At 38.8% G+C, this 128154-nt stretch overlaps 6 protein-coding genes across 14 annotated transcripts; 3 read left to right on the plus strand and 3 right to left on the minus strand.

The window, feature by feature from the left end:
• Positions 1–40547: 40547 nt before the first annotated feature.
• Positions 40548–57111, minus strand: LOC127421494 (borealin). Of its 2 annotated transcripts, none has more exons than XM_051664577.1 (11): positions 57034–57111; positions 56805–56905; positions 56553–56681; positions 46013–46050; positions 45832–45907; positions 44953–45017; positions 44579–44661; positions 43441–43536; positions 43208–43337; positions 43003–43089; positions 40548–42544 (listed from the first exon to the last, which is right to left on the minus strand). In XM_051664577.1, exons 2-11 carry the CDS (start codon positions 56896–56898, stop codon positions 42509–42511), a joined length of 834 nt encoding a protein of 277 aa, XP_051520537.1. In that variant the 5' UTR covers positions 56899–56905; positions 57034–57111; the 3' UTR covers positions 40548–42508. The 2 variants fall into 2 exon arrangements, with proteins under 2 accessions (XP_051520537.1, XP_051520536.1); XM_051664576.1 differs by having other exon boundaries at positions 45745–45907.
• Positions 57112–57311: 200 nt separating this feature from the next.
• On the plus strand, positions 57312–62529 carry LOC127421185 (ribosome biogenesis protein C1orf109 homolog). 3 transcript variants are annotated; one of them, XM_051664013.1, is made up of 4 exons: positions 57312–57819; positions 57889–58068; positions 58289–58407; positions 61199–62529. In XM_051664013.1, the coding sequence occupies exons 1-4, from the start codon at positions 57551–57553 to the stop codon at positions 61237–61239; spliced, it is 609 nt and encodes a 202-aa protein (XP_051519973.1). In that variant the 5' UTR covers positions 57312–57550; the 3' UTR covers positions 61240–62529. The 3 variants fall into 3 exon arrangements, with proteins under 3 accessions (XP_051519973.1, XP_051519972.1, XP_051519971.1); XM_051664012.1 differs by lacking the exon at positions 61199–62529 and adding an exon at positions 59059–59441; XM_051664011.1 differs by lacking the exon at positions 61199–62529 and adding an exon at positions 58722–58987.
• A 1322-nt stretch (positions 62530–63851) lies between these two features.
• Positions 63852–64535, minus strand: LOC127421434 (claudin-4-like). Its single transcript, XM_051664477.1, has one exon. It carries the CDS (start codon positions 64533–64535, stop codon positions 63852–63854), a length of 684 nt encoding a protein of 227 aa, XP_051520437.1.
• A 6816-nt stretch (positions 64536–71351) lies between these two features.
• On the minus strand, positions 71352–102588 carry LOC127421077 (protein argonaute-4-like). 4 transcript variants are annotated; one of them, XM_051663815.1, is made up of 18 exons: positions 102158–102588; positions 91946–92117; positions 91604–91724; positions 91227–91408; positions 90836–90972; positions 90586–90732; positions 89811–89898; positions 89155–89302; positions 88932–89051; positions 88681–88842; positions 85929–86077; positions 82945–83129; positions 82568–82727; positions 81385–81700; positions 77932–78066; positions 77435–77536; positions 77146–77345; positions 71352–74526 (listed from the first exon to the last, which is right to left on the minus strand). In XM_051663815.1, exons 1-18 carry the CDS (start codon positions 102174–102176, stop codon positions 74418–74420), a joined length of 2652 nt encoding a protein of 883 aa, XP_051519775.1. In that variant the 5' UTR covers positions 102177–102588; the 3' UTR covers positions 71352–74417. The 4 variants fall into 4 exon arrangements, with proteins under 4 accessions (XP_051519775.1, XP_051519778.1, XP_051519776.1 ...); XM_051663818.1 differs by having other exon boundaries at positions 85929–86062; positions 90598–90732; positions 102158–102587; XM_051663816.1 differs by having other exon boundaries at positions 90598–90732; positions 102158–102587.
• A 130-nt stretch (positions 102589–102718) lies between these two features.
• On the plus strand, positions 102719–115396 carry LOC127421078 (claspin-like). Of its 2 annotated transcripts, none has more exons than XM_051663820.1 (24): positions 102719–103249; positions 103708–103822; positions 104000–104343; positions 104445–104600; positions 104714–104770; positions 104868–104940; positions 105054–105156; positions 105255–105811; positions 105948–106136; positions 106244–106401; positions 106574–106740; positions 106821–106873; positions 106969–107153; positions 108424–108949; positions 109053–109113; positions 109225–109318; positions 109411–109505; positions 109679–109840; positions 113441–113562; positions 113734–113861; positions 113933–114059; positions 114248–114324; positions 114546–114707; positions 115064–115396. In XM_051663820.1, exons 2-24 carry the CDS (start codon positions 103762–103764, stop codon positions 115178–115180), a joined length of 3774 nt encoding a protein of 1257 aa, XP_051519780.1. In that variant the 5' UTR covers positions 102719–103249; positions 103708–103761; the 3' UTR covers positions 115181–115396. The 2 variants fall into 2 exon arrangements, with proteins under 2 accessions (XP_051519780.1, XP_051519779.1); XM_051663819.1 differs by having other exon boundaries at positions 102719–103226.
• Positions 115397–117499: 2103 nt separating this feature from the next.
• Positions 117500–119977, plus strand: LOC127421195 (UPF0500 protein C1orf216 homolog). 2 transcript variants are annotated; one of them, XM_051664034.1, is made up of 2 exons: positions 117500–117598; positions 118541–119977. In XM_051664034.1, exon 2 carries the CDS (start codon positions 118569–118571, stop codon positions 119559–119561), a length of 993 nt encoding a protein of 330 aa, XP_051519994.1. In that variant the 5' UTR covers positions 117500–117598; positions 118541–118568; the 3' UTR covers positions 119562–119977. The 2 variants fall into 2 exon arrangements, with proteins under 2 accessions (XP_051519994.1, XP_051519993.1); XM_051664033.1 differs by lacking the exon at positions 117500–117598 and adding an exon at positions 117607–117753.
• The last annotated feature ends 8177 nt before the right edge of the window (positions 119978–128154 follow it).

A 128154-nucleotide genomic window follows, 5' to 3' on the forward strand; every position in this document is an offset into this window, starting at 1 on the left:
TGGGAGTTCTTTGATTTTTATGCTGGTTGATCACACCCAATGATGAAGTTGCCAAGATAGATGATGTGAGTACAGGCCTGCGAGTGTGTGTGGGAGTTTGAAGTTTTACTGTTGAGGTTTTCTTTTCTTCTGCTTGATTGAGGTGTTGATGGAACCCACAGACTTTGTGATGGACAACACAGGAGCAGATTTTCAGAGTGACTCTGTTTCAGGGTGTGTGTGTTGGTGATGACAGTGACAGAGATGGGCATACAGCAGTAATGGAGTTTACACATACAGAGAGAGAGTATCATGGTGACAGACTCCATGGTGGGAGCATAAAAAGAGCTCATCTTGAGGCCCCCTGAGAACACATACACACTCAGATGCATGCAATTTACAACTCTTAGAGAAAACCTACAAAAATGGATAGTGAAACTTTTGGACCTGGACTCGCTTTCAAAATCTTCTGTAAAAACAACATTGTGCAGAAAACACAGTTTTTAATGTTGTATTTATGTCTGTCCAGCTTCTTGCTGACATGGTTTAGGCACTGCTTCCTGATAAGGTAGGGTCAAAAAGGTCAAAGGGACAGTTCTGCTCAGTTCTCTATTTGGAAAGCCTGCATGTGCAGCTTTTGCCTACCCTGTAACAGTTCACATGTCTTCCTTGTATGTGCGTTCTACAGAATTTGTTTTGTAACAGTATGCATGAAACTGTATATTTAAGCACTATTTAAAGGAATAGTTCACCCAAAAATATAAATTCTCTCATCATTTACTCACCCTCATGCCATCTCAGATGTGTATGACTTTCTTTCTTCTGCAGAGCACAAACAAAGATTTTTTGAAGAATATCTCAGCTCTGTAGTTCCATACAATGGAAGTGAATAGAGGCCAGCATATCAAGGGAGCATAAAATTAATCAATTTGACTCCAGTAGTTAAATTCATGTTTTTTAAGCAATATGATAGGTGTGGGTGAGAAAAGGATGAATCTGAAGTACTTTTTTTTACTATAAATTTCCAATTTCACATTCTTCTTCTTTTGTTTTTAGTGATTTGCTTTCTTCATGCATATCGCAACCTACTGGGCAGGAAGAAGAATTTGTAGTAAAAAAGGACTTAAATATTGATCTTTTTCCCACCTACACCTATCTTATTGCTTTAGAAGACATGGATTAAACCACTGGAGTCGTATGGATTACTTTTATGCTTCCTTTATGTGCTTCTACAAAATTCTGGCCACCACTCACTTGCACTGAATGGACCAACAGAGCTGAGATATTTTTCTAAAAATCTTTGTTTGTGTTCAGCAGAAGAAAGAAAATCATACACATCCAAGATGGCATGAGGATGATCAAATGATGAAAGAATTTTAATTTTTGGGTGAACTATCCCATTAAGCATTAGACAAAGAGGAAGACACACAAAACAGCTGTGTGAACAGACGAAGACAATGACACACATTGCATCTCTTTGTGTGAAGACAATAGCTGCTTTTCTACCATTGGCCCAAATGGTTCTGAGCACGGTGAGCTCTCACATGGTCACCAACTGACGTACTGTATCTGCTATGTACATTCAAGCACCACAGTGGAAAAAGAAACCATAAGGCACGGAATGCAACGAGAATGCAATGCAACGAGAACCAATCGGCCCATTGGTGGGAAAGTGGCTATTATCTCTGTGTGTGAAGATAAATAAAACCTTTTGGGTCCCAAACATCTTCTTCCACTACTTTCTCTTCCCCTCACTCTCAACCCAGACCTTGGCTACTAGAAAATACTTATGAATCTGACAATACATAAACACACACTTAAAAAAAAAAAAACACCCAAGGGAAACACTGTCACCTTGAAGATGAGCGGTGAAAAAGAAAGCTCATTATGAGATCACATCCTGCAGGAAGCAGCTCTCACACTCGCACAGAAAGCTGCACATGCCACTTTGTTCTCACGCTATATTCAACAATTTCATTATTTCTAGCAATAACAGACTTATGTATATATTTATAATTGTGGCAGAGTCTTGTCAGCCCCCAGGTCATTTTCTCTATTTTTAGGACCATTAAAATTAAATGAATTGTCTTATTCTCTCTTATTCTCAGTACTGTATTGTGATTCTATCTATCTATCTATCTATCTATCTATCTATCTATCTATCTATCTATATATATATATATATATATATATATATATATATATATATATATATATATATATATATATATATATATATATATATATATATATATATAGCTCTGGAACAAATTGAGACCACTGCAAAATTATTAGTTTTTCTGGATTTACTATGATGCTCAGACACATGAAAGCTGTGATTGAAAATCAGGGTTATTCCACCAAATACTGATTTCTGAACTCTTCCTAAGTTAAAACATTAGTATTAGTAAACAACACTTTACAATTAATATGAACTTGTGTTCTTTGCATTATTCGAGGTCTGAAAACACTGCATCTGAAAATAAATGTTCTAAATGACAATATATTTATTTGGAATTTGGGAGAAATGTTGTCAATACTTTATAGAATTAAACAAAAAAATTCATTTTACTCAAACACATACAGAGAAACTGATAATTTTGCAGTGGTCTCTTAATTTTTTCCAGAGCTGTATAATATATACAGTACACACACACACACACACACACATACACACACACACACACACACACACACATATATATATATATATACACAGTGCATTCATGAAGTATTCAGACCTCTTCATTTTTTTAACATTTTGTTATGTTGCAGCCTAAATTATTTATTTTTTCACATCAATCTACACTCCATACCCCATAATGACAAAAGGAAAAAACTGATTTTTGATAACTTTGTAAATTTATTAAATAGAAAAAACTGAACTATCACACACTGACATAAGTATTCAGACCCTTAACTCAGTAATTAGTTGAAGCACCTTTGTGTAGTGTAGACTGATGTGAAAAAAATAATAATTTAAAGCATTTTATGTGAAAAGAATGAAGAAGTCTGAATACTTTCTGAATGCACTGTGTATATATTATATATACATATACACATAATTTAAATAATAAAGTACATCATGGCAGCATGTGTTATATTGCTGACATGATGTACTTTATTATTTAAATTGTGTGTGTGAGTGTGTGTGTGTGTGTGTGTGTGTTTATATATATATATATATATATATATATATATATAAACACACACACACACACACACACACTACCGGTCAAAAGTTCTGAAACACTCATTCTTTATTATTATTTCATTATTTTTTTTTTCACATTTTAGAATAATAGTAAAGTCATTAAAACTATGGAATAACATAAATGGAACTATGGGAATTATGTTGTGACAAAAAAAATCCAAAATAAATCAAAACTGTGTTATAGTTTAGTGTCTTCAAAGTAGTCACCCTTTGCCTAGAATTTGCAGACATGTACTCATGACATTTTCTCAACCAACTTCTTGAGGTATCACCCTGGGATGCTTTTTAAACAGTATTGAATGAGTTCCCATCTATATGCTGGGCACTTATTGGCTGCTTTTCTTTATTATTTGGTCATCCATTTTAAAAACTTATTTTTTTTAAATAAATTTTAGTTTAATAATGAAATAAATTAATATGGTGGCACAATTATATTTTTGTCTACAAAACAAATTTCAAACATTTAAGCATACGCCTTCAGATCAAAAGATTTTTAAGATCATGAGAAACATTTCAGTCAAGTGTTTCAAAACTTTTGACCAGTAGTGTATATACAGTCCATTCAGACAGTATTCAGACCCCTTCATTTTTTTTTTCTTCACATTTTGTTATTAAAAAAAAAACTGTTATGGGAATGAGAATGTCATTTTTTCACATTACAGTAATGAGGATTTGGGAGAAAAATGTGCTTAATTGCCATGAAAAATTTTATGGAAAAAAATAAAAACCTTAATGGTCCTAAAACTAGGCTATAATAGCCTATTCTAGATTTAATTTCTTAGTGAAATACGACCCAGACATTTCTTTATGAGATTCACCCTATAACATATTTATAGCTTACAAGTTAGTATAAACTCTAAAGTCCTATGAGGACTGTGTTTTTATTTTTGTGTCTTTATATTGTTGTATCTCTGAACAGGTCATGGGTTCAGTTCAATGAGATTCATTTGGGCTTGAGATGTGATTCAACAATCAACACATAAACTTTGAAATCCTGAAAAGGGCAGCAGATCATGTGGGCAGCCTGAACTGGTTTTAATATCAGTCTTTCATCAAGACTTTCATTAAGATTGAGAGGTAAACAACAGACCGGCTCACGCGGGGCTGAACCTGCAATGTTATTGATGTTAGTGTGGGAAAGGGCGCTGATTACTACAGCCTCTCTCAACCCTTAGAGAGAACACACACAATACAAGTACACACATACAAATACAGCACTGAAGTATAAATACACACAAAGGTGAGCTAGAAAAAACACCACAAGTGCACAAACACACACACACACACACACACACACTAGGGCTGGGCGATGTAGTTAAAAAAAATGTATTCAGCATTTGACGATATTCTATATATATATATACAGTATATAGCAATAGAACAATTCATATGCATACATGAAAAATGCCACCAAGAGACTCCCAAGAACATTGAGTGATGACGCAAATGAATCGTTAAATAAGAGTTTTGAATTGATTCATTGAAACTGACTCATGGAAATTAATCAAACAAACAAAACAAATCTCCACAATATAGGCAACATATACCCCATACACACACATCTTATTTGACTCTAAATTGAAAAGTAAACTAATAACACACAAAGAATGAATAGATATAAGCAGTCAAGGTAAGTAAACTAAATGGCAATAGGGTCACACACAATCATAGATAAACCCAGCATGCACACCCACATTCAACTGCAAACAGCCATAAAATATTAATATAAATGTTTCAGAATGAACGTACACACAGGTGATCTCTCTGATTAGAACGAGCCAAATTCAAACAGTGGGTAAAGACCATGTTCGCAGCAAATAAATGGGATTATGCAGAGAGCAGATGAAGGCTAGTTCCTTGCAGTTATGATGACCTTTCCAGCAGAATAAATCATGAAACAGGAATAGAGATGTGGGTGCAGGGGGAGGGGGAAAGCATGCAAGCTGATGTCCCATATAACTCAGCTCGGCTCTGAGAAATCAGAATGCGGCCTTCGGAACTGACATGCCATCAGCATCCAGCCATATAAATACTGTCCTTTAGTCCAATGACCTTGACATTGCTTCTGGTGCTGGGTCTGCAGTTAAGAAAAACCATAACATATTATATGTCAAATCTTCTAGAAATTACTTTTTCTTGAAAAAGAAAAATGCTTCATTTTAAATAGTCTCTGCATAATAAAGTAGGATAGAAAAAAGTATTTTGACACTTACAAAATAGTTACACACTTCACCTTTAAAGCTATAGACAATGAGTGTCTGTCAGCATTCTCTTGAACACAATCTTAAATGCCTATTTCCAAAATGCAGATTGAGAGGGAAAAGAAAGTAAAAGTTAGAGATATACAGAGAGAGAGACTGATAATCATGGATAATGCACTGACTAAATTGAGGTGATCTTGATTAAATACTCAAATATTTTCCACTGCCCCATCGGCAGGGCCAGACAGAATCTGTGGACTCTTTTAGCATTTTCTGCACTGATTTATAGGCAATGTCTGCTGAATTCTGTGGAAGGGATCTAAACCTAGCAAAATTTATAAGATGTATCTGAGAGTACTACACTTTTTTTGGTAAAAGCATCATAAAATTGCAAGGGATGGGAAATGCGTAGAACTTTTATGAATAGCAGATGTTGTAACGAGTGGCTGCTGGCAATGGCAATGACGAAGAATTGAAGAACCCAAGTGCAATTTTATTAACTAAAGTGAGAACCAATAAACCCTAACTATAAACATGAATGAAACATAAAACATGGACTTGGCTTGACATAAACTTGGTTTGAAATAAACTTGACTTGACTAAAAACAATGACTACTTTACCAAACACAACCAAAGTTACATTCAACAATACCTGACAATGGACAAAGGAAAACATGAGGCTTAAATACATGAACATGGGAGAACAAACCAATGAACAAACAGAACTCTAAACAAGATAATGAGACAATAAACCAATGAAAACAAGACACATGAACATGGAGGGTAAACATGAAATCAAATGACTAGGGACACATGACATGAAACAGGAAATAACTTTCAAAATAAAAGATATGAAAAACATGAATCAACAAAATACACAACATATATTGAGGGGCAGAGCCATGGAGAACTGGATACCCACAGAGTAGCTGAAGACTCTAAGGGCCAGGGTGGAGCCGGAGGCAGGGAGGACCAAGGCGCCACTGGAGGCTCGGAGGAGCAAGGCAGAGCTGGGGGATTGGAAGACTGAGGCAGAGCCGGTGGGGCTGAGGACCAAGGTGGAGCTGTAGGGAAGGAGGTCCCTGGTGGAGCTGATGGATCGGAGGGACGAGGCGCAGCCAGAGGATCGGAGATCCAAGGCGGAGCCAGGTGACCGACAGACCAAGGAGGAGCCGAAGGGACGAGGGACCCCGGCAAAGCCGACAGGCTGAAGGACCACAGTGGAGCCGAGGGAATGCAGAGCTGAGGCGATGTCGAGGGATCAACAGGACAAGGCGGAGTCCAGGGCTCGGAGATTCCAGGAGGGGTCGGAGGGTTGAAAGTTCCCCTTGCCTGCTCAGGAGAACTAAGAGTGGGTACAAGGGCAGGAACCATCTCCAGGTCCAACTGCTCAGATGTGGCCAAGACATGGCATGGATCAGACTCAGGCGTGACTGTGAAGTGGCATGGAGCAGGCTCAGGCGTGGCTGTGACGTGGCATGGAGCAGGCTCAGGCGTGGCTGTGACGTGGCATGGAGCAGGCTCAGGTGTGGCTGTGACGTGGCATGGAGCAGGCTCAGGCGTGGCTGTGACGTGGCATGGAGCAGGCTCAGGCGTGGCTGTGACGTGGCATGGAGCAGGCTCAGGCGTGGCTGTGACGTGGCATGGAGCAGGCTCAGGCGTGGCTGTGACGTGGCATGGAGCAGGCTCAGGCGTGGCTGTGACGTGGCATGGAGCAGGCTCAGGCATGACTGTGACGTGGCATGGAGCAGGCTGAGGATCCGGGGCAAAAGATGGCGCTAGCTCAGCGACCATGAGGAACTCTGGCTCAGCGGCCATGTCGTGGACCTCTGGCTCGGCGGCCATGTCGTGGACCTCTGGCTCGGCATCGGCCTCCCCAACAGTGAATGTGGAACCAATAATCTGCAGGGCGAGGTCAATATATTGAGCCAGGCTGTGGGTACTCTGACCGCCTGGCATCAGAAAAGAGATGGGCTCATTCAGTCCAAATCGGAAACAGTCCTTGAGGGCCACCTCATTAAAATCCACCTGGCATGCCAGAGCGCAAAAGTCCTCTAAGTAATCCTCCTGGGGACGATTCCCCTGACGTAGGCGGAGGAGTTGCATTGCTGAGTTCATTTGCGTCGATCAGGTATTTCTGTAACGAGTGGCTGCTGGCAATGGCATTAATGAAGATGATGAATTGAAGAACCCAAGTGCAATTTTATTAACTAAAGTGAGAACCAATAAATCCTAACTACAAACATGAATGAAACATAAAACATGAACTTAACTTGACTTGACGTTACCAAACAAAACCAAAGTTACATTCAACAATACCTGACAATGGACAAAGGAAAATATGAGACTTAAATACATGAACATGGAAGAACATAAACCAATGAACAAACAGAACTCTAAACAAGATAATGAGACAATAAACCAATCAAAACAAGACACATGAACATGGAGGGAAAACGTGAAATCACATGACTAGGGACACATGACATGAAACAGGAAATAACTTTCAAAATAAAAGACATGAAAAACATGAATCAACAAAATACACATTACAGATGTCACAATTCTGCTGAAATCTGGGGAGTTTTCTGCTAAATTCTGCCAAACTACAATCCCATGAAGCACTGCAAATTATGTAACTGAATAAAAAAACTATGGGAATATATTAAACTATTGATTTTAGGTTGTTGATTATAAGTATAGAAACAATATGTTTTACATTTACTGCAAAATATTCCAATATGCACAGTTAGATAAATAGTTTAAGGGTAAAGGACTCAACAACTACATTACCCATGGTACAGCAGAGAACAGTTCACCGACTCAATTACATCACTCACAGTGCCTCATGGGAGTGAGCGGTCGCTCTGAGGCAAATTTCGTGGGCTTCGCTGGCTGCGGTTCTTTGATTGGTGAACTGTTCTCTGTTGTACCATGGGTAATGTAGTTGTTTCCCAGGAATTCCGCTATCAAACACGCTATTTAAACAATGAAGTTGAAATAACGCAGATGGATGGCTTCAACGAAAGCATATACCATTGATGAACAACCTCAGAGCTCAAGGTAGGTCTGAATTGAAATGTTTATGTTACAGTTGAAAATTAATTTGTCTATGGAAAAATTTAATGGGATTTTAACTTCTCTATTGAGATCATGAAGAGATCTAATATGTGATTATACCTTCCTAGAGTCTTTAAAGACATTGATGGAGAGATAGATGTATTTATTTTTTGCAAATGTACTATACAATATCTTCAACCCTGTTACCTGTGAAACAAAATGCAAATAAATACACACACAGCAATAACAATGTATGCCTTTCTCGATCAAGATAACAATCACTGAATTTTGTGGAGAAGTCTCTTCTTTTTTTGTATTATCCGCTTTCAGTCGCAAATGCACAGAAACAAGCTTAAGCTCTCTACCCACTTAAAGATTAATTTGTTAAGAGTGAAATGGCTTATTAGCGCTTGTCTATGATCACCTGATTTATTCTCTTGTTGGCGCTCCCACTCGCATTGATTTACACTGCTTACAAATTACACCATGTATCTATTAGCAAGATCCCATCCACAGGCTCATCAGGCAACTATAAACAATGGCCTAAACAAGATTTAAAACTACAGCTCACTGACCTGCTACACAAAAATTACTCCACTCGCTGTATTAATCTTCAAACTATGCCCATCACAGTAAATGTTTTCTACTGGCAATGCTAGTGTATTTACTGAATTACACACTGAGTTGCCTTGACTCCAAAAATGAAAATGATTTCATAATTTACCCACCCTCATTTGGTTCCAAACCATATGACTTTCTATCTTCCGTGGAACCCCATAGAAATAATTAAGCAGAATGCTAGTCTCAGTTGCCCTTCACTTTTGTGTGGAAAAAGATGCAATGAAAGTAAATGGTGACTGTGGCTAACATTCTCCTTTGGTGTTCCACTGAAGAAAGAAATTCATACAGGTTTGGAACAACATGACGGTGTGTAAATAATATCTCCTTAAACTACTATATTTAATTTTATGACATTTAAAAAGCAGTCTTAGTGTCAACATTAGCCTTAAAGAGCACCAAAATCATGTTACTTTCTGTCAGGTATATTAAAATTTCTGGACGGTTTAATCAGACTACATTAATATTGAAGACGATTTCATATGCAGGGATTTGAGCCGGCTCACATAAGATGGCACATAAGACCCAGTATGCTTTGTGACATCTTAGGCCTTTTCACTTTGCATGGGAGTTTCATAAGTGAGGGCAACAGCCTTTAGTTTCTACACATCAGAGTCTCAAACACACACACATGCACATTTACTTAGCTATCTAAATGATGACATGCTATATATCTCTATTGTTTTTATATAAAGCTAATTATAAATAATATAGACTAACCCTAAATAAAGAGTAAGTATCTTTAGCAGAGTTGGTCACTGTGGTCTTGTTTTATTCGTCTGTACATGTACATTATATTGAAGGCAGACACTCAATGACTGAGGTCAGCGTGACAATCCAAGGAAACATGTGCAGTTAAAGAGCGCCCTCTATAGGTGAGTGGAGTTATTACCAGCTTGTCAGGAGGCAGCGGTCATCATCTATCTACCTTATTAATTGAAAAAGAGCCACAGTGACCACACAGCTCCCCCATTCAGCCATGACTGTCCTTCAGAGACACTAATGAGAGCACTTCACACACAAGTCTGGGCATGTATTCCAGCGAATCACGTCACTGAATCACATTCACACAGGAGGCAAAAATAACTCTTTCCCAAAGAGGAAACAGATTCAAACACATCCCCTTCTTGGTGTTTGTGGTTAAAATGTAATCCAAATGTTTTTCCACTAAGTTGTCCAGTTTTGATCAGATTGCACTCCACTCACCATATGACGCTATTTGAGATGTTTTGCTTCCAGCCCTGAAGGCTAAACTTCTAATGCAGGAATTTACGAGGACAAACAGCCTGATGGATTCATGAGAGAGAACAGAGAGAAGAGAAAATCAAAGGGAAATGAAAGGCAGAGGAAAACCAAACAGGTGAAAGGGGTTCATGATCAATCTTACATTCATTTTTAAATCTGTAAAACACATTAAAATCTGTAAGCTTGTATGAGTGGGTATGTGCATTATAGGATATCTGAGAACACTCGGACCCCTCCACTGTCGTCTAAACACCTGAGACATGGAATTTTTCTTCAACTTCCCATTAACAATTCACTTTAATCCACATCATTTTACAGCACAGTACCATAATACAAAAACAAACAAAAATCAGCACACACAGGACAGTGTCAACAACAGTCCTTTGCCCCATTTCACACTGTGACAAGGAGGAGGGCGGTGCCGGGGCGTGACTATGCACGCCCGGCCCCCAATCAGGCTAATCAGCGAGGAGAGGGATAAGTGCAAAGAGGTGCGGCAGTTCGGGAGAGAGAGAGCAACAGGCAGCTGCCCTGTATGCATTTACGTTTGTGTGTCTTTGTGTTTAAGTTTATTAAAAACATTACTTTGATGCTTCGTCCGGTTCCCGCCTCCTCCTTTCCAATGAACCCTGTTACACACACTCTTTGCTAAATAATTTAAATTAGGACATAAAATCAACTTTTAATTATTATATAATTAGAAATATAACATAGTTAACTATATTTACTATAATACTATAATAATTTAACGCATTAATTCAGTGTGATTTATTATATAAAAATTTAGAAAAATTAAAAAATTATAAATGTAAAAAAAAGTAATGCAATTAATCCCACCACTGTAATAAGGAATTTTCCTACCACCTTACAATTCAAGCTTGAAGTTCAACCTCCATGTTTTATTATTATTTTTTTTCAATTCTCAGTCAGCAGGGGGCAGTAAGCACAGCTCCAGCTGGAGAGGGAACATGCAGCTGTACAGAGAACAAACCGACAGCTAATCAAACCGCAGGGGGTTTGAGACTTGATTTTTAAAGTTTCACCTATTTTTTACTTGACACAGCATCTCAAAAATGCAGTGTTTATGGAGAGATGCTGAAAACCAGTGAAATGTGACAAAACTGTAGTAAAACACCAAAAGCATTTGTCTGCCGCATGTACAGATGGAAAGAAGTCTACTTTAGACAACTTAATGAACTCAATTGTAAAATGGTTCACTCTGGACTGTAGACCAGTGATAGGCTTATGTCCAATGATATGGAAATAAACCAAACTATATACTGACTTATTGTATTGTTTAATCCATACTTCACTCGTCTACCCAAAAAAATAATTTCTTTCATATAAATTTTCTTTGATTTATCTGATATTTTTATAAATGAACAATATTAAAATTGATTAAATATTTTATATATATATATATATATATATAATTAGGCCTATTTTTATTATATATTGAATTTCAGCAATTATTTATACATGTGATTAATTGTTATTAATTTGATTAATTAAATTGATTAATTCATCAGATTAAATTGATTAATACGATTAATTGCATCAGCATAACATGTCATTAATTCGATTAAAAAATGTTATCAATTGTAATCAAATGACAGCCCTAATAATAACTCTGTCCCCACTAAAAGAAACTGTTTTACATACAGTACTGTGCAAAAGTCTTAGGCACATATGATGTTTCACAAAAACATTTGTTTTAAGATGTTATTTATATCTGCTATAGTCTGGGATTACATGAACTGAGACAGCCTAAATAAATAAAAGAACTGTGGCGAATTCTCCAAGAAGCTTGGAACATCCTATCTGCCAACAACCAAGAAAAACTGTGTCCAGGTGTAAATAGGAGAATTGGTGCTGTTTTGAAGGCAAGGTTAGGGTTAGGTTTAGGAGTAGGGGTAAATGTAGTGTGTCTGTGTTCACACCAAATATTGATTTAGCTCTTTATCTGTTTTATGCACTTTGTATGACGTTAATTGATTAATGAAAACTATTTATGTCATTATTTTTTTTTTTAAAGAAATCCTCACTTTGAAAGTTTTTCACAAAAAAAAACCACGGTTTTTGCTTTATTTATTAATTGATTTTCCAATTGAAAATGTCCCTGAATGTCCCCAAAGTGACAAAGTGGTTGTCAAATTTAACTCACTTTTGAAGACAATTTAGGCACACACACACACACACATTCAGTACTCACTCAAGCACACTCGCATACAATAAATGAGACCCTTAATTCCCCTAGGTAACAGCCATAGGTGTCCAGCTGACATTGGTGTGCATATTCTCGGCATGGTGTTTCACATTCTACACACATTCACCAAGTGTCGCTCCCCTATTCCACACACAGCAAGAGCTCTGTATGCATGTGCTCACTATGCAATCTCAGTGATATCCATCCCAAATACATACTTGCATGTTAACGTTAAAACATAGCTCTTAGTCTTAGACTTATGCTAAATACTAGGAATATGCACATATAGTCTTTATTCAGTTAACTGTTCGACGTGCCTGTATTCAAATACCAAAATCAGTATCCGGTTATTATACATGTGTAATAGAGGTCCTCAACCAGGTTTTAATAAGTTTTATTTTTATGAGTGTCTATTTGCACCCCGGTGTAAATAGCATCTGCCACACAGAGCAGCTATTTGCACCCCAATATTCTGGTGAAACCACAGAATTATATGACAGACTAGACAGTAGGCATCACTGCTGTGGTATGGGGTATAAAGTCAGTGTATATACGTGCTGTTGTCCTAGCAACTTTCTTTTTCTTATCCGATTTCCTGCTTCCACTCATAATATTTCCTTTAATACTACTTAAAATAATAGATAAAAATGAATATTAATGTTGATTTCATTGCAATGATTTGGTCACGGTGAATGTTGGGGAGTGCAGAGAAGGGTTTGATATGGAGGTGCAGTCTGTTGTTCGCACTCGTTCCCGTGGCTCAGCATCGCTTGTGTGTAGATTGCATCACTGTATTACTAATATTGTAGTAACTATGTCCTTTGGCAGAAACCATAGTTTTAATGCAATTAACAATGGTGTTGTTAGTACATTAATATGGTGGTAATATAGTAACCATTGTTAATTTTGTGGTTACTGTAAATTTACAACAAAATACCATGGTGAAACTGGTGACTGTAATAAACCAAGATTATTTTTTTCTAAGGTAAGGTTAGGGTTAGGGTTAGGTTTAGGAGTAGGGGTAAATGTAGTGTGTCTGTGGGACTCTAAATAAACACAATAAACACACTGCAGTGATGCCCATATACTGCATGTTTGTATATCAATATAGGTGCAATTAGTATCTGACACTATTTGCACCAGGGTGCAATTAGTATCTACCATTATTTGCACCAGGGTTGGGGTGCAAATGATATCTGCCACTATTTGCACTGGGGTGTAAATAGCATATACCATTATTTGCACCAGGACACAAATAGCATCTGCATCTGCCAAAGTATAGGGTGAGTTAGGGGCAGTTCACACTTATTTTTGCGTGCATTTGCGCTGTATGTTGTTTGTTTTCTATTTAAACGTGCTTGACAGATGTCTTTGATCGTTGTGCTGCATCTAACTGGGTTTTTTTTTTTTTTTCAGCGTTTTGCGTAGGGGCACTGCATTTTTCAGACACGTGTCAAGTTAAATATTTCTTTATTCCCGAGTCCTGACGATAAACCTAATAACCATTCATGAACCCTCGAGGTTATCTGAATATTGCAAATGTTTTTTTTTTTTCCTAATATTATGTTAAGAATATTATTTTTAGCTGTTTGTTTTTACACAATGAAATGAATGACTCTCCATATCAATAGACTATTACAGGCAATCTTTTAATATTTTTTCTAGTAAAGGTAACAAGAAAATCAACACTGAAATAAATAACTTTTCATCCGTCAGTGTTCCCTCGTTCTCTAAAACTTTTCTGCGCTATTCTATTATGTTATAGCAGTCTCTGATTCCATTCACGAGTGAGGCCATTAAAAAAAGATAATGAAGGATAATAAGCCAACTGCCATTGAAATATCTCAGATTTGCTCATTTTCCTCTTTATTAATACAGGCCATGAATATGAATGGTTATGGATATTAGTGCTTTGAGAAATCAAAAACCCTCATTAAAAGTACACACAAAATTTAAACGTCTCAGGCACAGTGCTGAATAAAGAAGGAGGGAAGCGAGTGAAAGGGGGAGTGGGAAAGAAAGCAAGAAATAAAAAGAGAGACAGACAGACAGAGAGAATGAAATCACAGAGCTGAGCTCATGGTCGTGTCAATGAAGGCAGAGGGAAAGACGAAAGCTGACAAACATGTCAGCGCAGACACTGAGGAGACACTAAAGCATTGCCTTGCTGTCTGATATGTGTCAGCAGAGACAAACAAACACACTCAAACGTTTGTTTGAAAATGTCTTCATTGATTTCTGCTGCAAAACACATACCAAATTAACATGGTGCAAACAAAAAACTTTAAAAGAATAAATAATAAAAAGTTTGACCATAAGGAAATAAGATCAATCTAATCACTCAGCATTTCAAAGGTGGAAGAGTGGCACGTTTGTTTTGTGTTTTGTTCTGGGAGTCTACAAACTCTTACCTTATGCTGCTGTCTGATGACTTTAAAATACAGCAAATGTAGGCTTGATAAAGTACAACGAACTTTAAAAAATAAAAAAGCCAAATCCCAGGCTTCATTCCTGGTTTGACAGAGCACAATCAAAATTCTAACAAGAATATATTTTTTGACATAGTTCACTTCAGCTTCTAGACGTGGGACATCACTTTTCAAAATGACTGCCATAGAGACAAATAAACTGATTCATGCTTAACCTAAGTTACTGACAGACTCCTTCCACATAATGATGTGAAAACCAACTCTGCAAAATTCATCTCTGAGGAAAAACGCAACTTTTTACATTGAATGGCAGGTGAGCTGGTTTGCCAGCATTTTTAAAGGAGATTGTTTATTTGCTCAATGAATGATGCAGGGTCTTACAGAGTGCATCTCTTTCTCTATCTCTTTTACTAATCCTGAGAGATCACATATCACATTTTGGTCTAATTTTATTATGTTATGTTTGCTGAGCTGAAAATTAAGTTAAATGTCTTAGTTGGTTGCTAAGGTGTTCTGTGTGGTTGTTAGGTGGTTGCTAAGGTGTTCTGGGTGGTTGGTCACTATATATATATTAGTACTGTGCAAAAGTCTTAGGCACATAAGATGTTTCACAAAAACATTTGTCTTAAGATGGTTATTTATATCTGCTACTTTAGTGTGTCAATAGGAAATATACATTTTATACTCACAAACGTTACCTGCAACAGATGGCATGGCCCTCACAGAGCCCCCCACTGAACATCGGGTCAGTCTGGGATTACACGAAGAGACAGAAGGAATTGAGACAGCCTAAATAGATAGAAGAACTGTGGCTTAGAAGCTTGGAACATCATATCTGCCAACAACTAAGAAAAACTGTGTCCAGGTGTAAGTAGGAGAATTGGTACTGTTTTGAAGGCAAAAGTGTTCACACCAAATATTGATTTAGCTCTTTTTCTGTTTACTGGACTTTGTATGACATTAATTGATTAATGAAAACTATTTATGTCATAATTTTTTTAAGAAATCCTCACTTTGAAAGTTTTTCACAAGTGCCTAAAACTTTTGCACAGTACTGTGTGTGTGTGTATGTATATATATATATATATATATATATATATATATATATATATATATATATATATATATACACACACACAGTACTGTGCAAAATATTTGCATCCCTAATATATATATATATATATATATTAGGGATGCAAATATTTTGCACAGTACTGTGTGTGTGTGTATATATATATATATATATATATATTGGGGATGGGCACGAGTACTCGAGGACTCGGACGTGGCAGCAATGATCGATCATGAAAACGATGATCGATAGTGATCACACATGATGTGACTTTTCACTTAATTCAAAATCCAGTGACAATTACCTGACAACTAAACACACAAGTGTCAAAGAGGGAGCTTATTTTTAATTTTGAGATTGATTATGTTGTGACTTTGAGCAGTACATTGATTATCATCAGAGACTTCTCATGGCAAACAAACTGATACGATGCTGCAATGCTATCGTTACAATAATCAAAAAAAAGAGAGTGTAATTAACCGTGTTTTGAACACTTGTCTCTGCAAAACGTTTGCTAAACACACTTTATTATCATTTAAATGTAAGAATTGTGACTCGTTAATGGATATTATTTAATAAAAGTGAATGATTGTCACTGTTAAAACCTCCCACATCTGCATCTCGACGAAATGAATGAAGATTTCTGCTCGAGTTTCCAAGTTAGATATCCGATATAAAGTGTCATTCCGTTGCACTTTCCTCAGCTGAAAGGTGGAAATTCAGACTCTCCAAGTTGAATGGAACACTTCATGAATCACAGCAACAACAATACAGAGCATTGCGGCTTTCCTCACAAGAGCGAACATTTGGGGACACACACAAACACACACACACACACACACACACACACACACACTTACACACACGCACACCAGGCGCGTGTGGCAGTGGACTCAATGTGCTGAAGCAACGCATATACAGCAGGCGAGTGTTTCAAACATCTAGACAGAGCGCAGTTAAATGGAACACAATGCAGCATCTTCAAAACTGAACTTCAACTTAACACGCATATTTAAACGCAATGGTTATGGCATCTCCTGTTATTTGAAAATAGACGGTTCAGACAGTCACTAAAAAACTGGTGCGCGCTTACTAAGATTACTACAGTAACCTGAAGGAAGACCAGACAGACGCGCGTTGTGCACATTCTTTCATTGAGTTGGGCAACGAATCTTCACATAATGACAAAATATGATGTATTATATTTTGATTATGCAATCTTTTTTACATTTTGTAACATACTATTTTATAACAGCCTATAATAATGAATAGACGATAAACTGGAACAAGACGCAATACAGCAGCCAAAGACGTTTGTCAGACATGTTATTATATATATATATATATATATATATATATATATATATATATACAGTTATGAACATGTAATTGCCCCTTATTTATTTAGAGTACTCGAGTATATATATATATATATATATATATATATATATACAGTATATATTCCATTTGCAAGGCAAAAAGTCCAATCACTTAGAAAAGTAATAGCACACCTCACCTCAATGATTTAAACAACCATTTTTTTTATTTTTTATTATTATTGTATGGGCAATAATAGTGATGCTTATTTTACTAATCACCACTAATAACTGATTGAAACAGTTTGAAATTAAAAAAAGACTTAATTACAAATGTGAGAGGGGCTTTGAATACACATTTTTGAAAAACATATACACCTTCCTCTTAAAGCTAGGGATATTAAACACCAATGTTCTTTTATTATTTATCAAGTAATCTGTTCAAAGGATTATTTTCGATAGTATAATTTTACCCAAGCACTCAAGGTGATTTGCTAAAAATCAGTTTTTGATCTCTTAATCTGCTCAATAATAGCAGCATTGTATGAACGGGAGGTTTTTTTTAATCTTCATCCTCTCACTCTCTCTGTCTCTCCAGTTAATTTTCACTAAGTCAACCTCCATCTCACACACTGCTTTTTTCCCCTCCCACATGGCTTCACAAATTGCAATTCTAAGGTGCTTTATTGTAGTCTATAATTAGTGAGCTATTACAAAATGAAACAGAGAAAGTGAGAGAAAGAGAAAGAGATTACTGGCAAATACTTGAGGGCCTTTTAACACAAAAGAAAACTAAAGCACCAACCACACAAAGCATGTTTAGATCATCTCAATGCTCAGGGGCCAATGGGTTACACACAGAACAAGAGAGAATGATCTAACAACAAACGGACTCATACTGCAGGCAGTTTAAACATCATAAAAGGACACACACACACACAACCATGCATGCACAAATGTGCACATACAAACACTCAGCCTCCTCCTTGCATCTCCTCTTCCAGAACCGTTACATTGGACAGGCTTTCATCCTATTCATCCAACCAAAAGTCAGATATAAACAATTGGACAAAAACTATTTAGCAGCATATCTTTATGTTATTCACATTTATGATAATGCTTAAGGAAAGGAAAGAATATGATAGAAAGTGTGGGAAGATAGTCTTTGTCTTTAAGTAAAGAAATTAATTCCAGAGGGATTCAAAATTCCCTTAGGATACAAATTTATTTACTGCTGTTGTCACACTGATAGTGATATATACAATGGGGATGTATACAATTGATGTATGTATACTGTACAGTATACTGTACATATACAGTCCAAACAATTCTCAATAGAACAAATACATGTCTTAAAAAAGATACAATAAAGATATCAGGAACTGAAAAAAAAAAATTCATCTTCAAAGTTTCTTAGAAAATTTAAATACCACCTTTTAGAATGTGACTCATTATCTTAAACCCCAGAAGGCCCATGATATTCAGAGCAAAATTATTTTCTATTTCTCTCTCCCTGCAGCAAAAAAAAAAATTCTTCTTTGCACATATTTCTTCAAATGTTAACATGCTGCAGGACAGTCCCCAGGATGATCTGAGTCATCACTTTTTAATACACTTAATCATCTATTTAATTTATCCATGAATTGATCTGCCAGTGACTTCTGTTTGAACCACAAGAAAAAAAAGTATTGGCTCCAAAACCTAGTCCATTTGCTTTGAGTGAAAGTGTGAACCTACTCTGTGGTTTCTGTAGCCCTACTAACCCTGCACTCCATCACATCTTTTTTATAAACAATAAGATGTGTTTACATGCTCATGATAAGTTTGTGTTATGCATTAGTTAAGAGACACAATGAGCAAAAACAGTAAAGAAAATAGTAATAGCATCATTTCATCTCTCCAAATGCATTCATCTTCCAATCTCATTTGCGTTCTCTTTAATTGTTTTCTTTCTTTCTGCCTTTCTCTTATTTTGTACATGTCCTGCCACTGCAGCAAAGTCAAGGAGAGAGGCTGATTTATTTCCCTGGACAGAACATTATGGCACCTCATTGACATGCACAAACACACACACAGAGAGAAGCTTTCATTTTAACTGATAATTTTTCACGTCAGTAAAGGCGGGGGACCACATAAGAAATAATGGAAAGGGAGAGAGCAAAAGAAACAGGACAGACGACAGGGTAGAGTAGGGTACAAGCCATCTTGACAGTAGCAGTTAGGCATTTAGGTGTTGAGAAGAACGTATGAGAACAGTGTGGAGACAGAGAGACAGAAAGAGAGCTATCAAGGTACATTACCCTAGTTCATACTCCATGAAGCAGAACTCTCTTTCACTCGCTGTACAATAAAAAGGGGAAACCTGTTCAGCAATGTGTGACCCAGTGCAGTGACAGATTTACCACCTTCAACTGCCCCCTCCTGTCTCCCTTTTGATTCATCTTCCAAATTCTATCCTGTCTTTACTTGGAAAGCTTTATGCCTCTGTCATCTTGTCTAGCTCTCTCTTTCTGCTTGCTTGACTGTTAAGGTCTCTGTTCTCTCAAGGACGGGTGGCTAGTTCGACAAAGATTCATGTTGTTCGGGACTTCCAGGACAAAAAGTGCATGAACAGAATCTGTCCCATTACTCACACCCGCAGTTCCCAGCAAGAGGACTAGCATTGGCACACTCCAGTTCCTCAAGAGCAGAGGTGCCCAAACTTTTTCCTATGAAGGGCCAAAAATCAAACTTGATTGAGGGCAGTGGGCCAAAAGTAAATGCTGCATATATCAAACTGTATTATTTTCAAATTAAATATTAATACTGCAAAACACACAGAACTCTAAAATTAAAATCATCAAGTGTCCTATACTTGCACAATGCACATCATTGATTTCATTATAATTTTTATGGATGTTGTGTCTCTATCATTTGTGAGTCACTATGGATAAAATGTCTCCTAAACGACTAAATGTAAGTGTCTCTTAAAACATGGTTACTGTCTCATTAAGAACAGCGCATTTCACATTAAACACACGGTAGTTCTGTGCAGTTTGGGAGAGATTCAGATACAATGTCATGACGTAATACTATCAAGTAGGATATTGTTTTGTTTTGTTTTGTGACAAAGAAGATATTAAAGATATTTCTTATCATAGATCAAGGCTACACATTGTCCTGGATTTCACTCCGTATTACCATTTATTGGGACTGCTAAATGTAAAAGGATTTTTTAATTAAACAATGCCGTAAAATTTAGCCTACTTATTTTTATTTGACATTAAAACTGTTTTCCTGTTGTGATATCAAAAACTTGAATTGTACTTTTGCTTCTTTTCTTAATAGATGGACTAGGCGATGGATTAAGGCTGAATGCATAACATTATGAAAGGAAATAAAAACTACGAAGCACATTTCTGCAAATTAAAAAAAATTGAGAGGCCTGTTAATTTCGTTGACTCCAAAATATGATTATGATCAAGAACCTGCCGAAATATGGCATTGTATCTTATGGTTATTAAAAAACTTGTAGCTATCTGTTTTTAGGCAGATAGTTGCAAGTAAACGAGATATCCTCACGTTTGTCAAACGAATTACAGTATGGGCACACAGATTTTATACACACCCCAAAACTGGTTTTAGTCAAAATAAGATGAAATATGAAGTATTGGTTTACTGCATTACCGTTTTTTCTAGCTGGCAGGGCAGAAAAGGGATTTTTGAGAGTCCTGGTCTGTTCACTTATAGTGCTTGTCGTAATGTTGTGTGGTGTTTGGAGTGAATGGAACCGTTGTTTATATTAAAATGCTCCCTCACCTGACTTTATCAAGCCCCCTTCACATGTGCGCTTCAGTAGTCACGTTCACGCGGATATGAAATAATGCACAACGTATAGTGCACGCTCAAGCCATATTTAATTTCAGATGACTGTATGCACTATTCCGCGAGTCCACCTAATTACCTGTCATTTCTTGACACTGCTTCAGTTCCCGCTCCGTTTTAAACCAACTAGGTTCTGTCTGGTGGTATTGAAGGCACACCTCCAGCTTGGAAGCTGGCCAATCATAGTGAATATTTTGGGGTGGCACCTGGGATGGCCAATGGAGCGAACTTTCAGACAGCACATATTTAAAGGTCATTGAAGTATGCGTATACATTTAAAAAAAAAAAAAAATCACTTATACTCTCTACTTTTCAAGTAAGCTATAGTTTTTGTAATGCAAAAAAAATAAAAAAAAATAAAATACAATTTAAAACAAATTTTTTTTTATTAAAAACGAAGAGCAGCATCAATGCCATATTTTTTTTTCTTATTCTTTTTTTTTTTCCTGTCATCAATGGCAAGGCGGGCTAAATCAAAGGTCATCACTTTGGCCCGCGGCCCCTAGTTTGGGCACCTCTGCTCAAGAGGGATTGGGGCTGAAGGTCTGTCCCAGTTCACATATTTCTGCACATTCCAACGGCATTTTGCAGTACAAGTAATGACAGTAGTGTGTTCACACTGAAAAATGCAACAAGATGTACTGTACTATGAGTACCCAGATTACTTGTTCAACTGAAAACTGACACAGAGTTAATCTACATTGTCACCAATACATTGATTACTATGAAAAATCAACTTAAGCCAGCGCCACACTAGCAGACTCAAAACAACTCTATTTGGTCAAGGGCGTCATACATGCTGACCATTTTGATGAGACCTCGCTCTCTTCATTTGGAGGTATGACAAACTTGGTGATACAAAATGGAGGAGGGGTAACAAACATACCAACTCAACGCATCTCTTTCTCTCTCTCTCTCTCTCTCTCTCTCTCTCTCTCTCTCTCTCTCTCTCTGATTCCCATGACATGTAGCTCGCCGAAATAACAACAGGAGTACCGCGTGAGCATATACAATTGTAAAAGAGTGATTTCGGATGCGATTCATGGAGTAACATAACTTGTGAAAGTGTGTGATTGTGTATGTATCCCCTCGAGGTTTGCTGTAGAACGCGTATGTCCATATGCAGCTTTCAGTGAGTAAAGAAATTACGTCCAATAAAAACAGACTGTTGTGCCTCTGCTGGTTTCATTAGTCATTTTAGTGTAGGAAAAAAAACACAGGAAAAACACTTGGTGACTTGGCCGGGCCGTGATAGTGCACGGCCAGCGCTGAATCAGCTGATCAGTGGGAGAGCAAGATAAAGGGGAGGTGGAGGCGCCAGTTCAAGAGAAAGAGGGACGCACATGGCCGCGCTGCATGTGTGTCTGTGTTCATTTATGGTTTAAGATGTTTTAAGTTCATTTTTATCATTCAACCATTATGTTGACTGCTCAGCCGGTTCCCGCCTCCTCCTTGCCCATCTTTATACTGTTACAGTGGTGCCGAAGCCCGGAAGGGAGGAAGGATGCACTGTCGCGGAGTCCTTGCCACTGCCATCTGTCAGGGGAGCAGTCGCTGCCATCCGCCTGGGGACGGAGGGGTTGCTGCCGTCCGCCAAAGAAGCAGGAGGACTCGCTGACATCCGCCGGCCTGAAACGGGCGGGGAGGAGTGTGACGAGGAGGAGGGCGTGGCTGGGCTGTGATGGTGCATGGCCAGTGCTGAATCAGCTGATCAGCAGGAGAGCGAGATTAAGGGGAGCCGGAGGCACTAGTTCGAGAGAAAGAGAGATGCAATGTGGCCGCTGATCAGCTGATACAGCGCTGGCCGTGCACCATCTCGGACCGGCCACACCCTCCTCCTCGTCACAGTGACAGAATAATTTTGGATTACAATCAATGTTTGTGATGATATGCAGCTGAGTGCAATGAAAGCGTTCAGATAAGCTTGACGTCTTGTCAGTTCTTCAGTAAAAGAAGAGGCTCACTGATCACTCGAACCAATGAGAACACAAGACCCCGCCCGGGAGACAAAAATGTTTTTCTGTCATGTTGGATCCTGTTTACGTTGCTGGAACCATTAACTCAGCAGGGAGTCCCAATGGTCAAGTGATTAACGACTTCTTGCTGGCAGAAGCTACTGCGCTTCGTCTCCCCCCGCCTGGCCAGTGATTATGTTAATAAAGCCCATAACTGAAAATTACTGATTAAAATTGGCTAGTGTGGCACCGGCTTTATTCAAAAATCCACAAGCACAAGAAATCAGTGTTTACATGAGATTTTAAATTATACTGTGATTTTGATGTCAAAATGATTAACCGGCATGTGCACAACACTTGCACACATTGGAAAAGCCAGTAAGAACGTCGGTAAAGGTATTTACTGCACATGCAACATGAAATCGGGGTAGTCGTCAAAAACGTGTGCCGAACATTTTTTGCTTCTACCGTTTATGACCTTACCTCAATAAAGGAAAGATGTTTAAGGTGTTTGCATGACATTACACATTGTCTGCTTGTTAACCATAATCGGTGAAAGATTGTGCAGGTAAACATGCATACTTATGCACTCAACGGCTTCAGCTTTCCCTATATTGCAGAAGAGGAGGGGTTCTCAGCAAAAGAAACCTTGGGGTTATCACTAAAAATTGTTAAGATGTTGAATGTGGCAACTACCAACACTTCTAAGAAGACAGCACCTTACAAATGTGAGTTGAATGCTTCATCATCACCCAACATGGTACGAATATTACATAATTTGATCTTCATTGTGTTTGAGCCTACTTGACAAAGCTAGCAGCAACATATCACAGTCATTTTAAATTTCCCTGAAAAAGAAAATAAATCTTATGTGTATTTAAAAAACATTTGAGAAGATACTACCCTTCGAAAAGTCATTAACTACATGGCTGAATACAGTATCTGTAAAGTACACTGTGAATATGACATTATTTGAGACACAACTTGAGTCTCAAAACACTCTCCCAAAGAGACAGACATATGTGGTGCTGATTGATGACACACAAACCCCAGCATTCATCACTGCCTGTGAGTTCTCAGAGGAAGACCAGGAGAAGGTTGCTGTTTCTTCTCCCTCTGATGAACAGAGCAAAGGGGCAAGGCAAAGAAGTCCATCTGCACTGAAACGACTACTCTTGAGGCTAAAGGTCAGGGTCTGTGGTACAGTTTATATGATATTCTGCCCGAGAGCAGGTGTAAAATTGAATACGTGACCTGGAGTCCCATGTCCGCAACCCCTAAAATAAATTCCACCAATTACTTTTCTTAACCAGAGCACCATTAAAAAAGTAATCTTACAAAGGGTTGAGGGGAAAAACTATGTACACATACTCCAACCTATTTAATTGTGCTATTAAAAAAGAGAATGACCTCGTCCCAACAAAATAATTATGAACACTGGAGGAAGGTGAAGGCATACTTAAAAAAAGACTGAAAATACCTGGACCTTGACTTGCTCTTAAACTCACAGGAAGGAAGCACTTGACATTCTTTTTACATAGCCTAAAACATCTTCAAATTTAGTCTCAAACCTGAAAAAGGACATACTGGGATATTTCATTGAACAAAGATCTATAATAATGTAAATTGCGAAACTTTCGACCTTCTCGGGTGGCTGGATTGAGCTTGCAATGTTTTATTGGTCTGATGCACAGTGTAGTAATAGACCAATATCAGCTAGGTCAATTAATCGGACGATATTTAGCCATTTTGAGATGATTGGGTTTGGCCGATAACCATGCCCACTTGGGTAATTAACATAGCAGTACCTCCTCTTGTGTCAGTTCCAAAAGCCATTTCAATGGATAATGGACACTTTCTGTTATGAATATCATAATAAATATTCTGTAAAATAAGTGTTAATTTCATTTCAGCAATTTATGTGCATTTCATTTGCTACTATTAAATACTATTTTGTATATCTGCATTATATCAAGATATTGGTATCAGCATCAGCTATCAAAAAATCTATATTGGTCAACCACCAGCTTAGAGTGAAATATTAGTCCCAAAGTTTTATAACCACAGCATTTGAGCTGGCGGCTGACTGGAGATTTAAATGCAGTGTTCAGACGGTTGACTGATCCGTTGAAGTGTGTGAGAGAGGCGTGCAGGCGGACCGAGCGATTATGAGCGGCTAAAGAGTCTCTTAGTTCATATTTCATACACTCTTTCATGTCCGCAAACTCCATTACTTTCAAATGACTGCCTTAATAATGAAGCAGCAAAATTTTCTTTTGTCAGCCATCTATCTTTTTCAGTGCCTTCCGTTGGTTTAGCCCAAGACATATTAAAATATCCAAACAACCCATATTAATATTAGATGAAGCGCAAAGACTGTAATATATGCTGCACCGGAGGCCATGCATCAGCCCTCTCTTCTCTTCACACTGGAGAAATTAGAATATTAATCGCTGTCATCTTATTAAAATAACTCTCCCTTATTATGCACCTCCAAAGCAGAGCTGAGCCGAGAGATATTAAACATACAGCAGCCATTAATAGGGGAATAACATGGAGGTTTTTATTCACCTGGGAACAAGCAAACTTGAGTACACACACAAACTTCCGCACACAAATACGCAAGCACACATCATATCAGCCACTTATGCGGTGTCACTTTCCAGACTACTCTCATTAAAAACGCATTAAGTTCCTGTCCCTGGGGCGAGATCCCCCCCAAACCCTCCCCCGACAACCGGTAGGATCTGTTTAAGCAAGACCCTGAAAAAGAAGCACTATAACAGGGTCCAAGGAGGGGTCTTCAGCAGAATAACTAGATCCATCCTACACACCCTGGAGCTCATAAGTCAACATTTAATTGATGATGGGCAATTAAATGAGCTCGTTTAACCTTGGGGGTGCCGGTAGGGGTGAAAGGAGAAAAGAGGGAAAAAAAGGGAAGGAAAAAGAAGAGTTAGCATTTACTGTGCATCATTAGACTGAGAAGAGGGGGACAGAAAGGAGAAAAACAGATAGTAGAGGAGTAGGGCCAAAAAGGGACCCTGAGACAAAGAGAAAAATACAAATAATGGTAGAATGGGGTAGAGGAAAATGTATAAACTGCTTGCAGAAAGAAAAACAGCCGATTCAAAACTCTGAAAGAATAGCTAGAGGGAACAGATATGAAGTATACCCAAACAATATTAAGATGCCAAGGATTGTACCACAGCATCTAAATGAGAGAATGAATGAGAATGAATGGATGAAAAACAAGAACAAATGAACGACTAAATGAGTGAGCAAACGACACAATTAAGTTGTTGGTCATTTTAACTGGATATCTGTGGACTTTACATTCTAAATTGCTGCTCCTTTCAAGATGAGATACAGTATGTTGTTAGAAGTAAAATAAAGAAAGAGAAGGAACAGATGGAGAGACAGAGAGAACAAATAAAAAGAGAAGAGACCTTATAACTCTCTGAGCAGTTCAGTATTTCTATATTTATTTATGACTACATCATCAGCACTAATGAAACCCCAGTTTAAATCCTGCCCATATTTCTCCACACGATAGATCCAAACTAGTCATCCAACTTGAACACACACCATCAGCAAAAGCTGCCTGCTTACCTATAAGTAGAGTTTAGAGAAGCAGCCTCACCAGGGGAAGGAAATACTGGTGGGTATACACTCTGATATGAGAACAGAACATCTGCTCAAAATCTGCTGAATAGCTGGATGGTAAAGAAACAAAGCAAGCACCTTTTTTTGCTGACGCCTTGGAGGTTTCTTCTCTAAAGGAATGACATGCCCCCATTCCTTCATCTGTTTCCTTAATCTCATGCAGTTGTGTTATTGCAGCTTGAGGGTGGGCGCTGAGAGAGAGGCCTTAAACTACAGGTGCCAAGACGTGTTTCAACGGGATTAGATGCGCATCAGGCAGCTGCTAAAGGAACGGAGGGGCACATACTGAAACATACCCATTAACAGGGTGCACATATTTCAAACTTTCATTGATGTGACAGATAGATTCCAGGCTGTATTGCCAGTTGGGCTGAGCTTAATTTCCCTGTACCTCTTGCAGTATCTTTTGTGGCTTCATTGGGACTTTTAACCTAACCTAACAAATAATCACATAATGCAAGTATCTGAACTGCATGCTGAGCAGGTAAATCGACATATAAATACATTATATCATAACATTATCCTAGTATAAAGTGTCCTAAACAATATAGTTTCTTGTTAAATTCTAAAGATTGTAATGTAATGCTTTTATTAGTATCTAAAAAGTGTAAGTCAAGTATTTTATATATATATATATATATATATATATATATATATATATATATATATATATATATATATATATATATATATATATATATATATATATATATATATATACACTGCCGGCCAAAAGTTTGGAATAATGTACAGATTTTGCTGTTTCAGAAGGAAATTGATACTTTAATTCACTAAAGTGGCATTCAACTGATCACAGAGTATAGTCAGGACATTACTGATGTAAAAAAACAGCACCATCACTATTTGAAAAAAAGTCATTTTTGATCAAATCTAAACAGGACCCATTTCCGGCAGCCATCCCTCCAACACCTTATCCTTGAGTAATCATGCTAAATTGCTAATTTGGTACTAGAAAATCACTTGCCATTATATCAAACACAGCTGAAAGCTAATTGGTTTGTTAAATGAAGCTTAACATTGGGCACGTTCAATCTCAAAATGGTGTGCACCGTTTTGCTACAGTTTCCGGGTTGAACGACATGTTTCCTCAAAACGGTGTGAAACGGTGTGCAATGGGCTTTGAGGTACGTTTTCTCTCATTTGGTGGGTGTGTCAGAGGTGTTACCCAATCAGCAGCGACTTGTATATTAACCCTGCCATATTAAAAAGGCAGTGCGCACAATGGATCCAACTAAAGTCCTTTGCAAATGTGTCCACTGCAGCCTGGTGTATGCAACAATTGAAGACATTAGAAGAAATGTTTGCCTTGTCATCCTGAAATGTGAGGCAAATGTTGGATCACCATAATTAGGAACCACAGTTTCCACATATCCCTTCACTCAATTGGGATGTTCTCTGCTCTTCTGGATGGCAAGGGCAGTAACTGTAACATCAAGCATATTTTGTAGTATTAAACATGTATTTAAAGCGATTTCATCAGGCTCCGAAAATTCTTCGAAAAGAACGCAAAGAATGGCCTTCTCAGTTGCCATAGTTGCAACACAACGCTTGCGTAACACAACAGGGTGTTCAACGCACCACCGTTTCCGTTTAAATAAACATTTTGCTATGTTTTGTTGGGGCTGAATGTGCCCATTGCCTTTGTGTTTGTTTTTGAGTTACCACAGTATGCATTAGACTGGCATGTCTTAAGGTCAATATTAGACACTCATCAGTCAATCATTGTTTTGAAGAATGAAGGCTAAACAATGCTTGAAATTGCCAAAAAACTGAAGATTTCATACAAAGGTGTACACTACAGTCTTCAAAGACAAAGGACAACTGGCTCTAACAAGGACAGAAAGAGATGTGGAAGGCCAGATGTACAACTAAACAAGAGGATAAGTACATCAGAGTCTCTAGTTTGAGAAATAGACACCTCACATGTCCTCAGCTGACAGCTTCATTGAATTCTACCCGCTCAACACCAGTTTCATGTACAACAGTAAAGAGAAGACTCAGGGGTGCAGGCCTTATGGGAAGAATTGCAAAGAAAAAGTCACTTTTGAAACAGAAAAACAAAAAGAAAAGGTTAGAGTGGGTAAATAAACAGACATTGGACAACAGATAATTGGAAAAGAGTGTTATGGATCTTAAACCCATTGAGCTTTTTTGGGATCAGCTAGACTGTAAGGTGCGTGAGAAGTGCCCGCCAAGACAGCCACATCTATGGCAAGTGCTACCTGAAGCGTGGGGTGAAATGTCACCTGAGGACCTGGACAAACTGACAGCTAGATTGCCAAGGATCTGCAAAGCTGTCATTGCTGCACGTGGAGGAACTCTTTGAAGTAGTTTAAGAAGTTCTGAAAAATGTTTTCAAATTGTAATAGTAATTTTTCACATTATTTATGTCCTGACTATACATTGTGATCAGTTGAATGACACTGGTGAATAAAAGTATCAATTTCTTTCCATAAGAGCAAAATCTGTACATTATTCCAAACGTTTGCTGCCAGTGGGTGTGTGTGTGTGTGTGTGTGTGTATATATATATATATATTAAAAAGATTACTTTAAAATGATTTAAAATAAATAATACATTGATTTAAAACATGTGAAACAAGGGATCAGTTACATCATTTTTTACTTTCTAATTATTTATTTTCTTGCTAAACAAACAGACCAGCTAAATAAACATTGTTACTCTCTAATTAGAAAAAACAAGTGGAAATTGGGTTTAGTTTCTAAAAGAACAACATTAGCAACTCTGCTAGTTAGGCCTACTGACAGGAATTCTAAGGAATAAACTCGGTCAAATAAATCACATAAACATTGAATAACATCTGTTCATATAGACAGATGTGACTGTCATATCATGATATTAATGAACACAGCAATAAAATCCCACCTTAAATATAACAGCAAAACACTTTTGAAAAGAAAAAGTAGCGTTTCTCTCACTGTCGTTATTAAAGCACCAACATCATATAGACAACACTTCTACCAAGCTGAGCCTACAAGGTTAGCAACAAATGCATAACACAGTGGTACACACTGGCGAGTAGACCAGAGGCCACTTTTTTAATGGATGTCTATGGAGGAGATGCTTCAGTGTGCTGAATAAACTGCTTTTGTAAGAAAACAGCTCATCACTTAATGAACTGACCCACCTGTCCGATCATCTTCAACATGTTTTACAATAAACAGTCCTTTTGGAATGAACTATGTGTGGAGTTTACTATGATAAAACTGCTTTTTTTATAGGAAAAGACACAGACAATTTTGCGACAGGTAAGTGTCAGTTTACAGCCCTTCCCATTCATTTGTATGGTATCCCCAAACAATGACTCTCCTGACGATTCTCTCCTATGGTAAAAATGCGGAGGTTATCTCAGTATAAAAGATTTATGGTAAATGTATCAGTAGTATCAATGAATGCAATAATTTAAGAAAAAAAAAGTGTAATTTTATAGATAAAATTAAGATTACAAATCTGCTATCAAAATGTGTGCACGTGACATGTTTTGTAGTCTAAACATTAAAAAGACTAAATAGACTAAATAAACGATATAAACGCCTTGTGCTCCAATAAAGGCATGCCACACAACAGGATAAGTTTGTATAATTTATCTTTATATGCTCTGACAGAAGTGTTTTCAGTTTCACACTTAAGATGGAGCACTTCACTCAGAGATAGCGGTGACCTTCATCCTCATATGTCGCCATTCTTAATTTGCTCGCTGTATGTCGAATGCACAAAGAGCAGCGCACCGTGCAACACCCCATCCATCACACCATCCATGAACACGTGCTGAGGCGTGAAGCTGGTCCTTGCGATCCAGATCCATGCCTCATCCTAATTTATTTATCTTTCTGAAAACTGCATCCTTGCCAGAATAAACAAAGTCACCCCACATCACCCCAATTTGCCAAGATTTCAGTCTCCATGCACTTCTTGTCTGAACGCAGAGTTTTGCGTTTCTCTCTCTCTACTTGATTTAATATTCATAACGAGAGGGCTGCTTATAGGTCGTTTTCAGGTCTCTTAATTTTGACATGTCTGGCCTATCTATAAAACTAACCAGGCCTATCTTTAAAACCCCAGCCAGCAGCCAAGCAGCAGCAAATGGCATCATTACCTTGGCAACCGCACTGTCTCCACAGATTTAAATGAGGCCATCTTCTAAAAAATAAGAATATATGGGTACTTGACATATAACCAGAGCTGGAATTAGGACTGATGTGAAGGGACGGAGTCCGGGGATGGAATTTAGAGGGCAGATGCAGTTCCAATTCAAACCAACATGATCAAATGGGAAGTCTAGTATATACTTGAATTTTCTAGCACCCTGACATCGGCCCCATTCTGCCGAGTTACTAAAAAGTGGCATCTCCCATCAGACATTTTTGCATCAGTTAAAGAACCTTTACCTTCTGCGGTGCAACTGAATGCACGTTGGGTTAGCAGCACCACAGTCTTGGGTTTGTGTACCGTGTTGAAACCAGGAAGTAATCATGTTCATATAATCAATGATAAGCACCTAGATTAGAACAAGGCTCTATTTTCCCTCAAAGATTACATTTATTCAACACTGAAGGTTCGATTTAGGGTTGGTGTTTTGGGGGTAGAGTTAATGAAATATGCATTCCTCTTGTATTACATCATTGACAAAAAACAAACAAAACAAAAAACAAGCTTTACAGCAAGCTTTTGTTACCCCTCTGTGGACATTTCAACCAGAAAGTGGAGCTCACACTTGCCCTAACATTAAAAACACTTCCTGCTTTGGCCACTGGGGGCAGTAGTTAGAATTTCTGTAAGCACAGACCGATATTAGCTAAAGAATTTTTGATCTTCAGCTGCCGAATACACAGTGAGATTAGATTGTTCCACTAGTTAAATTTTTTAAGGGAAAATCCCCTACAACTGGATCCACTCTACATGTGTTAAACTGAGCAACTCTCACAGCGAAATTATAAGGATTCGTACGACTTTTCTAAATTTGGCTAATTTGTATGATATCGTACGACTGCATTCGTATGAATTTATACGACCTTCACTACAGCCAATGAAGTCACTGGACATACTTCTGCATTACACATTCAGGCATTTACACATGATGAAATCGTACTAATTAATACTAAAGAAATCGTACGAAAGAGCCAACTTGTAAAATATGTAAGAATTTTCATGAGATCGGGTTGAACTGAGAGGTAGCCATTCAAAATATCCTACAGTTTTCTCTAACCCGGGCTGCGTTCCATTTCAAATTTTTAGGCCCTTCCCTCGCTAACTTCCCTCCATCTCACGGACTCAGATGTGTCACTGCTTAGGTTGCGTGAGTGTCCACTACTGGTGGAAGACATGCAATGGGTTTAACTGGAACACACTTAACCCTTGATCACTTGGAGCACGTTGAAGACTGATGTCAATTTGTGGAATTATTTAGTGATTTACTTTTGAAACAGAAATACAAAATGAAAAGGTTAGAGTGGGCAAAGAAACACAGACATTGGACAACAGATAATTGGAAAAGATTGTTATGGATCTTAAACCCATTGAGCTTTTGTGGGATCAGCTAGACTGTAAGGTGTGTGAGAAGTGCCCGACAAGACAGCCACATCTATGGCAAGTTCTACAGGAAGTGTGGGGTGAAATGTCACCTGAGTATCTGGACAAACTGACAGCTAGAATGTCAAGGTTCTGCAAAGCTTTCTTTGCTGCACGTGGAGGATTTTTTGATGAGAACTCTTTGAAGTAGTTTAAGAAGTTCTGAAAAATGTTTTCAAATTGTAATAGTAATTTTTCACATTATTAATGTCCTGACTATACATTGTGATCAGTTGAATGACACTGGTGAATAAAAGTATCAATTTCTTTCCATAAGCGCAAAATCTGTACATTATTCTAAATTTTGGCTGCCAGCGTATGCATTTTTAAAAGTATCAATATTCCATGTCTTCAGTTTTATGTATTAATATGAATCTATCTACATAATCATTTTAAAATAATTTTCAAAATGCTGTTTAAAACTGTTTTAGATTTCATGTATTGCGTGTGAACTTATCCGAGTAAGATATGTTAAGATGCTTTGTCTAGGTGTGTAAGACTATAAATTCAAACATCTAAAATGCATTACAAGTATAATCTATGCTCTGCATTGGAATTCTGCCATAAATGAAGCCTATTGTTTGCCTCATCATCATGTCTTATACCCTCAGCTGTGGCCAACAGCCCCTGCTATGTGTAACTGTTTCCCTGGATACTGTAAATCAATGTGATTGTAGAACTTTTGTCTTTCAGTATGTCTGAATTGCGGATGCTCTGATATGTGTTTGCAATAAAAGAGCCTCGCAGTCAAAGCTAAGTGAAGTCTGTGGTGTAGCTGTTGTAAAGCCATGTTATTGCTTTGATCATAGAGAGCAGAGCAAGATAAGACCATAACAAATTTGGAGGGAACAGGCCAGCCTTCAAGGGAACACAGGTAAATTTGAGGCAATTATTGCCGCACTCATTCTTCTCAGATGCAGGTAAAGGTGAAAGAGTGAGTGAAACTTAGCAAACTGTAGGAAAGGCTGAACTTCACTCTGTATCGATCCACTTACTGATTTCTACAGGCCTATGGAGAAGAGACAGATTGTCAGAACAGCATCCGAAGAACTTTTTGAGAGAGCAAAAAACATACATTATTGAGTGTGGTGTCAATTTGATACTTGAAAGTCTTTGAAGTATCTGTTCCCACTGTTTACAGAGAGAGTGAGTTCTGTTGTTGCATCAGCCTTGAATTGGTTGCCATTAGATTGCAGTCTGATATCTGATGAAATAAAAGAGATGTCATTCAGTTAGACTTCCTAATGAAACGCGAAACTGTTAAAGAATTATTTATCAAAATAATGATAAATCTCGACAACAGACTTCAATAAGACATCTTGCTGAGAGATAAACTGCATATTGATCCATTATTTGTACAAATTAGTCCAAAATATATATTGTAGTACAATATGTCACTACTAGGCCAGCATGGGAATGGCTGTTATCCAACATGGCTGCCCTCTGCTTACTGATTGGATGGGTTTCCCTGGTGGGGGCATGAGGAACAGGCTGACAGATGGTGTGAAAGAGGTCGGTTCTCCAGCGAAGCCAAAAGGGCCCATTTGATGGTTGGAAATCTCAGACCGAGGACCTGAAACTCACTGGACTCACACTGACAGTCCGTCTGCAGCTTTCACAACCTCTATATACAGTATGGAGCACAGAGACTCACCTGGCAGGAAGACAGAAATAGATTGAGAGGTGTGATAGAGAAAGAGAAAAAACACAGATTGTGTGTCCGAATATGTTAAGAAGCCTATTGGGTACACCAGCACATCGGTACACGCATGCTGGGGACCAGCATCCAAAACAAAAAATATTCTGTACATATTGTACTTTGGAAGAACAGGAATTTGGTTGCAGCTGGAGAAAAAGTAAAAAAGAGCAAGAAAATGTGTTTAAAAGATGATGATAGTATGTTTAGAACCAACTATCACTGCATGTTCTTAAATTACATATCTTGGTCAAAGTGGTTGGACCAATTATAAGCAGCTCTGGTTTGAGCCACTAACAGGGACCTGAAACCTACAAAGGATTAAGCTAACATGCTAATTTGTGTCAGCTCTTTAACCACGGGTCTGCAGCTTTTGCTTTGAACTCTGAGTGAAATGTGGCATTGGAGATTGGAGTGGCTTGCTGTTTTCAAAATGGCAACCCCACAAAGTCAAATGACTCACCAGTTCTGGGTTTTATTACCACCATCAGAAACAGACCACAGCACAAATATATATATATATAATTAATAATAATTAATAATAATAATTTTTCTTTATTTATCACACATTATACATTTGCACATATACAGTGAAATTCTTCTTTTTCACATATCCCAGCTAGGCTGGGGTCAGAGTGCAGGGTCATATATATATATATATATATAGGTCCATAGCAGGACACAGTAACTGACAAATATCCAACAACTATCTGACTTGACATCTGAATAAATATAGGGCTGCATCAGGAGTGTGTAAGTATACATTTTTGGACTGAGCTGTACTGTTAAACTAGTCTGTCTAGGGCCTGAGGGCTTACAGAAGCGTGAAGGCTGAGCTAGTTTCTACACAATGAGTGAGGTAAGCGTTTCAGACAATGCAAAGCAAAACTAAAATAAACAACAATAACACAAAAACAATTGCATTTACCACTGACCTTGTGTGCACATTTAAGGGCAGTAAATGGTTCAATCAAATAGGTGAATTCAGCATAAACAAAAATAGTAGAAGAACACTTCTGAGATACACAAGTATTTGGACACTTTAGACACACTTAAAGTGTATGAATTTCAATCAGATTTATCAAACCAAGTGGCATCTTCACACAAATGATCTTTTTGATATTTTTTAAGAACTAACTTCATTTTTCTTGTCATTTTTACAATTCAGTTTATTAAACTGATCCCAAGATGATGTGTAGTGGATGTATGAAGTCAGTTCCCCTCAAGTTCACACAAGTGTTTTAGAAGAGTAACCACAGGTGTGGTTCAGCACATTAACATGGACAACATACACCAAGTCTGACAACTGGAGGATCCAAAATACCAAGTGTTCAAACACTTTTGAACAGTAAATGTCATTTTATATATCTTTTTTAATTTTATAATTTTAAACTATTTAATTTTTTGTGAAATGTTTTGCTTGCACTATTTTTCTTTAAAATAAATGCCTCCTGGTTTGATATTTAATTTTCTAATGCAATGGCAATAATGCCATTAAGTGTGGCTTAAAGGAATATTCTGGGTTCAATACAAGTTAAGCTCAATCGACAGCATTTGTGGCATAATGTTGATTACCAAAATTATTTGGACTCATCCCACCTTTTCTTTCAAAAAGTAAAAAATTGAGGTTACAGTGAGTCACTTACAATGGAAGTGAATGGGGCCAATATTTGGAGGGTTTAAAGGCAGAAATATGAAGCTTACAATTAAACAAAAAATGCAAACATGAATTCTTCTGTTAAAACTTAAAGCTATAAAATTGTTCAAATCATAATTTTTCATGGCAACAAAGTTGTAAAATTGGATAAAACTTTACAGAAAAGGTTACTAAGCGATTTTATCACACTAAAAACATATTGTTTACGCCTTGTGGCTATACTTTTAAAACAGTGAGTATTTTAGCATTTATGGATTTACCCCATTCACTTCCAGTGTAAGTGCCTCACTGTATCCCAGATTTTTGCTATTTTTAAAGAAAAGAAGAAAAATTTTAAATTATTTTTGAGGTAATCAACATTATACCACAAATGCTGTCAACTGAGCCTTACTTGTTTTGAACCTGTAATTTTCCTTAAGTCTCGAAATACTTTTGGGGTTACTTCATTATGTACCGCACACTAGTCTAGATGTGTCTTAATGTTGTATAGTGGGCTCTGTGCTTTCCAGTCTTGATGGACATGCCCTCACCAGAGATTTGAACCTCACTTTAGAGGTAAGACTGGTGAAGGACAAGTTGCAAATGAGTTATAGATGTGATGAAAAACAGTGAGAATGAGTACTGAAATTCCTCATCTATTCAAAAAGCAGTCTAAACATCACTACCTAAAAGAAACTAGGTCAAGTTTCAGGCATCTTACAAAATTATTTCCTATTTTATATTACAATGATTTCACGAAACTAATTATTTTCCATCATTCTATTTTATTTAAATGGCATCCTTCTAAATTTTAACAGACAGATAGTTTTGGGCTGATATTTGACCTGTAGATGATATCTGAGATAAACCTTTGAATCGGAGTTGGAGTTTGATGTTTTTATAGACGACAGTAGCTTTGGCTATTTTTCTCCCTGCTCTGCTAATAAATTGGTTTTACACTGTTTGCTTGCAAATTACCCTTCCCTCATCTCCTAATTTTCCAATTTGCTGTGTCATTTATATGTAATTTGGGAATGCACTGGGCCATATTACATTTGCAAATTTGTTGATAGACTTTATTGAGGCACTTTAGAGGAAAAGGGGCTATGAACCATAGCACAATTGTGAACCTAAGGAGGCTTAGCTTTTTTAGAGGCTGCAAGTACTTTTTTAAAACCTAATTTAATTCTCAGTCAGTGTCAAGCAAGGATGTTCAACAAACCTCTCCACAATTAAAGAATATAGATGAAAAAAAAAATAAAACCATTGCTAATTCACCTCTTCTGAGCAGTTCCTTCCCTGTATTCATTTCATATTTCCCAAATAATAGGAAGTCTTTAGAGACCAAGGCTGGCATAGAAGAATTAGCCGGAGCTCTGTTTCACTGCATTAGAACCTCTGAGGGCCTTCCTCTGCCTCTTTGATGTTGTGTGCCTCATTCAGTGTTGCTGACAGATAAAGCAACATATTGGATGTGCCAATAGAGCATAATATACCCTGAGAGTCTGCTGACGGCTTCTTTACATTCATTTGCAAAGTTGATTGTATAGGAGTATAACTTTACGGCAGCAGATGTCCTTGTTTCCATATCACCCCGGGTTCACTGTGACAGAGGGGTAGCCCATCAAAACATCATTAAGGCTCAGACCATTTGGCAGTGGGTACGTGCCCAGACTGGTGCAATATCATCAGGCTCTGGTCTAAGTGAGCCTCACCCTCTGTATTACCATCAGTTGGTATGGGCAAGACAGTTTCATAAATGAAGCATAATTCAAGAGTTGTCCTCTTGCAGCATGTTCACACGGAAAGTCAGCATGTTGTTTCAGAGAGTTCTGGTACCCTAGGATCGTACTTTGGACACATTATACCGACTCCCTGACAAGCGCTATTTCCTAACATAAATTTTTGCATCGGCTCCATGAAGTAGTTCATGAAATTTTCTGAAGCAATACGATAGATTTGTGTGAGGAACAGAATAAAATATAAGTAACTGTTCACTGAAAATCTTGTCTCACAACCATAGTCACCATTCACGTTCATTGTAAGGAAAAGAGCAACTTAAAGGGATAGTTCACCTAAAAAATGTAATTCTCTCATCACTTACTCATCCTCATGCCATCCCAGGTATGTATGAATTTCTTTCTTCGGCGGAACACAAATGAAGATGAGTGCCAACATTATGACGTTCCAACAGCACATAAAGGCATCATAAAAGTAATGCATACGAATCCATATCTTCAGAAGTGATGTGATAGGTGTGGGTGAGAAACAGATCAATATTTAAGTCCATTTTTACAGGAAATTCTTCTCCCTGCCCAGTAGGGGGCGATATGCATGAAGAATGTATATCACCAAAAACACAAGGAGAATAATGTGAAAGTGAAGATTGACTGAGCAGGGAGGAGAATTTACAGTAAAAAATGACTTAAATATTGATTTGTTTCTCACCCACACCTATCGTGTCGCTTCTGAAGACATTGATTTAATCACTGGAGTCACTGATTTTTGGAGCTTCAAGATTTTGGCACCCATTCACTTGCATTGTATGGAACAAAACAGCTGAGAAATTGTTATAAAAATCTTAATTTGAGTGATGAAAGATGAAAGAAAGTCATACACATCTGGGATTACATAAGGGTGAGTAAATGATGAGAGAATTTTTTGGGTGAACTATTCCTTTGAGGAAAGTAAGTAATACAGGTTTGAAAACTACATGAGGGTGATTAGACGATGACAGCATTTTCATTTTTGGGTGAACAATGCCTTTAAGGAAAAATCTTGACCAATCTTGTTTATCACATATCTAATATACCACTAAACCCCTTATGGCCCAAGCCACTAAGTTCATTGACATGAACACCAATACGCTGATAACTACCAAAACCCAGCTGATTCAAAAAATCAGACGACTCAAGAAAACCGCATTTACATTATATTTTAAATCATCGGGATATTCTCTGCTTTTGACGTCAAAATGTAAGTAGGCATGTGCACAACCCTTGTGCAAATTAGATAAGCAGGTAATGATGCCGATAAAGGTGTTTACATGCAATGAAAAAAGTACCTGTGTCGATCAGGTTGATGCTTAAACCGTTTATGGCCTTACCCCAATAAAGGAAAAACGTTGAAGGCGTTTACAAGACATTACATATTATAGGCATATTAAGCATAACTGGTGCAAATCTGTGCATGTAAATGGACTCAATGATGCCCATTCAGCACACCATACAAATTCACTAGCCCTTCAGCTCCACGTATGGCTGTGTTCTAGCTAAAATAAGTGAGAGGAGGAGCCACAGTGGCAGACTGAGAGTCTGTGAATAAATCGATTAAGAGGACACACTTGACGGATGGTTCCGTTAGGGGGACAGGGCAAACAGAGGAATTCATTTGGCTGGTGAGAGCTGTGCCAAGGCAATCCATCTCTCCACAAATTTGTCAATGTCCTCCATCCAGTGGCATAATTAGATACCCATCTCCTCTGGATTTCTGAAGTGATGATGCATGTGTGGAACGCTTGGCTGTGATGTGTCAGACATGATTGTTAATAATGAGAAACAAATTTGCTCTGAGATGAAAAAAAAAAGAAAAAAGTGTGTGTTGAGGGGCAGCCTAAAATGATTAAATAATTAAACGGCTTAGCAAAGATGTAAGTACTTCAACTAGGCAAGACGATAAAGTTCTTTGTTCTGGAGCAATAGTTATAACTGCTACAACTAAGGGAGCCTTGGAAGACAGCATTTTTCTGGTTTCGTACACAGTGAACTGGAGTGCCTTTGAATGGATAACTTATGTAGAGGGGACACTAAGTTTCCATATTATTCTGGAAATCAAGGCTTACAAAAAAAGAGAGGGAACACATTTTCCAGTTCAATAGCTGAACCATAACAGTGGCATGGATATGGTCCATAAACAGGTGTGCTACTGTGCATTTGCTTACAGGGGATCTGAACTCAACGCCTCACTGCGTACAACATCTGTTCAATCCCATAAATGAGAATCCAGCCACAGAGCTCCAAATTTCACCAGCACAGGTCTGTAATGGAACACTGAATTTGTCCACATTGAATGAGAAGCATTCTAGTCTTAGTCTTTAAAATGTACTAGAGGAGATGCAGCCTGCCAAAAGCTATTAGGCAGCAAAAGGGTCCAGTATAGAGCTGATCCTGATCTCATCTCCTGCTCTCTCAGACCATAATGAGGCCATCACATTAACAATCACTAATTGGATGGATTTGCTGGCTCTTACCAACCCTGAAGGTCAGAAACAGAAGCAGGGAAGAGATGATTGGTTGAGAGGCTGATTGGTGCAGGAGAGCAAGAGAGAGAGAAAGAGGGAAAGGTGCTTTGTATCAGCTGTGATTTATTAAAGTATTTTTATTTCGTATTTCATTCTTTGTCTCTTACTCTTTGCTTTGATACCTGAATAACTTTTATATAAAACTTAATGACTAAACTGACCAGAATGTTTGGAAGGTAGCTGCAGTCTAGCATCACCTGTTCAGATTTGTCCTTGAGCAAATTTAGCAAAACTGAGTGTTTATTACGGCTTAAGGCAATACTGTGATATTATGAATATGTGCACACTGCCCTCTAGTGACATACAAAATAGTATGTAGTATTTGCAAGAGCAATGAAAAATACAATGAAATACTCTATAATACAAATTAAGTTTTTATTTGAAGAAAATGTGTTATTTTATGCAGAATAGAGACTGCAACTCACCAGAGATTTTACCCTCTAACAGACAGAGTAAGATGTTTTTATATATATATATATATATATATAACATGCCATTATTTTTAACTGGTTCCTCCTCATTGTTTGCTCTGTCCTATTTAGGCCTACTTAAGAATGCAAAGAATGATTTAACCCAACAAATGTCACATACAAAGAGTACCTGACTGAGTAATGAATGTGTCAGAATAGGTGTTGTTTCTAAACATTAATTGCGTAATAATTTGTGACAGTAGAGAACAGTGTCAATAATAAATATTCTAGAAATGCCCATTGATAAAACTGCACAGATATGTACACAGAAATTATAAATGGACTATACAAGTACTGTTGTGACACCCGTTAAGACATTAACTAATTTGTGTTTATATATAAAATTAATGCACTGTAATGATATCCCACAATGAATGTTTTGACCCATTTAATGATGTGAGAATTGGTAGTTGAGGTAGTTTATAAAAGTACCTCACCTTTTTTAAATAAAATATATACAGTATATGTATATATATATATAACCCCACGTTACTATGTACTTAGTCTAGCGTAGCCAGACCTTTGACTAATTTTTACTGTATTCACTTAAGATCAGTCCTCCTACTATCAAAGTTTTTAAAGGAATAGTTCACCAAAAAATTTAAATTCTCTCATCATTTACTCACCCTTATGCCATCCCAGCCAAAATTTTGAAGCTCCAAAAATCACAAGTCAGCATAAAAGTAATCCATAAGACTCCAGTGGTTAAATCTATATCTTCAGAAGTGATATGATACGTGTAAGTGAGAAACAGATCACTTTTACATTCTTCTTGTTGTGATTCACATTCTTTGTGCATAATCGCCCCCTACAAGGCAGGGAGAAGAATTTCAAGAAAAAAGGACTTAAATATTGATCCGTTTCTCACCCACACCTATTATATCACTTCTGAAAACATGGACTAAAACACTGGAGTTTTATGAATTACTTTTATGATGCTTTTATGCTTTTAGCGTCAACATTTTGGCACCCATTCACTTGCATTGTATGGACCTACAGAGCTGAAATAAAAAGAAAAGAGGAATTTGAATATTCACACTTTCTGAAATAAAAGCATAAAGTGAGTAGGGACTGTCAATCTCCAAAAAGTTTAATAAAAGCATCATATAGTACAAAACCAAGTAGTCTATACAACTTATGCATTATTTTTAAGTCTTCTAAAGCCATTTCACAGCTTTGTGCAATAGACAGACAAAAAGAAGTTTTTATTCACTGAAACTCATTTCTCATTTAATTCAGGCATTGATTATATTACATTTTGCAGAGAAGATCAAAGAACAACAAATTTTAGTCTGTCCACACACACCAAGAGAACGTATGACTTCCTTTCTTTTTTAAGACTTTGAATTTTATTGTGAAAGTCATATTGACATACATTTGTGGTGCTTTCAAAGGTCCTTTTTGAGGCTTGACAGCATTTGATCACTGTAAGCTTCATTGTATGGAAGAACACAGTGTGAACATTACTGAATCTCTTTTGTGTTCCACAGAAGAAAGTCATATGGGATTGGACTGAGTCGAACGACATGATGAATAAATGACAGAATTTCCATTACTGGGCAAACTATTGTTTTAAGATGGATTCATTTCATATGCAATGCTACAGCACAGATCTCTGTTCCATGTCTTTAAACAAATCATGCACAATGAGGAATACTACCAAACTTTTAAACGAAAGTGTAAGGGAAAAAAATATACATTAGAGATGTGGGATCTGGTAGTTTTAGGAGTCATATTTACAAAAGGTGGCACATCAAAGATTATGTTAACTATAAAACTACTTATAATATTATTTACATTTAAAAGCTCACAGAAGCCATTTAAACTGAAGTACAGGATGAAGGGGGGAATGAAGAATAAAAGCCACACAAGGTTATAATACAGGAATAAAATGGGGCTGACAAGTATAAAATGCTGCTGGTTTGAAGTAAAATTACAGGAGAGCATACTGTACAAAGCTGGTGTAATAGTTCACTTTGACGTTCCACAAAGAGTTGTGAGCCGATTCTGCACAGAAAAGAAAACAGTAAACATTATTTTCTGCCAATTTATTACTTAAAAAAAGTTAAAATTCAATTCAATAAAATCCATAAGAATCAGGTAAACAATGCTATGCTTTTCTTAGTAAATACAGTCAGGCCCAAACAGAATTTGAGGTCTTTATCTATATTTTCTGTGCCGATTGTCGGGGGGGAATTCTGTTGAATTTTGAACACTGATGAATTTTAACAAGATAAAATGTTTAAAACGGAGCTTCGAGTACTACACACTAACAAGTATTTCAAAGAATAATAGTCTAAATATTTAATAAGCAAACTTAAAGGGGCGAAGGATTTATAGAACTTTGCTAATGATGGACGTTCAAATTTCCATCAAATTTCAATTGCTTTCTGTGGAATTCTTTAGGCACAAATTAAGTGTGGGCCTGCTTATCATTACAGATTAATAAAAGCAGCAATACATACCTGCAGGTTTCTGATACTGCGTATGGCATTTTCATCCAGCTGGCTCAGGTCCACAGAGTCCATCTCATTGGCCAGCAGCTGGATACACTGAAATTACAAAAGAAAAGGATTGTGTAGCATGCAAAAACGCATAAAAACAATGTGATTTGCATGAGTGCATCATAAGTAAAAATGAGCTAATAATGTAGAGAAGGCAATCACTCACCTCTCCATTTCCAAGTGGAACGCTAATGACGATGTCCTCCGCACTCCCAGCAATAGGCGAGCCATTAACGGACATGCTATACACCTTCTCCTTGTGCTGTGCCAGTCTCACAGCTGGAGTCTTGGGCAATCTGCCCGAGAGAACAGTAATGCTTTATACACAAAGGCCTGAAAACATTGAAAAATCTCTGGCAGTCAAAATCAATGTACATTTTGGCAGACGTCAGTATTTACCTGGGGTCAAAGCGTGGTGTGATGAGTGGCGTGGCACCAATGATTGAAGACTCAAGCAAACTTCTAGCAGGAGTGACTAGAGGCTTTTTTGAAGACCTATATACAAAAATCAAGGATTGATTCTGCACTACTAATGTCAACAAACGGAATTGCAAATATAATGGATTGTACCATTGGCTGAGCCAATGTTGCTGTATCAGGCTGGTAAGATGCTCAAACAAACAGATAAATCTCCCATAGAGACCCAGTTTTGACATATATCAACCATATATTTGTCAATCTATCTGCTTAAGCTATAGGAGAAAGTATTTTAGGAATAGGAAGGAGTATTTTAATTAGGGCTGTCAATCGATAATTTTTAGAAAATCAAATTAATAACATGATGTGCCAATTTAAATCAAATAAATCGCAATGAATCACACATCAATATTTGCAAAGAAAAGCTCCCAAATAAAGATAATTTAGTATATAACAAAATTCTGCTTATTTAAATACATTCCCTCATATATACAAATATTTTGGAAGCATAGAAGTTAAGCATATCTACAATACAAAGTGTCAAAATATGATTTAATTTCAATATCATTGAACAACCCTATTATTGGCCCATTTCTGTCTGTGCCATTTTTAATTGTTGGTCTGTGTACTCATGCGTCAACAGACACTTTTGGTTGCATCACGTTTGACAAGTTTTCAGCATCTCTAGTCATAAGAGCTGTGTTTTTAGAATATCGTGTCCAGTTAGTAGTAGTTTGAAACGTCAGAAAAAAAGTGTCTTGAGATTCCTGTATTCCATTGTGCTTGGTTAAGCTGTCTTCGAGTGCAAAAATGCATCTGAGGAAGTCTGTGCTGCCTGTTGCTCTCGTTGGTTTGACAAGCTGTGTTGGACGTAAAGCTGGATGACTGACTGCCCCCTACTGCCACATAAAGGTTGTAAATCAAACTTCATTAATGTATGCATCAGGGGCATGATTAATTGCATTAATTTTTTTTAACGTGTTAATTTTCATATAGTTGCACTAAATTAACGTGTTAAATTGACAGCCCTAATTTTAATATACATAAAATAAAATAAAAAACTAGGCCTGGCTCTTCACTGTCTATGGTCAAATTAAAAAAATCAATTTGAGTTGCTTACCTTTGGATGGTGTTACCCTGTTTGCTGATGGAGAGAGCCCTGGCCTTCTTGGATGTTGAAGGTGCCTTCTTTGGTGCCTTTTTCTGCAGTAGAAAGGTTTAGGTGAGACAGGGAGTCAAAACACACTAAAGACCAATGACTCATCTATAAAGATTTTTAAAAAGACATTAATTGCTTCTCAAGCTGTCAAAAAACAAATGTAAAGTGGTTTGTCATTTTCTAAACAATCACAATGCATGCAAATGTGACTGACTGTAGATGAACACCCCCTTCCAAAAGCACTTAACACATATCAGCTTGACTGTAAATTAGGTCATATTAAATACTTTCGATTAGGTAGATTACTTGGATTTTGATTTCCCTCTACCACTGACCTTTCTCACTGCAGACTTGAGAGGCGCAATGTTTTCATCCTCTGAGTTTGCACTGTTTTTGGCTTCTGTTGATGAAAGGGGGGAAGAGACAGGTTATACAAAGTGACAAGCTTTATAGTTTTTTAAGTTGAGAGTGAATTAGAGGTCTGCATGGGCCATAAAATGAAACTCCAACCCGACAAGTACCTGAGACTGTGTGGCCCGACCCTAACCGGCCCAAACGATACCGTCAGATTATAAGTCTGAACCAAACCTGAAATCGCTCACTATCTTTATAATTTCTTCTCCAAGCAAGTACTGTTGCAATAGGCTGTATTTTTTTGCATATAGGCAACATTGGTAACAGTATTGAAATAGTAAACATATACAGTTTTGACAAGGCACAACAGCCCCTCAGTACACTAGAGCAGAATGGAAAAAAAGCATTACCTTACCGTTTATGTGCTGAAACTTTACTTGGTGCAGAACAATCTGGAATAATATGAAAATGCAACAGACCCCTCTATGCAGCCTGAACATTGTTTTTAGCGCAGGTGTCACAAAGATTCAATCTAGACGCACCGCAAAGAATGAAAGAGAGCGCAGGTGTCTCGACATGCGTTTTTGAAAATTTGAAGTTCTTTTTTTTTTTTTACTTAGCACAGTGTTTAATAGAAAACATGTTCGGTATGAACGGCCCCCAACTCGTCCGTTCGTGCATATCTGTGAGTGAGAGAGCATGCGCGAAACAAGTTCAAGTATTTTTTCATTAAATACAAACCCGAACCTGAAGTCCTACTTGGAAAAACTGACCCGAACCTAGCCCAAAACCGATCAGGTTCTCGGGTACCGTCGAGCCCGGGTTGGGTTGCAGACCTCTAGTGGATGCAGTGGTTTTACCTTTAGTGGCAAACTTGGAAGGAATGGCATGATTCTCAGCAATAGCAAGTTCCACTTGAGCTGCTTCCTCCCTTACCTGCATACGGCGTGAAGACAAGATCAGTTTGACAAAAATAGTGACAAACTGCATCGAATATAGTAAAATTATGGTCAAATAATAGAAGTTGTTCAATCCAAGTACCTTTGAATCATCCACTGGCGACTTTGGCTTGTCTACATCTGAGAGGACGATTGAGAAATGTGAGCCATTAAACCAGAATATGTGTGCGTGTTATATACACTATATTGCCAAAAGTATTCGCTCATCTGCCTTTAGACGCATATGAACTTAAGTGACATCCCATTCTTAATCCATAGGGTTTAATATGACGTCGGCCCACCCTTTGCAGCTATAACAGCTTCAACTCTTCTGGGAAGGCTTTCCACAAGGTTTAGGAGTGCGTTTATGGGAATTTTTGAGCATTCTTCCAGAAGCGCATTTGTGAGGTCAGACACTGATGTTGGACGAGAAGGCCTGGCTCGCAGTCTTCGCTCTAATTCATCCCAAAGGTGCTCTATCGGGTTGAAGTCAGGACTCTGTGCAGGCCAGTCAAGTTCTTCCACACCAAACTCGCTCATCCATGTCTTTATGGACCTTGCTTTGTGCACTGGTGCTTAGTCATGTAGGAACAGGAAGGGGCCATCCCCAAACTGTTCCCACAAAGTTGGGAGCATGGAATTGTCCAAAATCTCTTGGTATGCTGAAGCATTCAGAGTTCCTTTCACTGGAACTAAGGGGCCAAGCCCAGCTCCTGAAAAACAACCCCACACCATAATCCCCCCTCCACCAAACTTCACAGTTGGCACAATGCAGTCAGACAAGTACCGTTCTCCTGGCACCCACCAAACCCAGACTTGTCCATCAGATTGCCAGATGGAGAAGCGTGATTCGTCACTCCAGAGAACGCGTCTCCACTGCTCTAGAGTCCAGTGGCGGCGTGCTTTACACCACTGCATCCGACGCTTTGCATTGCACTTGGTGATGTATGGCTTGGATGCAGCTGCTCGGCCATGGAAACCCATTCCATGAAGCTCTCTACGCACTGTTCTTGAGCTAATCTGAAGGCCACATGAACTTTGGAGATCTGTAGCGATTGACTCTGCAGAAAGTTGGCGACCTCTGCGCACTATGCGCCTCAGCATCCACTGACCCCGCTCTGTCATTTTACGTGGCCTACCACTTCGTGGCTGAGTTGCTGTCATTCCCAATCGCTTCCACTTTGTAATAATACCACTGACAGTTGACAGTGGAATATTTAGTAGCGAGGAAATTTCACAACTGGACTTGTTGCACAGGTGGCATCCTATCACAGTACCACGCTGGAATTCACTGAGCTCCTGAGAGCGGCCCATTCTTTCACAAATGTTTGTAGAAGCAGTCTGCATGCCTAGGTGCTTCATTTTATACACCTGTGGCCATGGAAGTGATTGGAACACCTGAATTCAATTATTTGGATGGGTGAGCGAATACTTTTGGCAATATAGTGTAGGTAGTGTGACATGCTATTTTTTATTTTATTTTTTTTAATAATTATTATATATGCAGCTTTTATGACCATATATTAGTTGAGAGACTACATGGAACACTTGTACTTCTCTAATAAGGCATTTGTCACACTGCAGGACTATTTAAATTAATCACCTTTTTGCAGTTTAACATGTTGTCAAACTCAGAATGGGTGGCCACTTGCAGTATATATTAAAAAAAAAAAAAAAAAAAAAAAAAAATGCATTTTCACTTATATATGCAAATCTACAAAATCTTACTGTTGAAAAAGGCTTTTGTCAGTGTTATTTCTCAATTACCCATGTGCAGAACCTAAATGTCTGCAAATGAAAATGACACTTGACACAATGGTTAAAGGAATAGTTTACCCAAAAATGAAAATTCTCTCATCATTTTCTCCCCCTCATGCCATCCCAGATGTGTCTGACTTTCTTCAGCTGAACACAAATGCAGATTTTTAGAAGAATATCTCAGCTCTGTAGGTCCATACAATGCAAGTGAATGGTGACCAAAATTTGAAGCTCCAAAAAGTAGATAACGGCAGCGTAAAAGTAATCCATACGACTCCAGTGGTTACATCCATTACTTCTGAAGCGATCCAATGGGTTTTGGGTGAGAACAGACCAAAATGTATCTCCTGTTTTATTGTATATTTTGCCATTACTGTCTCTTGGCACAATCATGATGTTAAGCTCGATTACACTTCCTAGCAGCATCTAGTGGGGTGCTTCTCATTTCTGAAATTGTGCGTCCTCAATTTATTTCCTTGCTACACCCTCTTAGGAAATGAGGAAAGGATGGAAGGAACAGAAACGAGGACAGAGGAATCGAAGCAAGACGGATTTGTAAAATGAAATGTCCTGCTCACTCAAGTGTGACTTCAGACAGTTATGTTATTGAAATATTATCGATTGATATATTCATAATAAATCAAAATAATTCAAGATGCACTGTTGAAGACATATGTGAAAATTAAAACCGTTGTGTCAGATGTGAAGGGGGAGCAGAATTTGACCAAAAAGACTTTCACATAGGAAGCTCCTGTGCTTCCTCGCTCAAGCGTCCTCGGTAAGCTTCCTCCATCCTCTGTCCTTGCCATTCATTTACAGAATTGATACATCCTTCATGATGGCAGACTTTGATTGGTTCCGGGTCACGGACAAGAGGATGGAGGAGTGAGGAAACGAGGATGCACAGTTTAAGAAATGAGAAGCACCCGTGCTTAGAGCTGGCAGGTTGCTGCAGAGTTTTTTAAATCAAATTTAAGACTTTTTAAGACCTTTTCAAGACCTGAACAAATCAAATTAATACTGTATCCCCATACCAAAACAAACCAACACAATCTCAAAATAAATCATGTATCACAGACTCCTACTTAAACAGGCAGGGGCACACATTCAACAAGGCCTTAACAATGCTTATCAGTAAAACAGGGTAGGCTATATGGAAGTTTAAAATACTCAAGACATGTTTTTCACATTATATCACATTCCAATTGGTTTATGTACCATTATATAAACAGATACAAATTAAAGGTCAACCGATATTGGATTGTGCTCAGTGCTTGAAGTGGGTGGATACTCACCGGTACGCAGTACCTGCACTTCTCTAATTCAGTCAACAGAGTACCGGAGGTTTTTCTTGCGTATCACCACTTCTCAGAATCTCCTGGTACAATGTAATGTTTTTATTTAAGTCAGTGATTTGATTCATAGCGAACTTTTAACTTTAAAGGAACTTTAACTTTGAAATACACCAGGGACTCTTATTTTGAAATGCTTGCGCTGCACTGTATCCAGCTGCTCAATCAAACAAATAATGGATATAAAACGTGCACTCCTACAATAATCTACAACTAGGGCTGGGCGATATGGTAAAAAAAAATGAAATCTTGATTTTTATCAAACTAATGGACGATTAGCGATTCGATTTTTCAACTATTAAATGTACTTCAACATGATTCAAATTGTATGTTCTTTATTAGAATGCAAGGCAACCTGGTTATTTTCATTATAGGAAACAAAGGTGTGCAAGAAAAATTTACAAATGCACCAAATGGGGAAGTTGTCAGTGTAAATATAAATTAAATTAAAATCTAATAAACCCAGATATTCATTAGAAAACTGCAAAATAATTCTTAGCCAGTGTAGGTATTCATTTTATCCAAACCAAGTTTATCTAGAAAGTTATCTAGAAATCAATATCTATAAATTATCAAGGTTATCTAGAAAGTACTCACTGTATATCAAACAATTTGTTTGTATATTCATAAACTCCTGCAGATAGAGATGCGCCCTCTAGCAGTTGAGCAGCGCAGCAATATGAAATAATTTCATTACGATTCAACCAGCAAAGTTTGTCAAAATGATCCCTTGCCAAATGTTGGCTATAGATGCAGTACACTTGAAACACATCACAAACCAAAGCAATAATTAGCGCTCTCTGAATCATCATGGCAAAAGGTGCTGCGGATGTTTGATTCTCCCATATATAGCCTCTCCATGATTTAAAATGAAGTGAAATAACTGTCATGTAATTGAAGTATTTTTATGGGTAAAAAGAAAGGAGACCGTTCATCAACATGTGCACGCTAAGGCCAGTTATGGTCTTAAGCCAGTGTATACCTGCATGATGGACAAAGCTGAGCTATAATCACACTGTGTACAATCGTACTAGGAATATTACCACAGTGTTTTATATCAGTCTCCGTGTTGTTAACCTGTCACGTTCATTTGGAATGCATCACACGTGCAGCTAATCAGATCAAGAGCGGCACTAAGACAAGCGCTTTGAATTATTTTTCTCTTCCTTATTCAGCGTTTGATGGATTTACAACGTATCTAACTATAGCATTTGCAATATTTTTTGTAAAATCTCGATTTAAAAAAATAAATAGAAAAACGTGTCAAAACGCAAATTTGAATTAATCGGAAAAATCTGAAAAAACGCTCAGCCCTACCTACAACACATTACAATACAAACAAAAGTAAACACTGTCATATTTCATCAACACTACAGCATCATCATCATCAACAGTTGATCATTAATCACTTGTCATAAATTTCCGATATGGCTTAATGATTGTGAACTGCTCTGCAACAGCTGAAAACACTCACAAGTCCCCGCGTGCTTGGAGAAAAAACAATAGTGCTGTGTTTTCACTTTGAAGGACACAGCGCATGCATTTATTTAATTAAATCGTATTCTTTTGAAGTTTGATAATCACATTAGGTCATATCACGATTCCTGTCTTGCCGCCCCCAAATTCTTATTTAAATTAAGACTTTTGTTGTATCATTTAAGACTTTTTATGACCTTAAATTTTGGAAAACTGAATTTAAGACATTAAGACTTTAAGGATCCATGGGAACCCTGGCTGGGTATTGATACAGATTTTCCAATTCGATCTGATTCCAAGTCACAAGCTCTTGATTCGATTCTGATTTCGATTCAATTCGATATCAATTCAAATATGTATTCAGTGTATTTCAGTTATAATGTCCCATTTGCTTACATATGAAATAAATTCTCTCCCAGCTAATGCTGTTAATTATACAGGGGACCCTCTAAATAGGTACATTATGAAAAGATAAATTTTACTAATGATATTTTATTTGTTTTCATAATTTGTCACATTTTGGCTTTTTAAAAATGAAAATAAATAAATCCATGTATTCAATCAATAAATAAGATATTATACAGTGCATTCATAAAGTATCAGACACCTTCATTTTTATTCACATTTTATGTTGCAGCCTTATGCTAAAATGTTTTAAATTATAATTTTTTCCCACATCAATCTACACTCCATACCCCATAATGACAAAGCTAAAAAAAGATTTTTGACAACTTAGCAAATTTATTAAAAAGAAAAAACTGAAATGTCACTGTGGTGATGGAGGCGTGGCCGAGCAATGTTTGCAGAGAGTGAGGCCGGGAGAGACAGAACGCTAAGGATTGACACCTGTGGGAAATCAACTCTAACAGCCATTTTGTGTTTGCAGTGAGAGTGGAGAGGGATAAAAGGGCAATCCAGACCGCCGGAGGGGGAGAGACGAACGCAGCAGTCCAGTGTGTTTTCATTGGTGTGCTGAAAAGCAATCCTTTGTGTGTTAGAAAAGTGTGTAAAATAAGATTTACGTGGACAGTTTACCTGGCCCCTACTTCCTCCAAGACTAAGCAAGAGATATTGTCACAATCACACTGACATAAGTATTCAGACCCTTAACGCAGTACTTTGTTGAAGCACCTTTGACAGCAATTACAGCCTCTTCCAAGTCTTTTTGGATATGATGTGACAAGCTTTGCACACCTGGATTTGGGGATTTTCTGCCCTTCTTCTCTGCAGATCCTCTCAAGCTCTGACAGCTTGGATGAGGACCATCGGTAGACAGCCTTTTTCAGGTCTCTCCAGAGATTTTATATATATATATATATATATATATACACATGATATTAAAATGAATAAATGTCTATTTTTCCAGCCTGTTGTATTAGTATTTATCACCCCTCATTTATTTTAGATACAGTTCCTATATATTATTATTTAGACAGGGCAAATATACTATTTATTAAATCTACTTTTATTACGTATCCTACTTTAATGTCTGGAAAACTAGACTTTTAAATATTACATTTTATAAATGCAATGACTGGAATTGTTCGGTTGAAGGGGTACCAAACTGTGAATCCTGAACAAAACAGTTTGGTGAATACATGTTTACACACTGACAAGGTATGAAAGTAGCTACGTGGTTAGCTAGTTAGCTGTAAACTCGTTGCCACAGAGAGTAAAAGATGGATTTTATTTACTTTCCAGCATTGTCTCTCACCAACTAGGTAACAGCGAAGCATGAAATCAACACTCACCACATGCAATCCACAACCGGACCGTTGTCTGCTGAGCTGCAAAAAGATGCTCTGATGTTTACCTTTCAATCTGCTACATTACTGACTGCACTGACAAACTATAGCTGGCAAACAGCAAACAGACATGAGTGACATGGTTGTCAGGGACAGGGTTAACGTTATATTAGTTATATAAAATGATGGGGTCATTTTTTATTAACTTTCCAGTATGCATTTCACAAACTAGTTAGCAATTTAAGGAGAAGAGATCTCCTCAAATCCGCACCGTTTAACTCCGCCCTGTCTGCAGAGCCAGCTCTTTAAACAATGGAGTCGGAGTGCACTCTGCTGGACAAACTACGCTATGACACCAATTCTAAAGCATTGTTTTCTGCATTAAATGTTCTGAAAAAAGTTTTCATATCGGCGCATATCGGTAAAATATACGCCGATACCGATATATCGGTCAGGCACTAGTAAAGAGCATTTGTAGATAAGTACATGTTAATGAGAGGGGACTCCAATGGCTTTATCTCATCCCCGCTATGCATGATTAGAATTAAATGTTTATGTTTTGTTGTTTTTGATCTACAACTGACTGTAGAAAACAGAAAAGGTATTAAAGGCAATTTTCAATAACAAATTGGTACGGTGGATCTCATCTTTGGACACACATAGCACAGAACAACTTTTACTCAACACGCAGTGAAAGGATCTCCCTGCTGAATACTACACCACTATACAACACTATTAGTGGTGAAATGTAAACATTTAACAGTTCCCAAATACTGTACATTAATTTTAGTTGCATAGTGTGAAATTTGGTTGCAAATGTAAGTGATTTTCTCTCAATGTAGTGGAGGGTTGTGCATAGAGTAGAGGTGCCCAAACTAGAGCCCGAGGGCCAAAATTGGCCCGTGATGACCTTTGATTTGGCCCGCCTTGCCATAGAGGACAAGAGGGGAGACAAGAGGGGGATAAAGAAAAATATGGCATTGATGCAGCTCTTCATTTTTAATTAGTCTTTTTGTTTTAACTTTTTTTGTTTTATTTTTGCATTACAAAAACTATAGCTTACTTGAAAAGTAGAGAGTATGTGATTTAATTTTTTTTAAATGCATACGCATACTTCAATGACCTTTATAATTATAATTATAATTTTCTTTATTTATCACACATTATACATTTGCACATATACAGTGAAATTCTTCTTTTTCACATATCCCAGCTAGGCTGGGGTCAGAGTGCAGGGTCAGCCATGATACGGCGCCCCTGGAGCAGATAGGGTCAAGGGCCTTGCTCAAGGGCCCAACAGTGGCATCTTGGCGGTGCTGGGGCTTGAACCCCCGACCTTCTGATCAGTAACCCAGAGCCTTAACCGCTGAGCCACCACTGCCCCTAAATACGTGCTGTCTGAAAGTTCGCTCCATTGGCCATCCCAGGTGCCAACCCAAAGTCTTCACTATGATGGGCCAGCTCCAAAGTCAGACGTGTGCCTTCAATACCGCCAGAAAAACCTAGTTGGTTTAAAACGGAGCGGGAACTGAAGCAGTGTCAAGAAATGACAGGTAATTAGGTGGACTCGCGGAATAGTGCATACAGTCATCTGAAATTAAATATGGCTTGAGCGTGCACTATACGTTGTGCATTATTTAATATCTGCGTGAACGTGACTACTGAAGCACACCCATGAAGCGGGCTTGATAAAGTCAGGTGAGGGAGCATTTTAATATAAACAACGGTTCCATTCACTCCAAACACCACACAACATTACGACAAGCACTATAAGTGAACAGACCAGGACTCTTAAAAATCCCTTTTCTGCCCTGCCAGCTAGAAAAAAATGGTAATGCAGTAAACCAATTCTTCATATTTTATCTTATTTTGACTAAAACCAGTTTTGGGGTGTATAACATCTGTGTGCACCATACTGTAATTCGTTTGACAAACGTGAGGATATCTCGTTTACTTGCAACTATCTGCCTAAAAACAGATAGCTACAAGTTTTTTAATAACCATAAGATACAATGCCATATTTCGGCAGGTTCTTGATCATAATCATATTTTGGAGTCAACGAAATTAACAGGCCTATCAATTTTTTAATTTGCAGAAATGTGCTTCATAGTTTTTATTTCCTCTCATAATGTAATGCATTCAGCCTTAATCTATTGCCAAGCAAAAGTACAATTCAAGTTTTTGATATCACAACAGGAAAACAGTTTTAAGGCTAAATGCATTAACAAAACAAAAACATTTTACGGCATTGTTTAATTAAAAAATCCTTTTACATTTAGCAGTCCCAATAAATGGTAATACAGTGAAATCCAGGACAATGTGTAGCCTTGGTCTATGATAAGAAATCTCTTTCATATCTTCTGTCACAAAACAATATCCTACTTGATAGTATTACGTCATGCCATTGTATCTTCATCTCTCCAAAACTGCACAGAAAAACCGTGCGTTTAATGTGAAATGCGCTGTTCTTAATGAGACAGTAACCATGTTTTAAGAGACGCTTAAATTGAATCATGTGTTGCAATCAATTATGTGCATTTTGCAAGTATAGGACACTTCATGATTTTAATTTTAGAGTTCTGTGTGTTTTTCAGTATTAATATTTAATTTTAAAATAATACAGTTTGATATATGCAACATTTACTTTTGGCCCACTGCCCTCAATCAAGTTAGATTTTTTGCCCTTCATAGGAAAAGTTTTGGGCACCTCTGGCATAGAGTAAAAGATCAGTCTTCAGATTTAAGAATCTATATCTATACCTATAGAATGAAGATCATGATGCATTGGATAATCAAGATTTTTAACCACCCTTTACCCACTCTGCGCATGAGCCAAGCACTAGGAAGTGTTATCAAGCTTGAAATCATGATTGTCAAGGAGACTGCTGTCAAGATTTATAGTGAAAAATGAGTTATATTTTGGTCTGTTCTCATCCAAAATCAATTGGATCGCTTCAGAAGACATCAGTTGTATACCACTGGAGTCTTTTATGCTGCATTCAGTGCTGGGCAGAATACTTGTGGATTGTAATCAAATGCAATCAGTAACGTAATCTTGTAGATTACATTTATGAGGTAATCTAATCTGATTACTTTTGGATTACTTTCAACCAAATTCTGCATGGTTTAATTGTTTGAGTGGTGCTTATGTCCACAAATTCAGATAAATGATTGCAAATGTAAAAATATGAAGGAAGATTTTACATTTTCAAGTTTTCCCTCGTGATGCAGATAGAGGTCTAGGTTCTCCATCAGTGACAGAATAAAATATGTTTGAGTTTAACAAGCATTTCTTATTGGAGTTTCTAAAATGATGTACGGGTTTGCGGGGCAAGTTAACACAAATGTGGTCATGCAGTTTCGCCATTTTACAAACGCCATCCACGTGTGGTTAGAGATCAAACCAGTTATATGAGAATCGGCATCACAAAAATATCTCAAAGTTATCGATACACCAAAAGTGCATTCATATCCTTTTTTGAAGTGGACTACAAAAGCAATTTCAGAAACTAAAAGAAACTTTACAGCACTAATCCAATTGAATATGAAATTACGTGTATTTGTGAATTTTGATGCCTCTGATGGACAAATCCCTTCCAAAGACATTGCGACACAAGGTTATATCACACAGAGAGTGATGATTGAAATAATAATTGAAAAAAATGTGTTTGAGTTGATTAGATTCCAAATGCTTCTTTAGATTTGTCATAGAATTCTTCGCAGTTAGTTGGATATTAACTTTTGGAAGGCAGAGTTTACATTGCACAGTAATGTTTTTGCCCGTGTCTCCTTAAAAATTAAATTGTCTCTGTAGATTCAGCGGTTAAATTCTGAGGTAGACTGCTCAATCTTCACCTGGCTGGCGAGTAGCAACACAACCCTACCCCTACCTTCCGAAAACACTCGAAGACTTACCGAACGTATATCAGCGGTGTGCCGATTTAGAATGAAAAATGAGAATGATTAGTATGATCAGTAAATTAACAATAATTAACTGCCTTTGCTTTGTTAATATGTACTCATGTAATCCATAAAAAGTAACTGTAGTCCGATTACGAATATTTTAAAATGTAATTTAATTCAATTCAATTACAAGTACTTGATTTTAGTAATCTGATTACGTAATCCAGATGGCATGTAATCCCTCACCACATACTTGTACTGTATAGCCCTTCAGAGTGGAGATATCCTTCTATAAATCTTAATTTGTGTTCTACAGAAGAAAGTAATTCATACAAATCTGGGATGGCATGAGGGTGAGTAAATGATGGCACTGGTTTAAATAATTACATATGGAAGGAAAATGCTTACTGGAGTATTCTATCCAGTTCATTTTCCTCACTGCCATAGGGAGTTTTATCAGCGCTGTCTTGTAAAGGTTGTCTGCATCTTTCAGAAGGTTGTTGGTCTTTTCCTTCAGTCTTTCAACAATGGTATGTACTGCAAACACAGAATAAATACATAACGTTCCACATTTGAACACAGCTACAAAACAAACAGTTTACAGGTGAGAGGACAACAGCAGCAAAAGACCAACTAACTATTTAAATACATTTCAATTACCTTCATCGTCAAAGTCAAGCAGAAAAGCCTCTAGCTTGGGCGTCTTGGGATTCTTCTTGTTTTTTGTATTCTGGGTTCGTTTTCTGGGTGCCATAATGACTCTGAAAAACAAAGGCGTAATATTTCTTTAATTAAAGTAAATCCAAGCCACCTGCGGTGGTATATATTTAAAAAAGAATTTAAAATAATCATACATAATTATTTATATTCGTATTTCTATTTCTCTTACTTTTTATAAAAAAACCTCTGCCTCTGATTTGCCGTCGCGCTCAATGCAACAGTTAGAAAGAGCCTTTTCAAATTTAACACTACTACGTCACTAAACCAATCAGCAAGCAGCTTTGACAGTCGTTTCTTAAATACGCTCCATCTCCTGACCAATAAGATGCACCTCTCTTAGAAGGGAATCCCTCTGACCAATGGTTGACCGTATAACTGATGAGGCTGAAGAAAGAAAGAAGCGGATTGGTGGATGATGTTGCAATTACCCGGAAGTATAGCGTCGCTGCCGCTATCACATGTGTATTTACATTGGCAACGGAACGATTTCATAACATCTTACTGACTTGTTTTTGCGTTTTGTTAGGAAAAAAAAAAATACAATTTAAGATTAAAATTGGGTGTGCATCATTAGAGTTATACCTTTATGTAGATATATTTCATAATTATATTGCGTGAAGGCGCTTTATAAAAGCGACGTACAGAGTTTTAATGTGGTTGTGAAGGATTAAAAAAAAATAAAAAAAATGTCTAATCCAGTTTTAGTGTCGTTGCATCAGCAACTCAAAACATGCTTTGAGGTTTTGAAAGTTAATAAAAACGTTTGGAAAAGTGTATTAGCCGAGTGTATACCTCTAATAAGCTCTCTCGGAAACCTCGCAGTGCAGCTGAAGGCACTGAAAAACGTTCAGCTTGCAAACACACCACTTGCCAAATTCCCTAGTTTACAAGAACGCCTTCATTTCAAACTGTCACTTGCTGTGGATTCAGTTCTGGGAAAACTAGCTGAGAAAACGTGAGTCCTATTGAATTATCATTGTTAATCACAAAAAAAAATCCACTATAACATTGTCTTTATTGGCAGGAATGCTCTTCAGACAGTGAGGGATGCCATCAGTCAACAGGTGTCTGCTGTCTTCCAGTTCTATGAGAAGAACACAGAGACTCTTGACATTGCTTGTTGTGTCTCCAGATCAGCCATCTGTCCCTCCATCGCAGACATGTTAGAATGGCTTCAAGATGCAGATTGCTACTACTCTCTCCAGTATCCTCTAATAATAATGGCCACTGTTGCAAAAGTATTTTTGTCACCAGATGAGTAATCATTGTGTACATCTAAGGGACAGCCTATCTTTGTATGTAAAGACTGTTATGGGCACAGTTTATGAATTTGTTCAAGTTTGGAGTACCGGTACCTATGTGTCTGATGTTGGTTTGGCCGTATCTCCAAACAACACATGTTTTTCTTTAGCTCTTATGATTAGATTACTGCAGAGAAGGAACCTTCTGCAGATGTTGAAGCCCACTGACCTTACATTAATGGAAACAGCACCAAAAAGATGGGAATCTCTACATTCATTCAACAGAGAGGAGAGAATTGCAGGTATTTCCATTGTATTCCATCCGTCCGTCCACCCATTCATCCATTCGTTAATGATGAGATATAATTTGTATAGTTTTTCTATAGCATTTTGTTGAAGCATCTCCAAAATAAATACATTTGTTTTTAATATTTTTTTAATTTTTGTGGTTAATTTATGCATCTGTTGATCATTAGTTTGCTACTTTGATTTTATCTTTTTTTTTTAAAATAAGTGTCACGCAGTAATGCTTGAAATTACAGGGTGAGACCTGCACTGATCTGTAACCATAGATATAGAAATTCAGATGCCTGTTTCTGCATTAATTGATTTATAGGTGAATTACGGACCAGGCCAATGGGGACAGTGCCCAGGGGCCCTGGGCTCCAAGGTCTCTTGGCCCGTCTACTTTGAAAACAAATATTTAATATAAGTTTGAATATGTAGGCCCCACAGCTTATACAAGGCCCCCTCAATTGGCCCCTGTGACTATCAGGGCCCTCAGTCGTCTTATAGAAACCTTTTGCCTTCCTGTTTCTAATTAAATTTTTTGAGCCACTCTTTAACCCTATAATGCCTTTTGTATCATATTTGATACATGACTTTCTAGAGCCTCTACATCATCAACATGATTAAAATTTAGCTGAGAAAAACTGTTTTATGCTGTGTACTAGGTGTCTACTGCCTCCTGGTGAAAGTTGACATGCTCTTCTGGAAGTAGAAGACCTAGTAATATATTTTCCAAAATGGCTACCTTCACACTGTGATGCCCTCGTCTTTTTGATGTGAAATCTTTGCTGATTTTGATAAAGTAAAATGAACAATAACAATTATATTTTTACTGATATTTCAAAATGAGTATTTATTGAATTGAAGCAACGTGCTCACTTAAAATTGCTTTATTTTATGGACAAATCGTGTTGAAAATGTGTGTATCAAATATGATACAATAGGTTTTTTAGGTATATCTCTCAATCATCATTCCATTCATGTCCACCACAATAAAAACGCTTTTAAAATACTGACATACAACGATCAGCCACAACATTAAAACCACCTGCCTAATATTATGTAGGTCCCCCTCGTGCCGCCAAAAACAGCACCAACCCACATCTCAGAATAGCAGTCTGAGATAATATTCTTCTCACCACAATTGTACAGAGCGATTATCTGAGTTACCGTAGACTTTGTCAGTTTGAACCAGTCTGGCCATTCTCTGTTGACCTCTCTCATCAAAAAGGCATTTCCATCCGCAGAACTGCCACTCTCTGGATGTTTTTTTGTTTTGTTTTTGACACCATTCTGAGTAAATTCTAGAGACTGTTGTTTGTGATAATCTCAGGAGATCAGCAGTTACAGAAATACTCAAACCAGCCCGTCTGGCACCAACAATCATGCGACAGTCCAAATCACTGAGATCACATTTTTTACCCATTCTGATGGTTGATGTGAACACTAACTGAAGATCCTGACCCATATCTGCATGATTTTATGCACTGCAGCCACACGATTGGCTGATTAGATAATCGCATGGATGATTGTTGCCAAAAACAAATAACATCCAGTTAGGGGTAGTTCTGCGAATAGAAACTCCTTGTTAATGAGAGAGGTCAACAGAGAATGGCCAGACTGGTTTGAACTGACAAAGTCTATGGTAACTCAGATAACCTCTCTGTACAATTGTAGTGAGAAGAATATAATCTCAGAATGCTATTCTGAGATACGGGTTGGTGCTGTTTTGGTGGCACGAGGGGGACCTACATGATATTAGGCAGGTGGTTTTAATGTTGTGGCTGATCGGTGTATAATTTTTAAAGATATATTTGAAGTGTGATTTATTTTACAAATGCAGCTTGCTCTGTCATTATTTAGATCTCTTGGTTTTTATACACATCTCATGGTTTATTATAATGTGATCTTATTATAAAAAAAGATTTTACAATTTAACATTTTTTCAAACATCAATATAGTGTTTGGTGTATAAAAACATGATCATTTATTTAAAAAAATCATATTGCATTTGAGGTGCTGAATTGTAATGTCATTTCTGTAGAGCAAGGAGAGGAAGTTGTTATGGGCAAACACTGAAACATTTGGCATCTCAGAAAAGCCCAGGGTGTCCTCTTAAGATACACAAACTATATACTATTCATTGCTATAACTGCATGTTTGCCCTGCATTACAAAAAATAACTTGGCTCTGGTGGTTGAGAAAAATAAGATTTTGATATTTAATTTTGTGTGGTACAAAAGTACTGATTTAATTAGATACGTAATGTTTGTTGAGACAAAATATAATGTTGGTTTGACAAAACCTTGTCTTAAAGTTTTAAATTGTTTTAAATAGAGTCATAACTGCCTGAACTCTTTGCCGAGTTTCACCAAACCTATGCATAGATGCTGTAAGAGCCTATTTTTTTAATTCTTCAATATTTAAAGTGTTTGATGTTAAAATATTTCATAATGTATTATTGCCCTTTTAAATATATGCATGTTTAAACATTTTGTTACATGCTTGTATTTTGTTTAGTTTTTATGTATGCATAATTTGTAGGGTTTACAAGTATTTACTTTGAGGTTACATTGACATGTATAACAAATGCTAAAATAGTACTGTCTCTTTAAGAACAGTGGCTGTTCAGCATGTTTCATGAAATCTCACTTTCAAAGCTGGACACATTGACCTACTAGCCATTTTTTTATAAAAAGAAATGTAATCCAAATTAAAGCTGACAGCTGTCAGCTCTGAGAACACTTGAAATACAAAATACTTTTGTTTTATGTTTTATATTTTCATAACTTTTGTTTTTTTTAGATGCACTGTGCCAAGTATCCTTCTTTATGGACCTTGAATGAATGTCAGCATTGTGATTATCAGGGAGCCATTGCTGTGCCATTGTGCCTGCTGCTGTTCTCAGCATGGCAACAAAGGATAAAAGGGTCACCAGACTTTAAAAGATGCCGAGTATTACCTAGATACACTCAACTCATGCAGTAAATCTTTTTGCATGGTAATGGAGGAATTCAGTCTCATCAATTATTTTTGTTGTGGGTGCTACCATATCAAGGACTGTATATCACAAAGCAGACGAGGAACTACCACCCCATTATGATCAACGGGGCCACAGTGGAGAGAGTGGACAGTTTCCGTTATCCTGGCATACACATCGCACACAATCTGTCATGGATCTGCCACATTAACACCATGGTGAAGAAGGCCCGTCAGTGTCTTTACCACCTCAGGCACTTAAAGGACTTTAAACTGCCCTCTATGGTGCTAAAAAAACTTTTACACCTGCACCATTGAGAGCATCCTGACAGGAAACATCACAGTCTGGTTTGGAAACTTTACAAAACAAGATAGACTGGCTCTACAAAGAGTGGTGCGATCAGCTGAGCGCATCACCCACATCAAACTCCCTGACCTGCAGTCCATCTACAACAAACGATGCTGGACCAAAGCCAGGAAGATCATGAAAGACCTCAGCCATCCTAATAATGGACTCTTCTCTTTGTTGCGGTCAGGGAAACGCTTCCACTCCCTGATGGCTAAAACAGAGAGAAAGAGATGGAGCTTCTTTCCACAGGACATCCATGTCCTGAACCAAGGACAACACCAGGACTAGGTTCACTATTCAACACCACACACTTGAAGCAATATACACTCTACATTATCATATTATTATATATCATTATTATACATCAACAACACACCTCTATAACATTAGCCTGTTGCAGGTCAACATACTGCACAATTGTACTTTACCTTGCACATGTACATATTGCCAGTCAAACTGTTGCTGCTACCACCTCTACATCTGTCATTATGCACTATTTCATACTTTGTACATACAGTATATTTCTTCTTTCTCCTATTTTATTGTATTTTGTTTTTTAATTGTGTTTTTTTACTTCTATTTCTATTCCTTATATATAATTTTATCGTAAACTGTAAAACTGTGGGGAGAAAAGTCTTCCAAGAATTTCACTACATGTCGTACTGTGTATGGTTATGTATGTGACCAATAAAACTTGAAATTGAAATCAGTGTCACTATAAGAGAGCGGCTCTGTAAATTACTTATAGACAATCTGTTTTGTTTATTGACTCGTGTTCTGTTTTAATAAATGTTATTAATGAAAGTTATTTAATGTATGTATGCTTTTAATTTTTTACCTTGAATTATTATTTCACTGTTGTTACTGAATAGTCCCATGATCACACTTTATTTTTCACCAAAGCTCACAGATTTGTTTTAATAAATGTTCAGAGCTCTGTTTTTAAATAAATAAATACAAAGAACATGCATTTTTCACAACAATCAAACTTAACACAATCACTGTGACATGTCAACTAAACACAGATGTCATTGTAAGCATAAAATAACTCTAAACCCACAGTCAGTGCTAATAGACTTAGACAAAACTCAAAATTGACTTGTGGTAAAAACTCATCTAAATGAGGTACTCAAAAATAGCACAGTGTAATTGAATTAACACTTCCTATGAAAGCATAACAGACAGAGGGACTGACAAACAAAGAATGAAAAAAAAAAATGTTTCTGAAACTCTGGACCCACAACAATACTACTATAGAACTATAGAATATTAAACAATATGCTCACTTTCTTGATACGTCTTTAATTAAAGGTGCACTCAGTCGTTTATTTCCACATTACAATTTTGACCCCTAATGAAATGAAAAATAATTGTAACAAATATGTTAAAAACATTCTACACTCATATGAGATGAAAACCCTGTAGTGGCCTGTGGCAGGTCACCCCCTCATGAGGGCCCCTACGTTGAGATCACATGACCAGTCAGTTATTCGACTAAATTAATTAATAAACAATTGAATAAATAAAAGATGGGATAGTTCACCCAATTATAAAAATTAAGTCATCTTTTACTCATCATCTTTTTGTTCCAAACCTGAATAACTGTTCTGTGGAACAAAAAAAAACAAAAAATGTTAGGCACATTATTAGCCTCAGTCACCATTCACTTCCATTGTATGTAAAAAGGTTAAATGAAAGTAAATGGTGACTGAGACTAGCATTCTGCCTAACATCTCCCTTTGTCTTCCTCAGTAGAAAATAATGACATTTTTTGGTTTAACTATCCCTTTAATATAGTGCTTTTCCAGTGCTCAGGTCACTTTTCCATATCTAAAAATAAAAGTACATCAAAGCAAAATAAGCAAACCAAACATTATAACAACAAAAACAATATACATATTTAAGACTCAACATAATAAAGGAGTCCGAGTCAACAGCATAGACAAAGAGTAATGGTATGGATCAACATGTGTGCAAACCACCAGTCCAAACAGAAAATCTACAAGTGGAAAAAAATCGAAACATATACAAAAAATTCTGAGTGCACAGTTAATTTCCTTCCAGTTTCTTGCAGATGTCTCCCTATTGGCCCAAGGTTTCATCATTAACATCTCCTTTTATTTCTTCTTATCACACATACTCCTTTAGAGGCAGACTGTTGGTGATTGGCTTGGGAAGATCAGGTGCAGAAGGCCTCAAGCTGGCAAAACTACGGCCTATATACCCCCTTCTGTAACCTCCTCTCTCCATGTGTGGGCAGGTACTGCTAAGCACTGCCCCGCTGATTATAAGGATCACCGCTGCTGCCCATCCCAGGTAAATGGCCTGACCCAGCTCCCGCTTGTGCTGTATGGGAACACTGGGGTTATAGAAGTCCTGCACCACAGTGTTTGCTGTCCAGGAAACTGGTACTAGGACGCACAGGCCCGTCAGAATGAAGAGCACCCCACCGGACAGCGCTATGCCAGCCTTGGCATGGCGATCGTCCCCGGCGCAGGTGGTGCACTTCATGCCACAGCAAGAGACGGTACAGGACAACCAGCCCAAGAAGATGGCAATGCACATCAGTGCCCGTGCCGCCTGGATATCAGGCGGCAGAGCCAGCATGGAGTCGTAGGTTTTACATTGCATGTGGCCGGTGGTCTGATAGATGCAATTCATCCAGATCCCCTGCCAAACAATCTCAGAGGTGAGGATATTGCTCCCAATGAAGGCCGTGACCTTCCATTGGGGCAGCGCAGTCACTGCTATAGCCATCACCCAGCCCGTCACAGCACAGGTGAAGCTGATCAACTGCATGCCAGTGTTCACCATTTCACCACCCTCTGAGTACCACGCCTCCTCGGGCCACAACCTCGAAGACACTTTTCCGATTGCAGATGGTCCAGTTATAGATAATTGTCTCCCCCTTTCCGTGCCCACAGACCAAAAACTCGTGGTCTTGGTCTCCTCTGAAACCTTTGTTCTAGAAACTTCCTTGTCAAACCTGTCAAGATTTTGTTTCAATTCCTCAAGGCAAAGTTTTGTTCACGCTCCTCACTGTCCCCTTTTGTCTCTCTGGCAGTCGTGCTCACTTTCACCTGGTCTTACTTTGAGTTCATGAATAATTCAAGACCCAGAGCAGTGCTGCCACTTGTCTCAGCTCATCCACATCATGGGTTTGACTGAACTTCTGAAGTACCACCATCACAGGCTACATCCAGAGGGCAGAAGTTGGTCTCTCACACACCCCTGTACTCTTCTCGGTAAAGAAAGATCTACTCTTATTGTTGGGACACGTGTCTCTTTTGCTGCCCAGTTTGGTGTTGCCTTACGCAAACAGATCACGCAATTTAAATTTGATACTCTCACATGGATGCAATGACTGTCAAAGATGGATTACCTCCAAGGACCAAAGAAATGTCAAACAGAACCCCAATTGGAGCAATGGACAACAGACGAATTGTCTGAATAAAGCAAACAAATCTCAGGCCTTCATAATTATCTTGCAGTTTTGCTTGAATGAAAATCCCATTGTTAAAAATGTTCTTCAGATTTGACCGCACTTAATATTTTCTGAAAGGTTGGAACTCATAAGTGTGAAGACGTGGTCCTCTTTCAGATTCTCTGTGTTGTTGAAGATGCTTTTATCTGCTGGAGGGTAATATCAAGAGCAGCCGAAACCCTAAAAGAGTGCTGTGCTTCAGGCCACTTGGGCAAAGACAAAAGCAATGTAATTTCCCCTCCCTGCAACAAAACCTTCACGGGTTGGTTGTCTGCTGTCAGAGCGATGATCGCCTATTGGGCAACCTGATAACACTTAGAGGTGTTTCAAGTGTACCAATCTTGTCCATCTTTAGAAACGGTGCCGACCAAAGCGACTCTCATCCTGAAAGGGAAGCAGTGAATGGCAGTGTATAGAGGGAGACAGAGCGAGACAGGAGAAGGGAGGGCGAAAGTGGTGTCTGTTGAAGGATCAATTAACACAAGACAATCAATGGGCCTTCAACAATGGGGCTTAAAAACATCCTGTTTTTAAACATCATCCACTTTTAAAGGGATGCTACGGGGGAAAAATTTTCACTTTTCTTTTGTGAGACATTCTTGAAAGAGAAATTGCTTTAAAAGAGAGGGCTTGTGAGAGTGTTTCACAAATAAGGATGGCTGGGATGACTAACAGAAATGTTTTTGCAACAATAAATTCAGTAAAAACTGCATCAGTGTGCCAATCAATTTGTTTTATTTTTGGTCTCAGTAAAAGTGGAATAAATGTGAATTTAAACAGCACTCAAGTTGTAAAGGGATAATTTACAAGGGTACAAATAATCTGTTAACGGCAATGCACGGTCACTTTACAAAGTGGTTAAAGATACAGTAAATAGATAGTGTTAAGTTCTTTTGGTCTGCCTTACTACATTTATGACAGAAAAAGAGGCATAAAAAGTATATTAAAATGTAATTATTGATAAAGAGTATAATTTGTAGAAAAGATGGGTGGCTTTATTTGAAATACAGTTGTTTTGCCATTTTGCTCTCTTCGATTGTTTTGTCCCGCTCCATAATGTGCAGACATGAGTGTCTATGTTGATGAATTAAATATTATGGCTACAAGATCTCTGGTTTAAGTTTCCTTTCTCTTGTGGCTGACTGTCCTTGGCAACCGTGGTCATGACAACAAGACAGGACACTGGAAACAAGAGGGGAGGGGTGGAAGCAACAGAAGGGGTACATAAAAGAGGGAGAGCAGACAGAAGTGTGATGGCCAATAGTACAGAGAAACTCAAGTGTGCTTTTTACAATAACAAAAGGATACAGCATTTAAATAAGACAGTTGTGTAATGCAGAAAAGAGAGAGTGAGAACTGTAAATTAACAAGTAATTTTTATCATCAACAGATATTCTCTATATGTGTGTATATACAGTACATACATACATATGGTCCTTTCATATTTAAATGAGCAAGTGCTATAAAATGAAAAAGAATGCAAAGGCAGACATTTTTTAGAGCACATTCAATACATTAAACTGAATTTTTGGGACATCAAAAGAAAATTTTGTTTTAGTTTCCATTTCTTAATGAGGTCTAAGCATAAAATGGACAGATTATCTTCATTTGCTCAATAGTTGATCTTGATTGTTGGAAAAGGAAAATCATAAAACAAATTTAAATCTGGCTGGTGCTGCCTCTGAAAATTTAGGTTTTACCTTGTTGCACTTTGCATGTGTTGCCATCTAGTGGCTTTAGAGATCCCATGAAATAAAAATTGGAGGCTCTTTGAATCCATTTTTATGCAAGAGTCAGGGTCAGAAATGTAGGAGGGCTCAGGGCAAAAATGCCACCAAAAATGACCATGAAACTAAAATTGTGGAGGTAAAAATATCGCAATGATTATTATTTTTTTAAACATCTGACAGTATTCTATTATGGTCCATGTTATGGGATAAAATATGTATAGGTAAGAGATAATACATTCTCAGTCTTGAAAATATTTATTAATGAATCAATTACATTGAACTAATTGAAATAAACAGATGAAATGCCCTCATAAAAGCTAAAACAAAAATGCCCTTGAAACTCAAATCCAGGGGTCAAATATTGCCCCTTAAGAGTTCATTTCAGGCACTGGCCAGTTTACTCCTAAATGTTGACAAAATTAACCCAATACTACCTGAAACCAACTAGCAAGTTGCAAATCATGATTCATAGCTATGATGTAACCAAAGCCTCTTTGCAATAAATATATATACACACACACACACACACACACACACACACAGTTGTGCTCCTACCCTGGCTGAAATTGTGAAATTTTGGCATTGATTTTGAAAATATGACTGATCATGCAAAAAAAAAAAAAACTGTCTTTAAGTATAGTGATCATATGAAGCCATTTATTATCACATCGTTGTTTGGCTCCTTTTTAAATCATAATGATAACAGAAATCACCCAAATGGCCCTGATTAAAAGTTTACATACCCTTGAATGTTTGGCCTTGTTACAGACACACAAGGTGACACACACAGGTTTAAATGGCAATTAAAGGTTAATTTCCCACACCTGTGGCTTTTTAAATTGCAATTAGTGTCTGTGTATAAATAGCCAATGAGTTTGTTAGCTCTCACGTGGATGCACTGAGCAGGCTAGATACTAGAAACAACCACACCGTCTTTTTCCAGAGCAGCCTGTATTTCTCCTGAGATTACCTATGGGTTTTTCTTTGTATCCTGAACAATTCTTCTGGCAGTTGTGGCTGAAATCTTTCTTGGTCTACCTCACCTTGGTATCAAGAGATCCCTGAATTTTCCACTTCTTAATAAGTGATTGAACTGTACTGACTGGCATTTTCAAGGCTTTGGATATCTTTTTATATCCTTTTCCATCTTTATAAAGTTCCATTACCTTGTTACGCAGGTCTTTTGACAGTTCTTTTCTGCTCCCCATGGCTTAGTATCTAGCCTGCTCAGTGCATCCACGTGAGAGCTAACAAACTCATTGACTATTTATACCCAGACACTAATTGCAATTTAAAAAGCCACAGGTGTGGGAAATTAACCTTTAATTGCCATTCAAACCTGTGTGTGTCACCTTGTATGTCTGTAACAAGGCCAAACATGCAAGGGTATGTAAACTTTTGATCAGGGCCATATGGGTGATTTCTGTTAACATTACGATTTAAAAAGGAGCCAAACAACTATGTGATAATAAATGGCTTCATATGATCACTGTCCTTAAATAAAAGACACTTTTTTTTTTTTTTTTTTTGCATGATCAGTCATATTTTCAAAGTCAATGCCAAAATTTCACAATTTCTGCCAGGGTATGCAAACTTCTGAGCACAACTGTATGTATGTATGTACATATAGGCCTACACACACGTGCGCGCATGCGCAGATGGCCAAAAGTTTGTAATGATGTACAGATTTTGCTCTTATGGAAAGAAATTGGTACTTTAATTGTACATGAAACTGGTATTGAGCGGGTAGAGTTCAATGAAGCTGTCAGCTGAGGACATGTGAGGCGTCTATTTCTCAAACTAGAGACTCTGATGTACTTATCCTCTTGTTTAGTTGTACATCTGGCCTTCCACATCTCTTTCTTTCCTTATTAGAGCCAGTTGTCCTTTGTCTTTGAAGACTGGAGTGTACACCTTTGTATGAAATCTTCTGGGTTATTTTGGGGGCAATTTCAAGCATTGTATAGCCTTCATTCCTCAAAACAATGATTGACTGACGAGTTTCAATATTGACCTTAAGATATGCCAGTCTATTGCATACTGTGGCAACTCAAAAATAAACATAGTAACTACGTTTCCATCCAAGGATTTTGGGCGAAAAATTTTTTAGCACATCAAAATAAAGCTGATGGAAACGCAAATTTTCGCTAAAAGTTCACAAGTGTCGACATAATATTTTTCCGTTTAACTCTAACACATAAACTCTATGTCCATACATCAAATGTCGCGAAAAACTGGTTTGGAAACACTTTTTGTCGAAAATTGGTATTAAGGCAAAAATGTTTGTCACATGACAGAGTTTACACCAATCGTTAGCCTGTGTTAATCATGACGACATGGTATACATCCTTGAAAGCCAATTTATTGTACGTGGTTATGGATTGATTTTAACGGCATATAGATCTGATGCTGCAAACATGACAACACAATTTGCCAACACAAATATCTCGTATCATGCACATGGACAAGTGCACGGAGAACAAATGAATGGCCACTGTTTGTGATTAATTTAATAGTGGTAACATCCGTTTATTTATTGAAGTTGCTTTTCCACACCATTCAAAATAATGGACGGCAGTCACGGAATTAGCCCACAATACAAAAAAACAATTTCTGTGCACAAAGATGTTTTAAATTAAAAGTAAATACACAATACTAGGAGAAAAGCTTCAGTGTGCTTTTATGGAACATATATTTTCATTGGACATATAGTCCAATTCTATCAAATTATTGTTTAGCTTTTGAAAAAATGCTGGCAAAATTCCCTGTATTAAATTAAATAACCAAACGAAAAACGCATTAAATGAAAAAAATAAATTACCAAATGAAAAATAAAATATATTTTTAGACCTATGTATGCTTTTTCTTTACACAAACTTAAATTAGCCGTACGCTGTTCTGTAGACTAATAAAGTCGGCTGAATGACATTTTCTACACTTCAAGACTATAAACTATCAGAACTATTTGTCCAATGAGTTCACTTTCAGAAAACGATCTTTTGAACATTTTAAAACTTTACATTTTTTTAAATCTAACCATCTTTACCTCGGATCGCATTTGCTGAGCTTCTTCAGAAAATATAAATTGCATTATGACACTAAATTAATTTTAGATGACTATCAAGTTCAGTTGGTCGTTAAAAGTTGCTGGACAAATATGCGGTACATAATGCAGTTGTGATGGCAATGCTTTAGATAAGATGACTGTTCAAAATAGCCTTTTGAATATCAGGAATGTATCATGTAAACCCTGATATTACACCGCATCAGTTTTTCTTTAATAGCTGTGCACACAGCATATACACGTTGATGGATGGTCCTTATACTAAGACCGAATGTTTTCCCCACTACTTGGTGCAGGTTGCCAGCTTGAACAGGGCCATGACGATTTGCTTTTGGGTCGGAACCGGTGGCAACCTGCGATAGGTGCAACATCAGCACCAATATTACAGTCCCATCAGAAGGGCAACTGCTCCCTTTTGATTGCAATTCCTCCTCTTCTGATTGCATTTATTTGTGAAATTAAAATGACAGTAAGCTGGCTAATTTCAATGAATTTTCTCAGTACTTTCCCCATTTTACCAAAACTTAAGAGATAAAAAAATAGGGACATCTGGGATTCTAATTAGCGATAATCAAACATTTCTGTATGGAAACGGCTTAAGGACAGATTGTTTTGCGATAAACCAAAACCTATGCGACAAAGTGTTTTTTTTTTTGTTTGTTTTTGTTGTTGTTGTTGTTTTTTAGGCTTGACGTCATCACACACACCATTTTTATCGATAAAAGGCCATTTGAATGGAAACAGGCAGAAGACGGCAAAATTCGCAATTTTTTTTTTAAACTTATTTTCACTTTGTCGATAACAAAATAGCGCGAAATGTGGATGGAAACTAGGCTTGTTAAACTTAAACGAACCAAATAGCTTTCAACTGTATTTGATATAATGACAAGTGATTTTCTAGTACCAAATTAGCAATTTAGCATGATTACTCAAGGATAAGGTGTTGGAGTGATGACTGCTGGAAATGGGGGCCTGTCTAGATTTTTATCAAAAATGACTTTTTTCAAATAGTGATGGTGCTGTTTTTTACATCAGTAATGTCCTGACTATACTTTGTGATCAGTTGAATGCACTTTGGTGAATTAAAGTACCAATTTCCTTCTGAAACAGCAAAATCTGTACATTATTCCAAACTTTTGGCCACCATCACATTTATATATATATATATATATATATATATATATATATATATATATATATATATATATATATATATATATATATGGAATCTTTTGTAAAACAATTCAACTCACTCAAAATCAGTTTATTAATAATGCTGGGGAAGAAAAGTATGCCAATTCTAGAATTATAATCACTAGACTAGAACAGCAATGAATGACATGACACAGAGGTGTGTGTTATGGGCATAAAATACCAATTTATTACTTTGCACAATAACACAAATATTCCCTGCAGGCTAAAAAAAGGGGAGATTTAAATTTTTTTTTAAATGTCACTAAGCAATAAAGCAACTGACGGGACACTCAAATAGGAGAGGCTACAGGAGTCCTGAGCAATTCCCCAGCAGGTCAAAGAGAGAGTGCCCACTATTGCTATTGGACAAATCACACAGCTCAGAACACGAGAATAGAACAGCACAAAAAAAAAAAAGCTACACACCAGTAAGAGAAACAAAAAATGAAATGACAATACACATTTTTCAAATAACAAAGCCATATTTATCAAATAGGAATAAAAAACAACAACAACAACTCATGCTCTCTTTTAATTGGGGTAGAGAGAATGGGTTTAAAAAAAAAAAAAAAAAAAAAAAAAGTTAAAGAGGTAATCCTTGTGCAGTGAACCCTCAGGGCCCACCACATGCAGAGGAAGTGCACGTGTGGAGGTGCCACCAGGGCGGCACCACAGCAATTGAGAGCCCGAGAGCAGAGAGGGAACATGACAGAGGGTGAAGAAAGGAAGGGGTGAGGAGGACAGTCTTAGCAGCCCTGTGATTGAAGAAAGTACCTCGTTTGGGGTGGAGCTCCTAAAGACCGGTGCCCCTCATCCCTTCGACACCCACATCTGGCCCTCAATGAGTTACTGACATTTGTGGAGGAATTTTAAAATCTTGTAAAAGAGACTGGACAACATCGCTACTCAAAACAGTCTCACTGTACTGAAGTACGAATAGAAAACAAAAAAAGTTCTCTGTGTCATAATAAATATTTTATAAGAGATTAGAGCAATACTCTAGCATGCAGGCGAGCAGTCTAAATTTGAAATTGTCCACAGAGTCTAAAGAGCTAGTCCACCATATGCACATTCCCACTGATTGATACAAGCAAAATAATTACATAAACACAAACGGCAATAGGAATCCAACCAACAGCCACACTGACAAAAATATTACAGCTTTAAAATTGTTCTAAATTTCGGGTTATATTGCTTTGCAATGATATCATGGAATTAATGCCATGTAACAATTTAGTGAATTGCCTAAAAAGGACACATACTACAGTCAAACGCTGTATTATCTGGAAGCCATGATATCAAAGTAACCTATTCAGCATTCGACACATCCAATGCTAAAAGTCAGCTTATTGCATGTGATGCCCTTGCCCATTTCTTTCATTGGCCCAGCGTCCACGCCACCGACAGGCTGGTGCTCAAACTCATTCATAGCAAACCTGCTGCTTAACGGATGGTTTAATACAAAATGGTTTTTGCAGAGCGGTCCCCCTGACGAGGCGTGCATGCTGGAGACCCTTCGAACCACACCATCTTGGAGCGAGACCTAGTATCATCTGACCATGCTTAGCAAGGTGCTGTTCAGTCCAAAGGCAGTGCTTATGCTTGTGTCTTAAATGTATGTTGTCCTATTTTGTATATGTTAAGAGAAAAAAAGATAATTCAGATTTATATTAAAGATTCAAGTTCATATACACGCAGAAGTAATAAACACTTTTAAGTGTAAAAACATTGCTAGTATTCCCACCCAAAAATTCTGATTTGTCACTTTTACTTTTGCTGCCAGCCGATGCGCATTTAACTTGGTATAGAAATAAGCTAAAACTCAAACTTTGATAAATTCTAACTTGTACGAGGACAAACCAAAGCATTTAGGTCCTCATTTCCACAGCGCTACAAGAAATTAAGCTGTATTCAAAAAAAAAAAAACACACACACAAAAAAAAACAGATTCTCAGTTTACAACCACTGACTCCTGGTTCAATTAGTTACGCAACCGATTTGCAGACAACTGATCGATATCAATATTAACGACAAGAACGACGATTATCTACTCTAAAAAACTGTTTAAGTTTACCACAAAAAACAAACAAAAAAACTTTATATTAAACTCTTACAAATCTGATTTGAATCTTATGTATAAATGCATAAAAGGGAGAGTGCTGTATGTTGCAAGCCTAGCCTTTCAGACAGTGCCGCCAGAACAACGCTAGCGCTACGCCCATAACTGTGCAATGGCCATACCTTTCAACCCTGTAAAATAACCATCCAAACAAGCTGTACGTGTTTCAAGGAAAGCCACAGGCAGAATGGCACCTGTACCAAGCCTTGTTAACCAAGGTCCAACACTCCCAACAGTCACGCAGAGGAGACTATGGGAAATGCTACTGCTACACAAAACCACCAGCTTATGAAAGCCTGTAAAACTGTCAAATGGAATATGCTTAAAAAGTTGTATATATTTATATACTTTTTATAGATCTATGTATGTTAATATATATATATATAAAAAAAAAAAAAAAAAAAAAAAAAAAAAAAGGCATTTACAGCAGTTTGCTCCTAGATTTCCCTTCGCAATTCAGTGGCCTGCCATGAGACATGACATGCATACACATACAATCCTCCATTCACCCAACAAGCACTACACACACACACACAAAATGGGAGCAGGTAATAGGCATGTATGCCCAAGTCACCTCGTTTGTAAAAGACTGAGAGGAGAGAGTCCTAATACGTTCATAAAAAGGAGAAAAAACGAATCCATGAAAGTCAATCCATCCAACACCCCCCCACCCCTTTACATGCAAGACCCACCCCTCCCTTAAAAGACATGACAAGATTGAGCCAATGGCGGCTTGAGGTAAAAGTAGACAGAGTCCAGCTTAGCTGAGAGAGCCAGAGCTGCCCTGACCAATGGCGCAGGTTTGCTCACACTCAGTGTATATTACAAATTAAAAAGACATTCAAAATCAAACAAATAAAAAGTTAAAAATGGCTCAATTGGATATTTTTTCTGTGCATTGGAGGTCGGAGGCCTCTCAGTGCAGGACTGCTGGTAGAAGTTGGTTCTTCGGGGCCAACCACAATTTCAGCTGGACTGACAGATGGGCCCCTGGCTTTAGAACTGCTTTGCTGCAGATGAAGACGCGAGAGAGATATAAAGGAAGAGAAAGAGCGAGAGACAGATTGAAAAGGGAGTGTAGAATTGCGTCTCCTGCTGGTGGACATCAGGCAAAGTACATGGTGTGCTGGGTGTCATAGTGAATCTGGACCGCCTTAGCCAGAGCCTGAGGGTCCCGACCGTTACTCTGTCCTGATACGTGACTGCCCTCAGCACTGCAGAGAGAAAATGACAAATGGAAACAAAAAAGCATCCATTACTTAACTGAAGAATTAACGGGATCATTCAACCAAAAATGGAAATTGTCATAATTTACTTGCCCACATAATGAAAATGAATAGGGACTGGGTCTGTCAAGCTTCAAAATGACAAAAACAAAAATGAAAGCATCAAAAAAGTGGTCCATACGACTTGGAACAATATTTTTCTGAAGTCATCCAATAGCTTTGCATGAGGAACAGACCAAAATTACAAGTCGTTATTCAATAAAAATCTTCAAATTACAAAAGTGGCTTTGGCGGAGGAAGATTGTCAGTGAATAACGACATTTTTGGTTGGATCATCACACAAAGCAAAGGTGTGACATTGACATTGAAACAACAGTGGTTACTGCATGTAGTAACTGAATACGTTGTCTGGCAGAGCTGCATACATATTCTTAAAATATTTCTAGTTTTGTAGGGCTGGGTACTGATACAGATTTCTGTTTCACAAGCTCTTGATTTTTAATTCAGACTGCGATTAGATATCGATTTAAATGGGTATATTTCAGTAATAAATGTCCATGTTGCTTACATATGAAAGAAATTCTCTCCCAGATAATGCTGTTCATTATAGTGGGTAGTGTTGTCAAAAGTACCGGTACTTCGGTATAAAGTCTAAAATAAAAATAAAATGATGCAATGATACCAGCGTTTCTGCAGTACCGGTAGTACAGAGTACTGTCTCTGTACGGTACCAGCACTCAATATGACTGACACACGACAGCTTTAAAATGCTCACAGGCTTATTTTGAATGCCTGCTCTGTTACTCCTTTTACACTGAAATGGACAATTAATCCAAATGACATGTCCTAGTGTGATTTATTAAACCGCTGAAGGCTGCAATCTTAGCGTGGATGAGCTGCATTCTTTAAATGAATGTATAAATCCGACCGCTCATACTCTTGAAACTACACAGACATTCAGAATCACTCATGTTGTTTGAGATGACAGAGCAGAGCACTAATCCACTGTGAACCACGCAGCACATGTAAACTAAATATTTATATAATTAAAATCACAGCATTTGCTCTTTAATCTCAACTCAACTCTGTTGTTTTAAATACTATATAAATAGAGTTGACCAAAGTGCTTCACAGTAATAAAATGTAAAACATAAAATTTCGAAATGACCACATACACAAACACCAGTAGTCTAAAATACAAACACTCCAAAACTGTGTCCTACATTTCATTTGTCAGACTCAAAAGACAGTGTATAAAGATGAGATTTCAGACATGACTTGAATGTCTTCAATGATCACACTGGGCCATGTTGCAAACTGTTTACCCGGAAAAGTGAAGCTTCCAGCAAAAAACACGTCATCATAATAAAAGCACGATTCAAAATAAAAGCTAGATGCTTGAAATTGAAGAAATTGAATAAAAATATATTCCAACTGTACAGTAAAGTGTAATATTCTCTGTAATAATAATAATAACAATAATTAATCAATTTATCACAAGCAAGACATCTGTTGAAAAAAGTCTGGCAAAAAAAAAATGCAATGACATTTTGATATATTTTCACTTATTAAAAGTAAAAAAATTAATTGATTAGACATTATTTTGATGATTAAATTAAATGAATCATGTTGATAAAATAATTAAATTATTAAAAATAACTGAACTGATGTGTTCAATAGCACATTATCATATTAGCATATTTTTGCTGTGGTATCGAGAACAGTGAAATTTCACAGGTATCAGTATCAACTACTGAAATTTTGGTAACACTAATACTGTGGACCTTCCATCTAGGTACATTACAAAAATATTAATTGCACTAATTACATTTTATTAGTTTTTCATCATATGTCACATTTTAGCTTTTTAAAATAAATAAATAAAGATATTATTTTGAATATAATTTGTTACATGTTTATTGTTTACACGCATAATTTGTACCATTTACAAGTATTTACACTGATTTGTTCAACACATGCTAAAAACCGGTACTGTCTCTTTATGAAAACCAGTTGGTCTGTAAATAAGTGCATGTTAATGAGAGAGGACTCGAATGGCTTTACCCCTTCCGTGCTGCGTGATTAGAATTAAAAATTTATTTTTTGTAGTTTTTGATCAACAACTGACTGTAGAAAACAGAAAGGCTATTAAAAGAGACATTATTCATTGACAAATGTGTAGCATGGATCTCGTCTTTGAACACACATGGAACGTGTCGAACCAAACTTTTACTCTAAGCTCTGTGCTGAATTTCTTCACCACTATGCTACACAAATCACTGGTGAGTGAAACTGGAAAATTTACCAGTCAGAGGCTAATCACAGACATTTTAGTCGCATAGTGCAAAATCTTGCGCTCCCGATCTTGGGATTTAAGAATCAATATCGATATTGAATATAGAGTTCAAATGAAGATCTTGATGCATTTGAACATTGATATTTTTACCCAGTCCTATCATTTTATGTTCCACTGAAAAAAAAACAAAAAAAAAAACAGCTTATGGGTTTGGAACAACCCGAGTGTCTCAAGGATGACAGAATTTCTGGCTGCACTATACCTTTAATCCACAAGAATTTCATATGTTAACGCTGATATAGATTTCTTACCTGTCATGGTCTTTGTCCACTAAGTGGTAGCGGGCACGGAATGCCACGAGCCGGGCATAGTAGGCTGGCGCAGGGATGGAGACAGAGCGGGTGCAGCGCACATAGGTATGGCACAGCTGGTAGGTCAACAGCTGCAGTTCATCCGCAGTGAAACAGTTGTCATCCCACAAGACGTGATAGTGCGAGGGACGACTAGTGCCCTACAGGAAGCAAGAAAGCATAAAGATTGACATGAACAGACAAGTAGATGAACAGGTAAATAAGTGAATAACACAGACGTTTGACTCGCCTGGATCCCAGCGTGGCTGCACAGGTAGAAGTCAAACTCTGATGGGTGTGTGATCGTGCTGTCCACCGTAGTGCCAGCTGGGACATTGCCACTCTTACCGACCTACCAAGACACAAGACATTACCTAATAATTTTAAAACCAGCAGTGAATCTGTCCAGGTTGCTTGTGAGAAAGTCATACTTTGTCGTTGAGAACACTTAAATGTTTAAGCTTCACAAAACAACCACTTATTCAGAGCCACATCAGCAACAAAAAACTATCATCAATTTATTCACTCATGTTGTTCCCAACTTGTATGACTTACTTTCCTCCATGAAACACATTAATTTCATTGTATAGAAAAAAGATGCAATTACTTCTGCCCAACATCTACTTCTGTGTGCTATAGGATAAAGAAAGTCTTAAATGGTTGGAACAACATTGGGTTGAGTAAATGAACAACATGGGGGTGAGTAAACCATCGTTGTGTGGTCTTTAATCCCTCCTGGTAACTCACCCTCTCGGCTTTGTCAGAGCAAAAGAGTCGGGTGTGGTGACGTTTCTGCACTACGATGTAGGTGATTCCCGGTCTGTAGTCCTCCTCTAGACTGATGCATGCTTTCCTAATGGCAATCAGCTCTGGCCATGCAACCTACACAAATGTACCAGCAACGGAAAGATTAAAAAAATAAATAACAGGAACAAAGGACAGCAACTATACTGATTTAAGGGTGAAGTTCTCGTCTGAGCAGTGGCCTTTGTCAGTGCGAGTGTCTAACATATTGAGCCGTCATGCTCTTGGGAGTCCCGGTTTAGGGTTCGAGTCTAGACCAGTCCCCTCTCTCCCAACCCTTGATTCCCTGTCCCTACCATGTCTACCAATTAGGGCGGGGTAATATGGTTACAATTTTTGTTTTCTTCAGCCTATTGATATGGGCTGTGAACTGATTAATTTTAACTAATTCATCAAGTGATCAATCGCCACTAAATTATGGTACATGATACATTACAACAAACATTTAAAATAAAATAAATAAAATCCCAAATATATTTACTTTATACTTGGTCTCAAATAACTTGCAAGAAATTGGTGTCATCATTTTTTATTATTATTATTTTAATATGTACATGTAAAAAAATTATTTTATTTTTTTTTCGCAGATAAGAGTTAGTCACATTTTTACATGTATTAATCTTTTATACAAGTATATGTATACATGGCAAAAAATCAGTGGACATGTTGTAATTACAATTTGGGCAAAAATCTTCAGGCATTTTCCAGTGGACTTTTTTTAATAATAGGATCAAATGGGCAGATTCAATCCATTTCAAACTTTATTGGCAAGAGAAACTTAAGTGTATATTGCCAATACATTTTTAGACACTATACATACAGAAATAAAACATTTTGAATGCTGAAGCTCAAAACTATTATTTTCTCTGGCTGCCGTTCAGTCTCTAGTTAACCTGACTGCAGCTTGCTGAACGGCCACGTCCTTCAGTCTCTATCGCGCACACGCTGGGTCTCACTCGGCCGGTTTCACTTTTGAAACCATGGTTCCTACTCTTTTCAAGGCACAATTTTCCAGGACATTTCCAAGACATTTTACATGCCACAAGGTTGTAATATTTAAGCAAAACACACGAGAGATCATTAAAAATGGGGTAATTGGGGGGTTATTTTTTTATTTATTTTTTTCAAAATTATGTATTTAACAGTTTAATTAAATTTCATAAAATAAATGGTGTCTAATCAAATGAATTTGTTAAAACTTTAAAATCAACTGAAAACTTAATTGTTTTAATTATAAATTTTCAACACACTGCATTATCTTTATAAAATGAAGTGCTTTTCTACAAAATCCTCACAGCACAATCCGAAACAACACTGGAGATATTTTTTTCAAATGAAGTGCTGCACAACAGAACATCACAGATATTGAGATATTGCTTTAAAACATTACCAACACTTTACAATAAGGTTCCATTCATTAACATTAGTTAATGCACTGGGTATCATGAACAAACAATTAACTATATATTACAGCATTAATTAGTCTTTGTTAATGTTAGTTAATAAAAACACAATTGTTCATTATTAGTTCATGTTAGTTCATAGTGCATTAGCTAATGTTATCAAGTACAACTTCTGATGTAAAAAAAAAAAAAAAAAGTTGAAACGACCATTAACTAGGATTAATAAAAGCATTGTTCATTGTTAATTCATGTTAACTAATGGAACCTTATTGTAAAGTGTTCCCAGTACATTCTTATTTAATTGATCATTAAACATGATCTTTTTCCAAGCGTCCATTTAAATTGAGCTTTTATTTGGATGTTTCTGTGTGTTTTTGATGCCAGTTTCTCGCCTCCGGATAAGCAGTTTGCTACTTGTCCCAGTGTGATTATTAAACTCCATTAAAATAAATATATAGCCTGTATGGGCTGCACATTTCAGAGCGCTCTGCTCACTGTCATCTACCACACCCACACACACACACACACACACACACAACTCATGATGAGGTGTTTTTAGCGTATGAGAAGCACGCAGCACGTCAATTTTAAATATTTTTTAATTAAATTGCAGCCTTTTGAGGCTTAATAATCACATTTGCACATATCGAGATTAATTTGAATATTTGTGCATTGAAACATTAATTTACGTCCCCCCCAAAAAAAGTCCAATTCTGTGACATTCCGCATTTTATTGCTATTGTAATTTTTATGGCTGGATTCAGTGAATCTATCCATGTTTTCCGCATCGCGGAAATCATAGGGCCCGTATAAGACGACTCCGATCATTGAATTATTGAAAATGAATTTACATACTGTGGTGTAAAGGCCACATCACCACGCTATCACCTCAGGGTGTGAATTCATTTTCCAAAAAAATCTGCGGTCTAACCGTAGTCATTGTCTAAAGTTTACTCAAACTTTAGACAATACAAATGTTTTTGTAGTTAACACTACAGCAGTTGGAATAGTTGGAATGGAAAAAAATTGCACAGTATCAATACTTGTACAAAAACCTTGTCAGCGACACAATCAAACAGTTTTATTATATTAAATATTTTCCAGGACATTTAAGCATTTTTCCTCATTTTCCATGACTTTTTCCATGACTGGAAAACTGCTTTGCAAAATTCCAGGATTTCCAGGACGTATGAGAACCCTGTGAAATGGGTTCAGATGAAAGTCAGTGAGCATTTTTGCACGATGCAAAGAGATACAGCAGCTTGCGGACGAAGTCTTCATACAGTAAATCTGCTCCAGTGTTTATTATGCCCGGGGCATGGGTCGTGCGCAATGAATAAGTGTGCCCTGCTTCACCCAATCAGTTTCTGTGTGAGGATGAGCAGTTGAGTCAAGCAAGTACCTCCCGAAAATTTATATATGCCAATAATAGCCACAAAAAGTGGAGAAAAACATTGAAGTTTCACCCATTGTACAAAAGTGCCTGGGTTTGTTCCTGGCAAGCAGCAGATGCCCCAACCTCACCCCCACCCTCATCGTAGCCTGTAAGGCTGAGTATAGCCTGCCTGGAACAACTCAGGACACCTTTCTCCAATCATGTGAAGTTTCAGGAAGTAAATAAACGGGTACTGCATTAATTGCAGAAATTAACGCTTTAAATTTCCCAGCCAATCGATCAATCAATAGTTATGTATTTGCTCTGAAATGGCATTTTTTGTTTGTTTGTTAAATCAGAGAAAACTATTTCAACCAAACAGACTTAGTAGCCAAGCAGATTCAAAATGGTTACTGCATGAAGTAAAAATCTTGATGAAAATAATGACAGCATGATTTCCACAGTTTTTCACTAAATGATCACAAGGATGAGAATGACAGTTTATTTTCATTCATATGCATCAATGTACAACAATACATTTAGAAAAAAAAAAACTACACACAAGCTTTAACTCAATTGCATAAATTCTTTGAGACAAAGAATTCAAAGCTGACTCACCTGCTTCATCTGTCCTTCAGACACTCCTCCACGGTAGTAGATGATGCGTGTGGGTTTGAAGCGTGTCGACTTGTAGAACTGAATGAGCAGCTCTCGCACCATGTTGGTGAGGTCCTGGATGACCTCCTGGCTGAAGAGCTGTTCCTGGGACAGATCCTGGCGTGAGGTCTGCACCCGAACAGTGGCACAGTAGCGGCTGGGGTGCCCATCCATGCTTCCCACCACAGCAGCAATGGACGGTTTCTTCCCATCGCCCGCAGGAGGGTGAGTGACATCCGCCCCCAAGAAGATGACTGGCTGCTGGAACACAGAGGGCCTGAGTGCAGAAGAACAGAAACAAGGACAAGTTATAGGGACAGTTCACCAAAAAAAATTAAACCTTTGTCATTTACTCCATGTTCAAACCCATATGACTTGCTTTCTTCTGCAGAAAACAAAAGATGTAAGGCAGAATGTTAGTGTAACCGATCCTGCTCGACCCACTCTGAGCGGGATTCGAACCGGCATCAGCCGGCACGGAAGGTGGGCGCGCTAACGAGGACGCTAAAGGCTACAACCTCAGCATCAGTCGCTAGAGTGCCTCTTGAGGCCGGGGAGTGAGGTTTACACATACCGCACAGCTTTCACAGACCAGCTGGCTCACGTTACACTAGCCTCAGTCACCATTCACTTTCATTGCATATATTTTCATACAATGAAAGTAAATGATGACCAAGACAACATTCTGCTAAACATCTCCTACTGCATCACACGGATGAAAGACCCTGTATATTGTTTCAAACCTGTATGAGTTTGAGTAAATGACAACAATTTTCATTTTTAGGTGAACCAACCCTTTAAGGGACAGAATGGAATTTTCTTTTTGTTCAGGGCATTTTTCAGTTTGACTATACATTCCATTTGCATAAAAAGACTTGGCTCTTTAGAATTGCATATGATTGGCAATCCTTGTTGCTAGGTGACAAAGGGACACTTTTTTTGTTGAGTGGACTAAAAATGGACATTTTATGCAAGCATTGTTCGGGCCCACTTTCAGCATTTACATTTGTAGTTATGATCTGAAATCACACAGAAAATTATGGAGCGTTTGATCAAGCTCTGAACCACAAAAGGACTGTAATTGTTTTTGTATACTTTGATGTGAGGAAATACAAAAATGTAAAAGCTTTTGGAAAATAATCACCTCTGATGTGGCACCAGCACGTTGTTGATGCCTCCAAGTTTGGCGTTGATCTTGAGGCAGAGATTAGACAGTGTCTGAGGGGACGTCTTCACCACGTTCTTCACCTGCACGCACTGAGTGGCCATTCCCAGCAGAGTATCTCCCACACGCTTCACCTCCGCTGGAGAGAAAGGGTACCATTATTACATTCTCAATTGCTATCTTAGATTCCAAACCAGCATGAGTTGTTTTGTTACTAAGCATTATCCACTGTAAGGGGTAGAGGTGGGGATCAAAGTTTTATAGCATCTCAATATTTTATTTCACAATGCTGTACTTTATATTCTAACACAAATAATGCATATTTGCGGTTACATTTTTCCACATTAATTCTTTACCATAGACAGGTGTTTTTCCAGGGAGAATGACCACAATGAGCTGTAGTCCCACGTAAGACATCTTGAGGTGCTTAAACATCGGCTCAACGCTGTCTGCTCCCTGGGCATACTTGCAGAAACAGGGTTGGCCTTGGATGGGCATCCCTGCATCTTTGGAGATCTTGCGCAGCTGGTCTGTGAAACTCCTAAAAATATGCAGAGAATAACCATTAACCAGGCACCTCTCAGGTGGTATGCAGAACGACCCAGGATATTTACGTAAATATATATATATATATATAAAAAATACACACACATTTTGTTTTACATGTATGATTACAATTGTAATACATCTTTAAGATAGCCCAACTTTTTTTCTTTTTTTACATTGGCAGTGCAGGATGTGAATAGGTAACTATAACAAAGGTAAAGGTTGAGAAAGGAGGAGGTGGGAACCGGCTGAACCATCAAAATAATATTTAATGAAAACAAAAAGACACAGAACACAAACGCACACACTGCAGCTGCATGTGGCTCTCTCTCTCTCTCTCTCTCTCTCTCTCTCTACGTCCTGAGGCACTTATCCCTCTCCTAGGCTGATTAGCCCGATATGGACCAAAAAACAAAAAACAAAAACAAAGAGGAGAGGGAAAGGGCAAGGCGGAGCGACAGTGAGAGAGAGCGAGAGAGAGAAAAAAACTTGCTCGCTGGTTCCCAGGCATGCCGTCACCTGGTCCTCTATCACTCCTCCACCCTCTGGCGGACGACAGTCGCTCCTCCCCGGGTGGACCGGAGCCAGTCCTCCGACCCCTGGCAGATGGAACGCCCCTCCACATTTTGGCGGCTGGTAGGGAACTCCTCCGCCCTGGCAGCGGCTCCACCGCACCAGGCGGCTGGCAGCGAGCCCCTCTTCCCCTCGTGGACGGCGGCCGTTCCTAAGCGTCCAGGCGGTCGGCAGCAACTCCTCCATCCTCCGGCGGATGGCCGCGGCTGCTCCTTTGGGTGGATGAGTGGCGAGGACTCCACAACAGTGCATCCCTCCTACTTCCCGGGTTTCGGTACCAATGTAACAAAGGTTAAGGTTGGGAAAGGAGGCAGCGGGAACCGGCTGAACCATCAAAATAATAATTTAACGAGAAAAAAGACAGAAAACAAACGCACACACTGCAGCTGCATGTGGCTCTCTCTTTCTCGAGCTGCCGCATCTCAAGGCACTTATCCCTCTCCTCAGCTGATTAGCCCAATTGGGGGCCGGGCGTGCATAGTCACGGCCCGGCCCCACCCTCCTCCTCGTTACAGTAACATTCTCGTTGCGCGCAGCTGCGCTGATGTCTCTGTGCACACACCACAATATTATTCCCATGCAGAAAACAGAACAGCAAAAACTGATGCGATTGAGGCAAGATATCATTCCGTTTATTTTACACATTCTTAGACTTCCTTATAGTCTATGATCTTAAATAGTGCTTTTGACTTAAAGACACTGGGTTGTATTTGGCAGTATTTTGTTTTTGATTTCACTGGAAGATTGCTCGGATGAGGGACAGAGAAATGGACGTACATGTGAAAACCGCATGCCCACTCTATTCTCTGCTATCTGCGAGGCGTGAAAGTTTTTCCATTCAACCTTCTGACCCGAGGAGGGAAATGTTCAATTAAACAAAAAAGTAATAGCTCGGGTATTGTAATTTAAGACTTTAATAACTTTTTAATGGCCTTATTTTTCACCAGATAGATTTAATACCTTTTAACACTTTTTAATGACCCGTGGATACCCTGCCAAAATAAGTCAAATCCCAGTTGCAGATTTTTGTGCAACCAAAACCCCAATAATAACCAGAAAAAAAGACAAAAACATTTTGTGCATAACACTTTTTAACTATAAACAATCCCGAAACACACAAGGAACTCTTATTTTGAAATGACAGAGACTTGACCCTATTACAATGTTCTATGTTGTGTATTAACCAAATTATCTTTTTAAAGCCTATATATACACATTTAGAAGTTGAAGGGTTTTGTGCATATATTTCACTAGATGAAGTTTAATGAGAAATAAGGTTTATTATTATTATTATTATTATTATTCACAATATATGAAATTGGAGATCCTGACTGGGCACGTTTCCATATAAATCGCATTTTCTTAGCATGCTCTCGCTTCAATTTAGAACACATGATAATCTAATCAAAATAACAAAATATGTATTGCAGTGTGGATAAAAATATGGATGGATATCATCACACAAGGTTTCAGTGATTGTTTTTATTAAACTGTTAGAAGCTGTTCTAACTGTAGACTTCTCATCAACTTTTGCCGATAACCTATAGTTCCAAAAACTATCGGCACCAATTAATCTGTAAAACCGATATATCAGACTACCTCTAAAGAAAATATCAAATAAATGGGCTCTGACCCAAAAACCTGCTAGTTTCAAACCTAAAAATGAGATCACCACAGGTCGAGGGACACGATAATGTCTGGCAAGACTGACTCAAAACAGAGATCATATTATAAAAATAATAATAATGATAAAGCAAAGAGTTGTCTACACTGGAAAAAACAGATGATGTGATGCAACACATATTCAATTGTCCGACATCTCGTTCGTATGCATGTTGAACTGCACAGCAGCTCCAGCTACGTTATTCTTTTCATGGTATCGAGAGCGGCTCGTGATTGCATACAGACGCTGAATCAAATTACTATGGATGTTAAAATATGTCCTCAAAACTGATGATTCACTATGCTTGTGGACAGGTTATCTAGTAATGTGGTCGATAAGGTCATCGTTCGGCTCTTAAGTCAGTCTCAAGTGGCTCTAAGAGAGGCTCATATATCACCTGGCTAAGTACCAGCGCATGTGCACTGGCAGTGGCATGAACACCAGCACCATTACAGTGGCAAAGTGCATAAAAGAAACATAAAAGTGACAGATTAAAAAGGCAATAGGGATACGAGAGAGAGAGAGAGAGAGAGATGCATTTAAACAGCTTGCACTCACTTGAGCAGATCCTCCCGGCATTGTTTCTGAGGGGCGAAGCAGGCCACGGCCCACACCTTGATCTCTATACCCGCATAAAACTGCTTTCCCCTCATGTCCCACACACCCTGGTTGGGCGTGGCCACCGTCTTGTTCTGGGGAGAGAGTTCCTACACTCTTAGTGAACCCCTCGGCCTTGTCCCGAGATGCACACTACCCAATACCCACCAAACCCAAACCAACCCTACCCATCTCTGGCAGGCCTGGGCTAACGACAGAAAGCAGAATATGTAGTAAAAGGCCCACTACCAACCCCCCTAATGGCTAAGCGCAGTTATAAGTAATCACATTGTGAAGAGCTATGAAGAATTTCATCTAGAACTGCAAGACAAGTTAGCTTTAAAGTGTAAGCATGAAGCTAAAGCCAGTAAATAAATGTCATTTATAAAATGATGATATTGCAAGTTGTAAAACATCTATATAGAAGAGTCGTTATTTGAATTAAATGCAGTAAAGAACAACTCCAGTGTTCAGGTCTTTTGGAATCCTGTAATCTTAAATGGTCACAATCACACAATTCTACACTGGGACATGTCGAGCAAATCAGGATATCATGAACAAAGTTGATGGTTGGTTTTAATACTGGTTGGATACTGGTTTTAGAATTGTACTGCCAATCAATCCATGGCATGACTTGGATACATCTCTCACTCTCAGCAATCAATGGCAAATGGCTGTGCTTTATTGTTAGAGCATCATTTACAGTGACTGTGTGTCTTTATTATAATCACTTGAGTAACAGAACTTTTCTATACCAGGCTCAGTTACATATAGATAAATAGGGCTGCAACTAACGATTATTTTGATAATCAATTAATCTTCTATTATTTATTCGATTAATCTGATAATTAACGAACTATGATTTCCTGTCAAATGATTTCCTGATTTATTAAAAACAGAAATGATAAAGGGCGTAATGATTTGGTTTGATTTACTGTATACTGAATTCACGATTCTCACAAAACTTTGAACAAAGCCTGAATCACAATTAGTTAAGTTTGAATTTTTAATTATTATTATTACTTCAGGACATATGCAAAATAGTTACCTTCCTTTACTTGTAAAACTTAAAAAGTACTGTTCATTAAAGAGTAAAATGATCCATCAGGGATGGAGTGGGACAAAAAAAATAAATAATTATCAGTCCAGCTGAGGGCAATGGTGACACCAGAATAGAAATAATAATTCTGCCCAGTTGAAAAATACATAATGCTTGAACACAGTCACTGATTACATACATTAAGTACTTTAATATTGGAATTCCTAAAATAATATCGTCATGTTTCCAAAGGGAAGAGAAATCGGCCTTTTTCTGCATATAGTGGCCCCCTTCAGCATACTGCGGTCCTCTTCAATTAGTCACTGCCCATTCGGCATAACGCGGCGGCCTGTTTCAGCTTATCGCTGCCCGTTCGGCCCTGTTTCGCAGCTCTCCCTATGGCCAGCAGGGGTGGTGCCAGGATTTTTTCACGGGGGGGGGCCAGGCAGGGTACTGTGATCAGTCTGTGATGACACCGAAATTCCGGATGCACTTGCTTGCTTGCTCATTGAAGTTGAATGGAGACTCGTATGTGGTACAGAAAGAGTTTTATGGAAACATGAGGAAATATGTGCCTGATTTTGAATTCATAACATGCAGACTATAAAACATAAAAAAAAAGCGGTAAAATGTAAGTTACGCGCTGGAGACAAACAACGAGCGCATCAAACAGCACAAGCACACTGTCAATGCACCTGATGCATTAACCGCTCCATATTAAAATGTATGCTTATTATGATCTTCTTTGAAGTGTTTATGAAGTGCTCTCGTGCGCTGGACATTTTTTCAAGTGAGTTTCTTCATGCAAAACAGCCTAGTGAAAAATGTGAAGTGACGTCACTGACAGGGCTTCTCCATGCTCGCCACAAATATCCAACTAATCAATAATGAAATTAGTTGTCGATTTTCATTATCGATAATTATCGATTCTATCAATTAGCTGTTGCAGCCCTATAGATAACTAATATAAAAGACAACAGAAAAGGCCCTGAAGACTGGAGCATCATACAAATATTGGGGTTACAACAGTAGACAATTCACATTTAATTTTAAAGCATTCATGGCAAGCAAAAAAAAGATTTAGATCAATAAATTACAATAATGTTAGTGATTAGTGAAAATTAGTAGAGAAGATACAAGGTTGCAGATCTCTTTATATAAACCAGTTTCTCTTCAACAAGAGTTAAAAAAAAAAAGACCAAATCACAGATCAAACTGTACTGTTTGCAAAGAGGTATGCAATCCTTCGAGTTTTTCATTTCATGGGAATGAAGACAAGACTCTATTGGCAACTGAAAACGGTAACAGTAAAATTATTCATTATAAATCAATTGAAGAATGATGCAACATCTTAAAAGCTCCATTTGCACAAGTTAAACAAATTCAGATGCACATCTACAGATCATTACATTAATGAATTACAACTAGATGTGTGTGTGGTATTTAGCAGTATTCCCACTGATCCAATTAACAATCATTAAGCTAAAACCGCATGTGCAGTCATTTGCTTTGACCTCCAAATGGCAAGACGGAAACACAACAGTGGAGCCTGATCATCATTCACTTGGTTAGCCCATTCATCCCACCACCAGACTCACTCGCAGAGCCATGCACACACATGTCATTAATCCCAGTCCACCCATACTCACCCTGCACCCGAGACCCAGTACTCACCCTGCTACAGTCCCTCCCAGTGTCTGTACTCATTCGGCCCCCATACTGAAGCATGGGCGCTGGGAGGACCCGCCCAGTCACCTCTGTCATGTCATTGTGCACCACGATGCCGAACTCTTTCAGGTAAGGGTCGGGCCCGCCCACCATGCTGTTGCTTTTGACCTGAAAGGGTTTACATGAGCTTTAATGGTGAAAGCACTTAAAATTATATTATAAATCAACAAATTTCACCTTGTTTCTATGCAACTTACCAGTCTGCTGATCTCTTCCTGTCGGTCTGGGGCAGAGCGGGCTGTAGCTTTGATCATGGTGGAGGTCTGATTATCTGTTAGTTTCTTTATACAGCGCTGTCCTGCCACTATATTACAAACCTTTATGGGTGAACAAAGTGACATTACATATTCAATGCAGTTGTTGGTACATAAATGGAACATGTGAGAGTTAGGGAAACTCTTCATATGTTGGGGCGCTCACCTCAAGGGGTAAGTAGGTGTGCTTCTGTTCCTGCCCCACCTGAAGGCAGGGCAGATGGGGGTATTTGAGCTGCAGGCTGTACTTTTGCTTGAAATACTGGGCAACCGTGCACTCCATTGCTTGTCCGTTCTCTAGCTGCAAAGGAAATCTGCAGGAATAGACAGAAATATAAGAGGAAATGCAACCAACTGTTGGGTGCATCAAAGACTATACTATGCATGACAATTAACGTTTAAATTGAGAAGCTTTCAATGAGAAAAATGTCATATTTTGCAAAGGCTATTAAAAAGTAATAGTTTACCCAAAAATGCAAATTGTCATAATTTACTCACCCTTCCAAACTTTTATGAACACACATGCCACTGTGAATGAGCTTTTCTCAACGGATGTTTCGATTTCAACTGAAAATGACTAAATAGCGTAGTATTATTTATCTAAACATATCGTATGCCTTCAGAAGACTTGGACTTCTTTTATGATGCTTTTGCGTACTTTATTCAGCTTTGAAATGAGTCACTAACAACTGCCATTGTACTGAACTTTCCTTTAGTGCTCTGCATATGAAATATAGGTTGTGAGAATTGAGGGCGAGTAAATTATGAAAGAAGCGAGTATTTGGCTAAACTATTCATTTGAAATGTTAAAAAGACACTAACGTCTGATGGCTGGCTGGGCGGCGTGTGACATTGCACACACGGTATTTCCTCTTCATCTGACCACAATGTGTGACCTCAACTTTCAGTCCTGCTCAAAATGCAAAAAACACTTCAGCAACTCAGATACAATTTATCCAACAATCTGTTAAATAACCATAGCCAGAAAGCCCATGACTTGGTACAGAATACTTTCTAATAATAACAATTTGTAAATGTGATTATGACCCTACAAGGGGTTGCACAGACTAGACTACTATAACAAATGTAGTCAACACTGTCAGCCATAAGTCAACTAGTTGCTTCCCACGAGATTCACAAAACGCATCTGTGGGAAACACAGCTGGTGTGAAGCCTGATGGTTCTGCACCGAATAAGCAAAATGGCTCAAATGTACTTTGATAAAGATGACACAAATGCAACAGTAACCTCCATTATATGCAAAGGGAACTTCAAACATAACAGAAATACTAGCGCTATGCATTTAAAAAAAAAAAAAAAGGCATCCTGTAACCATCTGAACAAACTGCTGCAAGAGGAGAAAACATTTTTACGTTAGCTTTTTTTAGGTTAACTTTTAGCTACATTATAGCTCTACGAATACTTACCTATTGTTGCACAATTCTAATAAAAAGGTGTTTACAAGGATAACATAATGGTTGATTTTAATTCCATCCATGATGTCACGACTAGTCGAATTCGGCTCGACTAATGGGCTTGACTAGTTGACTACTAAAAATGAGTAGTCATGCAACCCCTTGATACTACAAAAACCTACCCCACCCCGCACCTCTGATCTCCTTGGTGAACTTGACGCGTTGTGAATCTGTGAGGGGCTTGGTCTGCTCGTTGATGTTCTGGATGTCCAAAACCTCACACATGAACTCAATGACGGGCTGGGCTCGGTAGAAGGCTGTGGCTGACACTGAAGCATGTAGAAATAATAATAATAGAGTTGAGCTGCAGCATATTTTCTAAATGCAAAGAAACATACAGAAGGATGCAAGTTCTGAAGACAAAACTCATACCATCTATGTTGAGCATCATGTTCCACATAGCTGGACGGACAGACTGATGGAACCCAAACCAGACCTCCCGCCCACCTCCAAGCGGGTGATAGTAACCCTCTGGTGGAGAGAAAAAGGAACGACCTACTGGAGTATACCTGTATCAAAAGATGCAAAATATGTCTTCAGTAGTCACCTTCTGCATTATTCAAAACTGCTCAGATGTTTGAATTTAGACAAATAAAAACAAATGGCATACAAAAATATGGAGGAAATTTTGCAGTCATTCAGAACTAATTTTTTGGCTTCTACCAAGAACAAAATTAAAAGGATAGTTTAACCAAAAATATTAAATTGAGTCAAAAATGTGTATTAAAGAGTAAATAGACAAAAACTAGAGACTGTGACTCACCGCATGGAGGGCAGGTGGCGAGTGATGACATCCAGAGCCTGTACAGAATCCTCAGGAACCTCATTTAGGTGACCAGACAGAGCTTCCAGTAGCATCTGCAGACTCACTACTGATACCCACTGCAGAGACACCTTAAAGGTCTGATCCTTCCCCTCACCAGGCAACGTCACCTCCAGATCCACCTGAATCACACAGTAAGAACAAGAGACTAATTGGATACACAATTTTTTTTTAGATTTCAGAAAAAACATTTTCTTCTGTCATTTAAGAATTTAATGCATGAGGATAAATATTTGTTCCACCGTTTACACATTTGGAACACAACTAAAGTTGCATTTCTTGCACATTTCAATCATTTATTTTCATGCTTTCCTTACCCGGTCTCTGCCGATGGGCAGCGGGTGAGCCGTGTACATGTTCCTCTTGCCATCATAACCAGGTTGCCTGTCCCCAAAGATCTGCATCTTAAAATGTCTCACCATTGTGTCCACCACCTCTCTGTGGAATAGAATATATTCCAAAATTGCAGCCACAGTGGATTTAAATTTTTTCCAGAAAGTTGGACTGCAATTTTGCAAACTGCTGTCATCGCACTTACATTTACAGATACACAAAGGTTTGCGATTTTACAATCATGTACTCAAAAAGCTGTCCGTTAGTTGAAAAGGAATGCAAATCCTTTCTACTTGCACCATGCAAACCTTCTTCAGCCCACTCACCTGTTAACTCTGCGAGGTCGCTTTTCAGGCTTGATGTCGATGTCATAATGGTAGACGTCGATCTTGGGGATCTGCACCTGGAAGTGATTGGCCAGCAGGCGAATCGGCTTCCCCACCGTACCCAAGCCGGGTCGGCGTGGTGGCTGGAAGAGGGAGGTAGGGGCAGGCGGGCCTGGACGAAACACATTAATTCAGAAAAAATATAAGACATTTTTCTCTCTATTTTCTTAGAGCTAAAGTGTGTAATTTCTGCACCACTACAGTCACCAAACAGGACTGCTTAAATAAAAATTATTTTCAGACAGGTTTCCCAAATACCCTCCTATAACAAGTTCACAAGGAGGGGAAAGGAGGAAGAGGGAGACCGTGAAACCAACTCGCTTTTCAGCAGACTTTAATAAACACGCTCTCGGGGTGTGTGTGCGTGTGCAGCTCTCTCTCTCCGTCTCTGGCATCTGGCTCGCTCTTAATTCCCTCTCCAACTCTCTCTGCAATGACAAGCAGCTGTTAGAGATAATCAATGACAGGTGATGATCCTTACCATTCTCATCTCCCGATCTCGCTCTCCATTCACAAGCCAGCGCTCAATGACGTCCCCACCTCCACACGCCCCCATCGCCTGACTCAGGCCAGGGAGCCATCCGGCCTGCCCGGTACCCCCCACCCCTCCCCCCATTTCTGGAGAGGAAGTCCGCAACAGCCATCTGCACCCCTGGTATGGTGGACTACCTCAAACTTAAATGGCTAATGAGCCAGATACCAACAGGTGATCCGCGCATTGGTATCCGTCATGCGATGGAGCCACTGGAGCGGGGCGTGGTCTGAACAGAGGGTGAAAGCCCGTCCCAGGAGGTAGCAGCGAAGGGTGGGGACCACTTGATGGCCAGACATTCCTTCTCAATGGTGCTGTACCTCGCCTCTCTCGCCGAGAGCTTCCGACTGATGTACAGCACCAGGTGCTCCTCCTCCTCGACCAGCTGGGACAACACGGCTTCCAACCCCCTGTCCGACGCGTCGCTCTGCAACACAAAAGGAAGAGAGAAATCAGGAAAAATGTAACAACGGCGTGCCACAAAGCGCAGCTTTCACCTGCATGAAAGCCTGTTGGCATGGCTCCATCCACTGGACTGGGTCTGGAGCTCCCTTTCTAGTGAGATCAATCAGCGGCTGGTGACGTCCGAATAATTAAGCACAAACCTTCTATAGTAGCCAGCCAGCCCCAGGAACTGTCCCACCTCTTTTATGGTCTTAGGTCTCGGGCAGGCTGCAATCGCTACAGTAACCCCAGATACCGTACTTCCACCCGTCCAAATGCCCACTTCTTAGGGTTTGCTGTGAGTACCGCCTGTCACAGTGACCTCAGAACAGCCTGCAGATGCTGCATATGCTGCTGCCAATCATTATTGATAATTAACAGCAGCGGAAGCAGAGTGTGGTGGAGGACTCGGTCCATAAGGCGCCGAAACGTAGCCGGGGCCCCGAACAAACCGAACAGAAGGGTCACAAATTGGTTTAAGCCAAATGGTGTGGAAAACGCCGTTTTCTCATGGGACATTGGTGTTAAGGGGATATGCCAATTGCCCTTCGTCAAATCCAGTGTCAAGTAAAAGCAAGCCGCACCCAACCGATCGAGCAGTTCATCAATACGAGGCACTGGATACGCGTCAAATTTAGACACCACGTTGACTTTCCTATAATCCACACAGAACCGGACCGAGCATCACTCTTCGGAACAAGCACCACCGGGCTGGCCCAGTCACTGTGGGATTGTGCTATTACCCCCATAGAACATGGCCTTTATTTCTTCCTGAACCACTTTTTTTTAGTGCTCGGGCAATCGGTAGGGATGACTGCGTACCACTACCCCTGGGTTTTTTCAATATGGTGGTCTTTGAGGTTCGTATGACGGGAAGAGGCGAGAACACGTCTGAGAATTCTCTTTGCCACGTCTGTGATTGCAACGGTGAGAGGTGGTCTCCGATAGCGACCGGGGTGCCTAAATCGGCTTTTAAGTTCACCTCCGGCCCGAGCACCTCCCTCTCTGGAACCACCAAAAACAAGGGGACCACCTCAATCCTATCCATTCATATCACCTCATAATCGAATTCCCCAACTTGCCATGTGACTTCAATGGGCCCTTGCCACTTTGCAAGTAATTTAGAGCTTATATAGGTAGTAATACAAGGACTTTATCTCCTTGTGTAAATTCCTGTAGCTGAGCTCCCGTTACACAGCCGGAACTGACGTTCTTGAGCCTGTAGTAAATTCTCCTGTGACAGCTGACCCAATGTGTGGAGCTTTGCTCTCAGGTAAAAAACATATTGAATTTAGTTTTTGCTGTTTGAAGGTCCCTCATCCCAATTTTCCCTCACGACATCTAAGACACCGCGAGGCTTACGCCCATACAATAATTCAAACAGGGAGCACCCCATGGAGGCAATTCAGAGCACCTTCGTGCACGAACTTACGAATCATGTTTTTCAGGGTTTGATTAAACCGTTCGACCAAGCCGTCCATTTGTGGGTGGTATACGCTGGTCCGAATCAATTTAATACCCAATAATTCATACAGCTCGCGTAGTGTACGTGACAAACGCAGTGCCCTGATCTGTGAGAATTTCTTTTGGAATCCCCACTCTGGAGATGATTTTGAAGAGTGCCTCTGCAACATTGCATGCTGAGATATTCTGAAGTAGTGCCTCTGTGCAATATCACGTTGCGTAATCCACCAGGACTAACACAAAGCGATGCCTGCGTGCCGTCCCTTCTAATGGCCCGATGAGGTCCATGCCAATTCTTTAGAAGGGAACCTCGATCAATGGAAGGTGGTGCAATGGCGCTTTTGGAGTGGCCACTGGATTCACCAACTGACATTCACGGCATGCTGCACAGCACCTGCGAACATCCCCGTGAATGCCCGGTTAATAGAAACGGGCCATCAGATGGTTTAGTGTTTTTTCCTGCCCCAAGTGACCTGCCATCGGATTATAATCAGTTAGTACTCTTCGGTACTAACAATTGGGTTGTATCCTCTTCTGACTGAGCATCCTGTGTCACTCGATACAACCGATACACTGAGCCAAGTGTCAGTGATCGGAAGCGTTGGCACTGTTGCTCTGGTGTCCAGCCACCCCGCTGCAAGATGGCTTTCTTTAGATCTGCATACACCAGGAGGTTCTCTGCTGGTAATAGTTGCGCCGCGAGTTTGGTCTCCCCAGACTACAGTGGTAATACAGTTGGCCAACTGCATGCCCCTGCCGTTCAAAGAAGGCCTCCAGTTCGTCTTGGGTCCCCATCTTGACAAGAGGAACATGGGGCGAGGCAGTCATGGGGGGGGGCAGCTGCCGGTCATTCGCTTGGGCCTGGATAAGCACGATGAACCACTACTCCTCCTCTGTGCACAACTCGAGGAGGGCCTTATGCTGTGACTAGTGGATGCTGGCGAGGGTCTTGAAGACTTCCTCCAGTGGTGAGGCATCCATGGCGACATTCTTCCTCCTTAAGTCCCGGGTTTCAGCACCAGTGTAACAAGTTTACAAGAAGGGGAAGAGGGAGACGGCGAAATCCAACTCAAAAGGTAAATGTATTTTTCCAATTCAAAACTCACTTTTCAGCGGACTTTAATAAACACACTCTCAGGGTTAAAACAGGGTGTCCAGCTCTCTTAAAATCCCTCTCCAACTCTCTCTGCAATGGCAAGCAGCTGTCAGAGATGATCAATGACAGGTGATGATGCTTACATTCTCATCTCCCGAACTTGCTCTCCAATCACAAGCCGGCACTCAACCACGCCCCCACCTCCACACCCCCTGTCTGTCACTGGTCGAACAAACAGATAGCTCCACCCCAAACTGAGTGTTGCTGTCGTGCTGGTTGGGATACTCAAATGGAGCAATGTTTGATGGCATCACTGTGCCACAGTGTTGGCACTTCGGGGAAATTAGTGATGAAATGGCTTAGTTATTGTAGTCTCTTCATATCCAGTTGGGATAGGAATGTTGGTATAATTATTTTATGGTATAAAACAATTAGACATTTTAGCTTTAATGAAGAAAAAAGGCTTATATTAGTAACTCACAAATTGACTCCGTAGCACCTAAGAACAGACAGCTGACACCTACCATATCCTGATATCCCCTTTATTTCATAAAAATACAATAGGATGAATGTCAGGCTTTCAGATTGATCAACACTGAGACACAGACAATCATGATACCAACAAATTAACAATGCAACGTGACATCCAGGGTCCTTGACCTTTAACCCCTCGATGGAGAAATAAAAAAATATAACAAAATAAAGAACAATAACACCCAATCATTAATGTTCCACTCCCAGTCTGCCCCATACAAAACATCCAGACAAAGAAAAGTGTGTCCACTGCAGACAGACAGCAGCAGGGTAATTTGGGGGGTTCTGGAATTAAAGGTCGTTTGTGACCGAAACACTTGCCTGCTAGAATTTTGGAAATCATAAGTAGACCCACGTAGAATCTGTGCACACAGAGCTCAGCTATACAGATTTCTGAAAAATGCACAGAATGCCCAACATTCACAATGTTCTTAAAATCCTTCTCTTTTTTCATGTTTGTTTTTAAATATTTTGGCTAAATTGTTTATGCGTTCAGCTACCAATAAGAGTGAAATACTCAAAGGCTGTCAAATTTAAACTTGAATATTTGTAGAATTTTATTATAAACATGCATTTTTGAATGCAAAACCTGTGGTCAAATCTGTGGTTTACGTGTGCGAAGCACTGATAATGACTTGTCCTGTTGTGTCTTGCACTCTTATCAGCGTCTTTCAGCATAAGGAATATGTTTTAAAATGCTGTGACTGGACAGGAGTTCAATTTCGAAAAAAACATGCTTTGAGATCCCTGTGTTCTGTGGTACCACTGGTATTTTGAAACTTGAGTACTGTGGTAGTACCAGGGCATCAGTATACCGTGCAACACTAAGTTAGGATATAACTGTCCATTGAAGTGTTTTTCTTTTTTCCTTTAGATTTGAGAAAATGAACTGGCTACGGTAAATCTTTTGGTTTTATAATTTTACACTGTTTAGTTTAAAATGGAATGCACTTTTGTTAACAGCCAGGCATGTTCTTTTTAAACATGGTGCTGTTTGGTTTATATCTATTCATTGCACCCTCTTGCACCCGCAGCAGACAACGTCGATTTAAATCTCGTGATCACATAGGTCTTGTAGCTTTTTCCCCTAACTGAAAAAAAAAAAAACCCTACAGTGCTAGCTCCATTTAACACATTTCACAATGTTTAAATCCATTCTGCACAATTCCATGATTCCCCCAAAAATCAGCGTAGAAAATGAGAAAAACTTCTGATTCAGTATGGGCTTCCTGTAAAGTTAACAGCTTGCAATAAGTGACCAGTGTATTTTTTTCTGTTATAAAAGTGCACCCATACACCATCCAAAATACCTATCCACCAAAAGTTGTTTTTTTTTTTTTGGCAGCTTTTACACTGTGTACAATCTTTTCCCTGATGCACAAGAATTTCAAAAACTGTGTTGTTATTTCATAAAATGCAATCATATTAGAACAACCTGAAGCTATGCAAAAGACCTGTTAGACTCTTCACTTCCATATTGCAAACTGTATAATCAAGGGAACGGGTTGGGTGGGGGGTTGGGTTGATGATTCTGAGGCCCATCAGCGTGACATGATGTACCTCTTTGTCAAACCGCTGAGTGGTTTGCAGGGGTCCAAGCCCCTCACAGACCTACACGCTCCAGTTAGCAAGCCAAGCGGCAGGAAGAACAATTGGGAGCCTCTAAACCGCTCTGTCTCTTCCACATACTGTCTGCCTATTGCTCCCCCTCCTCCAAACGCCTTCTATTGAATAAAGAGCTCTGATCATACAGACAACTACAGCACAAAGGCGGCTGGGGTGAATAGGATGATGAAACCAGCATAAGGTCCCCAACATTCATCAAAAACAGCAAGGGCTCTATATTTAGGCCACTCAGCTGTTACGCTTCACACCAGGATGGGATATCAGGCACGATCGGCAGACAGAATGCTGGAAGTGGGCTGTTGTTACCTTTAGTCCGCAATCAGTTTCACGGCACACATTATCGTGTCTGGGCTTCCTGTGGTATCCTCATGCTTCCTATCGAGTTATGGGTAAGGTAGCCAGTGAACAAATAGGCACTGGAACGCTTTTTTGTGCCTCTGGGCCAGAAGAACAAACAACCGCCTGATGGTCCATTCATATGAAGTGTAAAGGTATATTCGGAACTGAATACTGAATGGAATTGAACTTGCATGGAATACAATGTAAATTGCCAAATATTACTATTAAAAATAGTAAGTGAAATCTAAGACATTACTCCACACAGATATTTTTTTCAAAACGTAGTAGGTCACATTGTACTCAACATGACCTCATCATAAATTTATTTTTCCTTTTTTTAAAGTACAATGTTTGGAGTCAAATCAAATAATCAAAATAGTTATAAATGAGAGGTCATTATGCACCTTGCAATATGGGATACAGTGCAGCTTGCTTTATTGATACTGCATATTTTGGCAATATAATTATTAATCTGGGAATTGGCCTGCCAATGGAAACGTGGCTATTAAGTCCCATGTCACAGGCAGTTCACCTGGATTACACAGCAGATTCTAGACATTACAAAGAAATGCAGGATCCGTGTTACCAGCACACAGAATTAAAAAAAATGATCACTCTCATTTATGATTTAGTCACCTTTATGCTGTCTCAAACTTGTATGACTTTCTTCAGCAAAACACAAAAATATTTTGGAGATACGATGTGAATATATCCATACAATCCAGGTCAATGGGGTCCAACACTTCCCAAGCTCCAAAAAGGACATAAAGACATCATCATGGTAATCCATATGATTCAAGTGGTTTAATCAATGTCTTCCCAAGCAATACGATAGGTTTTGGGTTAGAACAGACCAAAATGTAACTTTTTATATTTATATATATATATATATATATATATAAATAAATCTTGCCATCATCAGTCTACTAGGTGTGACCACTGATGCTTGATTACACTTCCTTGAGCCTAGTAGTCAGCAGATATCAACAATTTCTTCCCTTCTGAAGACTGGTAGTGTTGGACCCTTTTGACTTGCATTGAATGAGTATATTCACAGCATATCTCCATCAAATATATTTTTTGCGTTCTTGATTCAAGTGATTAATTTTCTTATTAAAATCATCATGCTTTACAATGTAAGAGCAACCGTGTTTTACTCATCATGAAAGCTACACCAACCTAGTTAAAAGGTTAGATTTTACCCCCTGTAAGGAGAGGTAAAAACATGCCTATGTGTTGTTTTGAATCAAAGTACGCATATATATATATATATATATATATATACACATATACATACACACACACACACACACACACACACACACACACACACACACGTTCAAATGTTTAGGGTCACATTTTTTATTTGTTTTCACATTTTAGAATAATAGTAAAGTCATCACAACTATGGAATAATAGAAATGGAAATATGGGAATTATGTTATGACTAAAAAAAATACAAAATAAATCAAAACTATGTTATATTTTAGCATCTTCAAAGTCGCCACACTTTTCTGCTAAATCTAGGCAATGTACTCTTGACATTTTCTCAACCAACTTCTTGAGGTATCACCCTGGGATGCTTTTTAAACAGTATTGAAGGAGTTCCCATCTATATGCTGGGCACTTATTGGCTGCTTTTCTTTATTATTTGATCCAAGTCATCAATTACAAAAAAATTTTAAATAACATTTTAGTTTTGTAATTAGTAAATTAATATTTTGGCACAATTATATTTTTGTCTACAAAACTAATTTCAAACATTTAAGCATACGCCTTCAGATCAAAAGGTTTTTAAGATCATGAGAAACATTTCAGGCAAGTGACCCCAAACTTTTGAAAGGTAGGGTATGTATGTGTGTATATATATATTTATTATATGTGTATAACATTGTGTGTGTGTGTGTGTGTGTGTGTATATATATATATATATATAAACACATACACACAGATCAACCAAAATATTAACACCAGTTAATGTTCACATCAACCATTAGAATGGGGGGGAAATGTGATCTCAGTGATTTGGAGCGTGGCATGATTGTTGGTGCCAGATTAGCTGGTTTGAGTATTTCTGTAACTGCTGATCTCCTGGGATTAACACACATAACAGTCTCTATAATTTACTTCGAATGGTGCCAAAAACAAAAAAACATCCAGTGTTAGTTAATTTTAATTAGTAAGTGGGGCCAGGGTAGCTCAGCAAGTATTGACGCTGACTACCACCCCTGGAGTCGCGAGTTCAAATCCAGGGTGTGCTGAGTGACCCCAGCCCGGTTGCTAGGGAGGGTAGTGTCACATGGGGTAACCTCCTCCTATCACAATTAGTGGTTCTTGCTCCCAATGGGGCGCGTGGTAAGTTGTGCGTGGATCGTGGAGAGTAGCACTCCGCGGTGTCCTGCACACCGAGCCATGTGATAAGATGCGCATATTGACTGTCTCAGAAGCGGAGGCAACAGAGACTTGTCCTCTGCCACCCAGATTGAGGGGAGTAAACGCGCCACCACGAGGACCTACTAAGTAGTGGGAATTCAGCATTCCAAATTGGGGAGAAAAAGGGGATAAAAATAATAATAATAATAAATAAAAAAAATAGGCAGTTAGTGAAATTCATTCAGACAGAGGATCTAAAATATATTTGATGTTTTAGATCAGACTATAGAGGAATCTCAGTGCATGATGCTCCACGACTCAAATCTGAAGCCATATGGTGAGCAGCCAGTGGAAACGGAAATCTGTCGACTGATAAAAATACTAACTACATCTCAGAGTCTAATGGCATTTTAGTGCTTATGTGTGAATGGTGTGAACCATGCCACATGTGAACAGCATATGTGGTGCATTTACCAGTAAAAGTAATCCAACAATTTTGCTGCAATTTACCAGGTTGCATGTGTGAAAGGGGCTATAAAGACATCAGCAGAATGCGTTAACTTAAAGCTACAGCATGCAACCTATTGCTTTCCATCGTTTCTTTATTAAGTGTGCTTTCACAAAGAGCAAATAAAAATATTTGTTTTTCCACATCGGTCCGGTCAACAAACATTATTACATACAAAGCTGAATGAATACAAATAAAGGAAATTAGCAAGAAGACGTAAATGGTTAATGAAAACCATCACTTGAGAGAAGACGTCAAGTCAGATGTTATCAAAAGCACTGAACAGTTTGCTTCGCAAGCACATAACATAAAAACATGCATAAGGCAGCGCAGAGGGCAATAAACACCAGCCACTGCTGATAAGATTCTTTGTTGCCAAATTGACACTGTGGCAGCATGTACTTAAAATCCAAGAGAAACTGAAAAGGTGAAAGATGAATACCTCTCAAAAATAACCAAAATTCAAGATCATAATTGCATGTCACGGTATAAGGGTCGATGCAAAGTCTATTTGTCAGAGGTGAACGAGTTCATTACAGTGACTAAGGCAGGCACGGTCGCTTGTTGTGCAGCATGGAGTCGAGTCCGTGACAGTGGCGCGTAAACTCCCTGTCAACCGTTATCCAGTGGCATGGTCAGCATTTAGGCATAAACAAACGCGCATGGGAATCACACAAAAGCGCCAACAATGACAAACAGATCAGTCGGCGCGCTTAAACTACACCGCACGCGAGCAATCCATTTGCGTTTCCGAGCTCGCGCAACTCATCCAGATCTCTGGGGTTCTGACAACGACGTTTTCACTCACAGAGGCCCTGAAAATCTAATGTATAAAAATGTGTTTACTGGTTATTCATGATACAGGTCAGATAACTTGTTGAATTACAACAGACGCCTGAAGAGGCGACACGGAAGGAAAATGCGTGTGGTTAAATCCCCACCAGCACACAATGCCGTCCTGTCTTCCGCACTGGGCTCGATAAACACTGCGATCCATTTAACGCTCATCCGGTGATAAACACATTTGTTAGCTTTACAGATGCCAGTTCACAGGGGTAGGGGACGATTATCAACAGGTTTATACCGTTAAGACGGGTTTGACAAGCGGACGCGGGCTGATACGGTGATTGTTTTCGTTTTTCAGTCGAGGCCTAAACAGCGCGCTGCCGCGAGACGCGGTGGAGCAGCGCATCGGCCCCGCACTACACTGTCACAAGGCTTATTTTCAGCACTTACCGGGTCCGAGCGCTTCCATGGCCGAGGGCTCTCTCTCCGTCTCTGTCCCGGCCTGGCGGCTCCGTACCGACACTGAAATTGGGGGCGGTATCTCGAAGCTTAAGGTGGCTAATTTAAGAAATTGAAGGATGCGTAGATGTGCAGCGCCGTGTTCAGCCTGCGTTGTCTTCTGAGTGATTTAAAGCAGATCCATGGGATTTGTTAGTGCGCATGCACGGGAACGCGAAATTCGGTTGGTGGACGCGCACATTGACGCACAGGAAAAATGATAAAGGTTTGGGCGGTGTGGTAGTACACAGATCCACAGGCTCTCAGTCAAGTGGCGTTTTGTGTTAAATAGTATGATTTTAGGAACAGCTCATTATATATTTTTAAAACCATGCCTATTTAACTGATTTTCTCAATCCAGGCTGTTTGAATCAGCTGTTTGTTCGTACACTACTACATTTGACAATTGCAGTTGTAAGTGACACTTGACACGTGTATTTACTATCAAATTAATAGTGGATTGGCAAAGCACTAATTATTGGCATGCACTTACCAAAACATTATTTTTATTTTATTTTTAGAATGCGTATTGTGTATACCCAAGGTTCTATAGTTGATTAATTTTTATTGTGGAAATATCTTTGCTCTCAAAGCAACTGGCCTTGTTTGCTGGAGCTCTGTTGTTGTCCATTTACAGTCAGCATTGACCAATCCGACGCGTTGTTGGTTGTTCAGCGTTGACAGTTCTGTCCAATCAGAACAGCTCAAGAGCGCCTAACAACCGTTCATCCAATTGCGAGGCTCGAAAAGAATGACGGAGGCAGTTAAAGAAAGCGCCCGAGACCAGCGCGCGAAGAGTTGAAGCACAATTCGTACAGCCATCGGGCGGGAGATGGATATATACGTTTTGGCATAATAAAACTAACATTTATAAGAAGAATTTATGAGCTTTAAAGTATAAATATTGCGTTTTCTACGTTTATTTGTCTTTGGGGTGGCTGGTTTGTGCAGTTGATGTGGTTTTGTACCGAATAAAGCTCAAGAGTCGACCTAAAAGATGAGCTCCCTTGTCTCTGAGCGGGTAACGTATCTGAACATAATCAAGTGAATAACTTAAATTATATTTGGAAAATAACTGCATTTGTTAAACATGTTAAAATGGATAACTAATTCGCCCAAACATGTAAAAGACATTTGAATGAATTGACCAGGCTGTTGGCATTTAGCTAGCCAGCTTAGCTATTCATCCTGTCTTTTGTAACAAGCAACAACAGGCTTTCAGGCCAGAGGAATAGTGTCTCTGTTTGCTTTTCTTCTGCTCATCTTTCCAAAATGTTAGAATTAATTTTATGTATGTGTTTATTATTGTGTAATTTGGTTGTAGTGTAGTACTCCTAATATATTCAGTTATCATCACCAGTGTAATAATTGTATTCTCTTGTGACCGCAAAGCATGCATAATTCTGTAAATTAACAATTTTTGTGTTCTATTTGCAATGGATTCTCTCGGGATAGTGGATTGAACTCTAGAACTTATTTGAAATGAATGTTGTCATTTATAGCCAGTAGATCTCTTGGCTGAGGGAGGAACAGCTGAGAGAGATTCAGACAGTGGAATGGGCTCACCAATGGAGGAGGCTGTGACTGACACCAACATGGTCACTGAGGAGCAGCAAGGTATGTAAGGGTTATTAAAACATTTTTTTCAGTTTCAACAGAAGCACATTTGAATGTGCATTTCCCGTTTACCTGCCTCCCGCTGTTTGTTTTGTTTTTATTAGTTCCAACAATCCAGTTGCAAAATGAGATGATGTAACAAACTATCCTTACTTCTGCTTTGTTGTCCTCACCTAGATTCAGATGAGGAAATAGCAGTGAGTCGGAAGGGACGCCCTCGAAAGGCACTGCAGGACAGCGACAGCGATGGGGAGCAGGAAGAGGTCGGAATGGCAAATGCTCTGCTCCTGTCAGAGTCCAGCGATGAGGAGACAAAGATCAATGAGACCGAGAGCATCAAAAAGAAGCAGGGGAATAGAATATCCCACATCTCAAAGGATAGCGACGAGAGTGAGCCAGAGAAAGATGATGTTCAAGTCAAGCCAAAAGAAATGAAGAAAAAGAGGGAGAAGTCACAAAGACGCAAAGAAAAAGAGAAGCGCAATGTTGCCCTTGTGAAGCTACTGAAAGAAAAAAACGAAGTGAGTGTTTTTAGAGGACAAGAACATTTCACTGTGACTCTCTCATAGTGTTTTTATATATATATATATATATATATATTTCACATGATTTCTGGTTTTAGGATCCCCCTCCACTCAAAGCGCTTAATGACAGCGGTTGTCTGCTGGGAGACCCTGATCTATTTGATGCCCAGCTGGAGGACGATTCTGAACAACAGTTGGAGGAAGAGTCTCTGGATGCCATCCGATCAGCTGTGAAAAAGAAGGCTAAACGCAAAGTGAGGGCAGAATTTCATGTTCTGTTTTTAACCATGACTACCTCCACGAGACCTAGATCTTCCACTAGAGTCTTGCAGCACTAATTATTGCCTTTTATTCCCCTTATCTACAGCCTCATCTGTCTGAGTTCAGTGGCGACGAGGAACAGGAGAATAAACCACAGCGAAAGGTGGGGGTTTCATTATGATGCTATCTTACTGATTTTGTTTATTGTGTAGCTTAACAAAATGCCAAACATTTATTTTCTGAATAAATTGTGTTCTCAGGAAAGGAAAGCAGCGAAAGCCAGCAAGGAGGCGCTCAAACAGCTCCACAGTGAAAGTCAGAGACTAGTGCGAGGTCAGTGATCCATCACATCCCTTCAAAACTAAAATAAAAGATCAGCTAAATGTGGAATACACCCTTGTTTATTGTCTGAGAATCTCTTGTTTCTTTATTTGCTGTTTTTGCAGAGTCCATGGTCAGTCTGCCATATTACATGCCAGAGCCCAAGAGTATAGACCAGTTCTTTAAGAGAAGACCTCGCCCAGAGGGATCTGCCATGGCTTTGCTAAAGTATGACTTTTAGCCACTTGACTGCTTTTTCACTCTAGTTTGTCCTGTTTCCATTTAGAAGAAGTAACCCAGATATTATTTTGTAATCTGTCCTCAAGGTCTGCCAAGTATCAGGCTTGTATCTTAAAATCCAGTGCAACACCACCTCCAGATCAAGCCAAAACATCCCAGCACATGCCTAAGCAGGACTCAAGCCCTCAGACAGACTTATCTGTGGTGTGCAAAAACCAGTCATCCACCACATCCATGCCTCTAAAAGACACAACCATTAACACTCACCAGGATGCTTCTACTAATGAAGGAGAATCACAAACCTCTGTAAACTCTACTGAAGCACAAGCAGAACCTGAAATATGCACTAATGAACCCAAAACTCTGGGTAAAGAAAGAGACGCTCCCACTGAGAAAGAAACCGAGGGAGTTGAACTTTCAGATCAGGCAAAGCAAACGGTCTCAGCTGAGCAGGCCCAGACTGGTGCTGAGGACTCCGTTCAGGCAGGACCTCCTATTATCAATCCTGAACCAGAGGTACTCAAACCTCGCAAGGATAAGCTGGCTAGGCTAAGAGAGCTTGGTCTAGATCCTCCTCCTGTGGCAAAACTGTGTGCAGATGATGGGGCTTTTGTTCAGCTGGAGCCACCTCAGGAAAACCCAGGTGAGATTGTAGAAATGGCATGATTGTGGTGATAGCCTGATTCCATGGTCTAGTTGATTTTGAAAATGTAGTTTTGTACATCCTTAGCCCTTTCCCACAAATTAATTGTTTTCTTATGTGTGTGTATGTGACGCAGCTTTAAAAGCACTACAAGAACGGTTCATGAAGCATATCCAGCCTGCTCCTCGTGCTAAAGGGGAGCGCACATTGAAGCTTAGTGTGGTGAGAAAAGAGAGTGCCCCCTCTGGACAGGAAGAACTGCACACTGAATCAATCACGATCACAGTCAATGAGGGAAAGGAGGAGCCTGCAAACGCCAAACCAGGTATAATCACTACATTTTCTGCAATGCTCTCAGCTATAGAAGCTTTTTTTTTTTTTTTTTTTTAATCATATTTTCATGTTCGTATATTATGTATTCTTTCTTTGTAGGTGAGAAGCTGGTTCTGTTGAAATCTCGTTTGCAGCAGGCCATGGCCATCCGCAGAAAGGAGGAGAGGGAGCGCAGAGCTGCTCTGTATCGTCTTGACAATGAGGATTGTGAGGAGGAGGAAGAGGAAGCAGAGATGACTGAGTCAGAGGATGAAGAGGTACCAGATATAGGCATTACTTTGGACTCTGTTATTGCAGGATATCTTTCAAAATATTACTTAACATTTTCACTCTTTAAAGAAATGTAGTTTTGCTTGACTACAAATAGCTGATAGCAAATAGCTTTGTAAAGATTTTACATTTTATTCGCTTTGTTTCATTCAATTTCAGGGAGTTGATGAGTTGTTGGGGGGCGGTGATGCTGAGGAGGAGGAAGAAAAGGAGGCAGTGGAGAAGGAGGAAGATGAAGTTTCACTGAAAACATGCCCCTCTCCTACTCCAGCAGACACTGATGGGACACTCATGCTGTTTGCTGGCAACTCCTGCTCCCGCACTGGGTATGTGTTTGTTATGGAGTATGAATGTGTTGCAGTCTATATCTTTAGTTCATACTAACTGAATGTGCCTTTCTGTCCAGGGATGGTTTGAGAAGATCAGGACCAGCTGGCCATGAAACCAACAATAAAATGGGTGAGTGCAAATGCATGTATTACACCCTTCAAGTTGGTATTTTGCCAGCGAGTATGTAGATTTAAAATAAAAATACAAATCTGTTGTCTTCACAGAGGAGGATGACACTCTTTCACTGGCTAAGGACAGTAGTCATAATAGTAGCTTTGAGCTGATGGGCTCAATGATCCCATCATATCAGCCAGTCAGTAGAGTTGCTGGCAGGGGCCTGTCAGCCAGTGCTTTCCGCTCTCCCTCCCCCTGCCTCTTCAGACCCAGCTTCCTCGGCTCTGCTTCAAAGGTGAGACACTCTCCATTGGCTATTTAGGGGTTACCATATGACGTGTGGATTTGCAGTCTCTGAATCTGAGGCCCCCTTTAAACCTAACATTAATATGTTTCTGTGATCGGATCACGATCGGTTCACACTTGACAATATTAAATGACAGGTGTAAATGCACCCACGACGATTTATGATCGGATCGTGATTGGATCACCGAAACCACTTTCGGAGGAGGTCAGGAACAGATTCTGACCACATTCAAAGAATGTGTAAATGCAAATGCATTTTCGTTATCCTGATACAACTACGTAAGTAATTAATGAATTATGTGATGATTTTGTGCTACAGTCATCCGTTGTTAAAGCACTGTGTTGTGTGTTCTTGCCTTTTTCTGTTCATTCAGCCATCGCAATGTGAAGAACACACACTGCTGTCTTGCAGTCTTGTTACACGATCAGTGAAGATCAATGAACAATATTCCATTGGAATACACTTGGAATATCACATTTCTTTCCAAATCCCCACTTGCTCACGTCTCTCCTGTCTTCTAATTATGCTCGTCACACATGAAACCAGTCTTCACTCGCGCGTTTGAGACAAAACACATTTAGCCAAGCACTGAACGCGAGACAAATATCATTACATTTGTTTCGGCGACCCAAAATTTAGCTTTGAGGGCTGCCAAAAAATTTTCAATGAAGGAAACACCCTAGTCTGTTAAAGTGTTAGAAAGCATTTGAATTATCCATCAGTGTTTATAAAATTAGCTAAAAGACAGAGAATTTTCAGTTACCGCAGCCTCTGATGTAATATGTAAGTAGTGTTTTCTGTTTGGGTTATTTTGATTGGATCTCAATGTGATCACCGTGTAAGATGTATTTCACTGCAGTGTATTACAATCCGGCTAAAGAATATTCAGATACTATTCGGATATGAAACGCGTGTCAATGCAAGGTGTAAATGGGGCCTAACATAATTTTGATTTTATTGCTGGTTTTTATCAAATTGAAAATTTGGGTAAGAAATAAGCTTGAGAATAAATAAGTGCCTGATTAATAACAATAAAACTGAACAGATTTTATAAGTGCTCCAAATTGGTGTAACTTCAGATGGAAATACTAAATGTGTAGTGCTTTAAAAGCACTAAAACGATGGCTGCTATACAAGATAAAATGTTTTCAAAAAGTTTATACCATTATGGGAGGTTCCTCAGCGATAAGTCAATATATAATAAATAGGTGAATAAGCATTGTTTAACCAGTGAATTTTTTGTTCCTTCCATCCTCAGAGCTCGGGTAAGGTGTCCGAGCCCTCCCTCTCCCTCCCTGTCGAGGACTCTCAAGACCTTTATGCTCCATCTTCCCCGAGCGAGTCTGCCCTCCCTCCGGCTGGGGACTCTCAGGGTCGCTTCTCATTGGAGGAAGATACCCATTCCCAACTCTTGGATGCCGATGGCTTCCTAAATGTCGGTCCTCGTGGTGCACTCAGCCACTCTCACAAACGGCAGCTCATACTAGACAGCTTGGATGAAAACGCCATGGACGCTAACATGGGTGAACTTTTAGGACTCTGCACAGGGGGCTTTGGCTCAGGGCAGAGCCAGCCTGGGGTCTCTCAGCCTGGGGCAGAGGATGAGCTGCTGGGGTTGTGCTCTGGAGCTTTTTCCACACAGCCTGGAGAACCAGCAGTCAGGCCCAGGGGGAAGAACAAGACCTTGGAGCCTGAGGAGCAAAGAATGGAGAGTCATGGCAGCTCAGATGTAGACATGGACCAGCTGTTAGCTCTCTGTTCTGGCAAGTTCACAGGCAGCCCATGTAAGACTTGGTCTCTGTTACATGTACTGTGGGGCAGTGTATAAGTGTTTAGCTTCTCACACGTTTTTATTTTACCTCTAACTAAATATTATACCTTTTTCAGCTGCTTCATCAGTGCGATCAGTCTCCAGTCCTGCCTTTGAAAAGCCATCTAAAACAAACAGGTACTAAAACCGATTTACATGGATACTTGAAGCCTTGTAGATTTGTTAGTTTTTTTTGTCGCTCCAAATGTATTTGCTTTATATACTCTTAATTTGTGCCCATATGAACAGGAAGAAGAACATAATGGAAGAACAAGAGGATGAGGAAGAGGAAGGTGACTGTGAGTTCCGGCTCCTGTCAGATGTAGACAGCATCAGTGAAAAGGTCAGAAAGAAAATGTTAAGTGCTTTTCTGTCTGCGTGCTTTTGATATTGTTTTTGCAGTGTTAAGTGTTAATAAACTGTTTTTAAATTAAGGAGGAAAATGATGATGAATCGGATGCCGAGGAAGAGGAGAATGAGAATGAAGAAAGAGAAGCAGTCTTTGGGCCTCACCCTGGCAAAAAGAAAATGTAGGTCTAATCTAAACATTTTAAAGACCTTTAATGTACATTTGTTCTACTTGTTAAGAGTTTGAGAAATCTTTTATTGACTGATATTGCATGGTGTTTTTAGGTTTCTACTTGAAAATCAAGGATGTTTACATTTTATTTTAATTTGGTGGATCTGATTTTGTTGCATTTAGACGCCTGGCAGAGTTTGTAGATTCCGAGGCAGAGCTTTCTGGCAGTGATGTGTGCAGTGAGGATGAGGATGATGAGGGCGTTGATGAGTATGAGGAGGAAGACATACAGGAAGAACTGCCATCAGATGAGGAACTGATGGACCAAGTCAACAAAATTCACATGTAAGAAATGGTATCTTTAACTACCACTGACTTTCAGTTGATGTTTTATTGGGTGGTGGAACAGGCAAGTACTTGTTCACCTAACTGACAAAGCAGTTGAGATCACTGATATATAATATAGAACTGGATTGCTCATGACGTTATAACAGTGGAGCCACTGCGCCACCAAATTGCTATGCCTAAACATTCCAATGTCCGTATTGACTTAATAGGAAATCATCTCATTTCAGCGAGTAAACATTAGTCATTCAGTCACCGATTTTATATCTGAAATCTGCATGTACATCCCTACAACGCAAACATCCTAGACTTGTAATTATTTATTTAATTAAAGTCAGGCATTTTTCCTGTTTCTTGAGCAAGTTATGTATATCTTTATCAAACAGTACTTCTAACAAACTTAATCAGCGAACAGATAAGCTGAATATCAACAAGTGCACTGAAACTGAGGTAAGATACAAACATTTTCAGACTTATTTATTGTGAACATTGAAGTGTTTGTTCAGAGTAACTTGCTTTGTTTTCATCAAAAAGTGCCTTGTTCTCACGGTCATTTAAATAAGAGCACGCGCTCTCTTCCTCTATCACACGCACAGCAGGCGCTGAGATTGAGGGGGATACGCAAAGCAAAGTTGGTTAAAATTAAACTTATAAGAGGTTTAAATGGCAAATGAACAGGTATTTATGACATGTATCCATGTATGACTACAGGGAGCACTTCAATATGAAAACAAGCAAATACCAGGCATTTAAGGCGATTTAGAAATCCCAGTCAGACTTTTTTAAAGACCTTTCGGGGATAAAGACATACTGTCACCCTAAACAAGCAGATATACCAGCTTTTCCTACTTGCATTACAACTTGTAGACCGTTTTGACGCTTCCTTTTGTGATCATTGTGCTGCACTGATAGACTTAACACCAGGGCAGGTGAATGCTCTGACATCGCAATCCGTGAATATCTTCTCACTCGTAACAATTATTATCCATAACGAGCAAATTAAACATGATTGAGGGCGAAATGTGACCGTCATATCCAGAAGTCGGAGACGGTGAAACAGGGCCTGTAAGTCATTGATGGTCTATGACAGTTTGGGCATACCAAGATGGCCACTCAAACTCTTATGGTGGCATCACCACCTGCTGGCAATTTACCATTGCGTCAGCGATCCAGTTCTATATAAACGTCCTCTCACTTTCAACTGTTTTTATTTTCAGCAAACTTAACATGTAAATATTTGTATGAACATGAAAAGATTCAACAACTAAGACATAAACTGAACAAGTTTCACAGACAAGGGGGAGGGTTCAAAATCAAAAGGAACAGTCAGTATCTGGTGTGGCCAACAGCTGCATTAAGTACTGCAGTGCATCTCCTCCTCATGGACTGCACCAGATTTGCCAGTTCTTGCTGTGAGATGTTACCCCACTCTTCCACCAAGGCACTTGCAAGTTCCTGGACATTTCTGGGGTGAATGGCCCTAGCCCTCACCCTCCAACCCAACAGGTCCCAGACGTCATGTCAGGATGAGCCTGCAGGAAGGGTACCACATGAGGGAGGAGGATGTCTTCCCTGTAACGCACAGCATTGAGATTGCCTGCAATGACAACAAGCACAGTCCGATGATGCTGTGACACCGCCCCAGACCATGATGGTCCCTCCACCTCCAAATCGATCCCGCTCCAGAGTACAGGCCTCAGTGTAATGCTCATTCCTTCGATAAATGTGAGTCCGACCCTCACCCCTGGTGAGACAAAACCGTGACTCGTCAGTGAATAGCACTTTTTGCCAGTCTTGTCTGCTCCAGTGAAAGTGGGTTTGTGCCCATAGGCGACGTCTGGTAAGGACCTGCCTTACAACAGACCTACAAGCCCTCAGTCCAGCCTCTCTCAGCCTATTGTGGACAGTCTGAGCACTGATGGAGGGATTGTGCATTCCTGGTGTAACTCGGGCTGTTGTTGTTGCCATCCAGTACCTGTCCCGCAGGTGTTATATTCGGATGTACCGATCCTGTGCAAGTGTTGTTACACGTGGTCTGCCACTGCGAGAACGATCAGCTGTCCTTCCTGTCTCCCTGTAGCACTGTCTTAGGCGTCTCACAGTACGGACATTGCAATTTATTGCCCTGGTCACATCTGCAGTCCTCATGCCTCTATGCAGCATTCCTAAAGCATGTTCACACAGATGAGCAGGGACCCTGGGCATCTTTCTTTTGGTGTTTTTCCAGAATCAGTAGAAAGGTCTCTTTAGTGTCCTAAGTTTTTATAACTGTGACCTTAATTGCCTACCATCTGTAAGCTGTTAGTGTCTTAATGACCGTTCCACAGATGCATGTTCATTAATTGTTTATGGTTCATTGAACAAGCATGGAAAACATTGTTTAAACCCTTTACAATAAAGATCTGTAAAGTTATTTGGATTTTTACAAAATTATCTTTAAAATACAGTGTCCTGAAAAAGGGACGTTTCTTTTTTTATGCTGAGTTTATATATATCAGTGGTTGAGATGCTTGTCTGGTGGGTTTGCATTTTACAGTAAAATGTACATGTGGGTATGTTGATCGCTGCCACAGACTTGTAAATTGTTGCAACAAACATGCCACGAGGGAGCTATTTACCAATCTAGGTTAGGTTCCACTGGTACTTTATTTCATCTCAAGAAGCGTTGTCTAAAGGGATAGTTCACCCAAAAATGAAAACTCTCATTATTTACTCACCCTCATGATATCCCAGATGTCTATAGAAAACTATCTTAGCTCAGTAAGTTCTTAATGTAAGTGAATGGAAATATCTCTTTTGAAGCTCCAGAAATCACAGACAGTCAGCATAAACGTCATCCATACGACACCAGCTGTTAAATTAATGTCTTCTAAAGCGACACAATCGCTTTTGGTGCGAAAAAAGTAAATATTTAAGTACTTTTTTTCATTTATTTTTTTATTCCAAATCATGCTTCCGGTCAGCAGCGGTATGCACGTGACTTAATCGCGTTGGCTTTTGAAACACACGAGAACTGAGGCACGTACGTCACAACCAGAAGAGCAGTGCTGTACAAGTGAGTAGGAGGAATGCAGTACATTTTAGATTGGCTGTTATTATCTGTTTCTTTACTCACAATGGTGCTCATCCTTGTGTGCTCATCCTGGATGTTTCAACCGAGTGGAGAATGTGAGATTACATCTGTATCATGGCAACACGAATACATCACAGAAGAGACCACTTGGACTACACTCTCGTGAAGCTTACCCTCATGTTGGATTATAGTTAAAAAGTACTTTTAATCTTTTTTTCACACCAAAAGTGATCATATCGCTTTAGAAGATTTAACCGCTGGAGAAATCTCCATTCACTTGCTTTTTAAGGACCTACTGAACCAAGATATTTTTCTGTTTTTCTTCATTCTGGTAAAGAAAGAAATTCATACACATCTGGGATATCATGAGGGTGAGTAAATAATGAGAGAATTTAAATTTTTGGGTGAACTATCCCATTTAAGCCTGATTGCTTTTAGACAAAATAACTGCACTTTGTCATAAACGGTCATGGTTATTAAAAACACCCTTTAGCAGGAACATGTAACTCATGATGTTCACTCTATAGGAAACAGGTCTTAGATGACGATAAAAGAAGACTGCGACTGTATCAGGAGCGTTACCTTGCTGATGGAGACCTGCACTCTGATGGACCCGGACGAGCTCGCCGCTTCCGCTGGAAAAACATCGGTGAGTTCATCCATTTAAAGTTCTTCTTCAGTATGCTGCTATTGAAAGCTACAAAGTTGATTTTTGCTTGTTTCAGCCAACGGTGGAAAATTATGTAAATAAGTAAACAATGTGATAAATGTGTCAGAAGTACTTTCATGTTGTATATTAATGTGTTTTTGTTTTGACCAGATGATAACTTTGAGTTTGGTGGAATGGGACCTGATGGAGATGAGGAACAGGAGGATGAAGAAGTGGATCAATTGGAGTTACAAAGACGTAAAGAGCGGCTAGAGAGGGAGCAGTGGATAAGAGAGCAGGTATGTGTAAAAAGGACTTTGATGTTGTGTTTGACTGTGTGCACGTGTCTGACTTGCATCCTGTTCTGTAGATTGAAGCTCAGGCCAAAAAGGGTAAAGCTGCAGAAGACACAGAAGACGAAGAAAAGATTGGAGAGGAGGACAGTCAGTTTATGAAGCTGGCCAAAAAGCTAACTGCCAAGACCTTTCAAAAGAAAGGTACACATTGGTAGTATACAAACAGCATGGGCATAAACCATTTTTTCCAACAAGATTGTAGGTTGAAATTTAAATATGTATCTAAAAGAGATTTTATGTTTTAGACGCTGTGATCACTGATATTAATTAGAAATGTTTAACGTTTATTATAGTTTAAATTGGTTTTTCTTCCTCTAACCTGTTTATAGATACTCCAGCTGTTCCTCTGCAAGAGAAGGCAGCTCCCAATACCAACCAGTTCAGAAAGCCATTACAGCCCACTGTGGTCAGTACCCACAATACATCTCTCCACACTCTACTGTTTTGTGCTTCCTGTGTGACCTGAACTTATAGCATATTGGGAAAACTGGGCAGTGGTCATAGATTTTAGTTTATTATTATTGTCTTATTGCCACAGCAACACCACTGTCAGTTTGCTCCGATTGCTCAAAAGATGAAAATACTGTCACAGATTTTTAAATTGTAACTTGTGTTTTGTATCTCCAGGTCAAAAGAGGCTCATTACTCAGTCAGCCTCGAGCAATGTTGCAAAAGTTAGCCAGCATCTCTGACAGCAACCCCTTAGCCCCTCGAAACTCACGAGGTTTCCTCTTCCAAACCCTGTCACCGGAAAAAGAGACACCTGCATCAGAGGGACCAAAAAAACAAGTAATTTTGCTTTGATATTTGCATATTGATATAACTGTAAGATATGGGGAAATAAAGCTAAGGCTTTTTAGCAAAAGGACTGTTTTTAAGAGATTGCTGCGTTTTCTTTAAATAGTTCTTGCATGTAGTTAATAGCTCTACCACAGGATGGCGCTGTAGTCTTAGAACGATAGTAATTAGAGAACTAGTTCAAGTGTCTTGGCACTAAGGAATTAAAGGAACTTTATGTCCAATAAAAACATGCATCTTAACTAGAGATATTAAAATATATATTATTAGTGCCCACGTATTGTACCGTATGATACAGTCCATCTCCTGTTATAATTCTGGGTAAATGAACTTTGCTTATTCCACAGATTAAGAAACGAGGACAGATGGACTCTTTGGCTCCTGCTGCCAAGCGACCATGTCTAGGGAACTCCCTCAAAGCCCCAGGACCACCACGAAGTATTTTCAGCTATCTGGAGAATTGAAGTTGCTTCTGACATCCCTAGTATTATTGACAATTTATAATTATTGGTCCCACAAGCAAACCAAACCACATAATGACTTGGATGTGTTTCTATCATGTAAATATTGTGACCTCCTTTTAAGTGAAATTTATTTGTTTTTATAAAATTGTAAATTAAAGTGTATTTTAAATCATCATTGCTGTATATGTCTATTGCCAATACTTCATGTATAAGCACAGAATCTCACAGCCTCAGTTTCCCCACTGTCATGCTCCTCATGCATCATGTTGATAACAGTATGCTGGTGGGGTTTCAGGATCACTCTGAGAGGACCACCCTGGAGCTCTTGGCACACTCCCTCAGACTACAAATTCATCCTTTCTCACCTGCTCAAACTCTTGAGTTCGTAGTGAGTTAACTGAAGTTTAACCAGTCACAGTCTGAGAGTCACTGGTGGTGATTTCAGATGTCTTATGGCTTGCCTTTTTGCATCTGTAACTCATGAGAGCACTTCTAATCAGCTCTCTTTGAGCTTCTAGGGAGAAGAGCCAGGGTTCCTCATTAAAATTCATTCTCTTTTTTTTTTTTCCCCTTTTGTGGAGGTTTTTTTTTTTTTAAATGGAACAACCTTGCTCCAGGGTGGACGCAGCCACTAATTTTTGGCTGTAATTGTCAGGAGAATACTGAGATATGTTAATGCAATTCTCAGAAGCTACTGGATGATTCTGGCTTGATTTGTTACATGCAATTTCATTAGAGCCCAGTTCTTGCAACATGTTGTGCCTCCATATCACACATTCTGCCTTAACCCATGATCTCTAAAAACATGCTCTCTTGAAGATAATTGACCTTGTCAAACTAGAAAACTAATTCCATGGTGGCTGCCAAGCCACGTAGCCTGTGTGTGTGTGGAAAGCTTCTAGGCAACTGGTTGAATGTGCAGTAGCTGCCATAGTGGATCTGAGTGGTGGCTTTTGACAGTAGTGCCAGGGGTGAGTGCCTTTGGGCTCTCAAACTGCTGGAAGTGGAGACATGCAACTGAACTGAGGGAAATGGGTCATAACTGCAGGCTGCTCACATCCAAGCAACTGCTTCTGTTTTCTGAAACACTTTTACTGCAAGTTATCATAGATATGCTTTACCCATTCTGGCTCTTTTTATTTAGCAACAATCTTAATTCCAACCATAGTGTTTTACCGGTAATATATTTCAGAACTGATACAGCAAATGTTAAAGATCATTTTATGAGGCTACTTTTTCAAGCATCTCTTGTCTCTTGCTTTCATTTGTGTCCTCGCTCATTCCACGGATTGTTTGCTTGATGTACTGTAGATGATTTTCCATGTGACAAAGCCACGGGCAGGCTTTTTATTTGATGTATTTTTCATGTGTTAAGGCTATTATTGAGAGATGGAAGGGGGGAGAGACCAGAGACAGCCTGAAGGTGCGACACTTGAATGGGGATGTTGTTGGACAGAGCGAGGAGCGGGGGGAAGAGGAGAGTTCTCTGCTGTCGCCAGCAATTGCTTGTCATGGGATAGGGAGGGAATGTACTTACTGAGTCTGTCTGATGTGCAAGCACCAAAACAGTCACAGTGTCTCATGACAAGCCATCACAACAACAAAAACCGCAGCACAATTATGGGAAATAAAGCTGATGGTAAAATGGTTCTCAAATGTCCTTAACTCTTATATGTAGAGTAGCTTTTATAGTCTCAGCATACCACAATACCAATATAATCTCAGCCTTACATCCCTTAAAGGAATATTCTGGGTTCAACACACATTAAGATCAATCGACAGCATTTGTGGCATAATATTTATTACCACAAACATTTATTTTGACCTGTCCCTCCTTTTCTTAAAAAATTATAAGATTCACATGTCTGCCTTTAAACCCTCCAAAAATTGGCCCCGTTCACTTTCATTGTAAGTGCTTCACTATAATCCAGAATTTATTTTTTTATGCAAAGGAGGGACTTTAATGTTTTTTATTTTTTTGTTGTTGTTGTTTGTTTGTTTTTTTGTTGTTGTGGTAATCAACATTATGCCACAAAAAAAAAAAAAAAAAAAAAATCAAATCCCTTTATTGTCACTCAACCATTTACACAAGTGCAACAGTGGGTGAAAGTCTTGGGTGCAAATGCTGTTGATTGTGCTTAACTTGTATTGAACCCGGAATATTCCTTTAATTTTAGTGCTTGGGCAAGTAGACTATTTCCCACTCATTTCAACAATTTCCAGTTACGCGGTCCCTTCCCAGTTTAGGAAGTGAGTCATGGCTGGCCAGTGGGCCGTTGAGTTACACGGGAAAAGAGAGCGGATGGGAGGGAGAGGAGGGGAGGATTCAGATTAACATCGCCAGAGAGGGTCGGTCGGAGGAGGGGAAAACAGGGAGGACACTGGATCTTATTCGCGGACGAAAACGGACAACAAACCGTAAGACAATGCTCTCTAATAATTGCTTCTCGAATGTTATTGTGAATCAGCGGTTTGTGCAACCACTATATCAAACTGGAGCGAGGTTTACGCTCTCTGTGGATGCGCCGTTTATCGCTGCGTTTTCACCCGAGCGCGACGAGACGAGACATGGGGTGAGACAGCTGTAACATCGCTCTTACGTAACCCAGCCTATATTTTTGCTTATTTTATTCGCTATTTTTGGTTTATTATTATTTTTTCTTTTGCGTTTACGATTGGCTGTTACTGACTTGTTTTTCGCGGGTGTCTACATCATGCTTGGATTCAGCTGGTCGAACATCTAGCTCAAATGCGTTACTTGTGGTTTAACGTTCGTTCATTTCCTTCATTCATTGCTTTTATATCATTTTATTTCAATGACGCTCTTCTGAGCAATTGCAATCGAAGCGCATGGAATTACGGCAGGCATTTGTTCAGGCTAGCACACATTTCTGCTCGTGATCTTGAGGCGAAATTTGGACTACTTGCAGATTTGATGTCCTCAATCATTTGTAGGCGATTATTATTTCTGCCTGAGGCGCGCAACCCGGAATCGCTGGTTGCTGTTCTTCAGCACCACAGAGCCTGTCACGCCAAGTGATTGACAGGCCCCCGGAGTTATTACGTGGACTATATCTGTGAGAGAGGACATCTGAATATTTCATGTCACCGAAATGGAGAACATGTCGTGGAATTGCACCACTGAATATTTTATGTATTATTTCAACCATTATTAGCCAGGGATTTTAGGCGCAGATATTATTTACTCTGTGTTTGCAGCCTTTTAACATTTTCCTGTTTTGTCAGAACCTATATTCACTGCCAAAATATAATAATATGATGTATCATTTTGCTTTGAATACTATAAAGACCTATTGGTCAACTGACTGACCTTATTCTCATATATTTTATCTCTCTAAGAGCGATTGAATCTCAGACAAAACTGAAAATGCATCATCAAGATCGGGCCGTGAACCCTGTCTTTGGAGGTCAGGGGTTGGTAGGGCCACCAGCAACTCTGTGTATCCATTCCAACAGTCAGAAGAGATGTGAGAAGGATGGCAACTTTAACTTCCTGGGCCAAAATGATGTTGCCATTGCAGGAGATGAAAACCGCAACCAGGTGCGTCCACGAGTTTTGGGCCCACTAGGCCGTGATTCGTCCATTTCTTCCAGCCACTATGGGCCTGGGCCCCTCTCCTCATTGTCCCGTCTGCCTTGCTGGAGCCCTTTGGAGCCTCTGCCTGAGATTGAAAGTGGAGATGATATGGGCGGCAGAGTGCCCCCGGATGGCGCAGAGGAAGGTAAGTTGGATGAAGAGATGAGGAGGGTGACAGATGATGAAAAGGAGCAGGCAATGGGGGAGAGTGAGAAAGCAGAGGAACTACTGGATGAAGAGGAAGATGGAGTGATAGACTGGGCAGACAGTGATGAAGAGTTTGAATTTAGCTACAGATCTGAAAGCTCTTCCCCACTCAGCACAGAGAGTGGTGACATAGGTGGTGCAGGGGCCCACAGTTCCATCTGGGATCAAATCTGCCGTGGACTTCCAACAGCAGACAATGGGAACATGACCGCAGACCCCCTGAAAGATGAGAAACACAGTGGAGGTAAAAAGGCAGAGCGGCGCCAAGAGAGTCTGGAGGGCACCGATCCAACTGAAGATGGCTCATCGGACTCAGATTCTGACCCCTGTACCAAGCAGCCAGACATTATGGAAGCTGTTTGGACTCTGCAGGAGCGGGAGAGGTTTAAGGCACAGGAGATGGAGAAGCATCAGGTCCAACTGACCATGTACCGTCGCCTGGCCCTCATCCGCTGGGTTCGCACCTTACAAAACCGTGTCCAGGAGCAACAGAACCGCCTCCAGTCCAGCTTCGATATCATTCTTACACACAGGAAAGAGCTCCTGCGCATGGGTGCTGCCACTGCTGCCCAATAACAGATGAAAACTGAGAATAGTCATGAGACCAGCGGATCACCGAAGCAAATGACTAATTGCAGTGTTATGTGAAAAGTAATCTTAGCACCTCTTTGATTCTTTTGAATCAGATTACCCCCTTGGTCTCTGAACTGCTGATCACCTGATGTTTCACAATGTTTTATCACTGTCATAAATGTGGTTAAGCATCCTCCAAAAAATCCACCTTGGTCACTGATGTTTCCGAACTCTTCCAGATCTGATATGTTTTAACAATGACATACAGTATATATCATATGTGTTTTTGTGTGTAAAATAAATATAATAAATAAATATAAAATATAAAAAATTTATTATATTTAACAATGAATGAGCTCTGTTGTGCTTTGAGGAGTGATGCACTAATTTATTATGTCAAATAAAATGTGCTAAATTAACTTTTTTTTGTTTTGTTTTTTTTTTTTTTTTTCAAAGGTAAGATATAATTTAACATGACTGATTCAGCATGACCATATTCGGTTACAGCAATAAAAGTAAACTGTAAAAAGTGTTGACCTGCAATTGTAATTGTAACATTAAGGATCTATTTTTATTTATTTATTATTATATAACCCTTAAAATGTGTTGTGTTGGTGTAAGCTAATGTGTGAGGTTGATTCACTGATGTTCAATAATATGTTTGACTTCAAACCAGATCATTTAGACGTAACCACATGCATTTTGGGGGGGGTTACTTTTTTTTTTTTTTTTTTTTTTTGTGTTAACTAATAATTGTCAATGTCAGATAACCTGTAATGTGCTTACATCTAAGTTAACATAACTAAATGTACTTATACTGACTGAATCAACCTGACAAATTAGTTAGTAGAAATAAGTTCTTGAGGAAACAATTGCATGTTATCACTTTTTCAGTTCAAAAGGGTAAGATCAGGTAGAAATAGCTCCTTTAAGGTAACAGTGGCACATGTTCACAAACAGTGAAAGATCACAATGCACATCTCATCCAGTGTGGAAAAATAAAGTGAAACAAGTTTAGTATTGACTTCTTATATAAGAACATTTGGCAAATCTTGTGCTGTAAGGCTTTTATTTTAACATAACAAGATGTTCTACTAGAAGGTCTTCTGCTTGACCTTTAGTGACAGTGCTCTCTTTAAGAACCACACACTGTTCTATTGTTTCCTCATCACACAGAATAGTGTTGGGAGAGAGTTTTAAACCAAAGTGGCCTGCAACAGTATAAATTGCAAAGGCTCTATATCTTGTTGCCCCGGGCTCAGGGTGTCTGGCCTTTCTGTGTGTATGTGTGTGTCTGAGTGTTTATGGAGATACCGGCATTTGTCCTATTATCCACAGTCAAAGCAGTGCTGCAGGGTGAGAGTTGCACTGATTTGTGTCCCTGAGGGATTTGGACAGTTCGTGCCTTAGGGCACCTGGTCCAATCCGGCCCAGTGAGCAGCCTGCAGGTTCTGTCAGGATCAGCAGCCAAAACCCCGGGTGAAATGAAAGATAATCCCGTCGGTTTCTTACCAAATGTTGGGAGTTATACACGACTAACCTTGTGCGCTTATCACACCCTGGTGCGAATGTTCTGAGGAATTAACATGTTTAATGATTTGGTGGCTCATCTTTGGCTCACGTCACACCAGCCTACCAAAAGTGCAAACTAAGAGAATTACACGTCTTTGAAAGCGTTTTTGTCTTGGAACAGCAGTGTTCTGCAAGAATTAGCCAGTACAATGCTCAAGAAAGCGTGTTTGCTACAAGGGATAACATTTTTCATTTAACAAATAGGCTCACAATAAGCTAATTTGGGTAAATATGCAGCACACTGGACTAACTGGTTAAAGGAATAGTTCACCCAAAAATGAAAATTCTCTCATTTACTCACCCTCATGCCATCCAAGTTGTGTATGACTTCCTTTCTCATGCAGAACACAAACAGATTTTTAGAAGAATTTTTGAGCTCTGTAGGTCTATACAATGCAAGTGAATGGTGACCAAAACTTTAAAGGTCCAAAAAGCACATAAATGCAGCATAAAAGTAATTCATTACTTTTCCAAAATCCAAAAGACTCCAATGGTCAAATCCATGTCTTCAGAAGCGATATGATAGATGTGGGTGAGAAACAGATCAATATTTATGTCCTTTTTTACAATAAATCTCCACATTCCCTTTCACATTCCTCTTCTTTTGTTTGTAGCGAATCACATTCTTTGTGCATATCGCCACCTACTGGGCATGGAGGAGAATTTATAGTAAAAGAAGGACTTAAATATTTATCTGTTTCTCAACCCACACCTAGAAGATATAGATTTAACCACTGAAGTCATATGGATTAATTTTATGCTGCCTTTAAATGCTTTTTGGACATAAGAAAATTCTGGCCACTATATTCACTTGCATTGTATGGACTTACAGAGTTGAGATATTCTTCTAAAAATCTTTGTTTATGTTCTGCAGAACAAAGAAAGTCATGAGGGTGAGTAGAGAATGCTTGGATAGTTATCCCTTTAATGTGTAGGTCATTTTGAGAGTTTGAAAGTAAACTTAATTTTATTAAATACAAATAATAATAATAATAATAATAATAATAATAAAAACTTTCAAATCAATTTAAAAGAAACTGCCTTTGTTCCTCAGTTTTATAGCTAATATGATCTGGAGTTGTCTTGGAGAAGAGGTGAGCTGTTGATAGTTCAGCTCGGTGCATCTTCACCCAGAAAACATCTAAAAAAATAAATTAAAAAAAAGTCAAAAGCCACACTGTTTAATGTAGGCAGTGGGACAAACTGCTGAGTGAGAAGGTCCCCGCTGGGCGCGAATAACAGCACTGGTGAGAATACACCGTATACCCCCGAGGAGATGAAGTATACTGGTGAACCAGGATGAAACGGTGTGTTTCTCCTGGTGCTAGGCTGCTGATTTTATGCTTAAAAAAAAAAAAAGATAGATATGACGCATGATGAAGTTACGTTAGTGTTATAGAAATTAAATTACCACCATTGGGGTTATAGACACCGCTGCAAAGCAAGCACAAGTCTGGTTAAATACGCATTAGGCATACTTCTCTCAAGTAATAGGCTATCGCCAATGATTACATTTTAAAGAAATATCAAACATTCAATACAAGTTAAGCTCAATCAACAGTATTTGTGGCATAATGTTAATTAACACAAAAATTAATTTGGACTTAAAAAAAAAAAACCTGGGTTACAGTGCAGGTTACAATGGAAGTGAATGGGGCCAATCCATAAACGTTGAAATACTCACTGTTGTAAACAATATAGTCAAGTCAATGACATATACATGTTAACATGAATTTAGTGTGATAAAATCGCTTACTAATCTTTTCAGTGTAAAGTTATAAGCCATGACAACTTAACGTGTGAACCCTAAAATGACCATAAAAACATACATTTTAACATTACAGTTAAAAAATACACAAGTTTTAACAGAAGAATGAATGTACAGTTGTGCTCAAAAGTTTACATACCCTGGCAGAAATTGTGACATTTTGGCATTGATTTTGAAAATATGACTGATCATGCAAAAAAACTGTCTTTAATTTAAAGATAGTGATCATATGAAGCCATTTATTATCACATAGTTGTTTGGCTCCTTTTTAAATCATAATGGTAACAGAAATCACCCAAATGGCCCTGATCAAAAGTTTACATACCCTTGAATGTCTGGCCTTGTTACAGACACACAAGGTGACACACACAGGTTTAAATGGCAATTAAAGGTTAATTTCCCACACCTGTGGCTTTTTAAATTGCAATTAGTGTCTGTGTATAAATAGTCAATGAGTTTGTTAGCTCTCACGTGGATGCACTGAGCAGGCTAGATACTGAGCCATGGGGAGCAGAAAAGAACTGTCAAAAGACCTGCGTAACAAAGTAATGGAACTTAAAAAAGATGGAAAAGGATATAAAAATATATCCAAAGCCTTGAAAATGCCAGTCAGTACAGTTCAATCACTTAAGAAGTGGAAAATTTGGGGATCTTTTGATACCAAGCCAAGGTCAGGTAGACCAAGAAAGATTTCAGCCACAACTGCCAGAAGAATTGTTCGGGATACAAAGAAAAACCCACAGGTAACCTCAGGAGAAATACAGGCTGCTCTGGAAAAAGACAGTTTGGTTGTTTCAAGAAGCACAATACGACGATACTTGAACAAAAATGAGCTGCATGAGTTGCCAGAAAGAAGCCTTTACAGCTTCTGGCACACTGAAATTTGGAGTGACAAGACGAAAATAGAGCTTTATGGTCACAACCATAAGCGCTATGTTTGGAGAAGGGTCAATAAGGCCTATAGTGAAAATAATACCATCCCCACTGTGAAGCATGGTGGTGGCTCACTGATGTTTTGGGGGTGTGTGAGCTCTAAAGACACGGGGAATCTTGTGAAAATTGATGGCAAGATGAATGCAGCATGTTATCAGAAAATACTGGCAGACAATTTGCATTCTTCTGCACGAAAGCTGCGCATGGGACGCTCTTGGACTTTCCAGCATGACAATGACCCTAAGCACAAGGCCAAGTTGACCCTCCAGTGGTTACAGCAGAAAAAGGTGAAAGTTCTGGAGTGGCCATCACAGTCTCCTGTCCTTAATATCATCGAGCCACTCTGGGGAGATCTCAAACGTGCGGTTCATGCAAGACGACCAAAGACTTTGCATGACCCGGAGGCATTTTGCCAAGACGAATGGGCAGCTATACCAACTGCAAGAATTTGGGGTCTCATAGACAACTATTACAAAAGACTGCACGCTGTCATTGATGCTAAAGGGGGCAATACACAGTATTAAGAACTAAGGATATGTAGACTTTTGAACAAGGGTCATTTCATTTTTTTTTCTTTGTTGCCATGTTTTGTTTTATGATTGTGCCATTCTGTTATACAGTTGAATATGAATCCCATAAGAAATAAAAGAAATGTGTTTTGCCTGCTCACTCATGTTTTCTTTAAAAATGGTACATATATTACCAATTCTCCAAGGGTATGCAAACTTTCGTGCACAACTGTAAGTGCTTTTAGAAAATTGTAAGTTTCACACTTCTGTCTTTAAAACCTTCAAAAATTGGCCCCATTCACTTGCATTATAATACCTCACTGTAACATTGATTTTTTTCTTCTTTTTTTTTTCAAGAAAAGGAGAGACAAATCGAAATAAATTCTTGTAATAAATATAACATTAAACCACAAATGCTGTTGATTGAGCTTAACTTCTGCTTCCCCAAGGCATTTAGAACATACTGAACACAGGTAAAATTGTTGGAACGGTAGGCTGTTGTTTCTGTTGTTATTTTTTAGAAAGCTACAGTAGGCCTACTAAAGAACCGATTTTTATAGGGCTGTTTATAGTGTTTGCCTGAAAGAATATAGGCCTATTAAGTTGGGATATTTGACGTTAAATCAACAATGTATTTTCATTATTTAACATTTTACTGTTTCAATTTCCTCTACTAGCCTACTAGGCCTTATAATATTAATACAAATAATATGCTATTACCAAGATCTTGTCATTAACTACTGTTTCTGTTTTTCAGTTACAAAGTAGATGAACTGTCTCTCACAATGTGTATTTTGAGTAATTTTTTAATTTTTTTTTTTTTTTTGAGTATTTTAACCCTGCAACACTCAAGGCTTTTTACAGAGGTTTACACGCCTCAATTCCAATTTAAAATCGTTTCCAGCCACAAACTCCCTCAGGGAAACTGTTCAAGGTGTCACTGACTGCTTAAAAATGCCAAGGTACAACTGGGTATGAATGAGAGGCATTGGAGTCCCAGAGAGCAAGCCTCCGCACTTGTTGGATGCATTAAACATTTTTAACACTAGGGGGCATTATCAGGTATTTTCAAGTAAATGGGCATCAATGTTGGTAACCATATCCATTCTCGTGTTCGCCCTCAAAGACTTGAGATTTTTAGCTCTCTCTTTCTCTGTCTCTCTTACTTTTCTCTTCATCCTTCCCTCTTCATGATGCAATGTGACAGTGAAGTAGCCTCTAGTACTCCACTGGCATGGAAACAATCAGCTTGGACAGAGAAGGGGTGGCAGGGAGTCAGGGGGATGCTGAGAGCCTTGGGGTCCGTGCATGAGAAAGACGTGTCTGGAACTAAGGATGGATGGATGGATAGATAGATAGATAGATAGATAGATAGATAGATAGATAGATAGATAGATAGATAGATAGATAGATAGATAGATAGATAGATTTAAGATTAAGGTCATAGATTCAAGATTCTGGTTTTGTTTGAAGAGTTTATGGATTGAAGAGAAGGAAAGGCTGTGAGACTGGACATCACTGAAGCCTGTGTTGGTTGAAGTGGAATCAGCTGCCTCGTCTGCTTTAACCAGCTAATAAATATGAAAACAGCAGGTTTAAACTTTTATTCGTTTGCTGCTTGAAAGGATTATACCCCTCTATGGAGTCCCATGTAAATCTCGCAACCTCATAATGGCCAATGTTTTCCCATAAAAATGTGCTGAACAAAGGCATTTGAATGGGGGCTCTTTCACGCATAAGTGGTTTTTCACAGGACTTCATTGAGGACGGGTCGACCACACCACGCCCCGCGATAATCTTTCTGCCGGTGAAAGCGCGCCTCAGAGCGGCAGGTGCGTGTGCCATGCACGGGGGTCACAGGGCCGACTGTTGTGGGGGAGCTCGCCATGTCAAATCCTCCCAGCTGGGAGGTAGGAATTTTTTCAGAGGCTGTCACTTCCATTTAGCTTGCTCTTTTTCACCCCTTCAGATGAAGTGGTCCCTCTCGTGCTCGGGTGCTATCGACGCCCTCTGCCACTTAACAAAAGCAAAGCGTCGCTAAACGACGACAGGCCAGAACAATGCGTTCAACACGGCCCGCTCTCAGCAGCGTGAAATTGCAGATTAAACCTGAAAAAGCGGTGCCGGTGACACCGGCGTTGCGTTCTTTCAAGAATGCAAATGTGGAAATTGCAATGTCGAACACGCTCTTAATGCTGACTATATTTCCCTTATGCAACCTTTGATCAGAATTAAAGTTTAGTCAAGATAAAGAAGAAACATGAATGTATGACTATCACACAGTGCATTCTGAGATGTGGTATCACACTGAAGATTGCAACCTCCATATTTCTCATTCCCTGACTGAAGCGGGGCCGGGGCCCACACAAAACCCATATTCATTTGGTCTGTCCCCAGTGTGCACCACCTATATTCTTAATCTGAGTTCAAAACATGCCCCACTCTTAACAAAGTACCCATGGGCGAGTCCATAATCCCCAAACTCTCTGGAGCCATGGCAGAAACAAGTCTCTGAATGCTCAGTGCTGTTTTTTTTTTCTCTCTCTCTTTTTGAGTCTTTATGGCTGATCTCAAATTAGGACAATGGAAGTGAATAAATCCCAATTTTATCTGGATGAAGCAAATAAAGCTCTTTATCCTGAATAGCACTTTGAACACCTATATGATGAAAATGTCAGTTTTTTGTTAAAGGGATAGTTCACCCAAAAATAAAATTCTGTCATCATTTGCTCACCCTTATATTGTTACAAACATGTATGATTTTCATTCTTCCACGTAACATAGAAGGATATATTTAGCAGAATGTCTAAACTGCGTTTTCCCATACAATAAAATTAATAATAAAAAAAGCAACTTTCTGCTAGATTTTGTGTTCCACAGAATAAAGTCATTTGGAAGAAGAAAGAGTTTACAATGACCAATGTTGGGTGTAATCTGATTACATGGTAATTATTTATTGTAATGTAATTATTTATTTACACAAAATGTAGTATAACACATTACATTGCAATATCTTGAAATCAGATTACAGTTACTGAATTTCAATTAAGGCAATTACTTTTAAGTACATTTAATGGGTTACACATATTTCTAAAATAATATTATTTATGTAGAATATATTTAAAATATGAACTCAAATGTTCATATATGTATGTCTGTATGTGCATTTCTGTGACAGATGAAGGGTATGCGAAAATGAACAAGGAGTAAACCTAGACATTTTTTGAATTTGTTGAGCGGAAAAACAAAACATTTAATTTAAAAATGATTTAGAAAGCAACTTAAAAGTAACTAATAATGTGATTACTTTTCCGATTTAGTAAACAGTGAAGACTAAAAAAATCTTCCATTTTAGAGAAGTAATTAATATTTTGTAGTGGATTACATTTTTGAGTTACCTACCCAACACTGACAATGAAGGTGAGTAAATGAGGACTTTCCCTTTAATATTTTTTCTTTTCAGTCCTTTGGTCAAGTAATATTTTACAATCGAATGATTGGAAACACTAATATTCTACACTTGTTAATGAGTTCTAAATGGTAATGAAACCTCATTCCTTCCAACACCAACATCCAGACTTTAAATATTCCAAAGTTGGAATAAACCATAAACAGCCAGAGGTCCCAATTATACCTTATATATTTGCACCAGTGCAGTGTGTCTCACAATTGCTGAGAGGGCACAATTGTGAGAGCAGCCATGACAGGAACTGAGCCAGCAACAACCAGACACAAACCAGATGCAGCCATGAACTAGGCTGATGGTGTCTAAATAAAGAGAGGCCACAGACAGTGAGGTGTATAGATTTTCCAA

Source organism: Myxocyprinus asiaticus, chromosome 30 (assembly GCF_019703515.2).
Source record: "Myxocyprinus asiaticus isolate MX2 ecotype Aquarium Trade chromosome 30, UBuf_Myxa_2, whole genome shotgun sequence".
Taxonomy (NCBI): Eukaryota; Metazoa; Chordata; class Actinopteri; order Cypriniformes; family Catostomidae; genus Myxocyprinus; species Myxocyprinus asiaticus.

Bases quoted from the DNA above. Each gene is read 5' to 3' on its own strand.
- LOC127421077 (XM_051663815.1), bottom strand. The intron at 91,409-91,603 runs GTAAGGAAAGCA...TGTGTGATTCAG, and splicing joins TGCCCATCGGCAGAGACCGG to GTGGATCTGGAGGTGACGTT. The intron at 88,843-88,931 runs GTAAGTTGCATA...AAACCCTTTCAG, and splicing joins AGGAAGAGATCAGCAGACTG to GTCAAAAGCAACAGCATGGT.
- LOC127421078 (XM_051663819.1), top strand. From the start codon at position 103,203: ATGAGCTCCCTTGTCTCTGAGCGG. The intron at 104,601-104,713 runs GTGAGGGCAGAA...CCTTATCTACAG, and splicing joins AAAAGAAGGCTAAACGCAAA to CCTCATCTGTCTGAGTTCAG. The intron at 108,950-109,052 runs GTAAGACTTGGT...TACCTTTTTCAG, and splicing joins CAAGTTCACAGGCAGCCCAT to CTGCTTCATCAGTGCGATCA.
- LOC127421494 (XM_051664576.1), bottom strand. From the start codon at position 56,898: ATGGCACCCAGAAAACGAACCCAGAATACAAAAAACAAGAAGAATCCC. The intron at 43,338-43,440 runs GTAAATACTGAC...TCTCTCGGGCAG, and splicing joins ACACCACGCTTTGACCCCAG to ATTGCCCAAGACTCCAGCTG. The intron at 43,090-43,207 runs GTGAGTGATTGC...TTGTAATTTCAG, and splicing joins TTCCACTTGGAAATGGAGAG to TGTATCCAGCTGCTGGCCAA.
- LOC127421195 (XM_051664033.1), top strand. From the start codon at position 117,701: ATGCGCCGTTTATCGCTGCGTTTTCACCCGAGCGCGACGAGACGAGAC. The intron at 117,754-118,540 runs GTGAGACAGCTG...TATCTCTCTAAG, and splicing joins GCGACGAGACGAGACATGGG to AGCGATTGAATCTCAGACAA.
- LOC127421434 (XM_051664477.1), bottom strand. From the start codon at position 64,535: ATGGTGAACACTGGCATGCAGTTGATCAGCTTCACCTGTGCTGTGACG.
- LOC127421185 (XM_051664011.1), top strand. From the start codon at position 57,551: ATGTCTAATCCAGTTTTAGTGTCGTTGCATCAGCAACTCAAAACATGC. The intron at 57,820-57,888 runs GTGAGTCCTATT...CTTTATTGGCAG, and splicing joins GGAAAACTAGCTGAGAAAAC to GAATGCTCTTCAGACAGTGA. The intron at 58,069-58,288 runs GTATCCTCTAAT...TCTTATGATTAG, and splicing joins GATTGCTACTACTCTCTCCA to ATTACTGCAGAGAAGGAACC.